Source organism: Anser cygnoides, chromosome 15, assembly GCF_040182565.1.
Source record: "Anser cygnoides isolate HZ-2024a breed goose chromosome 15, Taihu_goose_T2T_genome, whole genome shotgun sequence".
NCBI lineage: Eukaryota > Metazoa > Chordata > Aves > Anseriformes > Anatidae > Anser > Anser cygnoides.
The window spans coordinates 6721637-6865815 of NC_089887.1; the positions used below are offsets into that span (position 1 = coordinate 6721637).

Sequence of the window (144179 nt, forward strand, 5' to 3'; positions counted from 1 at the left end):
CCCAAGGTTATTTTTGGTTGCTGGAGTCTGGATCTAAAGCTTGTCGCCTGGCTCCAACCCCTACACATTCATATCTGATTTGGCCAATTTGGAACTTAATCTTTATTTGGAAGCAAAGGAGAGCAACTGTTCACAGATTTTAAGGGATGCCCCAATTTTTCTTAGGACAGTGTAAAGCTATTTGAGGTAATCTGGGTCTTACAAATGCATCTGTTTTGCAGCTTGTCAATATATTTTGTTACCAGATGAAGGGGAGATTGGGAAATCTCTGAAATTCCTTTTGATGTCTAGGGAAAGGAGAAGACTTTTGTATAAGGACACCCACCTGAAAAGTTTTCTCATCACATTGCCCTCCAGAGCAATTTGGCTAAAGGTGTGACGTCAAAGTGCATTCAGAAACTGTCAGCATTGTGATGCACGAGCGGGTTGTCACCGCAAAAATGTCCCCAGCAAGGGTTCAGCTGTGTCCTGGGGCAAGGCATCAGGATGCTCCCAGTGGAACATCAGGATGTGGCAGGATGTCGAGGCCCATCAAAGGGAAGGATCGCAAAAGTCACTGCCTTCTGCTCCCCTCTGCCCTAGGCAGGGCAGGTGTCCCTGCTGGCTTTGTCCTCTCCATGCTTGTTTGTGTGACCAGACTCATGAAGGTTTGACTAAGGGGAGAGCACAGGGTATGGCAGACTGGGAAGAGCAGAGGCTCCTTCCACAGCTGTGCCTCGCTGCATATTCCTACAGGGTCAGATGCTGTTCCTTGCCAGGGATCAAATCCCCCTTAATCCATGGGAGGGAAAGACCCCTGATGCTGCCTTCTTGGTTTCATTATGCAGGAGCAGAGCGGAAACCGTTAGAGAGACCATTTCCAAGCACAGCTGCCCAGAAAACTTCATGGTGTATATTCATGGCATTTCCCTCCGGATGGCAGAGCAGCAAGGATTCTTTGTGTAAACCCCATTTAAAGATTTAATTTAGCTTCATTGCTCTGCTCCCTGAGGTGGCTGGAGCAATGAGAGGAGAGTCACCACTTTCCTTTCAGAGTAGAGCGCTGACAATGAAAAAAATTAAATTTGTATGTTCTGTCCCAACAAACAGTACTTCTAAAGGGAATATTATGTCAGTACTGTGGCTAGTTATTTTTTAGTCCCAGTGGTCTGGGGCTGCACAACAGCCACAAGCATCATATCAGAGTGTCCACTTCCAAAAACCTTTTCTTCTGCAGAGTCAAGAGGATCCAAGAAGAAGTTTTAATTTCAGTCTGGCAGCAGAGAAAAGCGAATGCATGTGGAGTGAGGAGTCAGGAGTACAGACCCACTAGTTCTTCATGAACTGCACATGAGTGTTTTTACACTGAGTTGTTCTACTCAATGCAAAAACATTGAGGATGGCACTGCTGGTCTTATCACAAACTGCTTGACAAACCACTACTCCACTTGCCAGGTGAATTTTGTCAAGTACCTGCGAAGCGAAGCCTGACACTAAAAAACAGTAAACTGCAAAATGTGGGTGACCTTCGCTGGTCTCGCCATTTAATTTGTACATTTTCTTTGTATTCCTCCAACATGTCACTGTTAGCCTGTTTGTATTAGAACTGAGAATTATCTGAATGCAAATACTATGTCTCTGTGTACGTATTGGTGCATCAAGCAGTCTCTTGCTGCCTTCTCTAGGCCTGTTTCAAACAATTGTTATAGCAGTTCATAATTTTAATTTAAACATTTTTATTAGTAATTCATTCATTATCTGATGGGAAAACTGAGCCTGGTCTCATCTCTTGCTGGACACCTGAGACCTAGCATGTACCTGCACTTTGGAGGTAGAAACCTGTGGCTCTGAGAAGCTTCACTGCTCCCTGAATCATCTGCTGCCGTTCATAGCAGCACCCTGGTCCTCCTGCAGCTGTGCAACACCTACCAGCTATCAACCTCTAAAGCAACAAGTCAATAAGAAAATTGTTTTCTCGCTACACCACTAGATGCCCACCTTTCTAGCTAAGTGGTCCAGGGACTGGAAACAAGTTTTTTTCTCTTTGAGCGGTGAATATTCTTGAGCTGTCACAGTGTAGAAGGGTATTTTTTGACATACAGATGACCTCAGTTCTATCTAAGATTTCATGGGTATGTACCCTGGCAAAAAACATTTACCTTCCTCTGAGCAGTGCATTGATTAATACAGTAGTACATGATAATATCCTAACAATAAACTGATTAATATTTTGATAAATCAGATGTCACACAGTAAACCAGGAGACACTTCTCCTGCTGAATAAAAGATTGTTATCAAGCTTAATGTGAATTTAATAAGAGCACACATGCAACAGCTGGCTCCATGGTGTTCTGGTCGACTATGATGAACTTTCACGTGAAGATGGGAAGAACGTGTATTCTTAAAAAGGAAGCAAACAGAAGACAAGAAAGAGGACTGTATATATCATACTGTATGAATACTTATTGTTGGTTAAAGATTGACCATAATAACAAAGGATCATAGGAATAGCTTGCTACTATTGGGGGCAGGGAAGGGTTAACAGGGCCAGGGTCACGTCTCTGGAAAGATTTCATCCTGCTGTGATGAACACAGCTCCTTGACAGCATTCACACAGAGCCAGGAAAACCTTTGCCGGCGCATGTGGTTCTGCAGAGCTGCTCCAACGCCTACAAGGAGGCAGCAGGGATGTGGAAATGTTTTCTCTACCCTGGAACATAGCAATATCTGCAGCAAGGGTACTCCTCCAAGGAGCAGTCCAGAGCTGGAGCAGGGTGATGTTCCTGTTGCCCTCTAGATGGTGCAGTCTGATAAAAAATTTGAGGAAAAAAAATGCTTGGATTGCGATCTCTCTTTCTTCTGGGCAGAGGTTTTTAATTGCATTTACAGAAGGGCATATTGCCAGTGATTGGGAACTGGAACACCACAGTGCTGGTAATTCCCTTAAGTGGTGGGATGAGAGCCAGGTCCACGACGGCATATGCATATTTTCTATAACCTGGTGCACTCTTAGGTATTGTACCTTGAGCTATTTTGCACATTAAGTTTCTACCTAAACCATTTTTCTAAAGCTTTTTATATATATATGTATATATATATATATTTAACTTAGGAGTCTGTGCCAGGAAATGCACTGAGTTTCAGAGGTCAGACTGGGAAATATCACAGAGCTGAGTAAGAGACCGGGTTTAATGTTTTTGAGTATTTACAGTTCATAACCACAGGTTCCTGACTGCAAATTTCTACTGAACAAAACCAGTAGTGTATATGCTGTGCTGCAAAGGAGATATTAACAAAGCTGACCATTGTCAAATGGAATTAATGAAAAAAAAAAAATGAAGACAAGAAAACACACACACACAAAAAAAAAACACTAAAAATTGGCAATTTTTAAGAAGCAAAAACTCATGCAAAAAAAGAAATCTGTTTGAAACAGAGGACAGCAATTTGAGGTGAAAGCCCACTTTTGATTTACAGATGAAACAATGACACCACTAGAGTGAAACAAAAGCAACATACACCACTTGAGAAAGAGTGTGTGTACGATGGGTAACGTCCAAAATAAACTGGAAATCATTTGGCCCACAAAATGAATGCAAGTGGAAGATATATAATTGAAAATCCAGAGCAGGAAGGGTTACGGAAGATAAAAAGGGTATTTGTTTTTAAGCAAAACATATCCTAGCAACACCACAGTCCTAATATTAGGTGGAGATACTGAAGCTGACACAGCCATGGGAAAGCGAGAGGTATCCAAAAGATACCTTCTGTATTTGGAAAGCAGATCTCTTCTTGGCTGGTACCTCCTGGTCTGTATAGCTAGGAAAATGTTAGACATCATTTGTCAGTGAAAAAGTCAGATTTGTTCCTAAGAGTACTAGAAGAATTGGCCAAGGAAGTCTCTGACCCATGAGAATTAATTTTTGGGTAGCTTGAGTGGGTCAAAGTCCGGGACTAGAAGGACATTACTGCTGCATTTATACTTGAATGGTACAGCCAGTCCTGCAGGTGGGACATCTTGTCATCCAAGAGGCTGATAAGGAATCCTATGAAGATGAAAAGCATGCACAGGACTATAATTAATGCTAAACAAATAGAAAACAGATAAGGCCTGAGTTTACAAAGTTGGCAATTGCCTGGATGTGGTACGATTGCCAGACTGGAAAATAGGTATATGGGAGAAGGCAGTTTTACCTCCAGTAAGGCAGTTTTACCTCCAGTTGCACCAGTGACGGGACTGTCCATGAGCTGAAAAGTTTGGAAGTGCTGATGGGAGTCTGGGAGAGACTGACACGGCCAAACTGAAAGAGCTTAGCTGAAAGAAAGGTTGCAAGGGACCATGACTACCAGCTATACATGGCAGAGTGAAAATGGGCATAGCAAAAAGGTGACACATTCAGGCTGGAGAGAAGACACATTAAGTGGAGGCCATCAGAGGAAGCTGCCAAGGGGAGCAGGCTGCTTTGCTGCTTCCTCGTGGCTTCAAATCAGCTACAGTCACCTTTTAGGTAACTGCTTAAGTCAGATAATTACTGGGCTCAGTCTGGGGACCCCTGGTGAAATGCTGACAGAAGGAAGATCAGGTTTGGATCAGGTCTCAGGTCTTCTCCTGGCCTTTATCTCTGAAGGAATGAAAATTGTCTCTGAAGAAAGATTGATAGAGACAGAGTGCGAGAGGAAAGGGTAAGCTGGGGATTTCCTTTTTCCCCCTTGTTCATATAACTTGAAATCAGCTGCTGCTCATCTCAAGCTTGGTGGGTCTCTTACTCAGTAAAGTAAAACAATGACGTTTTTAAAGGAGGGCTTTGACACATTTTTAAGGACAAGGAGCACCTGTGAGTGCAGCCCCAGCTCCCACCTGTGTGCAGTACAGCCATGCTGGTACAGCATCACACCTGAGCTCAGGAACCTCACTGAGACTTCATTCCCCCATACACAGGCACATTCACTGGCATTTAAGCAATTCACCATCTCCTCCAAGGTAGCACGTTACCTCCAAGACCCAGCAGGCCAATGTGCCATTGCTGTGATGGAGATGTTGGAGTCTGGGCCCTGCTCTGTAGCACTGACAACCCCCTGCCCGTGGATGTCCCTTAGTAGGGATGGACACTTCCACACCAACAACCCAGCAACAAACCAATATAAGAGCTCCAGAGATTAAAATTTGATTTTTTTTTTTAATCTTAACAATTTCTTGTCAGTATATAATTACTATTTACCGTGAATTGTTCCTCTCCTGCCCTTTGAAGTGACCTTCGCCCAGACCTGCTGGCCTCCTCCAGGCTGTGAGGGAGGCAGCAGGGTGTGTGACTTCGCTGAGGCAGCCAAGACTCTAGTCAGACCAGGGGACATGGTGGCAAGGCATGTGGCTGGTTTTTGCAATCGGTTGTAAGCTCCGGTCCAGTGGGTTTTTAAAAGTATTATCAGAAGTGAAAGGCTACATTTAAAAATGTATAAGCAGGGGCTTTCAGCTCCGCATGCCTTCATTCATAATTCACCAGTGCTCATTTCTATAGAAGATTTGGTATTTTTACAAGGTAAATGTATTTTAAAACCTTTCTTTACTTTGCAGTGAATGTGAGATTATGTGAACTTCTTGAAAAGAGGTAGAGGGAAGCAAGCTTTAGAATAGGGTCTCCCAGATAGCCATGAACTGATTGTAATTTCCATGCAATTCAGCTGTGATTGGGAAATGTTGTTGCATTCCTGTTCATAGTACAGACATGGCTTTGGTGCTGGTAGAGAGACTTTTCCAAAAAGATCTCCAAATTCTTGGCTGGTGACTATCATTATCTGCATGTTTATACCTGAAGCAAAGGAACTACCTGGTGGAAAAGGGGTGAGGTCAGTCTTGTCTCTTCCTCACAGGCCAGAGCGCCAAAATTCTGAAACCAGTTCAGCAGACTGGTCTGGCCTGAAAGTCGCACCACTGTGTCCTAACACCTAAACCAGCCCTGAAGACAGTTGATATGTAGGGATGACAGAGAGCTCTGTAGATGCTAAGCCAGAATTGGAGCAAATTCTCCGCTGAGTAGGAGACCATTTTCTCAGGAGAACAAGAAAAGAGGTGGTTCCAAGTCCCTGACCCTTGCCCACAGCCACAAGACTCAGTTGCTCTGTTCACTCTCTTCATGTGCAGACTGAAGTTGTCTGAGTTATAAATTATCTTCCAATGCTTTCCCTTGGCAGCAGACAGAAGCTTTTCCTGTAACTCAGTGGGAAAGAGTTATAGCACACTGCAGGTCACTGTAGGCCAGGAGCTGGGCGGACAAGTTCTGGAGAAGTCGGGGCAGACATCAAGTCACAGCACGGCAGGGATAGTCGTGCACAATAGCTGGTCACATTTCAGCTAAGCTACCTCAAGATATAATATGTGCATATTTCATTTAGCTTTGTTGCAAAGACACACTAAATTGATTTGTCCAAAGTCACCGTCTGTGGCAATATAGGGAATTAAGCTGTGGTTCAGCCCCTAGCTGGGTCTGAGGTGTAAGGCTGTAAGCAGTAATGCATCACACCAACACGTAGCAGCTCTCTGGCTCCGGGACAGTTTGTGCCAAACATGACAGATGAGTGACATTGTACTTTGAGGGTCATCTCCAAAAGAGCTGGACCATGAGGGCAGAAGGACTCTGATGCAGAGTGAAGATGTGAGGATGCTCAGTGCTGATGGCAGCATGTACCTTTACCCAACTCCATCATGCTCAGGGTCCTGCTGGCACCAGCCACCTGGGTCCTGCTACCCTCTCACCCGTGTGGTCTGTCCACGCAGGCCCAGCATCTGAGCGTGATTGGGGGAAGGACAGAGAAGCTCTTTCCTCTAACGAGAGATACCCACTGTGTCAGTCTCCACGGTAATTAGGAGCAAAGCACTTTTAAAGCACCTTCCCTGCACCTATTATACAGGCACAGTGTGAGGTGCAGCCATTAATCAGATAAGCTGCTGGAGATAACTGCTAATTGAGAGCAGGCTGAATCCCTGAAGCTCCCCTCCCTCTTCCTACCCATGCTGAAACGTATAATTTGTTCTACACACTGGTGTTTGAGGGCAGGTTGTGGCAGGTTGGGACTGGAGGAGGGGGTAAGCAGTGCTTATACAATAACAAAACATGCATAAGTGACATGGCCCTGTCCACATGTGCACACTGGTGAGGATGCTGTGTGTTCTTGTTCCAGCTCTGCAGGGGGAGGTAAGGGTGGGTGGATGATAGGAAGGAACTGGGGAATTTCCATGGACCTTTGACTCTGAACGTCCAAATTGGTGGCCTCCAGCTCACCAAATCAGCAACAGGATAAAGTGTTTCTAGCAGGTATCAGAAAATTCAGCATGTTTATCTCATTTGTTTAATGCAAGATTGTGTTGTAATACCCAGTACTTAAAGAAAAGGAAGACTTTTGCAATGGCAGCCTTCCTGAAATGACAGAGCCACTTGCGGGTGAAAGTATTGCTGCTCGTTATCAGACCTCCAGAGAAGGACTATCTGGGACTACATACAGAAATGAAAAGTGAATTGTCATTGGCAGAATAAATCAGGTGGAAATTCACAGAAACCGCTGGAGTTGCACTACAGTGAAATTAGAGTAAGAGGCATCAACCAGGCCCCATGTCCCGGATGTGCTACACCACACTCAGCAACCTCCAGACAAAGTTGCTGCTACCCCTACCACTGTGAATGATCACCTGCTGCTTTATTTTCAAACCCAAAGCTACATTTTCATCCTAATTTCCTTTTCTGCAAATGGCTGCATTTTTCCCCCATCATGATCATGAGCAAAGGATGCTATTAAAAACTGCACTAACTCAGAATTAACTGTGAGAGAGATTTTGACTTGGCCTACCCCTCTTAGGCACTCTTATCCCTCCACTTCATTGCTGGCTCAGGTGGGTGAATAGAGGCATTAGAAATGTGTGGTCCTTGGGACAAAGACAGATAGGATAGTGCCAGTCTCCCATGTGGCATCTGGAAAGGAACAGGGAACCATTGGTGGATGGAACCAAGACAACTCTTTGTATGAGCTGTTCATGCTTATTTTTGTACCCAGCACAGCCTGATTATCCGAAGAGCAGTCTTTCTGGGACAAATGCAAAGAAGAAAGCCTCTCTCCCTAACAGGGCCGTTTGGGGACAGTCTCTGCCCGAGCTTGTTCCCATGCAATCCCCAGCCAGACTTGGCTCTTTTTCTCCTCCTCTGCTCAGTTTCTCATCCTTTAGGAGATGCCTAGGACTTAGTGATGAAAGCCTGCCTCATTCCCTCAAAGGATCAAATCTGTTTGGCCTGTTTTCCAGCCTGATTGATGTTTATATCTATTAATTGTTTTTCCTCTCATTTTCTGATTTCCTACTGATATCACAGAAAGCCCTGAAGAAAACAATCTTTGATGGAGAATAACATATTTCAAAAGACAACTTCCCACCTCCAAAGTTTGTGGATAATTTGAAGATTGAGTATAAATGGCTTGCAAAGCTGCTTATCAATGTGTTTTTCCTTCCAGTACCTCAAATTATTCATTTCTCTGCGTATGTTAGGCATCCCAAACCCAGGCATTTTCCATAGAAAGGACAGAGGTGTTCCCTGTGTGCTCACTGAGCTATACACCTCTTACATGTCCTGCCAATTTCAATTCTAAACAATATAAAATTTTTAGCATCTACTGTGACAATGACTTGTGTGTTGCTTTATCTTCCACATGCATTTGCAAGTGAGAACAGCATGCACTTCCTGAGGCAGACAAACCCTGTGAATTTCTATAGATGGACAAACTGAGATGAAAAAAATGTAGCGAGGTCACGAGATCGCAGGAGTTGAGATGAATTTTGGAACTGGAGATTCTGCTGCCCAGAACTTTTGGCTACAGATAAAGTTACACATTAACCATGGGATGTGACTGTATCTGAGCCAGGTTAAGGTTTTCAACATTTAACAATGCCAAAGTTGGGAATTCAGTGGAAAAGTCTTTTGAGTCACAATATGTGGCAAACTCATATTCAGGACAGATGGCATTTTCTAAAAGTAGCTGTTTACTCCTAGAATTACTCTTCTTCCTTCCTGTGGCATATCTTCCTCATTCAGTGGTGCTCCTGCCCACAAGCTTGTCTTTTCCAGCATATTTCTTGTGGTAATTTCAACGATCTTTTTTTTTTAAAAAAAAAAAAAAAGAAAAAAGCTATAAAAAAAACTCTCTCTCTGTCTTTGTCTTCTTACCTTCATGTTCCTCTCTCACAACATCCTGTCCTAATTACGGATAAATGTACAATGCTTAGTTATTTTGGAAAACATCTTCCGTCTTCATATAGAAGGTATAATTACAAGGTTAGTTCATCTTGCATTTTGTTCAGCTAAATGTCACACCCTCTATTTGTGTTTTTCTTTCCTTTGTTTCCCTCTGACTAAGGAAATCAAGAATAGATTGCAAAAATAAATATACTTTGCTTCATTTTCTTTTGGAAAACTGATTTCAGCTGTGTTTCCTTTAACCTTTCAAAAAGCACCACAGTCTGTTTCAGGTGTCTGCCACCATGACCCGTCCTTTGTGACAAACTCCTCCTGTTTCTATGCCAGTGTGCAAATCAAGACAGATTAGGATTTTTCCCAGCAGACCCAACAGGAGCCATACACCACGCTTGACCCAAATCATTAGACACCTTACAGGGCAGAACTAAACCCAATTAAGTATCTTGAAGGTGCCATTCTGTGTCAGCCTCATAGTCCCATGAGAAGACTCTGTGGTATTCCTCATAGTCTGAACATTAGATTTTCTGTTATTTAAGCCGTATTTTCTTTCAGTTTGGATTATGACTTTCCACTGGCACTGTGTTCATTAAAAGGCCTTTAAGTCCATAGCAGTATTCTTAAGTGTTGCTCATTAACTCTTGGAAAGCAGACAACCTTTCCTCTTGTATGTTGGAGAGGATGAAAGCACTTGCAAAAGTCTTCGTTATAGAAATAAAAGTAGTCCAAGAAACATAAAGCTTTTTTTCTTCCTGTTCCACATGGGTTGCTCTGTTAACACAGTCTTATGTTATTTCTGGATATATTTATGATAACCCTGGAATACTTTAACACAGATTCTTCTCTTTATGTAACAGCTAGCATTCCTACCATAGTGCCTGGAGGTCTTGCCACTACCCATCACTCTGGTTTCAACACTCGTTTCAGGATTAAAGACACAGATGTTGAATTTTGCACTACTCACAATGGAGAACTATTTGTCTGTTTTTAGTTTTTAACTCCACGCTTGTTACAAAATGAAAGACATTACAACTCTCAAATGATGGTGTTCTTACTTTGGGCGTAATGGAACTGCAAATGTAATTATTAACTTATTTGCGAGAGAGAGAGAGGGGAAAAAAATAAGAGAATTCTTATTGGTACTGCAAAAGAAATATGGAAAAAGTGCTGGCTTCGGATTGCACATGATGTGTGTCTGAAAAAAAGGCAGCCAAGTGGGAACCTACAGTGCCAAACTGCAATTAATCCAGGCTCAACAAAGCTTTGAACACAGATTTTCAGCTAATATATATTACCTAGTGCCTTGGAACAGGCAGGCAGCAGCTCCATTTCTCCGGCAAAATAGTTGCCTGTGCAGGCAGTTCACGTGTGCAGAAAAAAGCTCTTTCTCTGGGACCCTCGGAGGTTCTGGACTGGCTACTACAGCAGAGAGGGGCTGGTGGGACACCCTGCTGCTCTCCGCTTTGATCCTCACATGCAAGTGCTGCTTCTGGGACTTTGCCTCGTCTGGCAGAAACAGAGCAACGGGATCAGCTAAAGGGGGAAAAAATCCCCCAGACAAAAGACACACTTCACTAAATCCATATTGCATTTGCTGAGTAAAGCCAGCTGGGGCAGATGTCAGTCACTTGCTGGGAAGTGCCAAACACTGCCAGAGACGGAACTATCGCTGCCACTCACCCCCGGGTAGGCTGGTAAGAATAGGTGAGAACAGAAGGATAATGACCTTTGGCTGAAACATGGCAAGGCCACTTTTTAGGAAATAGATGAGTTCTTGAACATTTCCAGCATTTTCTTCTTGTTCTTCTTCATTTTTCCCCTCTGGAAAAATAATTCTTTTTCTTGTTATCCATTTAACGTTTGCTCTTTGGAGTGCTATTTTTCATAACCACCGTGGTTCATTTTTCAAAAAATGGTTATTCTTTCCCTGATGGTATGGTGATAGGGATTTGGGGAGAACACAAATACACTTTTAATGTTAATTAAAAAGAATTTTGAATATACCACAGAACACTCCTGTTGCTGAATTACCACTTTAAGACTTTTTTCATCTCCCTTGCCTGTGTAGGACTATTCACCGTGTCTCTTCCCAATTTTCCTGTTATTCTGTCCTTGTTTGGCTTCAGTCTTCTATCTCCACCTGTATTTTAGCTCTTGCTGAAGTGAAAGCATGAAAATTCTCCATTGAATTAATTGTCTTAGAGCCAGTCAGGCTTTTGCTGTCACAGCTTTTTAATAAGCCTGGGCATGTAGAGCTTCAACAGCCTTTAATGCTACTTTAAAAGTATGAAAGAGCAGCTTCTTTCATTCACAAGCACCAAGCATATTACTGCAGTCAGGCACAGACCGATGGTCTCATGAGCAACACTTATTTCCACTATTGTTCATGCTCATGCCAAAGATTAATCTCTTTGCCCACAGCAGACTCCTCGTCTGATTTATTCTGTGTATGAAAGGGGACCCTACCCAGGGCTCTGACTCTGTGCAGTTGCTGCAAGGACACCCAATTATCATTTCATCATGTTAGTTTGATTAAATGATAGTCGTGATGAATAGCCACGCTGGCGTTGTGTCCGCTGCTCTTTTGTGTCGCTGTTAACACACTTAGCGCTGCCTGCACACAAGACCAGCCCTTGCCTGGATGCAAAGCCAGCTGAACCCACCAAGAGCCTTTTCTGTGACTTCAGTGGACCTTGGATCAGCCCTCTGACACCAACTGGGATAGGCCGGTAGTCTCAATAATTTGCTTCTTCAATCACAGGAAATTCCGTGCTTCCAGCTAGAGCCAGCTCAAACAAATACATATTCAAATGAAAGCACACCATAGGTGGGAAGATAAATATAATTGCACCCAATTTTGCACTTGCACTTGTCCTCTAGGAGCTAAAATGAGATTTTTAATATACTTATTATGAATATGTGCATCTGCTCTGCCATTTTTGCATAATGAGCACATTCCTGATACTTAAAGAATCAGCTTCCTCTCTCTCTAGGAGACAGGCAAAATGAGGCATGCTGTTATTCATGTATTTATTTATTCATTCATTATTTTTTGCTTGAAACATACTGGGCAATCCATCTTGTTCCCAGGAAGACCCCGGGGGCTATGAAGAAGGCTCAGCATTCAGCTCTGAACTCAATTATCACGAATCTCATCCTATAAATTAGAACATGTTGCAGAGAAAGGAGAAAATGCAACTCTCCATAACGCATTCCCTGAAAGAGAGAGAAAAATAGATATTTTGGGACAGTTGCCTTGAGAAACACAGTGACAGGTTCTTCATCCTCCCCTGGATCTGTGCTGCAGGAAGATGCGGGTTCCTTCAAGTGACACTTGTAAGCAGATGTGATTTGCAAGCAGGGTGATTGTGGTGGTCCTCTTGATGAGTTAATTTACAGTAAAAGCTGGACACCTGACTGAGCCTGGCAATAGGGGAATAGGGCTGCAGTTTGTGCTGCTGAAGCAGGTAGTGGGACCTGCTCTTTAGCTGATATTGGGGCTTTGCTGCCCTTAAATCTTTTGCTCTATTTAAATAGCGGTCCTATTTAAACACATTTCCTTGTTTCATATCACTTCTTACACTTATTTGGGTTCTGACTCAATCTGCACAACTGAAGTGATCTTTATCGCAGTGAGTGGGCAACTTGTAGCACGCTTGCAGCTTTGCACTGAAGGTTATAAACTGAATATTGAATGATGGCCTTCGGATGCCCAAATGGCACGGATAACCCACCCTATGTTTTATGGGTTTAGATGAGTTGCCGCAAAGGGTTTTGAAGGCTGATGAGCAGATGAGAAGCTTGTTGGCTATTTGAAGCTGTGCCTGACCAGTCAGTTCACCACGATTTCTAGCAGCATAGGGGAAGGTGTAATGAATGGGCTCTCAGGCTGCTGTGGGATGCTGTTAGACAGGCAGTGTTCTACAGTCACCAGCATTCAATGTCTGAATTATCCAGTCTGGGGTGCCAAGGGTGGAGACATGGCAGATAAGTGCCTGAACCTGTTAAAAAGTTAATCAAGCATGACAGGCTTGAGATAGGATGCTGTAATAAGAGTGAGGATGTGTGAAATGATCTCATGAATATGCAGTAACCTGCCAGCTGGGTTGTATCCTCTTTGAAGATTACATAGAACTGGACAGTCCATATATTTTTCTTCTGATTTCTTAGCCTCCCTGCTTGGTAGGTAACATTTATTTTCACCTGTTGCAAAACTGAGCCCCATGCACATAGCTGAGGTGTTACTGTTTAACCAGGAACCAGATACACCACCACTAGGTCAAATGGCATGCTGGTACAACCATTATGCTCTTTTAATTTTTAACATCCTAGTTTCGAGGGTGTTTTTCAGCAGCTCAGGGAGCAACTCTGTGCCACTGGCCCTCTACAGCTGCTCTGGGCTGGATCCAAAGAAACTTGAAACCACTGGGAAGGTTTCCATTAACTTCACCAGATTAGGTCCTCTGACAGGAAAACACTGATCCTTTCTGGTGAGCGAGGAGGCTTTGTGGGATGGTTCTGCAATTGCCCGTTTAAGAGGTAAAAAAGTCTATTTTTTCCACTGAAGCTGTCATTCAAATACCTGAGTCATGACGCAGCTTTCTAACCTTATTTCAGCTTCTTTGGAGAGAAATTTCCACCAACGTCTTGCATCATATAGCCCTCAGATGGACAATGAAGGTAAAGCATTTGGTCAGGCTATCATAAGGGGGCTCCAGAGGAATATGGGATTTCAGATGAATTATCACATGGTCTCCTATAGATGTCTACTCTATGTGTCAAAAAGTGAGGGCTCTGTAGATAGGAACAACATAAAGAAACTCGCTGCAAACAGTTGACTATAATGCCACTGCCAGCATTTAAACAAAGCTGCAATTACAATGCAAAGACTTGGCTATAGATGCCTCAATTTATAAATAATGAATTTTGGAGCATATTCAGGCAAAGAAAGCATCCATTAAAAATGGAAATCCAGTGCAATTCAGTGAAGCAAACAGCTAACAATCTAGAGAAGAGATAAACAATAATAATAAATTATTTAATCTTATAGCTAAGAAACCCATGAAGACGTCAGCGAGACTATTCATCTGTAAATGGGGCAGGAGAGGAAGAAAACAGGCCTGAAGTCTGCTTCTGTGGAACTCTCACTGGCTTCACTGATTAGGAAGGAGTTGCTTAAAAATCAGCAAAAAGAGTTTGAATTTGATCTGGAAAATGATGTGAACCCCCCTCAATGGTCTACTAGGAAAAGCCTTTTATCTTCACTATTTATGAAGCGCTGCCTGTAGCAAGGACTCTGAGTGCTACTCTAAGAGGCTGCAGAAATGGTAATGGTGAAGCACTAAGGAGGGTATGCCAGAAGGAAAGCGACTTGCAGTTTGGGATAGCCTGATTCTCTCAGTTTACTACTCAGAAGAGGATTTGTCCTCAGTTTCCAAAGCTTAACACAAGATCAGAACAATAAGTGGTGCTCCTGGCTCAGGGATCAGTGTCTGCAAGGAAGAGTTTGAGCATCAACTTGCCTTTGTCAATTTTTTCCCCACTTGGGCTTCCACAGCTGTCTTTCTTCCATTTTGCTGACAACTTTAACTTTCATTTGTCATTTAGCTGGGCAGGAGGGTTCAGAAGATGCATGCAGACTGTAGTTCTTGCTTGATTTATGGCACCTTCTGCAGCATCCAGGTGCTCCAGCGAGCAATGCGGACGTACAGAGATCGCTGTATTTCAGCACGCCCCTGCCACCACCTCTCGAGTGACACCTGCCTGGCGTTAGTACAGCACCAGACATTGGAGGGATGAGATTTTAAATTGTCTGTCTTTCGATTAGGATCTATCTTTAGCCACCCTGGGATGTATTTTGAAGTTATGTCTGTCAGGGTCAACCGAAGCTTGTAGGTGGTTTTATACGTGTCTATTAATCAGTGAGCTCCTTTCTAGAACAGGTGGCAGAAGAATTTATGTAAGGATCCTAATGTTGTTCATTACACTGTCCAAGGCATGACATGACCCAGATTCCCACATTCACAGCAGTGGAGAGTGCTCTGATCTGACACCTCCAATTTTGAGATATTCTGCTTCGGCTCAAGCTGCCAATTCCAACTGCAAGCTGTTGGGTTCAGACCCGTATCTGAGCAAGACTCAAGGCATAACACATGCAACTTCTGACAAGGGCCAGTGATAGTTGTGTACGAAGGTCATTTGAAAGAGTGGAGCTGATCTCCTAGCACATCAGTCTCCATATAGTGGATTGGACACAAATTCAGACATTCCCCAGCCTTTTCAAAATCCCCTTACTTCCTGAGGCCAACTACATCAAAGTTGCATAAATCCTTGGAAAGTATTTAATATCTTGAAAAAGATGGAGCAGCTGATGGCATGCAGTCCAGCAGCTCTTGAAGACAATCTCTAGACAAACTTTTGCTCTGACCTTGCTTTAGAGGAAAGGGTACTGCTGCTGCCAAATCCATAAGCCTTCCTTTTTGCTTCTGCTTCATTTCTTACACATGACTGGAGCTGGCCTGTCCAGAGTTTTTAGGTCTTTCGGGCCACCAAACTGAGTTGCTTTTAATTCTTTTTTCCAGACAGTCCCCAAAAACACTGGATGGGTACTTTACTGAATTAATTTTGATCTGGTCACAGTCTGAGTACTGGCTGGAGGCTACCAATGAATCACTTTCACAGGTATACTGTAAAAAATATTTCAGTGAATGATCAATGGCTAGCAAGTCTATAGAAACAACTGATACCTGGACTAATTTCTGGGAAATTATATTTGCAGTCCTACATTCAGCACTGGAAGGATGCTTGGCTCTATCATTAAGGCTCTAGCATGGGCCCAGCTCCACCCTGGAAACTCAGGACAGTTAGGCTGGGGCCACAAATGCCTTGACGCAGGGACAGCCTGCAGGTGGAGTTTGGAGGTGTGAAGGTGACGATGTAGTTGCTGCAATAGAAGAGAGCGAGCAGGGTGCCCACCTAGACCCCTGGGTACCACATAGCCTTGTATGGCCCCACTAGCAGGAGCCACATCACATCACCCTTTGGACACTCCTTCCTCTACCACCCACGTAAGGCGAGCTCATTTTCAGTTTAGTGCCCGAAGGCAGCAGTCGGGCTGAAATTCCATGTTCCCTCCTCCTACGCAATGTTTCCTGCTGTTGCTTACACCGCAACCTCCTTCAGGCTTGCAGCTTGTATATACATCACGGGCTCTGCCCGGTACCACTGATCACAACAGCGATACCTAATTCAAACAATGAGAGTTCTTTTAATTTGTGTGAATTTCCTTTGATGCTTGAACAACATAAAACCAGCAAAACAAAATGAGGCTTTCATCTGTATTACTCAGGAGAATACAGTAAGCTGTTTTAGGCTGTCAGATACAGTTGTAATTAAGTGCTTTTAGAAGTATATTATCTATTTTATCTGTTATTTATTGTGCATACTGTATCTATTGTGCTGAACATGTTATGCCCCTGACAGACAACTGCAGATTTCTCAGTATGTTATTGTCTGGATGCCGTTCCTACACCATTTCTGAGAGTCGGAGACAAACCAATTGGATTCTGACATTTATTTATCTTCTTAGAGCAAATCTTTTTGTCTGGGAGATATGTAGGACTCCTAAAGAGATGTTACACCACCTCATGCTAATCCTCCTTAGCTCAGGGATTACTGACCTAACGCACAGTGACAGCCCTTTCGGAGCCAGCAGCTCGCACTGTGGTAAACTGCTGCCACGTGGGCAGGCAGAAGTGTGCGACCTCCGTACATCAAACCCCCAGTGCCCTTTCTATGACACCCCCCCCCCAAAAAACAAGCTGTCCTCATGCAAAGGGGCCCTCAAATTACAACTACTGCTGGAGGAGCTCAGAGAGCTCCTGCTGCCCACAAAGGACTCATTTCACCCCTGGAGGGCACTGCCCCTTGCCTAAAGGCTCAGAAATACCAAGGAGGTTTTTAAGAGAAGAAATTCAGGCCAGATGCTAGCCCTGTCTTAGCACAATGTGGATGCCCCCAGAAAGCAGAGGCTTGCCCCTCCCTGGGCTGTACAGAGCTATTCCCTAGGCTGTTTTAGCCCAGGAGCTGAAAGGCAGCAATGAGTTCACTCCCCTGATCTCCTGTCTGTCATGCCCGCTCATCTATACCCACATCAAAAAGAAATACTGGAAGAAGGCGGTAATTCCTTCCCCTTCCCAAATACCTAGAGAATTAATGAGTCAAAACTCTAGCTACCTGGCAGCACAACTACAAACACCGCAGAGCTTCCTGGTATATACTGAGAAGCTCCACAGCCTGTTTCATTAAGCAGCCCTTCCACACACAGCAACCTCCTCCAGGTCAGCCCCAAGTCCTCAGCCCCCCCAGCTACACAAAGGGCTTGAACTCAGCTGTTGCCATTTATTGCCTGAGCACCCCAACCTGTATTTGGGCTTGCACTTACTTAGGTATGGTTAATTCACCCCAATTTCTCACCTGAAGTACAAGGGAAAGGAAACTTCTCCCAGTTTCTTAGTTAACACCTCCCTTCTTCCAAGGCACTTTCAAGTCCTATCCTACAGAGAAGACCCCCCACCTTTTCTGTATGTGTAATTTAGGATCAGAGGTAACCAAGGATTGCGGTTTACTGAAGACAAGAATAATTTCTGTAGGATTACAAAGGGCTGTAGCACAGAGCTTGCAAGGGGAAGCATCAAAGTTCAGGAAATGGAAAAACTTGGAGACCTGATGGAGATGGTTATAATATAGCAAGGACAAGTAACCTTTACTTAATTATTCTACATAAATACTGCTAGTTAGCTTATACAAATTCCAATTTATAACAGTGAGTTTGTATCTCTGACCACACCAAGCAGCCCTCTGCAGAGACCTTCAGCTTGAACCTCCCTGCCAGGAGCTCCTGACCTACAGCCCAGCCTCTAAAGAACAAAGATCCTCACTGCGTTTGCTCCTCCCTCAGCTAAGAGGCTGCCAAATGCTGCTTTCCAAAAGAAAATCAGGTTTGCAGACCCAGAGCCCTGGCTGACCTGACCCCAAGAGCAGAAAGCAGAGCTTTTCCCATAGGAGATGCTTTTATTGTCCCTGTCTCACAATCTCACAGAGAGAAAAAGCTGCACCTGCAGGAAAATCACAGCCAGGCACTGAGGATTAAGCAGGGGAGGCAAATTGAGTTTGTTGAGGGAGGAAGAGAGCGCAAGGACATGCAGGTAGTCCTTTGTAACCCCTGAGGGATGAAGGATACAGATAAGTATGTAAAACCCATCTCACAGTTTTGCAATCCGTTTTTTGCATCTCTTGGATAAATGAGAGGGAGCGGCAGTGCAAGTGCTGTGTTGCAGAGAAAATCCTCAGTACCGCAGCTGGATCTCAGGAAGTGTAAAGAGCCACAGGGTAACATAGAAATTTTCCAAGTGCATGGACAGCTGCAGAATCTGAGCTGTTCTGTCATCTTTGCATGCCATGTATGTGAGAGTCGTGGGAATTTAAAATGGGTAGTAAAATAGTAACAAAGGCATTTTTTAGTGATCATGTATCAACATAAGAAGTGAATGACATGATAGAGCAGTTCTTCCTCTTGTTCACAGTGTGAATACTGCTGGGTTATGCTGTAATGCCTCTCTTTTAATCTACCTGGCTACAAGCTTTTAAAATATGTGTTTATAAATCCTTGAGAAGAAAGACATAAAATGAAACAAATGACAGCTGAGAATTATGTCTGTGATGAATATTGTCATAATAAATTCTCTCCTCCACCCAAAAGAGTGGTGAGGGATTCCTTCTGTACCACTCCACGTTTTTACAAGTCAAATACAGCCACTTGTTCAATTTATAGCTTGCTTTTGGCCTGAAAGTCTCAACACATATTACACAAGCTCAGCTGTGCATGATTCAAAATTATTTGCTTGAGAATACTGTGTTTCTAGATAATGTTAGCTGAGATTTCCTACTCTTCAAGGGCTTTTGCAACCCAATCCAGAGGAACTGATGATCTAAATTTTCTGGGCAGTGTGTCAAGCCATAATCTTTTAAAGGTGTGGCTATACAGCTTGTTTCTACAGCTATAATTGCAAGAGGAAGGGATGCTGAAATGATAATCAAAATAATGCTTTCATACTAAAGATTAGCCATTTTCAATGTTGTGTTCCTTATCAGAGTTGTACTGTATATTAGTCACCAGCTCCCTGCTTTAGCCTGACTTGCTGTTACTACAGAAGGGGACAACAATTTAAACAACTACTTCTGGAGTATTTGGGTGATGTACACAGCTTTGCCCTGAACAAGATCTGCAATGAAAAATGAATCCATTTACACGTGATGGCTACACATTTTGCCATATCTTTATTGCACTTTAACCACATTGCAAACAATTCCACAAAAATGCTGCAAAAGTAAGCCTAGAGCTGCTGAAAGCAGCTTTTTACCCATATATGTATATATTTACACAAAACTATCAAAAGCAAAGTTGAAAAGTAGCAGCTCAGCTATGATAGTCTAGAAAGATAAGAGCTGCCACCTCCTTAAGGATAAATAGTACAACTTGTCATTTTACATCACTTTGTAAAACCAACATTCAAGTATTCCTGTCAATGCACAATTAGTGAAATTCCCTTCCGGTAACCACTGTTTTTATTATTATTATTATTTGCCTTTAAAAGTTCATAATGCCTTAACCCTTTAAATGCTGAGTAGCTGGAAAAAAAAAGCATTCAATTTAAATAAGATACAGTGGATTAGAGCACTTAAAGGGTTAACACAAAATACTAAGTGGACTGTCACCACAAATAAAGTGTGAGTCACAAAACTATGCCGTCCCTCTTAGTTAAATTTGGTAGGTAGGTCTGGGGTTTCATAGATATACCATATATAAATAGAAAATATTAAGTAAAGGCCTCCTTTCTATACAAAAAGGACAGGAGGTGTTTTGCTATCAGACTGTTGTCTGTCACTGAATATTTTCTCAACCTTTTCATAATCTCTTCTTAGGAACTAATGAAAACGCATCACGTTAGACTTATTTTTCTTAATGAACTAATCCTTTGCAGAGTCTACACTTTACCTACTCTGGGAACAATTACATCTCATTTCTGAATTCACTGAATTCACAAAGTGGCATACACAGTCTTTTGCAAGACTTTTTTTTTTTCCTTTTTGAATCTTCTTTATTTGGCTGGTAAAAATGTAGTCTTGCGATTTCACTACCTCTCGGTCGCAACAGTGTTAACATCAGTGTTAAAGTCATTTTCAACCACATTGTCATAACCATCCTTTTCTATACAGTCACTAACAGCCTTGAGGACAATCCGCAGCCGCCTGTCCATCGCCTCCAAGTGAGGCTGGTAAAGAATGGGAGCTATTTTATCTTTTAGCAAAGATTCCTTCATCAGGAGACTGAGTTTGTACTCCTCCTTGGCTAACAACTGTAATCGCAGATAGGTAGACTTCCTTATTCTAAAAGAAAAAGGAAAAAAAAGCAAATTAGTATTTTCACCACTATTGATCTCAACAGGGCTTGTAGTCAGCATAGTGATAATAGAGTAAAAATGTTACTGTGTGATCTGAAACGATCAGAACCAGACGGTGTCATACTCTGAATTTTCCAATTTTCACCTGGCTAGGAGCGCTTAGAGATGGGCATAATCTCATGCAAAATTGAAACTCTAAATATCACTTGTCCTCTGAAAATCTTGGCCAGGGGCATCGAGGAACAAATACCTTTGGGAAGCACTCAAACAAGATCGGGGGAGTGTTCCCACTTGACTCCAATGGGATGTGTATGTTGCCTTAATAAAGCCACATCTTAATAAAGCCTCTCTCACAACAGCTCACAGCTATGCTCCTGCTGGAAGATCTTGACTCAGTAAAGCACTTCAGCACATCAGTGCCAATGCTCGGGGCTAGGTCAGGTCAGGCTCTTCAGGCAGGATCACAGCATCTCCTTGTCTCCAAGGTTCACAGCAGAAGATGCACTTGAACATTTCAGTCCTACTAGTGGAAACAACTGTATAAAATGGGGAACAACTACAGAGATGAAACATACCTGCAGCACTGGTTTAAAGGCACCAATATGGAAAGTTCATCATGGGAATATTTTCCAAACCTGTTTAAAGGTAAGAACAAAGATGTGACAAAAGCTGTTTTGAAAACTCACTCACTCACTTCTTTTTTTGTTTGCTTCAGGAAATGGAAGTAAAAAGTTCATAGTTGTGTATGTTCTGCTTAACTGGACTGGAGCTGAGGAAATCTGGACTCCAAGTTCAGCCACTTATTTTGAATAGATGCTATTGTATTGGCGGGTTTCAGTTTTTCTGTTCTGAAATAGGGGAAAAATATTTATTTTGTACCCTGCTCTACTAAAGTGTTCTCCTTATAAACTCTGAGGTATGGACAAGGCAAACCTGTGCCTGACCAGCACATAGCATAGAAGAGTTTGGCTTCCCTTTGGAGTTTGTAATATTGCCCTATTATACGCATAATTGCTACTAAATCGTAAATCACAGGATGCAGAAATCATCTTATAATGGCTACTATAAAGTAATTAGTTTGGTCAAAATTGTTTGATTGTTCAAAATGATTATTAAAGGTACTTACCCTCTTCCATTATCTAAGTGGATAATAAATGTTTCATTTCCAAATTTTTCAAACGTTTCATAGTGATGTCGATCCATGTTACCTATAGAATAAAGACAAGAAAGACCAGACCATTCTCACTCAGGCTCGCTGGGTGTGCAGGCCAGAAGAATGCCAAAACCATGGTTCAGCAAGAATCCCAACACTCCCCAAAGGTAGAAGGTGGAAAAAATTACAGATCTATTGGCACTATTCATTTCTACTGTGGAAACCCCAAAGTATGATACTACAAAATGGGCTTTTATGCTAAACTGTACCCATAAATTCCCTGGAGAATCCCCGAACATCTCCTTTAAACGTCTCACCATCAGAGCCTCTGGGAGGGAAGATGAGTTCTTCTGTCTCCCTGTAGCTTTTACTCTTAAGCTCTAGAGGACCTATCAGGAGACAAAAATAAACCTTCCTACCCTCCAGAAAACCCTCTCCTGGAGTACACCAAGGGAAATTCCACTCGAGAACGATGGCATCTCAATGGCCTGTTCATCCACAAGGCAGCCACATCCTGAGCCAGCACAGCTTCGTCACTGAAAATGACACCAACTGCTCCAAGCCTCAGTCTATGTGGAGCACAGAGCAGCAATGGTATGCATGCTGGGTGCAAGGTTTAGCTTAGGGGGGGAAAACGCACCCTTCAAACAGGGATGATAATCCATATGACTTCACTAATATTTTTGAACCATGACCAAATACCCTGTTTTAACTTGGTTAAGATCTTTCCCCAAATTTCTGTCTGTCTGGAAACCCAAAACAATCTTATGGCTCTAACATTGGGATTAGGGTGCTCCTGGTACAGCTGAACAGCTCTGTTTGGGCACACACGTCAGTCCGATGCATGATCTCCCTTTTACAGTCAATGTGCAGAGTATTAGTGTCAAGCTATGAATTTTGTCTTCATGATGTGGACTTTAGTCACTTCTAGATGCAACATATGGCTCCTGAGCTGGGACTTGGCCTCTCCTGCTGCAGTCAATTGCAGAAACCTCAGTAGTGGGAATGGCAGAGGATACGTCCATGTTAGCACGTGTCCAAGGATCGAGTATGTGTGCTGGCACCGTGCAGTTATATTGGCTGCAGCAGGACAGGTTTCATGTGCAAATGTCTTAGTGTTAACCACTGAGTAGGCTTGGAATAGGTCACTGTTATCTACTTGTTAAAAAATTACTTAACTGTGGTCAGGTTACCTAAACAGAAAAATCTTCCTGTTATTTACTGCAGTTGCCTTCATGACAAATCAATACTTCTCCACCCCCCAGTCCCAACCCCCAGGTTTACAGAGAAAGCAGCAGTGACTACTGCTGGAGGATGAAAACAATGTGCCAATAACCAACGATCCTTGCACAGGCATACATTACAATGGCAAGGCACTCACTAAAGTGAATTGTGAAGCCCTTAGCTGCTGTGAAGGAGACTAGCATGACCTGCATTCATCACTGTGCATTTCTGAACATCTTTGTTCTTTTAATCTGCGCTGATGGGAATACATAACCATGTAAATCTGCATTTTCTCATAATCATCTAGAATGGCATATACTGTAAATGCAGCTTCAACCATGCTTTAATAAATTGCTGAGCTATGCAGAGCGGTGTAGAAAGAAGTGGTTCTTATTCTAATTAAATGTTGCATTTAATTTTTGAAAGAGATGAAACATACCCATTAGGAAATCAAAAACTGTCATATCCATTATATCCAGAATTCTGGTCCCACTGTCATACGGGGGTGTTTGTTTAACCTCTTCACAATAATCTGGATCAACTTCCCATCTGGAAAAGCCGATATTTTGATATTTTATGTGACATGCAAAGCTTACCGAGTATCAAAAAAAATAAATTGTTATTTTGCGAAGATCTAGTTGTATCATGTTAAACTGAGGACAGGGTCAGGTGGAGGCAGCAGACTCTTCAGGCTGCTTTCAGTAATCCGAGCAACTGCTAAAGATTGTGACTGATTAAAAAGGAAGGAAAAAACACGACTGGAAACTATGAGGCTAACAGCTTCAAGATTTAGGAGACCAGCTGCACCATCAGTCAAAAACATTTGAGACTTATTTAGGGCTGAGGAGAGCAGTGAATCTTTCTCTTTCTGCTAGGACTTAGGACCCATTGCATCCTTTCAAAAGCCACTGCAGGTATGTATCCCACCAGGGAATTATGCCATTGAAGGTCATTTCAGGTTCAGACCATAATGCAGAGCTCCTTGCAAGCACAAGTATTCTGTCCCTTCCCAGGAGCTGGACCCACCGAAGGAATGCAAATGTTCTCCTAAGCTTTAGTGCTTTAGATCAGGTAAAAGAAGCACTGTTTTATCTTTTTATTGACATTCACAGCAGGTGAACGAACCCTTTGCTCACCGCTACTCACTCTGCTTTTTTGCGCTTGTGGTAGGAACGTCTCCAAGGGTTTCTCCAGGTCTTCCTTTTAGCTAAGGACAAATCAGGAAGGAAAGCAGCTAGAGACCCTTCAATCTGATCTGGTTTTCCACACAGGGCATGCTCAGTTGAGCAGTAGTAGGAGCATTCACCATAGAAGCAGATGTTGTTGGCTGGCAAATAAAGAAAAACAGTTTTAAAGCCTACTCTTAAATTAGTGTTCAAGAATTCATAAAAATACTGATGCGTGCAACGGAACATAAGCAGAAATAAAGCCCTAACCCAGAACCCACCGTTACCACGCATAGTTCTCTTCCACTGAAACCACTAGAAAGACTGATTTATTTCAGTGGCTGGGATCACGCCCTGTGATGAGCTCTCTGTGACTACTTCCAGTTTATTTATATTCCAAAACCACAAAATATATGTTGTTTTTTTTTTTCCTTTCAGTCCCAGACTGACAAATATTTTTGCATATATTTGTTACCCCAAGCTAACTGGGGTGGCTGAAACCCCAAATCCTGTGGGCGAACAATGACATGACCAAAATTAAGCCTCTTTCCAAATCTTGGTTCACTTCTTTAAGAACAGACAAAAAACTTTCATCCGATTACTTGCTGGTGTGAGAAGAACTGGCAGCTTTACCAAGGAGAATTATGCAGCATGCAGACTCGTGTTGGGGTGTGTGGGGAAGGTGGAAATAGCACAGAAGTAAATCTTTCACCACACATCCCAAACAGAAATTTTCTCCTCCACACATCACATTACTCCATCAACCACAGAAAAAGGACCTGCAGCGGATTTGGGGTGTGTGTTAACCTGAAGTTTCCCCAGAGCTCCTACCACACATACCTGTACCACCAGGAACCATCCACCTTGTTACAAGAACCCCCTTCCCACTGGAGGTGGGAGAGAGCAGTTCATCCCCAGACCCCAGCATTGGACTATGAACAAGAATAGGATCATGATGCTGATGTTGTCAGAGTGCAACAACTCTTCCTACAATTGCTTTGTGAACATAAAATGTCATTAGAGGAGGACTGTGCCCTTTGCTTACAGTAGCACAAGGATGCAGAAGTCACATTGCTTCCTAATTCCCCCCAAGGCCTCTACATTCAAATATTGCTTCTGAGCTACTCTCCCTTTGGGCAGGATCAGTGTAAAGGAGGCAGGAAGGGCTGGTGAGTAGATGGAGTCTATTTTCTGCCTGCTGCAGAAGCCCACGTGGCTCCAGGAGGCAAACTGGTGGGGTTTCATCGCAGCTGTGCCCTGCAGCACCGTGCTCTGCCCATTGCTGCGATGTCCCCTCAGCCCTGGGGCACATCCCCGCAATCCAGAGCCCGCCTAGGGCTGGCAAAGCACCGGTGGGACTGGGGCACTGCTGGTGTGCAACAGAAAGGAGATAACGGGTGAAGAGGTCAAGGAGCCATCAAGGCAATCCCCAATGCCATCAAGGTAAGAAGAGGGATGGAGAAGCTGGGCACAAGGCTGCAAGTGGGGAAGGAGGAACACAAGAATGCGGAGAAGGTCTTGCGATGGTTTTGATTGCATTAACTAGCCATATTACATGGTTCTGACTGCTAATCCTGGAATTACATCAAATAATCGGACTAAAAGGATGATGTTTTACTGCTTGGCAGTTTGAATCAGCTCTTTATTCCCAAGCCTCTATCGATGGTCATCGGATCTGTCCATCACACTGTGGTTACTTTATGCTGGACACACACTTTTCAAATCTCTCTGTTGTGACTGGCTTCGAACGGCCACCCACCTCTCTGTCCTCAGGTACAATTCCTACCCGAACTGCATATTTACATTCACACAGTTGGCTCATACCAGTCAAACACATCCTGATTCACTCCAGAAATATTTACCCTGTGGTCAAAAACCTCGCCGACAATTACTGAAAGAAAAGTGCTTAGGAGAAGAGAAAATAAAGAACAGAAATAACAAAAGCAAGAAAGGGAACACTCAGAATGCCTGCACTTTTCATTCTGTTATTAAAATGTTTTATTGTGCAGAATACCCTTAAAAATATTTTTAAAGCTTCTCCTTACATTTAAGATATACTTAGTCCCTTAACAGTTTAACTAAAGGAACAGTGGTTTGAGCCTTCGCGTGAGCTAAGAAATGACCACGTCCTTGGCCATAAAGCCACTTGGCATGGCGATTGCTGATGAACCCCAGCACAAGCCTTGGCACAGCTCATCGCACGATATACCTAACTTGTAAACAGAAACCCCACTCATTTTTTCTTCTTTTCACCAGGTTAAATGAATCTGAATCCCTCTGCTTCTCCTTGTACCCAGGACCATGTCTGTGTCCCTCCTTTGGACTCCACTCATTTTCTTAGCCTAAAATCAAGCAACAGCTAAACAAACCCAACCTAACGCAAGCTGTGGGCTCACAGCCCTGCAGTCTATGATCTCTCATGGGTTTCCTGTTCAAAAAATGCTATCGCAGTACGGACTTGGCGCAGTTTTTACAGGGCTAACACAGGTGCCTTGACTTGCCTTTGATCATCCTGGCAAAACCAGGAGGGCTTCATGCCTCCATGTGAACCTCTTCCATAATTCAGGATGAAAGTGAAAAGTTGTCCAAGCACCTGCGGGCAGCACTGTGAGCTGCAGATGGTCTGCGAATGGGAGGATCAGAGTGGGTCATTAGGAAGGCTGAGATCTTCTCAGCCAATAAAAACCGGGGGAAAACATCTGTGATTTATACCTTTAAAAGAAATGCTTGCAGACCAAGTATTTCAAGGGGCTCCAAGCTGCCACAAGGTATGATTTACAAGAAATCACATACAGATGCTGCCGCTCGCTGCAGGCTAGCACAAGAGAATTAGGAGATATGAAGAGATCCCTGATTTCCCAGGTGCCTGCTGCCTCGGTGGGAAGGCAGGGCTCTCCCCTGCGCTGCAGCCAGAGCTTATGTTTGCACTGAAGCTGCAGTGGGGCTCCTGCTTTGATTCAGCTGTGTCAGCACCACCTGCTCCTGTGTGCAGGGAAGGAACCCACTCGTAGTTATCTTGATCACCTGAGACAATTTATCTTCCGGAGGCTGGACGACCTGGCAGAGGGAAGCAGATGTGTGGTTATCTGCAGCTGTACCAGTTCTGTAAAGAGGAAACAGCACGGTGATGCCCCTCCTGTGCTGCCGCAGCCTCTGCTGCACACTATGTAAATCTGACCTTTCCAGAAAGGAATTACATTAAACACAGCATTTCGCACAGCGGGGAAGATAAATACTGTGTTTAATAGTTTGCTTCCGAATTTAACTTTGGGAACAATGAAACCCTGCTTGGTATTGTCAACGGAAGCAACTGGGACTAATCATCTGACAGTAATCACACATTCGTATCCAGATAAATCTTCAGGAAAACTCGGGGGCTATCGCAGCCATCGCATTTGCTGCTGCAGGGTGACACGGCTGGCACATGGGCTGCTCTGCTCCCGCTGGGCTCCTCCGGCTATTGACTTTCCCGCAGAGCCCCCACTGCCTTCAAGAGGAGCCCAACCTCTGAGCGACGGCAGGATGCGTCCTGTCATTAGGACAGCAAATGTGCGGTAAAAACACAAGCATATTTCTTGGTGAGAAGTTTCTTTTGATGACAAAGCTTTTTCTGACATCTGGTATTCTCTCAGATATGTAGTATTTACTTTCCATCACTCTTGTCTGATTTCTGGGGGTAGTGGAGGTGACAGGGTGCTGGATCTCAAGTGATTATTAAAGAAATTAATTGCTTTGATGGATACAGAATAGATATCCTGGTATCTCTACCCTAGTTATTGTACACAGCAAGTGAGATGAAGCAGCCCAAATTATCTGGGGAAAGATTTTTAAGGTTTCTTAAAAATGCAGAAGTAAAGAGGTACCAAAGATAGAAAAACACAGTTCTCATTTAGGACTTCAAAGTGCAGTAGCAAGCCTCTTGGAAACCGAAGTAGGTGACCCACATTCTGCACAGCGGCGTGCCGAGTGGGAAATTCCAGCTGGAGACACAAACCCGGGGCTTTGATGGGAGGCCCATGCTGAGAGCAGGGTTTGGCCTTTGGAAGGGAAAAATGAGAGTCCCAAAGTACAGCTGCAAAAGGAGCAGCCACCAGAAATTTGTGCTCCTGTGGGCTGGGTAGAAATGGCAGCAGCAGCACTGCTGGCAAGGCAGAAAGGGATGTTCATATACTGTGAAATGTTCAAATGCTGCGAATTTGCAGCATGTAAGCTCCTTCTTCATTAAAAAAATACAAAAATAAACACCAACAAATAAACAAAATTGTTTCCCCAAAGCACAATGGAGGCAAGAGAATCCCGAATGGTGTTACAAATGTCTGACTTCCATTATCTGAGGATGAATGGTCATGATTCGTAATGAAATCCATGCAAAAATCACCACGCCTGTTGATCGAAACTCCACCTAATTACAATTAAGAAGAAGAGATTGTCTGTGTACTCATCTGAACATTTTCTGTGCGTCACCCTGATAGCTGAACAATAATTCTTCTTGGGAAGAAAAGGAACAAGTGGAGATACCTTAAAGCAAATTGCTTGGCAGAGCAATTCTTTTATTGAGATTTGCATGACTCTTAATAGAGGACATTTAGCAAGCCTGTGCAATTCAAGCACTGGAAAGAACCCTGAATATTTACTAAGCAATGCATGAAAAGATCTTTCATTTACCTGCTCAAAATAATAGCTAATTCAGAATTACTATTGTTTGCTAGGAGGAAAAAAAAATCCATAATTCCTAGGAACTGGTTAATATGAACAAAAACATAATGCTTACTAGCTGTGTAACATTGATTTCTTTAAGCTGCTGCCTCAATTACTTCCAAAACGAAGGCTGACATCATTAATATGTCTCTTTTTTTCCTAGCAAATTACCATTCATTTGTGAAAGTAGCAGGGCTACTGCAGTCTACCCCACCGCAAAGGATGTAAAATTAATTTAAATAATTACTGACCTAATTCCATTTCTCATGTTTAGTCCAAACTGCCTGGAAGAGCATTTTTCTGCAATCTGCTTTCTCTCCTAATGCATCGCCTGACCCCGTCCTGCCCCTCGCAGCCCTGCCTGCTCTCAGCCATTTGCACTCCCTGGTGGAAGGACAGATGCTGCGTGCTGTGGAGCAACATCTGCCGGTAGCTTTATGGCAGTAAGAGGCCCGTTTCCATTCCTGATGGGACAAGCGAGGTGGCCCAGGCACTGAAAAGCAGGGAGGTGTCTTCCAACACTTCCCAGTGCTGGTCCAGGGAAAAATACCACGTGTTGGTGAACATCATCGGTTATGATGCTCGTAACGAACCTCTGAAGGCTGGAAGGGGTTTCTTTTGCAAATGATGGCCTCCCAGCCCAAGGGGAAGGGTTTTGTATGAAATAAATTACATGCAGGGCTTGTTGCATCACTGGCAGACATAGTGTGTCTCCAGTCGCTGTCATCAGGCATTGCTGGGGAGGGAGGTGCAGAGCTACAGCCGACTGCAAGGCAGTCCCGGGGGGCCTCGACAGCTTCATGTGGGTGCGCAGACTGGTTCTTGCAAGGATCCATGTAGCACAACAGAATTAATTGCTTAATTTAGGGCTTTTATTACTTTTTCATTAGGCATTAATTAATGCCTGCCTTTTAAGGTCAGTATGAAATACAAGACTGAGGCTGGGCATATGTTAATGAGAATCCTACTAATTAAATGGGGGCCTTGTAGGGGAGAACTTTGGCAAGTAACCAAAATGATCTAAGCAAAGTATATTGATTTAGGAAATGTAAAATTGAAAGAAAAAATAATTGCTTAAGTGTTTCATTCTACGGAAAAGCCTGATTCATAGTTAATCAAATATTTTAATTGAATTTATCCAAGACCTCTAAATAAATTTGAATAAAGGATTATGCTTGGATCATCCTTTGGATGTCTGGAATTTTGTAATGACAAGATAAAGATCTTCATCCAAATGGGCAGCATTAACTCAGCATTGCTGGGCTGTGGCTGCTGTAAGCTGCTCAATACCCGAGTACAGTTTTGTAATTCTCAGAAATCACTCAAGTTCACCCCTAAGCCTTGATATATAACCTGGGAAGACTAGAACGCAAGCAAGCCTGCTAATCCTCGTCTTACTTGCTAAAATGCGAACAAAATGTCTTATATTTCAAATGAGCCAAAGTATCTTGTGCATGTGAACAACTGCAAGGATTTTTGTCATCTTTGAGGGGTAATTATTTGCCTACAAACAAATCAATTAAAAAATAAATAAATAAAATATAGACAGAGACAGAGGGAAAGAAGGGGAGAGAAAGGGACTGAGACAAGTGCCCGGCTGTGCACACAATGCCTGCACATCACATTTGTGAACACTCTCAGTAGTATGGGTAAAACTGGAGCACACATAATGTGTGGTAGGACGAAACCTCTTGTAATTGTGTAATGTATTTCACAAGTGAAGTTACTGGAATTAATAACGGTCTTCTCAGCTGTGTCCTGCAGAGCTGAATATAAATATTAAGCTAAAAATAACACTCACAATAATGACTTTATTGGTGCTCACAACAGTGTGATGAACATTTTAAGAGAGAAAGCGCTGTAGTTACATGGCTGTGCTTTGTAGCTACCAGCATAAATACTGCTACACTGGGAGAAACTGCAATGAAGTCTTTGGGTCTTGGCTTTGGGGATCTGGAATAAACAACTGCCGGCCAATGACACAAGCTAAGGAGAGAACCCTGGAGATTTCCACTCGAGATTTCCTGTTTACACAAGACATAGCCCAAGTTCAGCAACACATTTGCACACAGCTGAACTAATATCAGCTAAGCTCACTGGACATAGCTAAATGCTTTAAAATGAACATTTCTCTATATATTCTTTCCCTATGAACATAATAAAGAATGTACATTTGTGTCTTAACCTAGAGCTTAATTCCCCTGTTTCAGCACCCCAGAGGCTACCATCTCTCTCCCACCTTTTGACCGTCTTTACCTATTTTTGTGTATTCTGGGACCAGAATGTGGTTTCACCCTGTGTTTGTACAGTTCCCACCCTGTGGAGCTCTGTCCTTGGCGAGGGCTACCAGATGCTGTGAAAGAGTGAAAAATAATGGAAATAGAGGGAGGTAATGGTTCCTGCAGTCATTCCTCAAAGCAAGTACGAGACTGGGAACAATTCAGATCATTTCCAGTCCAGCCTCTGCACAGCTGTGAATGTGAGCTGGAAGCAGGATACCTTACACATTTATTGCCTTGCTTTTCTTTCAGACTCCTCTTGTAATAAGAACTGAGGCACATGACTCTGAGAAAATTAGCTTTTGGTCCTCCAGTAAAAACCAAGAGATAAATGCATCTGACCACCAGAACTGATGGATCACATAGCACTAGAAAAAAGGTCTAAATAACTAATGGACTAAGTAATAAGGTTTTGGGTAAACTGAGAGCAACAGAAGAAATTGCTTTAGAAATTGCTCTGCATAAAACATTTGTTGAATACATTGCTTTTGTGAACATAAAAGCCTGTCTCTGCGGATAATTTGTCAAGGGGAAAGGCACTCAATTCAAAACAATAAAGTCTTCTTTGTAGGCTATGTCTCCACATTTATTTTTATTCAAAGGTCTAGAAGACAGTTCTATTAGAAATATCTGAGCAATTAAGCAATCTACGCATCGTTCCCTTAAGTACGTGTTCGGCAGGATAGAAAGAATACAGTGCTATTTCCAAGACTACCTGGTGAGATGAAAAATGTTCTCCACAATTTCTTGTCGCGAGTAACATCTCGTATTTCTCTTGTCATGTTAACCAGTCTACCTGCAACTGGTGGAACGCGACGGAAATCCAGGATCCTGGGAGAAAGAGAGAAGAGGCAGTTTATGTAAAGGATCAAATTATAATGATAGTGATAGGTTTTAGGAAGGTTCATTACACTCTGAAGGCACATTTATCTGTGGCCTTTAAGGAATAAAAAGCCCATCAACTTTAAACTGGATAATCCTTCTGATAATATGCTAAAAAATACATCCTGAATATGATCAGCTCTGACTTGCCTACATAGGATGAAGCAGACTCAACATAAAGAAGAGGATGGGGACACACTGTTCCATGAAAAAAATGCAAGTGACATAAAATTCCACAAATAAGAGACAGCAGAGACTTGGTTTTGAGCTTGTGCCAATTCAGGATTGTTAAAACAAGCATTTTGCTCATCAATTTTTAAGTGACTTCAGGAACGGGATTTCAGCCTCTTTCTTCCATAAACACCATCTAATAGATTTAAAAACTAGTACTTTTTTTTTTTTTTTCCTGACAGTCTTAGTACTTGTTTGATTTATATGCTTCCACTCCTCCCTGTTTAAATACCCTTATACCAACCTAATCAACCTCTCCAAGACTAAAAATTTTCCCAGGGGCAAAGGCTGGGTAAAGACCCTTTTTCAATCCCAATCTCACCAGCTTTTGTTAAGATTTTCTACACTGCTTTTTCTGCTTAGCATGTGGATATTTAACGTATCTCCCTGCAGGAACTCCACTAATGTTTTTTCCTACAGCACCATCTGCTTAAAATGGCAATATAAAATATGAAACAGAGGGAATCAACACTAAGGTCAACAACAATAAAATACAGAAGATTTTTTAAGGATGTGACCTGCTGACAGATTCCCTCATCCTGACCATCAAACCAGAAGGCACCAATACTACATGTACCCCCAAAGAATTTGTGGCCCAAAACTTGAAGCTTTTGGAAGGATGTTTCTTAGCACTTCAGAGTGTCCAGTTCAGTTCTAAGTCAGCCTGTGAAAGGCCTGAAATGCCATGGTTTCTAGCCCTACAATTAATAGGTCCTCAGGAATTAATTCCTGCTTCTAATCTGGGCAGGCCCCAGTCCATTTCCAGTCTTGGACTATCCAACAGACTCTGCTCTACCTCTGCTGGAGGCACATTTTTAGCTAACAGGAACATGGGATGAACATCAGTGTCTTCTCCCTCCTACTATCTTGTGGTCTACATATGCTCCCGACACAGGAGAGCCCCAACTGTTGGCTGTGAAACCAGAATTCCCTTTCCACTGCAATTATTCCTCTCTGAACACACACGAATCCCTGCACTTGGATTTGTGTGCCCTGGAGCTAATTGGGGTGAGCCAGATTCCCGTCGTACTTGTGCTGCCTATTCCCTAGGAGACGGGTCCTCTCCGTATGCACTTCACGATCACAGGGGAAATTCATTTCTCAGCTTCCCTTCAATATCATTTCTCTTTCTTTTTGAGAATTACTTACTGCCAGGTTTCTCATTCCCAGAGTAAGTCACACTTCCTAATTATTAATCTACTGTTTCATCATCTTCTGTTTCTATTATTCATGGTGTTGGCCAACCTTTGTTCCATCTTCCCCTTTTTTTAAAAGTAATTTGGTTACAGAGCCGGGCAAAGTGCAGAAACTTATCACAATATTTCCACTTTTTCTTTTAATGCAAATCCATTTTACTTGCCTGTCCAAATGAAATGCTGCTATTTCTGCATTATGTCTTTCATAGTCTGAGAAATAAAAAAAGTCAGGCGGCGTTTCTTGTTCTCTGGTTTGTCTGCAAAGAAAAACAAGGAAAGTGTTTTAATGAAGGGTTAGCATTTCTAAGGAGCAGTACTCAGTCATCAGCACGTTATTCAGGAGTTCAGTATTGTTTGCTTAATGGAAGGCCTTTAAATACTTCTTGTGAGCATTATTTGCAATGTAGCCTTCATTTTAACTTCTGTTTTAAACTACTCTAACAAAAAACAGTATTCCACGACTTGTGCATGGAGGCTGCTGTCGAAAAGCTATTCTACTCAAGGCTCTCGCTCTATTTAACAAGATCTATTTTATCACTCTCAAACATTTCATTAGTGATAGCGGTGAAGACAATGTCATTTCATTAAATTATCATTAACTGTAATTATGAAATTTCCAAAAGTAATAACATTTTTCTTTCATCTTTGGCAGCCGTGTAGCTCCTATCTAAAATATGACTCTCCCTTTGTATTACTTAGAGCCAAAAGTGACATGTTTTTCTCATTTCAGAAGAAATGGGATCATTGCAGTTTGACGGCCACGACACATGTCATGTTTCAAAGAACATTAACAAGACCGTGCTCCAGAGAAGATGCAGAATTTGTTGTTTCTTCATTTTAAGAAACAATAAAAAATGTCATTCTGATGGAAATAGAAAGGCTCAAGCTTGAACACCCAACTACATAGAAAATAGAAAGTTCTGTATTAACAGGAGCAAATTTCTGTCTTAGGCAATTTCTAGTCCTGGTGGCTTTTGGATGGAGCACAACTCAGGCGGTTCACCAGTACAATGTCTGGGCCCCACCAAGACCTGCATCATACCCTTCAGTCTTAAATATGAAATAAGGACTGCAAAGCTGTTCTGTACAGCATCTGCAAGGTAGGACACTTCCCCAGAAGAGGAAAACATGTTTTTCCAAAGCTCTTTCTCATTCCCAGCTGTCACAGGTGGCCAGCTGACAGCTCGTGCATCACCTATGCTACACACTGGCAATTAAATTAAAGCTTCTGCGCCAGGACCTTGTCACATGAAAGGCTTTGGGGTGGTGCTGGTGCAGAGCTCAGATCTGCAGAGAATTTGCAGCAAGGTGCACTTATAGGGCTCGCTGGGAACCCAAGGCTGCATCTAGCCACGCTCATTTCCACCCAGACCATGATGACTGACAGGAGTGGTACGCCTCCGAGTCCCCCATGTCCACCTCGCTCAAGAAACCAGATGAGTCTTGTGGTTTTTGGTCATGTGAAAATTTTGCTATGCCACCAGCAGGTTTGAAAAGCTGATATCCCTTCTCAGGCATTATTCTTTATATTTCTTTCTTAGCAAGGTACTCCATCTCACCCTAAATGCTGAACAATTGCCACCACAGAGAGACCATCAAGGTATTTGACATGTCCAGTATTACAGGAGGTCAGAGAGGTGTCCAACACCCCAGTGATGCCCCAGCCAAAACAGCAGGGACCGTTCTGGTGGTTACGGAGCTGGCCAATGCTTGACAGATGTTACAGGACAAATCAAATCAGCACTTTGGCTACTGTGGCTGCCAAGGGTTCACCCGGAGACAAGCTGAAAGTAAGCCTGGCATAAAATAAAATAAAAAATAATATCGTCCATTGTCTCATCGTAACTGCAAAGGGGGAAGGATTACACCAACAAGGAGGAATACACGAGAGCCAGACGCCTGTGGCAAGTCACACAGTGCAGTGTGTAATCAAGACAAGAGCTAGGGGAGCTGCAGCCTTGTTGTGCATATTCCCCTCAAAAATTAAGAAATGAGCCCTGATTATAAATTCAAAGAAAAAGTTTAAGATATTTCTGTTGGGAAAATTACCCATCTGTATATAACTTCTCCTCCATTCCAGATTTTAAGAGTCAATTTTTTCAACAAATCAAAGAAAAAAAGACTCATACCAAGCTTTTCCAAACTTTACACATACCAGCACTGCCGACAAGCTGCAGAAAATATTATTAATTAGCTAATCAATGCCATCTGCTTTTTATCTCCCAAAGACTTTAAATGAATCGTGGCTGTTCCTTTACAAGAAAATCTCGCTCCAGAAAATCAGACTTAAAGAAAGGGTCGATCTCAATCTTGCAAGCACAGCTCTCCCCATGGCCCCGCGACGGCTCGACACGCTGGGCAGCCAGTACATCACCGCTGGGATGGTCTGGTCTCTCTAATTTCACTTTCCTATTTGTTCCCTGCCACCCCCGGCAATGGCTGGGGATATTATTCATTTGGGAATAAGTACAGTTCTCCTGCAGGCTTCGACTTGTTTGTACATACTTCTCTCCTGTCATAATGTATTATTAAATGGTGGCACACCCTTCTAGAAATCGTGAACTTGGTTGCCCTAAAACCTTCAAAAATGGACACCAAATCCACAGTGCAATCTAAACAGTGGAAATACCAGTATTTTTTCAACCTGGCTATAGATCATGAAACAAACTTCTAAATTCCTTCAGTGCTCCAGGTGTTTCTCTTTAATTATCTACAGAAGAACAGCCTCCAGCCCCAGTTGCTGTGCTCCATGCCCGCGACGGGCAAGCACGGCACCCGCTTTGCTGTCTCTGGGAAATACTGGGTTCTTCTGAATGCAGGCTAGAAGGAGTATTTTTCAGCTCCAAGTCGCCTTTTAAGTTCCTTTGCAAAGCTCTGCAGAACTACTATGTACAAGGTCCTAAAGTGAAACCCTCTCCTGAAATAACCTTGAAAAACCCTTTCTGATGACATATTCCAATATCCCACTTGAGAGAACTGGAACCTTGCTCCTTGGATCTGACCTTAGCTAGCATCGGTTTCATTCAAAGAAAAATTATCGTTAATTTGACGTCTGTAGCAGCACCTAAAGAGATTTGTTGGTAGCTCCTCAGCCAGAGCTGGCTACCATACCACCAGCAGATGCTAACACGTGTGACAATCATAGCCTAGGGTACACAACTGAATTTTAAAAGCCACATGAGCCTAACACAGCACTGAATCAATGGAATCAATGGACCATTATGAGAATGGCTTTCATGGTGTTAAAAGGGCACCTACATCATAATATTTATTTTTGAGTTATACAAATGAATTTATACATGATTTTATCATATTAGAAAACCTGATAGATTTTAGTGTGTGTGGTCTTATCAGTGCATCACCTGTTTTGGTGCTAATTCTTCTAATGATCTTCTATTCTGATGTGCAAATATAGAGAGGTGGGAAATTCTATGATTCTATGAAATCAAACTCTGCTCTCGGTAACACAGGTGGGCAGTGAGCAAGTCCTATCGGTTACACCGGCTTCGGAGCACTGTAACACCCTCAGTCTCTAAGAAAAAGGCTGCAAAAGGAGCATGTACACTGAGCCCATTCCAGGTCAATTAAAATACCTTATAAAACAACGATGGAACTGATCCAGCCCATAGCATGTTTTAAACCAGAGCTGTGTTTTAAAGGAAAAAACAACAACAATATATATATATATATAAATCCCTGTTATTTTGGTTTTATTACCCAATGGTTATTGAAGGTTATTGCCTAATAAAATGACACATGCAATGAGGTATTTGAGCAAACAGACCGACGTGCCCAACCCTCCGCAGAAGTGCACGCTTCCGACAGACAACAAATTGCAGACGACGGTCAGAGCTCCTTAGTGGCAGCAATAAAAGCTCACAACACGCAGGACACAGGGTCCTGCACAGGTTGCAGATGGTGGGAGAGGATTCCTGGCAGCGTCTCTTATTTTGTAAACAGTTGGAATCTGGTGATCCTCTCTTTGGAGGAGGATTTGGCAGATATTTATAACGGCAGGCTGGGAAGCTCTGGAGGAAAGACAGATGGAGGTCTGTTGATACTGCACACAGTTAAAAATTACACAGTGGCACCAGCCCAATTACTGCATGAGGAAAAGACAAATCAGCACCGGTAACACTAGTAGGGGAGAAACAAGAACTAAGGGGAAATCAAAGCCCACGAAAATTTCCCAGCCATGGCACAACTCGGAGAAAATACAGGAAATAAAGAACGATTTTAAACAGGCTAAGAACACATTTGCATGATGAGATGCAACTGTCATCTGATCCTGTGGCTAGAAGAGCAAGGCATGCTCACAAACAGCAGCAACAAAGCTCCTCCAATAAATGAAGCCAGTCATGAGTAATCTGGTGAGGCAGCTCCATTCTGACCGTGGCTGGGGCCTGGATTTGTGCTCAGGCATATTTGGATAAACCAACACAGTGATTTGTGTGCAGGCATCATTGCAAAGCTTCAAGGTTTTTGTTTGTTTGTTTGTCTTTCTTAAATGTTTCTGTAAGTATTTTTTGTCCAATTACTTCACTGCCAAAAACAAATACTATTAATTCCTCGTTTTTTTTTTCATGAACCCCATCAGCACACTGGGATTGCAGGCTCTCTAGCATTTCAGAAAGCATCGTTATGAAACCTTTAACGTGGAAATCTCTATTTAGTTTCCAGAATTCCTCGCATGCACCTGCCTAAATTACCAGGATTAGTACCCACCAGGGCCATGTATTACTCGAAAGAATCCTGCCTCGATGCCAAGCTTCCTCTGCACTGGAGGGGTCCTATTATCTGTGCAGCAGCCAAAAAGCTAGAAAATAGGGCAAACAGCCCAATGTGATTCAAGCTTTATCCTGACAGACACATGCTGCCTTCCTGTGCCGCGGCCCAGAGCCATTTCAGGACACCTTCATCTCGAATGCATGTACCTTTGCTAATCAAAGGACATGCTGATGATCTGAAAACAGCTCCTCTTAACTAGACTGCACTCCTGCTCCCACACGTAATCAGGGGAATCAGCCAAAGGGATTAGGGATGATTACGGATCACATCTCCACGGCAGCGACAGGTCTGCTCGGGTTGGACCGTTTTGGAGGTGGAGACCCTGACCCTCTCCAGCTGGGGAATTTGGCAGCAGCAAAATCAGCAAGAGATGTCACTGGCCAAGGTGGCATGGCAAGTGTATGAGCAAGCACATGACTACCGTTGGTAAGAGACTAATTTGGCCATGGGAACAGATAACTGGAGATTATCTGGGGCTACCCACAGCTATAGGTCGCTCTTCTTCTCCTTCAGAAAGCAGCTTTCCTCTGCTACTACTGTTCTCTGTTCCTGTGGAGTGTTTAAGGTGCTTAAATACCTGCACTGGAGCCAAGTTGTGAACGTAACAGTTAAAATACAGTGTTATCTAAATGATAAAATACAGTTAACACAAGACTAAAAGGGGCCACTCAGCAGTTAGCTGCTGTTTCAATTATTTTGCAGCCTGGGAGGGACGTGGGGACCTCTCGCATTCGGAAGCCTCACGCTGGGGCTTTGGGGTTGCTTTTACTCTGGCAAGCAACCAAACCACAGCTCAAGAGCAGAAAGCCTTTCTCCCAGCACAGACAGGCAGGAAATTTCCCCAGCCTATGAACTTCTTTGTACTCGTGGAAGACGCAGACTGAAAGTCCGGTGTCTGCTTGCAAGATTTTCTCCCCCCTCTGCAACCCTTACGTCAAATTGGATTGTGCAGCACTGGGATCCAGACTGCCCTGAGATAATCTAAAGTGTATTATTGTAACTGAAGGAGGCAGCCCATGGTAAAAAAAAAGGGAAAAAAAAAAGAAAAAAAGAAAAACAAAACCTTGTCTCTGAGGCAGCTGCTGTCCTTAGGAGTGCACTCAGGTTTTGCATACAGAATCCTATCACCGGGGAGAGCTTTCTGTGCATTTGGCACTGGTTAGAACAGGTGGAAAAAATGCCCTTAATTTTATAATACATTTTAGTGGCTTAGTAAGTCCTTAGGAAGATAAATGATACTGCTAATGCAGCTACGTCTACAGTAGCGAAGATATCTGGTGCCTATTTCCGACTCCTTATGGAGTCTTGGCAGCTGATGGCTTTGGCTTTATCAAAGTGCTCTGCTACAAAGAGCACTCCCAGGAACCATATGAGCTGTTTACAAGAGCAGAATATGGTCCAGAAAATGAGTGTCCAATCCAGGAATGCAAAGACATGCAATTTAAGTGGTACAGAAAAGATGTTTGGCTGGTTTCATTGCTATCATCCAAATGACAATATGGGCCTCTGCAGGATATTCAGGCTTCTCCTGCTTAACTAGCAGCTCTGCAGCTAGAAAAATGAGAGAATATTTACTGTGGCAGAAAGACAGAAATTCGTACAGGGATGTGCTAGGAATAGGAATAATTAGCAAACCGCCAAAAGGATAAATACCGAGATCATGCTATTGCATGCCAGCCCTGGAGGGCTTTTCTCCCGAGAAGACGAGGAGAACTTAACAACTGCACATGCTCAAGGACCAGTGAGCGTCATATAAATCACAAACTTCTGATACAGTGCATGACAATAAGCTTCATAAAGTGCATTTGGATATATGACTATCTTGTTACCTGGCACAAGAGGGTACTGGGAGGGAAGAGGGAGAGAAAATCCACAGGGAAAACAGTGTATTAAGGTGTTTTTTTTCCACTTCCACTTGCAGAGTCAAAGAAAAAAGGCTCAGGTCACCTAGCTCATCCCTTGGCCCCAGGCCAAGATCAGCTGGACCTAAACCATTCTTGACAGACATTGCTATAAGACGATCTTCAAAACGTCCTTCCCCAATTCCCTGGCTACAGCCCTCTCCTCCTTGTTGCGACATGCTGGCCTCAGTCCTCTGCAAATTTCCATCTTCAGCTTTCCTCCTCGCTCCATGATCGAGGCACAGCCATCCCAGTAAGACGTGCTGCAGCTGGTCAGTGCGTCTTTCCGAGGAAGGGATACATGCAATAGATTTACCAGAATAACTGGCTCCCATTCCTGAAAAGAGCACCCTTAAGCCAAGACCCAGGAATTAAGCCTTAATGCCTTTAGACTGCAGATTCCTCTGCTCAGAGGCCCCTTCTTACTAAGCACCATTCATTTATTTTTAATTCACTGCAATTCCCCCCAACCCAAAGCCTTGAAATATTTACTTTAGCCTTTCCCCTCAAAACCAGCACTGTTTCTAGGAGACAACGAAATAACCTCTGATTCCTCAGCACAAATCAGGGCATTCGGGAAAAGACTTTGTAAAACTAGTCCCTGGCTCAACGCATCAAGAGTGAAAGGTTCCTGCCATCCCATGCACAAAAATATACCACTAGTATATATAAAAGCAGATTTTCACCTGAGCAAAACACAAGTTACCACTCCTGACTACACAAGCAGGTAGGATATGAAGGGATGAATAATCAGAGTAACTACAGGATACAAGAATTTGAAAGATTCATTTTATTCTCCACCAAAATAAAATAATAATAATAAAAACAGACTTTTTCCTCCACCTTGGGGCTTTTCTGTTCCTTCTAGTGATCTGGATTTGGTATTAATATCTCAAAATGGTCCCTCTCTATACCGTTGCCTTTACTGACATTGTGCTGACAGTAGAGTCAAGGCATAATCTCACCAATCATCATTTCATTGTCTACCAGCACAGAAGAATAACTATTTTTTCTTCATTCATTCTTCTGTGCTTTCAGATATATAAGACATGCAGAGAATCTTTGATCAGTATAAAAAACACATAGAGTTTGATCAACTGGGAACATTTCCTTCAGCAATTCAGAACATGACTTCCAGCCCTGCCTAGTAAGTAGCTGCCTGTCATCATGGGAAAAGCAAATGGAAAAATATTATTAGTGTAAGCATATTTGTCAGGACATCTCCCCACCCGCACATTTTGGTGCAACAGCCAGCAGTCCCCTTCCCCTTCCAGGGATCTCAGCTAAAGAGAGCTGGTGTGGGGTAGATATCAGAGTCATGGGTCTATTGCTAATATTATTATTATTATTATTATTATTATTATTAGTTAGAAGACAGCTGAAAAGAAAGCAAAATGAAATGCTGTTACAAAGTAGATAAGCCATACGCAATGAGAGAGCAGAACTCCAGCACTACCAAGCTCCAGATAGATGCATGTAAGTGCATGCACAGAAGCGTACTTCATGCATAGTTCCACACATACATCAATATCTTATACCTCTTGTCAGGGTACTGGACACAACGTGATCAGACGGGTATTCTTTATAGATCATTCTTTGCAATATCTGCTTCTATTTCCCTTTTACCACCACCCCCTCCCCAAGATATCTCAAAGTTAAGAGGCAGACACAGTGTTAAAAAGCATGAGAGTTTAAAAGACTTCAAACAAGATGAGTTTTTCCAGCTCATTTCATTTTATGGGACAGAGTTTGATCTCGGTTATTAATGAAATGCAGCGCCACTGAACAATGGGGTAAGTAAAGATCTACCCCAACATTTTTCACAGCTGCTTCTGGAAGCTGTGTACAAAGCTGCTTCTGATGTACAGAACAATATGCAGGGCTGTTTTGGGACCAGTAGTGGGGATTGAAATGTGTATTTCCAAAATGAGAAGCTCAGGTCTCCGTGCCTTGCTTTACAGAAGGCTACTGTCTGTGCGGGTTGCTCAGCGGGAGGTATATAATCCACACTGGTCCACTGATGGCACAGGAGACGACACAAGCAGAAACTGCGGGTGTGCAAATGTGGGACTTGTTGCAAATTCTCCTTCCTCTCCCTTTTTTGGGATGCTGATGGGGACAGGGGATTTGGGACACGGAACAAACAAATGCTGATGCTTCAGTGGCTAAGTGGCAGCGCATGTTGGCCAGGAATTTTTTCCTACCATCCAGAAAACGCTTGTACAGAAAAACAAATGAGTCATGGTATGAAGAGAACAGCAAGCTCTGGGAAGCTCCTGTCACTAATTTACTTTGCAGATAAAAAAACAATCCTCAACACAGAAATAAGGTTTGATTCATCTTTGAGACAGAAACCCGCCTCGACGTACAGGAGTTGGAAGATTAAGAGGTACTTGACAGCACTACAGAACAGTTCCCAGTACCAACGTTAATATGGTCAATGCTGTTGCCACAGCAGGGAGAAAAAAAGGCTCATAGCAATTAAGTAAGCAGGAGAGATCATTAATGAGGTGCTATAATGATATTTTGTTCTGTTCTTTAAGGTATCTTCATTAAGAAACTAGATCACCATCACTATTTTCCGCCCCTATGCTAGCCTTTCTGGCATGGATTCCTTTGTGCTCTTGGGCAAGTGGTGTGAGCATTTTTGCCATGCCAAGGCCATGAAATCTGTCATCTTTCCCCTTGATTTATCCCTCTAAGGCTCAGTTGTACACTGCCTGCTAGCCATAAATTGCAAACCTGAAAAATGATCCAGCTGCAAAAACTATTTTTAAAAAACCAGGCAGTGCAAACAGCGCTCAGTGTGAGCCCAGGTACCGGCAGCCTGTCTTCAGGAAAAAGCCTACAGAGTGCTTTCTGCAGAGAAGGATTTTCAATATATAACATTCTTAGAGTGCAGGATGAAAAACTGGTGTAAAATTAGAAGTCTGAAGCATTTGTTCAGCCCTGAGAATGTTATTTAATATGTCTGGGGTCATTAGAGGTAGGGATTTGAAGGAACAACAACATTAAATGTATCAGAAGCACCAAGAGCTCAAATTTCTTTCGGCTTGCTGGATTTTTTTCTTTTTGCTGTATGTGATGTATATGCCATTGAAATTTCAGGGTTCATGGTAAGTACCAGTTCAAAACACATTCAAAAATTAATTACTGTGAACCTGATGTATTGATACATATTGTCTTCCTTTTTATTCATTACTTTCCTTCCCATCAGTCCAAGAATCATGAATATTAGTAAGCCTGTCCTCCAAATAGTGCAGGAAGCAGGGAAGTATCAGCTCCATTTTTTCAGCAAAAGCTGCAAAACACGGAGCTATTAAGGATTCAGCTCTGCCCTAAGCAAAGCACTCTAGCCTCATTAAGCACATGCTTAACTTTGGGCACGCATATATTCAGTGAACTATGTGTGTCCTTGACAGTCAAGCATAGACTTAATACTTCCTTGGAGCTCTTTTGTGCTCAGCACTTTGCAAGAACAAGGCAGTGATGAGCACGGGATCCCAGCAGCAGCTCTGGCTGCTCACCCCATCCAATTCCACACTTAGTGGTTTTTTTTTCTTTTTCCTATTCCACCCATGACAACAACTACTTTGGGAAAAAAACATGTGGTTCCACCAAAAGTACAGATCGGCTTTGGCCATGGGCTTTGGTGGCACCCAGATGTCACCTTGTGCCCTCAGGACATTCAGTACCCAAGCAACAGCCCCATGCAGAGCACTACAACAGACTCAACATTTCCCCAAGGACGCCAAACAACTAACTTATGGCACTCTTCCTCCTCACCTACCCATGCAAAAGCCAAATATTTTGGGCTTTTTATCCAAAGTTAATCAGTTGAGAGCTACTGGACATCCCATTACACTGAGTGAGGTGCCCAAGACTTTGCAGAGAAACAGTTATTGTCAAAACCCATTAGGAGGACAGAGTCTACACGTGGGGACTGACAGATAAAAAAGAGCATCAAATTCTCATTTGTACAGCAAGTGTTGCACTGTCCAGCTGTTAGCAACTATGGATCTCCAGGGCTGAACACTGCTCTCCTGCCTGACACCAACCCAGAGACAGGGGGTCAGAACAGCACAGAGCACCCGAGGATGCTGGTGCCCAGGCCAGCTCAGGGCAGAGGGGGTTATTCCCCCAGAGAACCTCAAGTTTTGCTTGTCCAGCTTATTTAAATCCCAAATCCCGTGAATAATTATGCCACAGAGAACAGCAGGCATGTGGTTACTGCGAAATAATCACTCCCCGGGGCTGAGTGCTTCTAATTCCTCGGAGGTGTGATTTCCCACTAAAGCGCACGCACCCCTGAACTCCTTCCTGCTGCTATTAACATTCCTTAATGTGTGGCAAAGGGTGACGTGCCTCTCTGAGCTGGAAAAAAGATGTAATTGCCTGTTTCAGACTACTTTGTGGTTACAAAAGAAATGGGAATTGCTTTGATATGGTGTGGTATTTCATTGCTCTAATAAAGCAAACTACTCCACCTCCCGCTTTTCTTTAATTTTTACTCCTGTCTCTTTACTTCTCCAGCTGTCGGTGACTGTGATCTCCATGAAGGGTGGCAGACTTATTCTTTGCCCCACGCTGCTTCTGCAGTTCATGGGTAACCTCTGCGGTTCATGGGTAACCATCCTTTTTTTTTTTTATCGTGTTTCTTCCATTTTTTTAGTGTGTTTTCTTCCCGACAAGAATTTTGCCCAAACAAGGGTTACAGAACAGCACTTTGCTGCTCGTTGTCCCCCCAGGTGTGATGGGACCGGACTCAGGCTGTGCCCAGGCACCAGCCCCATCCCACTGCAAAACCAAAACAGCTCTTTGAGGCTGGTTTCACAGATGCTTCATGGACACGTCCCACCTTGGTTATTCCGGACTGCAAAGCTTTACATGTTTGGGAATGTGGTGACATCACCGGCTTGCCATTTGGAGCATTTCTCAAGTAGCTCCCTTCTGGCAGGCAGCTGCCAAGGTGATTTACAAACCCAAATTCTCCAGGGTACTCCTGGACCTCTCGAGCACTTAGGAACAGCCTCGCTCAGAGGATGCCCGGCTTTCCAAGACTCCACAGTCCATCTCAGCACCAACCCAAACACTTCGTTCCCTGTCCACATTCGAGCTAACAGGGTTCTTCTCCGCCTTGGTTGGCCATATACTGCATGAGTAAGAGGGCACTGGGTTGGGAGCCCCTTTTTTTGTAGCCATTTCACAGACCAGTTGTGCCTCACAGAACTATAAAAAAATCTCACTTTCCCTCTACACTTCTCCTCTTCCAGGCTGGAAACCCCCACCGCTAATCCGCACTTTATATTAAAGGCACTGCGTGAGTCACAAATTACATTGGAAATTACACATCAGGGCCCTTTTAGCTTGCAAGTGTCTGGATAAAGGGTGGGTTAACGCTCTGCAGCCCCCGGGGAGTCACTGCATTACTCCCAGGGGAAAATCAAGCTGTATTAGCATCTCTTCCCTCTTCTGCCTTTGCACTGGGAAGGAGCATTTTAATTTTAACCTCCCAGCCTCTGCATTGGCCCTGCTGCTGGAGGCTGTAGCGGAGTGAGAGAAGCAAGAGCAGCCCTGCTCTCCACGCAGCCATGAGCCTTCTCCTCGTTTCATCCTAGCTAAGGGAGCATTTTAGGGAAAACCTCGAGGAGAAGGTTTTGAGGAGCATCTGTCGCAAGAGCAGTAGAAGCAGGATTTTAAAAGGGCTCAGTATTGGCCTAACCCTGCTTTTAATTAAAAATAAAATAAAATAAAAAAATAAAATAAAATAAAATAAAATAAAGAAATAAAAAAAAATAGAAACCTTTGAAAAACACCCTACATGAAAGAATAAAGAGCAGAAGGGTGGCAGAGAAACTGCTCAGCACTACTGCAAGGGGAAAAAGCCTCTCGCTGGCTTGGCTGCTCCCAGCAGCACATCTCAGGGCAATTGCTGTTTTATATAAATATCTCCCATCAAATAGAACGAGTTCAGTGAACTCCCATGCTCAAGGTGCAGAGAAATATTTACGCTCTGTGGATCACCCAACCACACACACGCAGACCTGAAGCGAAGCTCAGGAAGGGCACGTGTGTGTGTGTGTGTCTACATGGATGTGGAGGGGACACATTGCACTGATGTCACTTGGCTGAGCTCGTGTTCAGTGTGAAACAAGTGTGCTCCTTGCAACAACACTTAGAAATTAGTTTTGTCTAATTTAAACCTAAACCTAAAAGCTTACCTATGCTCAGGTTGTTCAGTAAGATAAGAGGAGATTGTGCTAAAGCATGCAGGGGCTGATAATAAATGCAGAGATTAGGAAAAATGACACAGGGACGAAGAGAAAAGCAAAAGACAAGAGAGAGGAGGAAAGATCTGCGAAAGATCTGCAGTAAAACATTGTGTGAAATAACACTGTTGCCAATTTTTTTTTAAATCGACCTGATTTATGACATGCAGCTGCTTTTCTCCAAATGTTCATGTCTGGCTACTTCTCCTGGAATTTTTAACTGTGTTTAAATGTCTACAAAATATGAAGCTTATCTCCTGTACAGTGCGATAGATGCGTGTACAACCTGCAGGAGTTTTGTGGGAGCCTGGTTCCAAAGAGAGGACAGTGATTTTCCTAAAGCAAGGGACACTTGTATTTCACAGTTTTCCTGCCTTTTACTGTGAACTGTGAGGACAAGAATTCAGTGGAGGAAAGTGGTTGCATGAGTTAATCATTGAATTGCGTTTTTACAACCCTTAAGTACTCACTAAGTATTTTTTCTTTGGGTCTGATCCAACTTGCCTTCCACTTAGTGAAAGGTCTCCCATTAACTTCAAGGTGAACTGGATCGGAAACAACAGAGGCAGTTCCTAAACTGGGACCCGACCTGCCCATACTCAAATCCAAAGGCCAGCAAAGTCATGGGAAAAGCCCTCACTAGTTTCAGTGGAACGTGGGCCAGATGCAGATTGAAGGGAATAACCAAATGAGCTGGCTGTGACAGCAAACACCCCTTTCTTGTCCGTGCCTGAATGTGGGGGACAGAAAACATAACCTTTGCTTTTAGTATTTAGTTTGAAAATGGCAATGACATCTTCCGCAGCTCTTACTAATATCAAGGCGGATATTGTAGAATTAGGCAAGGCTAGGGAGTAGCATCTGAAATTAATATTGGAATTTCAACTCTGTCCAAAACATACTGTGTGTTTGACACTTCCAGGACTCAGATCTTGGATAAAAAAGAATACACAGGCCATTTTCTCGTGTTTTAGTATAGATCCCTGAAGTTCCCTCCTTAGCCATGCCCAATAGGCTGCTATTATCAAATGCTTGAGTAAATTCCAGTAAAGCTGAGAGAAGATCTTCATTTTATCAAAATATTGATAAGAACGAAACCTGTGTTTTTTGCCTGGGCACTCTGTTTTCCATGCAGCTCACAGGCGATGACTTTATTGACAGAAATGCTCAACAGCAATATGAATGTCAAGAAAGTATTATAGGATTAGTTACAGACAGTCTGACTACTTTCGGACTGAATTGGCTTATTGGTTGAATGAGGAAAACAGAGGAGACAAAATAAAGTGGGTCTGTTGCTTACCTGCAGAAATACCAGCAAAATGACCAAAAGGTGCAACACAGGATTAAATCTGCCATTCTATTTTCTACACGTAGAATAGATTTTTTTGCAGATGCACCTTTTCTTCCCCAACATATAGTAAGTCTAGAAACTATAAACTGGGTTTCCTTCATAGCAGGCACGCAAGCGCTGTGGCTCAAGCCTTCATGCCAACAGCAGATCTATTTTCGATATGAACTTAATAGTTAGAGCCTGCCATTATGTACATGCACACAGCTCCCCGAGCCACAGCAAGGCTTCCCCTACATCTCGCAGCAGTGGTTTTGCTAATGATTAATGTGCAGTTTTGTAGGTTTAATGAAGACATTGTTTCCACTTATCTACAGGTCAGATGGCAACAGCAAAACAACTTACTTGCTAGATGGCTGTGGATTCCCTGCTGATATGTCTGCTTATTTATGCACAATGTGCATTTCCAAATAGATGACCATATTAAATTATATGCTTCTGCCTTATTATTTCATGAGTTTTAATGGTTTTTCATTCATTTTCTATTAGAAAGAAGGGGTAGTCACTCGTGCTAATGATGTGCTGTTTTACATCTGCATCTCTAATGTTTGTGGAATTTCTTTCTGCATCTGTATCAAAGAGCAGTTGAGTGAAAACTGTTGACTTTTACCCTGAAAGTAAAGGTGAGAAAGCAGATGGAAGCCTTTTTTCCTTAGACAGTGCACTCTTTTGGCTTTTTGAACTATTCTGCCAGATCCAACAAAAACTTCACTGAACAGCCTCGTGCTAAGCTGAATTCACTCCTGTACAAAGCTCCTTTGAACCAGCTACAACAAACCTCAGCTCTGAAAATTAATCCTTTCTGAAACCACAGGGCAAACACATGCACTCCGTGGGCACAGTGCTTGAGGGATGGGAAAACCTAGGCTGGATTGCCAGAGAGCAGCCACGCACCACTTCCAAGCCAGAGCTCCAGGCTGGCCAAAGCCATCCAAGTGCTCGGCACACAGCTGGACAGGAGGAAAGCACAGAGATGCATAGGGCTGCTTTGTGGGAGGTTGAAGCCTGGCTCCAAGCTGCGATTCATTGATCTGAAATGGCAGCCCCACTGGGGGCAGTGGGGATTTGGCTTCTCCTCCATGAGCCTGGGGACATGAAGGTTTGAGATCAGACAAACAAGCAAGGTCTGGGAGTCACTCTGTGCAGCACTGCCACGCAACGGGAGAATTTCGCTGCTCCTTTCTAAAGGCACCTACTCCTGTAACGTTATTTCACTAAAAATAACCCAGGCAATTCTAGCTCAAAATGTGATCAGCCCATAAATAGTTAGATAAACTCCTTCCAGGCACATAATGTACTCAATTTCCATTTGCAACACGTACTAAAGCCCTGCTTATGCATAAGGAATGCCTACAAATGGTAGATGGTAAATTTTCCTGCCTTAACATACCAAACACTCCTACCTCAAGGGACGCGACCGTGCTTTTATGCACTGGCTGATCTTTGCTGTCTGAAAGCTGCAGGAGCGACTGCTATTTTTGCAGAAGAGATATTTTAACATCTGAATTGCAGATTTCTAACAGCAACATGTGCTCTCAAACAAAAACAAGCCCACAAGGAATTTTCTGGGGCCTTGTATTTCCCAAACTGCTCAAATGAGGTTTGATTTTCTTTACGGCTATCGATGGTGGGTGTTTGGAGTGGCAGGGGAGGCTGCAGAGTTTTCCATCTCCCCCCATCTTATTTTGTGCCTCTGAGTCCTAACCCTCAGCTGTAAATTCAGAGCCCACTTTGATGGATCCCAGTTTGACTACCATGATGTTAAGTTAAACAACAGTCTTATTCTGCGTCATAATTACTGCAAACAATTTCATTGTCTGAGCTATGCTGTGCAGTGTTATGTATTAGCTGATGCTGCTTCTGTCACTGTTCATCACATGAACATTCCTTTTACCTGCTGTGTCTGTGTGTGCCTGAAAGAATCATGGCATTTTTAATGGCATAATTTCCTAGGAAGAACTGAAAAGCAGCGCAGCATGGTTTGCATTATTTATATGCTTACTCCTACAAATGGCAAGGAAAATACTGTAGATTTCCTGGAAATAAATATATTCATTATACTGAAGTCTTGTGCATAATAGACTGTATGTCACTGAAGGAATTTAATTACTACCTAGAAAGTATCTTCATTTTGCTAGATTTGTAACAAAAAAAACTGTCTAGACACATTTTAATTCAAAGACAAAAGATTCCTTACCCGCCTCAAAATATCCCATGTTGATAAATCTAGAAACGTGCCCTGCTGCTGCTGCTAATCAGGAGAAAATTCTTAGCATTTTTATAGCATGAAATAAATTGTAGATTGAGCCAATTGGGAATACTAATGACAGAAGCCATAAAAAAATTTGTAACATCAATTATGACTAAAGGAAAAAGACTTGCACCATAGATCAGCAGAATATTTTGCAACCGTGCTTCATTTAAGACTATGATTCCTGAACATGATTTGGGAGTTGACTTGCCAAGGAGGATGTTCAGGAATATGTAATTGGCAGCTATGCAATTGTGGTGCTCCTGCAATTCAGCTATAGCTGCAGAATTAGCTTAGACGGAAGGATGCAGGTCCATTGAACCTATCTGACAAATCCCCAGACCCTAGCTGAATCTTCCAAATCATCCTGCAATCAATACGACTAACCTGATTTTGGACAAAGCCTTGAAAATAGTAAGTTAGGTTGAGTCCAGACCTAAAAAGTGATCTGATAGCTCAGATTTCTTTTTATTCATTCCTTACTGTTATGCAGAGGCTAACCCCTGGCCATGCTCTATAGCCAGATTCCAGGGAAATGACCATTCCCTCCTCCCGGCATGCAGTATTTATCAGAGGAGGTGACTATTTCCTGCTTTGCACACTGTCATATGCAGTAAAATTAATCTCAAGTCATCACTGTAATTTCACCTTTTTTCTACAATAAATGCTTTTGTGCATCTTTCCATCCTGATGTAATTGTCATTTTAAAAACTGAGAGGCTAACAAGAGAAGTACACTGCAACAGGGGAAAAGGGGAAAAACTACTGGGAAAAAAGCAAAAGCCAGGTTCAAATTTCCTTCCCTCCCCTCTTTCCTCCATCTGCAAATTATCTCTTAGCCCCCAAATAAACAGATCAGCGGGTTTTAAAACAATATATTTGAAAGATCTTGTTTTCGCTCTGGTGCAGAATACATTTCCAAAAGCTATACACAACGGTAAAATAATTTCCCACCCAGACACAGGTCCTCACACTGGACTTGCAGCAGCTCCCTTTCTCAAGACAGGCACTATTTGGGCACAAGGTGGTTAAATTAAATCTCTCCTCAACATAGAGGAGTTATCCATGTTCAGCCTACGATGTTCCAGCCAAATAATGCTTTGCTAATGATGTCTGCAGTTAGATGACAAATCAGGCTATTTAAATTGCTTCAGCACATACATCCTTTACAGGCAGGGTATCCAGGTAACCATTCTACCACGACTTTGAGGTGGGAGGGAGAAAGCAATAGCTAATTTCTTCAGCTAGGTGGAAAATTAATCCTGAAGAGATTTGTCTGGTTTGTTATGGTCAATTTGAAGAAAATCAATATAAAAATAATTATTTTAAAATGTGTAGTTATGCAAGAAAGGGCAAAATAATCGTCCTTCGAAAATACAATAATGGCTAGGTTTATTTCTGAAAATAATTAAAAATATTTTAAAGCCCTCACTAGGAAGGTTTTCCATACCTTAATGCATGTTAGCATCAGGATGCTTCAAAAAGGAAAAATATCAGTGCCGAATTTCAGGAGCAGCTGCCAATCACCACATCTCAAGCTTACCACTAACTAAAATAACAAATGTTAGATCCTCCTTTCCCTTTTATTATTTTTTTTGTTTGTTTGTTTTTCCCTCCCTAAAGTGAGCTCAATAATCATTTAAATACCTGGTAAGGAAATGCTGCTGCTGACCAGTATTAGATGCTATTTTGGCTCCACTTGAGAGATGCCTGCTAATGGCCTTGGGAGGCTTTGGGAAGGTCTAGCTACATCAGTGACGATTGTGGGATGCAGACAGGAGAAAGGGTGCCTTTTTCCAGCAAGAGCCTGGGCTAAGGCTTATCTGGGGGTTCAGAGAAGGTTTCTCTAGCAAAAGGGGTGGAATAAGGAAGGGATCATCGTGGTCTGCCCCATCCCTGGCTCAGCCACACTTCAGCTGTGAAGGAATTTGCTGCTGAAGCCTTTCAGACTTTGCTTGCAGACTATTTTCAAGTATTCACCAGATCTATTTAACAGGAAAATATAAACAACTTCTGATAGCCCTTTCCTTGAAAACTGTTTTGGAAAATATGACTCATTTACTTCTAAAGAGGAGAAGTAATATTTTCTAACACTCCCTGAGGATGCATTTAACCAGAAACTAAGCCAGATGTAGAAATGTCTGCAGAGGTTTTGGTTCCTTTCATAAAAAAAAAAAAAAAAAAAAAAGAAAAAAAAAAAGGCTGCAAAGCAAGAGTCAAGGTATTATTGTGTTTTAAAGCACTATTGACCTTTTGATTACCCTTAAGATCAGATCACAGAGAAAATACAGCACATGATCAGCTAGAGAAGGTCACATTGCAAAAGAATGCAGGGGGTCTCATTTTTTAAGAGCGAACGTAACAGAAGCACAAATCTTCCAGCCACCAAAGAGCCTCTCCTGGTTTGGCAATTGCCACGTATAATATCTGATGAACTCCGATGTCTCACTGCTCAAGGATAAAATCCCAGCAGGCACGGGCTGAAGGAACAGCCACACAGTCAGAGGGAAAAAATCTTGTATTATTACAGCAGCCACTTATTTTATTCACCAGAATTAAAACCTCTTCACAGATAAAAGTGGGGATTTTTTTCATCCCACAAAGCAATTTTAGATTTCTATAGAATCATTCTAAAGCAATTAAAATCCTGCTCCTGTTGATGGATTTGTATTCCTTGCTCACAGTGATGTCAGGCTTTGAAACTCAGGGCTGTTGAGAGTAATTCTTTGGGGCTTTGGAGTCATTGCTGAGTGCCAGAAAATACCTTCCGTAAATTCACAGATAGTAAAGTCTTTGGTAACACCAAAATACTTTCAGGACCTGTAGGTCTTAAAATCTAAAAGATACTGCAATAAACAATTGGTGCAATATCACACAACTCAATACGCTGCAATCTCACCTTTTACAGTGAGTGAATTTTCAGGGGAAGGAACAGAAGAAAGAAACCAATAATCTAATAAGAGTACAGTGAGATAAGAGGGACCAGGGAGCTCTTAACTGTGTTACTGCATGGAAAGTGATAGACTGGCATTTGCAGGGACAAAAACAAAACAAAAATCCTTCATAAACAAGCAAATGAACAGCCTCAACCAGTATTTACACAAAAATGATTCATAGTCCTCATCCATTCAAAGGACTGCATTATATAATCCTGAAAGTAAGCCTCCAATACTGGTGTTTTTTTTTGTTTTGGCTTTCTTTTACTTAATAAAGGAAATTATAGTTAAAAATGTAATTCAGATGTCAGAAAAGTGAGGCCATTTCCATTCTTGATTATACAGCATTAATGCTGCTGTCTGAAATTGCACTGGAGGGATGAATCCTGATACACTACGCTGAATAAAAGGATCAAGCCATGCCAAACGTTATGGGTTTTAGATAACTCCTGCAATATGGGTATTATATTGATCCTTGAGAAGGTCTGTCTCCTGCCAAAGGATGCAGCACATAATAGGAAACATGTAGGGTCAACAATATTGGACGCAAAGCTTAGCACAATCATCAGCAAAACACTCAGTGATTATGACTATTGGCTTGTCAGCACCACTGATATTTTATCAGGACTGGCAAAGAACTTGCAAGCTGATGTTTAGGGATAAACGGGACTATTTCTTCTCTTAGGCCACAGATAGCGTACAGATTTGCTGCATTGCTGCTCCTGGAAAGGCAAATGCAGACAAAGTTAAATAAAGCTATCATTATCCTGGTGCCTGACATAGGAGGTTATTAGAGGTACAACTGGCAGGAGATAGGGGCTGGCTCAGAATGATTAGAGCCAAGTAATATCTTCAAGGACACCAGCAAAGTCCAGCTGAAGTCAGCACAAGACGCATTTGTCCCTTCCACTACAGCTGCGGCTGCAGCTGGACTCAGCACTTAGCACAGCTGGGGCTGGGGAGGACAGAGGGGAGGTCACTACGCTGGAGCTAACCTGGACAAGAAAGAAAGTTTTTCTGTCCTAATTTTTGGCCAAAACCTTTCAAAGCATGGCCAGCCTGAAGGGAGGTATGAGACCATCCACATGCAGAGCTGGGTCGTGTTACAGACAGATCCGGCACCCTTCCAGAGCCCATCCTACACTGCGGGGAAAAAGGCGAGGCTGAAAGGCAACAACAGATTTATTTTTACACAGATCTCCTTCTCTACATTTGGAGTAATAGACGCAAATAGTCTTGCTCCTGCAAATCACCTGCTTGAACTGCAGCTGCCAGGAAATGAGGGTGGTTGAAGGGGGGGCTGTAAAAGGTGGATCATTAGGCCTGCCTTCTTTGTGAGCTTCTTCAGTCCCAAAGACAGATGGGGTTGGGAGTGCAGCAGAACAGAGGACTCCTTTGTTCAAAGAAAGGACAGGATCCAGGCCCACAAGGAGATCCTCCCTCCCTTCAGATTAGGGGGTTAATTAATAACAGTTAATTAATGATCTGTCAATCACCTCCAAACACTTGCCTGTGTGAGAGAAGCTTCCCTCCAGGCAGTAAGCATTAAGGCCTTCCCTGGAGTTAGGCTTTAAAGAAAGCCCTCCTGACAATTTCTGTGAGGCCCCAAAGAGGATGTTTAAATCCTTTTATCTCACAGCGCACTTGTGGCAGGAGGCAGCCTCTCAGAGGACACTGCCTGGCAGAGGTAGTTAAAAACCTTGCTGCGCTGCTGCCTTCAAGGTGAGCCTCTGGGGGACGCCGGACGGTGCCAGGGGCTGGCTGGCACCACCACGCCGTGCATCGAGATGGGGAGCTCGGGTTGAAAGCATCTCAGAAACTAGCCTGTCCTCGGTGTTGGAGTGGTATGGACTGGATGGAGCACAAATGCTGAAGGAAGGCTCCCCTGCTGCTATCTCCTGCCTGGAAAGAGAGATCTTGGTTTCCATAAGCCATGTCCTTGCATAGTCAGCACCTTTGATTGTAGGGACACCTTCTCTCTCTCTCAGCAAATTAACCAAAAAAGAAGTGGATCTAGGGACAAGTCATGGCCATGAATAATAACAACTTTTCCCTGCATAAAGACTTGGTGAGTTAAGGACATGGCAGCAGCCTCTCTTCTCTTCAGCTTGCTTAAATCAAGGCTCCTCTAACCCACCCCGTCAGCAGCCTTCGGGAAACGCACCTCTACCAGCGCTGTGCCAGAAGGAGATGTGACACCCCCGCTGCGAAACACCCCGTCCGAAAACCAGGCCCCCCGTCGTGTGCCAGCTTTTCCCACGCTGACTTCAGGAGGGAGCTTGGCCGTGCACGCCGAGGAGCTTTGCTCCCGCTCCCCCCTGCCAGATGAACACCCCGGGCTCTTGGCTGCCGGGCCATCCGTGCCCATCTGCTTGCATGGCACGGTGCCCGCTCGCAAGTTGTCAGACAATTTCACGGGTGCCAAAAGAGCCTGGATTTGAATAGGTGGCCTGGATACGCTGCAAAACCCAGCTCTTCCGCTGGCTGCTAACAGAGCTGGAGCCCTGGGAGTGCTCGCACCTCCTGGAGCCACGCGTCCGCTCCGGATTGATGCTGCCCGGCAGTGCCGCAGCACAAACGCAGAGGCTTCGCCGGTGCTTCGGGCAAAGCGTTACTGCCCCAAGTGCTGCAGAAGCTCATAGAATGCAGCTTCTGTCCTAAAACACTCAATGCACAGCAAAACAACCTTGAGGCACCACGATGCAATCGGCAGTGCAAAAGACCGACTCTGCGAAGCAAAGAGTGAGAGGAGCAGAAACCCCCACAGCTGCCACGGGCAGTGACAAGTAGGCCAGGCAGAGGAAAACGGGCACGTTTGGGGCTAAATCCCCACCCGTTACCCAGCTCTTCTACCTGGGGCCAGCAAGCTGCAAAAATAGATGGTGTTAGCTCTGAGCTGGCTCCAAGAACAGGGTAATTAGGCAGGTAATGAGGAAAGGAAGCTCTCCCCTCCTCTGGCAGTCTGTTTTGCTGGTGTTGGAGCCCTGAGATGTCAGGCTGGCTGCTGCTGTGGATCGGGGTAGACACAGAGGCTTGGGGTGGCGTTGGGACCATGTGGAAAGGGACAGCTGCTGCCCACGCCTTGCCCATGGCTGGCACAGGTCCTCCTGGCTGTGCCCCATCCTGCCAGCAACAGCTCATGGTCCCGGCCAGGCCTCACGGCTTGGTTTTATGGAGAAAAAAAACAGGATTTTGCTTTAAGCTGTCTCTGCCACCAGCAGCCCCGGGAGGCAGAGCTGGCCGTGGAAGCACAGCACTGTGCTCCCCTCCTCCCTGCACGAAACCTGGGCTTGCAACATGAAAGGCAGAAAAACCTCTGGGTGTTAGGCCCCGGGAATCAGATTTTCTGCTTAATAAATCCCTAAAGAATCAGATGCAAAAGAGGCTCGTTTGAAAATTTTGGATGGATTGTCATATTGCAGTGATTCAAACAGGCAAGAAATACAGGGAAATAAATACAAATGTGCTGGGTAGAAATGCTCTGTGTATCACAAGATAAAATCAAACAAAATACAAATAAGCTATACCAAAACCTAAAGAAAATAATAATAATCTTCACTGCTCTATTTCCCCTGCACCTACAGATTAATTCAACATTTCCTTTGCTGCCTCATGCCAGCATACCAAAGCAGCTCAAAATCCATGGACTGGCTGTGTACTGGTATCTGCCTGCAATACTTCTGCCCTTACAGGTCTCCATGCACAGCTATGGCATTATTCGTCCTCTGGCCCAGTGACCAGCCCTGCACGAAGAAGTCGGACCACCGATTAGCAAGGTTTACAGAAGGGGCTTGAAGAGCTAACAGGATCAGTTGGACTCTGCTGCTGAGAACAGGAGCTGGCTTAAGAGCTGGTTTGGGGTATTTTATTATCCGCAGTGCATAATCCAGCTCTTTAAACGGCTTCTATTTACAACAGTTTTGCTGTCCCCCCCTACTCTCCCGCTCCCACACATTTGCAGATGCTGTTTACTCTGGGTTTCTGCTACTTCTTCACATGCAAATGAGTCTTTCAGGCTTTCTCACTTTTATTTACCCACAAGCAGCACATTACAGCAGGGTGGAAAATCGTAAGTTAGAAAGAGAACGTACTAACGGTATTGAACCAGACACTGAAAATGAAAATAAAAAAAGAAAAAGAAAGTCAGAAATGCCCAGCATGTCCTAAAGCTGTATTATTATCAGCTATTAGGGCTATTTTAAATATATATTTTTTTTGTTTGTTTACAGCAGTGAGTCACCAACAGCACCATGCCAATGGCACAATCTGAATGCACTCTGTGCACTCCCTCTTAACCATCTCAGCTTTGCCAGTGTCCCTATCTCAACTTGCAAGACATTGTCACTTCAGTTGTGGGTCCCTCCTGAATGCCACGACTGCTTTTGCCTTGTCACTGACCATGGGGCCTGAACCAATGCCCTCTGCCAAAGCTGGATGTGGGTCCTCAAACACTGAAACTGCTTCATCAGACCCAGTTCACTGCTGCTGATTTCGTGCTCCTTCCTGTAGATGCTTGCAGGGAGCCAACCCTAACTCAAGGAATATGCAGAAATGTTGAGGGCTGTAACAAGGTGAGCGTTAGAAGAGCAAAATTATTCCAAACAAATCTCAGCACGAGTGATCAAATCCCCATCTGCATCCTCCAAGGCGGTGGGGATGCCTGGACCACAAAGACCAGTGGCAGAGGGGAGTAATGTAGCTCCATAAATGCCTCCAAAAATAATTCCTCCCAAGGGTGGAGATGAGCACAGCACAACTGATCACTAGGAGAAACCTGTGCATGCTGCTCTGGAGAGAAAACACTGCACAGCCCAACGGCTTCAGCCTCTGGTTTATGCCACAAGTCTTGCACAAATCATTTTCCCTCCCTGAATTTCAGTCTCTTGAGCCTAGTTTAAGGATTATAAATTGTAAAGCAATGGAGACAAATTCTAATGAAATATTTCAGGGTAGCAATATCTGCATATCCCACTGAAAACATTTTGGACATATTTTTTTTGCTTAGATTTACTAAGGGCATCTTACCCCACTGCTACACCAATGAGTCCCTTGTGTGCTAAGCCCTGTTACTTAGCAGTAAATTACAGGTTATGAATTTCATGCCAGCTCTTCCCTCGATAACATTTGCTGCTTTTCTGCACCGCCAATGCAGGGTAAGTTGTGTTAAATAGGAAGGTGAGGAACTAAAAATGAGTCTCTGATTAAAAGACAAATCCGCAGGACTGCATCGCTTGGTATGTAGAAAATTAAAATGGAGAAATAGCTTGATTAAAATCAGACACTGAAAATGCTTCTTTCCTAATACACTCTGGTAACAAGAGAAAAAAAAAAAAGAATAGCTCCTGCAGTAGCTGGCTTTTAAAGAAGTAATAAACAGCATGTCTCTGTTCCTGAAGACTAATTAGCGAGATTCTGCAAGCATTGAGATAGAAGAAGGCTAATCAATGGCTTCATACATGCAGACACTTTGCTACTGAAAAATATGACTGCCCACCCATCTCTCCCTTAAAAAGGTGATATGGGGCTGGTACAGCCTGTACCTGTGGCCCTTTGTGTGTAAGACAAGAGCCAAAAAACCACATTGAGCACCGTGTTATCATCCACAGGAGAAACCCCAACTAATGAGGTGTAGAAAAATGCAAGGCTTGAATTATTCATGCAAAAACCCCGGACACAGAGATTGTGGGCTGGGACTTCTGTGAGCCGCTGGGTAAAGTCTTCTCCTGCCAGGAGCTGGAGATGCCACAGGGAGGTAAGGGGAGAGGGAATTTTTGAGAATTCACTGGTGATGGTGGAAGGCAGCTTCCCAGTGCTTTCCACCCCCTGATATGGGATGGACTGAACCCCACAGACGAGGTGGCATCATCCAGCATGACAACACTGTGACACGTATTGCCCCATCTCACCACTGGGCAGCTCAGCTCGGGACAACGCAGCAGAGCCTCAGCCAAAAAGAGGAAAAGAGGTTTGTTTTCCCTGTCCTGGCTGGTGAAACACCGCTGTCATGCATCCCTGCAGACCCTAATCAGAGTGGACAACCTTTGAGCTACCTGGACTTTCCAGACTTTGACTCTGGGGTCATTTCATAAACACACTTACAGAACTGGAGAACAGATTGCTCTTGGGCTGGATGGGATTGATCAATATTTCAGGCAGCAGTTGCTGAACTGTGGCAAGGGGAAATGCAGCACGCACTGGCAGACAGAAGACTGAGTTTCATTGCTGTCCAGGGCTATCAGTCAGCATCAATCCCCATCCAACTCCCCTTGAAGTCACTGCAAATTTTCCAATTTGCATAAATGAGACTTGGACCACAGGCACTGCTGAGTGCTAAAACACAATTTGCATTGAAATAGTGAAGTATGTTCTGATGAACGGGATTCATTATAAAAGAGAAGAGCAATTCATGCATAATACACAAGAAGTTGAAGAACCAAAATACTAGATGGCAACCTCTACTTTAGGACCACAATCAGATTTCATGCACTTTAAATATCAAGTGATGTAATTCATCCAGCTTACTCCAGGTTTATTCCTGATGTAAGCACAATCAGAATCTGCCTGTCAGTCTGAGACAGGTAAACATTTCAGCAGGGATTTGGCAGGCAAGGATTTGAATATATCTTTTAAAAGCCCAAAGTCTCATGGATGAGGTCCACGGAATATCTGATTATTGTTTGTTACTTCGAGCAGCAGAAAAGCATTTCTTCTTCACGATGCAATGAGACAGCACTCCTCTCAGTTTCAAATACACTTATGTAAACTGAATACCGGGATTACTAACATCAGCCTTTCCCACCAATTTATTGAGCCTTGGGTCTCCAATAACACACCTCGCACAAAACCAAAGATCTCCGAGAACATCTCTGTACAGTAGAACAGCTTACGGACAAAAACCAAGTGACAATCCCGACTGGCCGGGTTTGTACTTTGACCAGCATCTGCTCCGTTGGGTTTCACACGGCACATTCCAGCGTGCCCAAGTGTTAATCCTGGAAGGCTTCTAGAATAGCAACTACTGTATGCATATCTCACTTCTGTAGCTGCTCAGAGAAAACATTGCAATTTGATTTAATTGCCATGTTGACTTATAACAGTATGTTTATACTGGATGCCTGCCAGCTGAAATGCAACAGGTTTGCAAAATGTATTTCCTCAAAACAGCATGATATGCAATGTAATAAGGAAAGCAATCTTCCAGCCGCCCTGATGCTGAAGTTCATTTCAACTCCTCTGACTTGGAAGCAATGCTACCAAGTCAGAAGAATTACACCGGGCTAATTGATATGATAATCAGGCCTAGAGGCTGCCTTTCACAGGTACAACAGCCACACTGCAGCTTTGGGAAGGGAATATAACTGTAGGAAATGAAGGCGATTAACAGTTGTTTGTATTACAGGGGTTGTTTGCCCTATTTAATATCCCTATCAAAAGATGCATTATTTGTTGAGCACTCCAAAAAGGAAATCAAAGAGAAACTTCAAGAATGCTGATAATTCTTTGTCTCTATAAGTACGACATTTAAAAGACAATAAAAAGCTGTGCTTTGCCAATCGAAACAAATACGTTATCTCTCCCATGACCTTGGTTGCTAGATTTCAGCCCAGCTAACAACCACCATGTCTTTGAGCTACAGGAACATTACAGAAGCTAGAAGGCAAGTGTGCTGGTTGTATTCCTGTAAAGCACCAGCTTTGTACGACACTGTGACTACCATCTTATCTGGAGGTTGGCACTGGGATGGGTCACGACTTTGAGAGCTGCAGGAGCAAGGAGACTTGTCTGCGATGGAAAAGTGCCCCCTGCTAGCCAACGTTCCAGCAAAATCGGTCTCAGTGTGACGCATTTCTTCTGTAAAGTCCCAAAGGAAAAACTTCTGCAGTTAAACTGTTAAATTGCAATCAATATTTATCTTGCAAAATACAAGAGACCAATGGCACTGTTGCTCAGTGCACTCACAGCAGCAACTTTCGGGAGGAATAACAGGGGCAAAGGGTATAAAAACAGTGGTCAGCAAGGTTGGATCAGTTTATAGATGAGATTTCATGAGATGATTGCCTGTGATTTAAGGAATCTGGATTTTGCGACCCTAAAAGTCTCCTCTGGCCTGATATCACCCTGATGCTAATTAGTTCTACTTTATTAAAGACTGTAACTGCGAGCAGCAGATACTGAAAGAAGCAGCCACGTGGCTCTTACCAATCCTGCACTGGGACTTGTAAAAACAGAAGGAGAAAAGAAAAAAGATGTTAAAAATATCAGGAAAAATCTGAAGTTGGAACAGAACTGGCTTTAATCTCAGTTTCAGTCAAAATTGAGTTCACAAGATACAGTAGTATTTCTTCAAATAGAACAAATGAACCTCAAAGATTTTCTAATGAATACCCTTTCTACACATTTGTACAAAGCAGCCTATAAAACTGGCAATGAGAGATGTCATTGTTAAAAACATACCACTGGACACTTTTCTCACAACTCTTATAACAAGATATCATTTTCTATTCGATTCTATTTGGCTTCTCCATAAGGAACTGTAAAAACCTCTCTGAAAATCCTGGCATCAATAGGAGTCCTGACACTGACTCTGCTGGAGCTGAATCTCCCCCTTCAAGAATAAAGCCTTGGGAGGAAAAAAAAAAAAAAGTGTGTTGGTTTTGTTGCTGAGCCAGCTATTTAACTCCACCAGCTAGCAGAAACAAAGAGAAACCAAATAAAACTATTAAGCACATGTTCTTTTTGGACAAATACGCCAAGACCCTTTGAAATTTATGGCTCTACACCGTCTCTACCTGCTAAGTTATATAAAAAGCTGTGGCTGCAGATATCAGCGATCATGTAAATAAATTTTATTATGCTCTACAATACTAATATGGTTAGACACACTAATCATGGGAGAAGGGGAGGTTGCTATTTTTTTCCTGTCCCATATGGTAATAATTTTGTATGATTGAACTATTATGAGCTAAATAAAACTACACATTAACTGTAAGATACATTGCAAATACATTAAATCTTCCCTGGAGTTTTAGCAAATATTCGCTTTTTCTATGAGGCATTTGGAATTAGCAAAGGAATCTACACTGGGCCATATGATTTATAAATAGATTTGGCTTCCTCTGCAATCCTTTATGGGCAATTATTTCAGAAATGAAGATGCAGAGCCACAGATAAATAAAATAATTGCAGCTGATCAGGCTTTATTTACTGCTATCACATTTCCCCAACTGATACCCTTCCCGCCTCTCATTTGCTCCACTACCCTGGATCGATGACCAGATGAAGAGTTGTCAGTTAATGTCAAACACTGAGCACAAAAGGTGCCAAAAGCAGATTCTGTTTTCCACATTTCCAAACCCTGACTGTTTTTTTTTCCAGAGCTGGCTTGCTCTCTGGATAAATTCAATGTGGAATTAGGAGGCTGGGAAAGGGCAGAGCAAGACCGATGAGTTCTGCAGGGTTTCGAGCGACTTGCCAGGGATTTGTTTTGCTGCCACTCTCCTTCAGAAATCACTGCTTGAAGTCTGGAGAACTGCCCTTCCACGAGCAGACACCTGGCTGTGTCAGGCAAGGGTTCCCATGGACTCCCCATTCTGCAGCTATCCTGCTCAAAAAGGGTATTCAGTTTGGAAGGTGCTGAGTACAGCTGTGTATAGCAAAACCAGCTTTCCAGGTAACTTAAATGAATTGAAACCAAGTAAAGACTGGCCTCACACCTGCATATTACCCTCTGTGGACCTCACACCATTCAGTTTTCAGCACTTCAGATGCCGGACACGGTAGGAAACACAGGTTTATCAGTTTTCCTTAGGATCAAGCTTGAAATCCTACTGATGCCAACTCTACTCTCCAAAACACTTTGGCACAGCTCAGTTCAATAGAGATGTAACTCCTATGGCCTCCCCCAGCACTGAAGGGACAAACTCAGGCCCCAGTCTTCACAGAATCACAAAATCATGATGTTTCATGCTCCCCAAATTATCACTTTTTTTAATGACCCTTGCACCATCAGTGCTGATGGCCAGGCTACACTTAGGAGACATGTGGCCCTGATCTATGACTCTCCTATAGCCTCCTGCCCTCAGAAGGCACAGCCAGCTTTGTGAAGCCTGGATCAGAACGGTACCCTGCAGAAAAGGAGCACCAGAAGCAGCCTGGGAGGTGCCTAGGGACTCGGTAAGGTCTTACAAGAAGTCTCGTAGCTTTTCTTTTTTTCTTTTTCAGTTCAAGGCCACTTATTTCTGTATCAAGAAAGGATGCTACAAACACTTCCAAGAACTTCATCAACAACCGTTCATAAGCTGGTGAAAAGAGGCCAATGGGACCAGATGCCAAAGGAGCTAGGAAGATTTACGCTAGCTGAGCATCTGGCTCCCTGCTCACTGCTACCAGAATGAAGACAAATGCTTGCAAACATAGTTATTCAAAATCACTAATGTGCTCAGCGATGATCAGCACAAACACAGCAGTGTTGCTGCTGTAAGGTGTGGTGCCTGGGAACACAGCTGCTGAATGTTCGAATGCTGCTTTTTCCAGATGTGTATTTAATGCAAAGATCGGTGAGAAAATAGGGTGTTGCTGCCCTTTGAATCAAGCAAAGGGAATGATTAAGACATCATCATCTTTTGTTGTTGCACTGGTGGATGGTGGTAATTGCTTCTATACAGGAAAGTGGCTATACATCTATTGTCATCCATCATCTTGCCAAGGCTGTGTATAGTACAGTAGAAGCAGTAAACTTTTGATTTAACCTCATTAGCATTCCTCGAATTACAATGTCATACCAATGATAAAGATTGAAATTATCTGCCTCTCAGCAAACGGAGAAGAAACAAATTTCACACTATGTAAAAAGCCATGGTAAAAACCATACTTCTTCCTAGTACTTAAAAGCTGCTCAAACCTGCTCAGTTGTTGGGTTTGCCACGTGGGACAGGAGACAATTAGGAATTGTGCTTAAATGCATCAAACTTGCAAATGTAGGGGGATGGACCCATGGAGTAATAGATCATGGAGTAAATGATCTAAGGATTCAGAGCAGAGGGCTAGGAGGGGAAGATGCTGTGTAGATGCTCTCTGATAGCACCTTCCCTCTGACTTGTATTATCTGTGTTTACTCTGAACTCCCCCAGGGAATTGTGGTTCTACCAGGAACATGGAGAAATTTGTGTGGAATTTGGGAAATAACATGGAGGCATCTGGCTTTTGCATAAATGCCTTGGAAGCTCACAGGATTTCCATGTGAATACCAGGACAAATGCACACAAGGTGAGTTCTTGCTCAAACTTGAGTTGAAGGAATTAGGGACCAATTATTTGTCCCTCCTGGCAGTCAAAATAAGATTAAATAAAATCTGTACTTGTCTGAGGTCAGTCTACAGCAAAATCTATAGTAAAATTGGGAATTTATCTCAGCTGCCATCCAGCAGCTTACCCGCTGAGCTGTGTACCCCACTATAGCTGTAACACAACACCAATACGTACTTCAAACCACCCATTCCGAGTTACTCTACTCTTTTATGGACCATCCTAGAGGAAATTAATGGATCTTCCCTACAGTGGCAACAAAAGAAGGAAATGAATTTATTATTCCAGTGGTACCCTTGACACAGATATTGAGTAGCTTCATTAAACATTTTGCAGCCCCGAGCGTCTTTGCTAAACCCTCTACAATGAGCACAGAGTCATTTTCCTTATTACAACACAAACATACAGGTCAGGATTCAGAACTCATTTACATCTGCTTTATATCTGAATAATCTCTCTGATCTCGGTGGAGTCTGGCCAGCCTGATACTGGTGCAAAATCAAGTCTGTATCATCCCAGTCCTTCCCCTTCTCTCTAGATTATCTTGCAGCATCACTCTCAAATTTCACAGTCAGCATAGCCACAGCCAAATGACTAATACAGCCTTTTAATACAAATAGCAATAAATCAATGGATTAAATTATAATTTATCACACAAATGCTATATAGGTCTTCCCAAAGCTATTCTGAACCATCTCTCATATCTGGTCACATTCCTCGGGGGGAAACACACTAGATAGAGTTCATGCCTGCAGTGTAAGTTTACATAAGAAAGAAATGCTGAAAACACCCTGTATTTATGATAGGAGATTTCACAGAGATCTGAATAACATTCCTGAGAAGACTGTAATGCCTATAAGAAGCCTCCTCAGTATCTCTTTCAAAGACCAATCCAGCACGGCAAGGTTTCACTACAGCACGAAGCTCTACATCCAGCAGCAAACCTAGAGAACTAGCCGCACCAACCCTGAGCAATACTAGAGCAAACTTCTAATGCCTTATAAAATGACAACAGCATATTCCACCACAATTTCACATTACAATACAGCCAGACATTTTTTCACTTACTTCATTGGTTTGAACAACGCCTGTCCATAATTCTGGAACGTCATGATCAGCTTCAGTTGGGTGCCTCCTGATTTCATTGCTGTGGGAAGAAACAAAACCGCTTTAAAATGCTACATATGGGTCTACTTACATTCAGCTTCCTTGAGACAAAACCACATATCTTTGTTCTGTATTAGATGCAGCACTGCAATATCTGAGCACCAAGCAGGGTAATACTAACTGGATAACAATTTTCAAAAATTATTTAGTGGGTGCAGAGTACATGGGAGGGCTTTGAGCTGATGACTAGGACTAAAAATGGATGTATGAACACCATAAGCACCTTAACTGAACAGCATGTCCAGGAACAGCTCATTGGAGCCTTGTTTTCTCTATCTTCAACCACTTTTGGACTTCCTGATAACAAGGGACACACATTGGGAAAGGAAATAGGATGTCTTCAAAGACAACTGTGGCTGGGATTACAGTGAGACACGCAGCAGACATCCCCTTAATTAAAAGTATGAGCAGATACTAGAGCAATCTCTGATCTCTGCTGTGATTTTAATAATGACTGCTGAGCAGTAGAGATATGTAAATCCATCTCCTCTTTGTACAATGGAGATTTATCCAAGCCCATCCACTAACTTCCAGGGGATCCCAAGGTGGTTTGTACATGTGAGCAGAGCTGCGCAGAGAGGGTCACTGGTTCATTTGGGAGGGCAGGAGAGGACACGTGGGGGTGGCAGGTGCCATCCACACCGTGCACCAAGGGCTCTCTCTGCTCAAACATTGAATGCACTCCCTTCCCAGCTGGGAGCTAATGGGAATTTAAGACTGACATTCATTCACACCAATGTGTACGATTTGGACAATATCATGTTAACAGCCAGATTATAGTGTTTTTAAAGCCAGAGACTTTTTTTTTTTTTAATGTAAGAGTTCCTAAAATGCATTTCACTTGATGATAAGGTTACTAAAAGAGGTAAATATGTACTTTGGCAAACCAGCTGCTTTTTCACGATCTCAATCAAAACTGCTTTGAATAAATGAAATGACCCATAGCCTGACTCTTTAATTCACTTCAGCCTTCGGAGAGCCATGTCAGTCCTGTCTGTGGGGATGAGTCAGTCCTTTCAAAATGCTTCCCATGAATGATCAGATAATCAATCCCTTTCTTTGCAGTTCTGACAAAACCTTTGTCGACTGGAGAACTACATGAATGTCAAGTTACCTTGCTCTGTAAATTTTGGCTTACAGCTGCCCTTGTTTCACCTATATAGCTTGTACATTTTCTTCCTCTAACCAACACCATTAGCCACACAACCTTTTTAATTACTCCTCACTGTGCTTTATTACTGATAGGTCACCGGCTCTCTTTCAACCCTTGTAATCCATATTTTTGTAACAAAATACTATGCAAATCTGGTCAGTGTGATTCCACTTCCCCTAGAATAAAATCCCTCCTGCCTTGCTGTTTTGCTGACCCCTGCCTTCTCTTACATTACCAGTTTATCCCAAAGGAACAAATAAATAATTAGAAATTAAAGGGCATCAAATAACTTGTCCTGAGCAGGTAAAGCAGAAGCGTGTGGTTTTCATGTATTAAACTCCCTCTCTTGTGCAGAGCAGGTCAGCTGATCTGCATCAGAGGGAAGGACTTGGCTCCTTCTTCTACCTAGCCCAAAGCCTGAAGGCAATGAGAAGCAACAAGCCTCCAGACAAAAACATACATGTGCTGCCCTAGGACCATCGCAGCCTAGCCATTCACTCTGGAAATGCTCCTGATCGGTTTGAACAGCAAAATCCAGGCGGAACTGCCCTTTGCCTCATGCCCACATAGACCTACAGCCATGCCATGGACCCTTCCTGCCCAGCTGCTGCCAAAGGTGCAGAGTTTGCCTGGCTTTTTAAGGCGTAACCTGCACTTGCACCCCTGTTCATGTGGGATAGCTCCATATAGGTCAGCAATGTCAGTCCCAGTACCAAAGGGCAGATTTGTGTCAGCTGTAATGCTCCCCAGCTCCACCAATCTCAATAGAGGAGCTTGCAAACTGTTCACACCAACTGAAAACAATGTGCTTTTTTTCTTTTCTAAAATTTATACAATTTCCGCTTTTTGGTTCAATTATGAGGAGCTTAGGGCTTAGACCTTGACTCCCTCTATGCCTTCAGACATGTATGTCCAAAATGTAGCAAATATCCCATAAGCCCATCAGAGAAAAGGGAAGGATAGAGCCTATTTTGAGGTACAGCTAGGAAGCCAAGGCTTTGGGAAACCACAGCAATGCAAAGAAGAAAAAAGGATGTTCCAGCATGCCTATTTCTAAGCACAAAACTTCAGATACATTAAGCCGACCGGTTTCTCAGCAAATTGAAGACACTCGACAGATAATGATTTTGTTAGCAGCCGAACTCAACAATGAGTGTGTCATCACCGAGAAGGGAAATGTATGAAGAAGATTAACAATTCAGCATAATTCTTCCATGAGACACAAAGGCCTGGTTTCCTGTCAGAAAGAATTGAGCTGAAGTAAGACAAAAGCAATTCCCTGGTCTTTTAAGATCCATCTTATTGTACTGCCTTAATTGGTTGCAATAGTAGCCTCGATCAAACATGGGTTTTGCTGGGATGCTGTCCCCCTGCTGCTGCCAGGAGAAAACTTAGGGCCTCCCCAAAACAGAGGGTGACATCGGTGGGAGCGGCGCTGCATCGTGCCTCGTGGCAGGGCATGCTGGCAGCCGTGTGTGCCACAGACACCACCACATGCTGCTCAATGCCAGCTCAATGCTGGCTTCCCTCCACACGCGCCGGGCTCACACGCAGCTATTCCTACTTCAGCCGGTCGTTCTGTGCTGCAGATGTGCTGGGCAGGCTGGTGGGGATTCAAAGAGGCCCTCCAAGGCCAACACCTGCTGTTGTACTCCCTGCACAGAAACACCCGGTGCTGGGCCCACTGAACTCAAGAGGATCCTTCATGCATCGCTAAATGACACAAACTGGGGAGTGGGGCCTGAGGAAGGCCACCAGCTGTCCAGGGTGCCCAGCTCCTTGGGGTGGCAGTGCTGGAGAAGAGCAGGTCTCTCTGGAGATGACTTACTCGGACTTCTAGGTCCGGTACACTCCTTGTTCCTTCGTGTTACATCTGTGTACTGGCTTCCCTCTCATTTTCTGAGCTGTATTCCTTTAGGATCTCCCCCTCCTGCTCAGACCTCAGTTAGACATGTCCCTCTGGCCACGATGGCCCAACAGCGGGAGCCCCGTCACCTCCCAGGCACTGAGCCTGGACAACACGGTTTGCTTATCTGGAGATGCCCTTGTGCTGTCACCTACTGTCCATATGAACACTTCTGAAGAATTTATAATACCCTGGAGCAGAACACACAATTTTCTGAAAAATTGGAAGACACTACACCATTGCAATCTGTCATGGCTACAATCAGCAGGCTTAGATATTTTTTAAGAGGGCCTTATAATGTAATGCTGCTCTGACTCCAAAGGGAACCTTTAGTCATGCTCTGAATTTGTTTTTTGTTTAAGGTTTCTGAATAAACTGTAACATCACAGGTCACAAGCAGCTCTGGGAAAGGAATGGAGGTACCTCAAATTCTCTCTTATACACCTCCTGGACATGCTGGCACAGCGTTAGAAACAAACAAATCCCAATGCAACCATTATTTTTTATCTCCAGGCTACTCGAAGTCTCTCTTTTCCCCCCAAAGTAGAAAGCAAAAGAATGCAATGTTAACCTTTCCTGTTAACCCAGGGCAAGAGCTTGTGGATGTGATTAGAAATCTTCCTAACTTCAGAAGGCCTTGCAAAAAAAACCCTGAGATATCCTTTTGCTTGAGTGTCTGAGAGATTAGGGTCTTGTCCAAAGATCAGTGATATCAGTGAGATTCTTTCTGTTTTCTCTGATAGACTTTGGAACAAGCTTCTAAAAATTTCTTGTTCATTTACATCTAAAGAGCTTGTTGGCACAGTACATAGCATGTCTGCTCCTTCCCCCATCTTGTCCTCTCCTATTCCTTCTGAAAACTCATCAGTACACAACCTGAATTCCCCTTCCAATCCACAGATACCATCAATATAAAAGAAGTACTACCAATTGTCTCTCAAGCATGTTTTTACACCTGTATGCTAATTGAGTTCTAGTTCTCTCTTCTAAAGCATTTGGTACAAACTCCAGTAGAGACCCAATGCTGCCCAAAGTGATTTGACCCAGAAGGACTTGGAATTGGAACTGATCTGGCTTTCCAGCTCCTCAGTTTTGCTGTAGTACTCTCGTCTCTAGACTGTATGCTCTTCTGATGGACAGCAAAAGTCCCAACAGGACCTTTGAACCTTTTTTTTTTTTTTTTGGTCAGAGTCCAACAAACATTTGAAAATGTATTTATTTATGCAACGCTAATGCCTGAGCAGTGAGGTCCAGTCAATGCCTGGGATGCACAAATATCTGAAACAAAAGTTCAGACTCATTTTGGATTCCTATTTATAGACCAAGCTTAAATCTAGCATAAACATGTTGATTGGCTTTAACAAGCAATACTCTGCCCCAGGCTAGAGACATGGCCCCATACAAGCAGTAAAGAACAGGTTTCAAAATAAATTCAAACTCTCATCATCTCTTAATTTGCTCTTGCTCAGCCAATTCTGCTAACTTGTTTTTAAAGACCTTTCTTGCTTTAGTCAAGATAGTATAGACTTCTGGAGGGGAAGAGATCCGCGAAACCATTCAAAGACCTTGTTGTACATTTTAAGTCCCCTCCTTTCATTTGGAACTGTACATTTAATCAATCTGTTGACTCTTGGCAGATTCACTGTTTCCTTATACAGTAAATCAATGGTGCTACATTTCATTATGTTTTTCACACATTCTCAGCAGCACTATTTTTTCTTTCCTTTGGATGAGATTTTTATAATTTCCTTTAGTACCGGAATTTAGGTTCAATATTCAGTGTCTTTTCTTTTTTTTTTCCTGACTTGAAGCAGAGTCCACCTTACTTAATTGCAGCATTTCTTCACTGCATGAGTAATCTTGTGTGCTTGCTTTCTAATTACTGTCTGTACAAACTGAAGGCATTGCAGGCTCATAAATGAACTCAGTCAGGTAATGTTTCCAAACCTTTCCAACCAGAGAATTTAAAGAATCAAAAAATAAAACCCAACTAACTAAGCCCAGCAAACACAAAAGCCTGTTATGCTCAACCGCAGCCCGACGGCACAGCGCTTCTGGACAGAAATACAAGAGACATGAAGACCACATTGCCTCTACAATGCACCACGCCATATTCGTTGGTAAATTGCTGACAGTGCTGCCACAATTATGCACAGACATTTTGTAAATATGCAAGAAAACAGCTAACTATGGTTATTTATGCATGCAATAAACAGTTATGAAAGCCAAAGGAAATGTGCAGTTGCCTGTGCATGTGCTTCTTCTGAAAACTGTTTCAGTGCTCAATGTGCTCAAAACAATTCTCTCTAGGCTCCTATTTATGGTGGGAGGAAATTTTCACTGAATTAAATCAAATTAAGAGCTATCCCTTTATGCTGCACAAAATGAATAGGAAATACTTATATTGATGCAGGGCACAGAACACATCCTCAGCTTAAAAGCTCTCGGTAACCCTGTCCTTTCCAAGGCCAGCTCTAGGTGTCACTGTGGGAGCTGAATGTGATACTCCTTCCCATCCATGGATTTGTTCCATGTAAACTTCAACATCAAGAAAATGTCACCTTGCTGCTCCCTGCTCTTGGGAATTGCTTCTGTCACTGTTTTCATTTTAAAACAACACTGCACATTACAGAGTCGTGTGAGCTGTTCTGATAGATGGTGCAGGATCAATCTGGTCACCACTCTCCTCCATAAATAATGCAAGCAGAGCAGAGAAATTACGACGTGGCTAAGAAAGCTGTTTAGCTGCAGTTTGGATCTAATTACTGAAGGTATCAAAAACCCACACAGCAAATCACCTAATTCTATTAGAGCCACAGCAAATCTGAACAGTGGGAAAAGACTGGACAAAGCAATATCCTGTTTCATGTAATGCATGTAAGCCTGTATATTTAATTGTCCTGCTTGCAAAAAGAAGCCTGAAGATTTGGTGTTATGAAGATTCCCATTTATTTTGTACTTCTAACCTAGAATATTTGCAGCTACCCTGAAAAAAAGAAACAGAAAGCACAGAAAGCAAAACAATAAAAATTGACCCTGCAGAAAAAAAAAAAAAAACAATAACCAGACAAATTGGAAAATATGCAGAAATATGCAAAAGACTGTAAAAGTCCTATAAATGTCCTTTGGTCAAATATATTACTCTTTATTAATCAGCTTGCATGCTTTCGAATCCCTGCTGTGGCTCTGCAGTAAAGCTGAAAAATGGCAGATGTTATTTAAAAGCATATATTTTTAAACACCCAAAGAATTTGCAACATGAAGGAAAAGATGCTGCACTGTGTATTAAAAAAAAAAAAAAGTGTATTACAAGATGCTCTTTCTTGCTTTGCAACCTAACTGAAAGCCCCTGAAATCCCACAGAGTCAGGCTGTGGATACTATCAGCTAAACTCAGATCCTGACATCTTTACACAGGCAAAAGTCCCCTTCCACCTCCACCTACTTAATTTTAGACTAGGATTTCTGTCCAGGAATCATTCCCTGACAGTTCCCACTGTGACTAATACCTATATCAAAAGTAATTCATATTTTAGCTTATGGAAATAATACTGAATCACTGCTAGAAACCATACCTCTGTGTTTTTGTGCTAGAGGTATAAGAGGCCCTAAATTGTTCAAACACTAGCAAAGAGACAATCCTGTAGGAAATCATTGTTAACAATCATCAGCCTTCCTCTGCGGGCCTGTGGCCCTTTCCCTCTGTTGATCTCAAAGCTCTATCAAAATCATAATTAATGAAAACCTCACAACACATCTATATGACACATTAGGTGAAATCATGGCCCCAGGGAAGTCAATGAACAAAAGTTCACTTACGTCACTGCGGTCAGGATTTCACTCCTATTTCTTATTATAACAATTTTGATGCCAGGTTAACTGAAGCATAGAGGGGTTAAGCAACATGCCCAGAAGCTCAGATCAAGCAAAGAATGAGTACTAACTTATTATTTCTCATTCCCATCTCCCTTCTCCCACCAGCTTGTACGTCCCTACTTCAACCTTAACTGCTCACAGCTCTGCAGAAGGGACAGACCTCATGGCCCCAGCGCTGCTGAGTTTGCTGCAAATGCTGCTCTCCTCCTGCGCAGCCAACACTGCTCAGCTCCAAAGTGTATAAGAGGTAAAATGAGATTGATACACCTAGCAGCCGTGCAGTCTGAAACGCCACTACAGCCCATGCATGTTGTGTACACCTCAACAGTTGAGCCAGAAGATGGTTTGGTCGAGCATCACCTCCGTGAGGACCTGGGGACAGGCTGGTCGCTGCCCTGGGGCTCTGCTGCACTCCGCGGCAAGCACGAAAGGGCAGAGCCTGCGTCTCTTCCTCCTTTCTCTCAACGGACGTGCTCTAAGTGCAACGCTAACACGCCTGCTGGGAAAAGCTGGCTCAGTCCCCATTCACATGGGTCACTAACACTCCAGGAATCATTAGGTGCGTCAAGGGGAAAATCAGACGGGCCATATCTGTCCCGTGCCCTCGCTGCACAGACTGCAGGAGCGCGGGCAGTGTGCTGCTACCTGCAGTGTCACGTCTGAGCCAGGGATGGGAAAATACATGGTTCGATCGCCACACCTGTGCTCCCTAATTAATCGTTCCAATCCAGAGCTGTAGGAACAGAGAACCCAGCACATGTTAATAAATGAGCTTGTGTTTGTCCTCTTTCATGAGCCCAGGTGTCCACTAGCCCCTTGCATCCAAGATGGGGGATGGCAGCCAGGCACCACGAACTGCTTTATCCGAAGCCTGGCAGAGCTCAGAGCTGAGCACAGCCAAGGAGCAGCTCGATTCACAGGGCAAAGCTCTCCCACGACATCCCACCTTTCCCACCTACTCCACCCAGGTCAGCCCACTCTTGATGACCAAGGAGCTCCCTTTTTCCTGCCCAGGAGCTGCTGAGATTCGCATGATGGAAAACGTAAACCTTTGGCCTGCTCGATGCTATTCTTGCAGGGACCATTTCCTGCTGAAGCCAGGGGAAATTTTGCCTTGCAGGGTTAAAGACCTGGTGACCTCATCCCGTGGCGGCAACGTACAATCAGCAGTTTTACAGAGCTCCTGCTATTTCATCCCTCTGAAACGGACTTAGCAACTTTGTGGTCAGTACAAGTAACTCCATTTTCCCTGCGACTGGTGAAAACTGCTGGCTATGCTGCAGCTCTCTACCTCTACAAAACCACAGGGTGTGTGTTTGTTTAGCATCCCAGGGCTTTCGTTCAGGGCTGTGGGTTGGTTTTTTTTGGCTCCCTGCGCAGCTACGCAGCTAAATTCGAAGAGACACACACTGTCATTAAACAGCCCTGGAGAAAAAAACAAACTCTGTCACCTTGTTTAACCAGAGCCAAAGGTTGACAGAGGCATATCCCTGCTGTGGATTTACAAGCAGAACAGAGCTGAGCCATGCCCAGGGAGACTGCAGCTCCGCTGAGCCGCAGAGCCCCGCGGCGCCGGATGCTCCCGCAGCCATCGCTGCAGGGCTGCAGGTCAGCCGCCTCCCTCCTTCCTCCAGACGCAGCCTTTTAAATAATGATCAGCTAATAACACAGATCTAGTGCTGCTAGGATGCTATCTCCTTTTGGCCATCCTTTTTTTCATTATCCCTTTTTTTTTTTTTAATAGGGCACTCTCAACCTGATAACTAAAAGATGTCCGAAATGAATGGGGTTTGCCTCGCTGGCAGACTTTTCAATTATTCAGGTAATACAGAGCTGGCAATATCTCTTTATGTTTAACAAGGAAAATGAACGCAGAAGTCAGGAAGTAATGTTGCAGGCACACCAGAGAAAAGCCATACAAAATATTCATTAATATTCAAACAGCAATAAGATCCTGAACAACAAGCAAATAATCATAAAAACGATACATGTCCAAACATACCAACACTGGTTATCTTTTGGGAGACCAGGTCTTGTAGTAAAGCCTCAATTGCAGGATTATGTCTGGAATACAACTCATACCGATTAATGCCAATGTGGAATTTTAACCAGTTTGGGTAGGAGTCTATGGAGGTTTCTCCAGTTGGCAAAAATTCTTCATTATCTTCATTTTGCCTACCACCAAAAATAAACAAAAAAAAAGGAAAAAACATAAATGATGAGTAAGAAATAATGTTACAGTTTGCAACTGGCATCAAGAAATAAAGCTTCAGGAGGTGACAGCTTGGAAGGGCAGAGCCCTACGAGGTGGGAGAAGTCCCCAGCCTGTCCCTGTGCCCACTGCACGCCAGGAGCCCACTCCCACCCAGGGCCAGGGTGGCTGGATCTTCACCTCTGCTCCTCACGCCTGATTTAATGCCCACGAAAGTCAGGAGGAAAATTCGGAGTGACATCACTGAGTGCTAGCAGAGGCCCTTATATAGCCGAAACATGGAGCTGCAAGGTTTATATTGTATTTAGACTGCATTATGTACAAACATCTTTTACAAGTTTGACCCAAAGGAAAGCATCATCCTGATCTTTTATTTAACAGGGAGCTGGGTCTGGAAGCTGACAGTGGAGCAGGAACTTGACCTGTTGTACCAAATGTTCGCACTCTCTCTCTCGTTCTTCTCTTTTTTAAACACAGAGAATGAGAAGAAATCGGATCACTCTGAACCAGTCACTAAAGAAAAACTCTGGGTGGCTTTGCCCCTTCCTTAGGAGTAAGATATTATTACAGAAAAGGATGGTTAGGCTGACTTTTAACTCCTACATTTCATGTTAGTTCTGTGAACTTCGGCTGCAGCCAACGAAAACAGGCACAAAAGGCAGCTGCATTGTGGAGGTCAGAGATATTTTCGCTCTTCACCTATTTGACACAGTCACATATCTTCCATCCAGAGGTCCTCTGTGGTTTTAGTCATCTCCAGATGTTCATACTTTTGTGACTTTTTTTTCCCTTTTTTCTCAGAGTAACCAGAACTTCTTCAGCTATTTCACTTCACAGTCACTTCTGATTATGAAGTGGAATGGGCCTGGACCATTCACACGCATATGGGACAGAAATCAGAAATATTTATCCTCCCTTTCTGAGGATTTAGATCATGCTGGCTGCTCTGCGGCTTTACAGAGCTTTTGTATGGTACAATGCAGCTGTTTAAACATTACAATGTCGGTGTGTTTGGAAGAGGGTGCTGTTGTATTAGACAAGCCTTTTGATTTTTCAGTCATTGAAATTTTGCAGTGTTCCTTACAAGCCAACAGGGCAAATGATTCACAGAGGCAACTCGGTGCTTTGAAGGCCGGAGAGCAGCGGAGGTGCCGAGACACTGGGAATTAATTGAGGATGAAAAATGTGGCACAGATCAGATCCTGAAGGCAGAAATACCTGCTAGGGTGGATGCCTTTGTGATACCAGACCTTGCTTTTGAGAAAAGTTAATATGCTGCTGCCTGGCCTCATTGCTCAGTCCCCGCACCTCTGAGCAGAGACTGGGAAGGTGCTGGGGCAGGAGGATCACCAAGAGCCTGACCCCGTTCTTATGCTGTTTTTCCAGCAGCATCTGCCTCAGGCTACAGCTGGACACAGGATATAGGGTCACAGGGACCCTCTGGTCCCAGCACTCCAGCCTTCTTGCTCTCCTGTGTTATATCCCGCATTTTGTTGCATTTTTCGGAGGAAAACAACCGGCCAACCCCATGTACGATTCTCTTCCCCCTCTCCCACCGGCGACACCCAACTGCCTCCCCTCAGCCCCCCACTTCCAAACCACCCATCACCCCAATCCCCGAGCACAGCGGGCCGAGGACCAACCCTACAAACCCCAAGGCGGGGACCCACCGCCCCGTTCCCACACCGACCCCAAGCCTCCCCCCACAGCGGAGGGGCACCCCGGGCCGGGCCCCCCGCCCCGTTACTCACCACTCGGGCTGCTCGGCCGCCCGCGGGTTGAACCTGATGTCGCTGTTGACATTGAAGAGGAGGTCGCCGTCGGCCAGCGGGGGCAGGGCGGCGCGGTAGAGCGGGTGCTGGAAGAGGGCGGCCAACGGGGCGGCGGCGGCGGCTGTGGCAGTGCCGGGGGGCGGCGGGCGCGGCGCCCCGGGAGCTATGAGGCGCCTCGGCCTCGCCGCCGCCGCCGTTCCCCCGCCGTCCGCCGCTTTCTCCGCCGCCTCCCGCGACTGCGAGGAGAGGTTGGAGGCCGGCTCGGCGCTGAAGTCCTGCAGGATCCGCAGCGTGTGCTTGCTGGGCCAACGCGGGGCGGCGCGGGGCGGCGGGGCGGCGGCGGCGGCGGGCGGCGGGCAGGAGCAAGCGGGGCGGCCCTCGGCCCCCCGGCGCTCCAGGCGCGGCAGCAGGTCGATCATGATGTGCATGGTGCAGGCGACGAGGAACACCATGAGGATCAGCAGCCGGAATTTGCGGACCAGGAGCATTTTCATGGCCGGGGATGAGGCTCTGGAATTAGCCGGGGAAGGGGGAGGGAGGGGAGGCTGCCGGGGTCTTTCGCGGAAAAAGGCCGGGCGGGCGTGGGGCTCGCTGCAACCCCCCCGGGGCCGCTTCGGTTTTCTCCCTTCGGGTCGGGCGGCGAGCGATCAAGTCCGTAAAGTTACCTCCATAGGCGCCGCGGAACGCACAGGCTAAAAACAATAGGTCCTCATGTCTCAGGAGCATCAAGAACTTAGGAGGGGGGAGGAAAAAAAAAACAGGAAAAATAAAAATAATGATAAGAATAATTAAAAAAAAAAAAGGTGTACCGGTCCGAGCCTTTAAAATCAATAGGAAAACAAAGCCGGCGGCGTTGCAATTTATAAAGCCATCTGTTCACGATTTCTCTCTCTTTTTATTACAGGGATCACAACAAATAGGGAAAACTGGTTCTTGAAGAGAAACCGGCATCTGATGCTAGCTCGGATTAAATAATAACAATAATAATAAAAAAACGGGGAGGGAAGGGGGAAGAATAATATTAAGAAAACCTGTACGGAAAGGCGACAGAAGAAAAAAAATCATCCATAATATTTGGCTGTGCAGGAAACGCTGACTCCCTTCCTTTGAATTTGACCAGTGATGCAGCAGAAGCACTCTCCCGCTCGCTCTCGCTCCCTCTCTTCTGTGAGACTGTTTAAGAACATTGGCTGGAAAATCATTTTCTTAGAGCGGTTCCAGTTTCTTCATCCATCGCGTCCAGTGTTTGGGAGAGATTAATATGTTCAACTGCGATCAAGTCTGAGTGGCTGCTGTATCCGAGCTGGGCTTTTGCTTTGGCTTGGGTCGTTTTTTTTGGCCGCAAAACTGTCTGATGGCACAACTGCAACATAAAGGTTAAATATGGCACAGAAAAAAAAAAAAAGGATTAGAGAAAAGAAACTAATAAATCAGTAGAGGTTCTTTTTAGCAAAGAGGTCCCGTCTTTGATCTCTGCTGGGTCTTACAGATCTGCCTTTTAGCGAGAAAGGAAGAAAGAAAGTGGGGGGGGGGGGGGGGGGAAGAGAGAAGGGAAGAGGGGGGAGAGATCTTTGGCAGGTGCAGAGTGAAAACCTCTTTCAGCTACACTGAATTCTGGAGACTGGTTGGACTAGTAGCTCTGCAGCTCCAGCTTTCAGTGGGTGTGTTAAATATTATGAGCGAGCCATGATTCCTGCCTTCCTCACGTCATAGTTAGGAGATTGGCTAAATAAATGCTACAGTGATAGTAACAGGAAAACCTCAACCAAAAGCGTTTTTTTTTTTTTTCTTTCTCCTCCTCTCCTCCCTCCTTCCCACCCCCCTTTTCATTCTACTGCAGCTCCAACTGGGGCAAGGAGAGGGCGTCTGTTCCACAAAGGTTTGCAAAATCATTAGAAAAAAAAAAAGAATATAATAATAAAGCAGTGGCGGAGTGGGGAAGCTGTGTTAATAGTGTTGCAAAGTATTAGCACGGTCTGCTGCTGGGAGCAGCAATTTTGCTCCGTCATTGTCTGGGCTGCAGAGCAGGTGGGTGCCCGCTCCCCCTTGCACCCAGCCCCTCACCGTAGCAAGGTCAGAAGGGAAAGCTGTGCTCCGATTCCTCTGGAGGAGCAGTCTTTATTTTTTAATCCCAGATCCTGTGTGTTGTGATAATCCCAGGGTGTGCTGCAGGGTAATCTGCCTTCCTGCAGCTGTTAGCTGCCCCTGCAGCTCAGTGCCCAGGTGGCTAGTGGTGCTGGTGGCCCTGGGGCTAATAGGAGGTATTAATGGCTGTTGGAGGAAGGGACAAGTCACTGCAGTGGTGTTCAGGTGCTCAGGTAGGGGTGCTCAGGGGTGCTGATTTTGTCTTTGGGAGGGGGCCACCCTGGATTTGTGGTGCTTAGCAGGCCTCAAACGGTCATGAAGTGGGGACACAGTAGGAAAGAAAGGTATGGGCTTCTGCCTACCCTCCACCACCTTTACACAGAATCATCTCAAATGCTGGCCCATTTTGCCCTGGTTTAACCAACATTAAAGTATTGCTTTCCCTCCAAAAAAGTATTTTTTACCCAGACTCCATCCAGCACTGTTCCCTCACTGCGAGCTTCTACAAAGCCTTGCGCCCTGCACACCACTGGAACACATCCGTGGGGTTACCGGATCGCTAAGTTCCACACAAGGGAAGTCAGTGCTTTTCAAAGGGAAAAAAAGACTCTGAGAAACAAAGATCTGATGGGGCCGTGATCCTATGGACTTCTCTGTGCCTTCATGGGGGAACAAGAGCTATTGCTGCCCTGGGGGGAGCATTTTGGTGCCAAGGTTCAGATGCAGGCCTTTGATTCTCACGGAAGCCATTTTGTCACCCTGGAACTTTTAAGTACAAGCATATTTAGTGACAACAAATCACTTGGGTATGGAGCCAGAAGCAACACTTTTCATCCTTTTCTGCATTCTTAGCAAGGTTCGCTCAGGAAAGAATATATATCAGGAAACCCACCACTACGCAAAGAGGATATGGTATGTGGTAGGCGTGCAGCATTAATGACATGTGGAAGAGGTGTTTTTTTGTTTTTTTTTTAAACCTGCCAATGGCTACAGCTTTTCTCCTGCACAGCTTCTGGTGCTGTCACTTAGGGAAGTCAGCTGGGCTGAATTAGCAATGAAGCCCAAGGAAACAAAAGAAGGCAGGTGGGAGCTAAAGTTTGGGCTCTGGGAGGTGGGGGGTGGTGGAGGAGAGCAGTCAAAGCAGGCCCTCTGGGAGGGGGTGAGTGTAGGCTATGTGTTTCTGTGTAGTTTGCTTGTAGTCCCTTTACTACAGCTTTTCTAACGGGTTCTGGGTGAGTTCCTTGCAGCTCTTCATGGATCTCTGTAAGGTTAGAGAACATAGCACGTTACCTACTTTAGTGTGCCACAATAGGATTTGTAGAGTATGTGCTGTAGCTAGGGTTGTTGGTTGTTTTTTTTCTTACTTTATGTCTGGCCTACTAAATTTGAAGGCTGTGATATTAGAGGGGAGGTGGGCCTTAACAGGTATGATGAAGTTGAAAAATACTTGTTTTTTGAATACATCTGATATTTTGCAGCAACAAATTGCATTAGATGTCATAATTCTGCATGTGAGTTTTATATAATGAAAGTGGGATCAGCTTTTAAGTGTAATACAGAAAATTAAATGTAATTAGTTACAAGGCTTTCAAAGGTGAAATGAAAGAGCAATATGGTGAGCAGGTAACTGATTCCTTGAAACTTGATTCTCATCAGAATGACCTTTAGTGAATATTGTTACCAAACCAAGTATGATTTCATCTAAACTTTGCCTATGTGAGAACTGACTCCTGCTAATGCTGTTCCATGGACTTTTTGTTCCTTGGGCCTTTCAAGCCTTACAGACCTATCTGGTGAGGGGAAGCTGTTTGTATTCCCTTTGCAACTGGACTTTTGTGGACAAGAGTTCCCTAGAGGTGCAAATAAAGGAGAGTTTCTTAACTCTGCACATTTTTAGGAGAACTAAGTCTCTCTTTTGCAAGATCATACTTACTGCTTTGGGCAATGTTTTCTATAGTGTAGATACTACCCATATGGTGGTCAAGTAAAGGTGTTGAAAAGAGTGTCACTGGCTGGAGATCTCTCCTTTCACAGGATCTGTAATGGAGTTATGGCTCCATGGGCATACAGCTAATTGCTTTAAGAGATGTCTTTCACCTCTGTTTCTGGCCTTCCTGGCTTCCTTAAAGTATTGGGCAATATCCTACAAGCTAATAAACTTGGGCTGCCTCCTGTGTGGATTTCTGTTCCCCATGACAGTCTGGGTACTGGGTATTTTTCCCTAAGTTGCACAGCATCTTTCAGGCTTCAGTCTTTCCCAGCAGGGATGAGCAGATGCTGTCACCTGAATCAGATTTTTCTTTCGTCCTCTTGTTCAATGCAATACAATGCAATACAACAGTCTTTAAAGGAAAATAACATCAGATGATTATTTCTCAACTTCAATATCTTCAAATGTCTTATTTCACAGATGACTATGTCAATATGTAAAGATGCAGAAGGCAAACACAGACAGTGAGCTTGTGGCTTTACCCTAAAGGAAGGGGCAACGTGTAATTCCCACTGCTGTATTTTCTGAGCCTTTCATCCTACTTTCTGGAGGCTGTTAATGATCAGCATCAGTAGAATACTACATTCCCTCTGTGCCTTTAAGCTGTGATGGTTGGTGAGGCAAGGGAATGAAGCCAAGGTACATCTAAATTTCTCCTCTTCTGTGTGGGCTCCATCCTTAGCACATCTCTCAATGCAATGAGGACACCAGCCTCCTTCTTTTCTTACTGATCTTTCCCATGAATAGGTAGTGAGCAAGTTGTGCTCTTGCTCTGGAGGTAATATACCTTGGATCTGAGTAAAGGGGCTCTTGCCTCTGTAATCCACTATTTGGGAGCTCAGAGTAAATGGGTCTCAAGTTTGCGTTCCTGTTGGTGGTCCTGCAGGGCTGGCAGGAGTCCTGGTGTTTGTTTTGGAGTTGGGTGCCTGAGTATCTGCTGGGCTGGGAGGGCCAAGGTGGCTCATGGCTGAGAAGCCGCAGGTTGTGGGTTTGTGAAGCCAAAGGGTGAGGCAGGAGTGAAGTCAGGAGCTGGGCCACAAGTCAGGAAAGCCTGGAAATTGGACAGCAGGTACAAGATAAGGAGCAGGCAGGACTAGGACAGACAGGTTCAAGGAACAGGACTGAGGGCTGCCAGGGCTGGTGCAGCTTCCCAGGACCATCCCTTTGCTTACTCTGAGCAAGTGTGGGCATGGTGCATGGGGGCTTTTGTGCTGGGGTCTGGGGGTACATGACCCACCCCTAGCAAGGAATGGCTCCCTTCCCCTGCTGTGTGGGAAGAAACAGGGATTTGTGTCCAGCCAGCTGGACTTCAGCCCTATCTCTGTGCCTTGATGCTTTGGCCCCTTCTCTTCCAAAGTAAGTGTAACACTTGAATGCGTTACCTCCCTTGACTTCAAACATTTGCTTTTAAGACTTGGAGTTGATAGGGAAAATGCTGATTTTGGTAACTGCTGACTGGTGTTGAACCTTTTCTTCAAATAAGTTTTTAACCACAGAACTGATCTGTGTAGAGACATAAGGCCTTTCTAATAATGCCTGATTTGGAGAGTTTCAGTTCATTGTTTTACTTTCTAAGGTCCTAGGCTCAGTAAGAAAAATGTAAATATTTCTCCTTATCTAAACTCTATGCCGTTGTATGGAATTCTATTATGTGGTCAACAGCTTCTCATTTCTGCTGTTTTGTGTGTTGGGCCAGCATTGCTCTTATAATTGCTAGCGTTATGTAAACAATGAAATAACTTCTTAATGGAATATTACAACATTAGTAAGTTATTGCATGCAGCTCACTTTAAAAATTTCAATAAAATCAAGTCTCTCCCAATCAAATTCTTGGTTATTGAATTCAAATACCCTTCATTTTCTTGAAGGTATTTGAATGTTATTGGAAATTTGACATTAAATTACAACAATCACAAGCCAAGATGGCTTTGGATCTAACAAGTTTTTTTTTTATCTGATATTACAAATTAGCATTTAATGCATTTTTGCATGTTCTGCCTTTGCTTTTATTTAACAATACAATCAAGAATTCAGGAGCAGTTGTTATATATCCTGGCACTTCATTGTTTTGTGCATGAATTAATAGCTTTTCTGTTGGTGAAATCTGTGCAGAAGTTTATTTTCCCCATTTTGTCTGCTTGCCTCGCTGAGCAGCGACAATGGTCAGTGTATGTGATAATGTATTCAGGTAAATAAATGAAGCGTGGTTTTGGGTGAGTAAACATACCCAGCTATAATTTTCTATTATGACTGTTTACAGCCCTCTGATGTAAAACCTGAATGCAGCAGGGCAAACTGGAAGTCAGGCCTGATTGCACATTTTCTATCAACATATTTTTATTGTTCCATCTAATGGGAAAAAATGGGTTTTCCTTTCTGAAAACCTCTATCTCTGATGCTGGGAGCCCCAAGGGCATCACATGCCTTGTCTGGTCCCTGCGGTGACACTGCCTAGGGTGCTCTTTCTGCTTTCCTTCTGCATTTCCTCCTTCTGTGAAGATGCATGTGCTGACCCAATTTATTGGTGCTTTGCCTTACAAAAAAGGATCACACCAGAAATCTGACAGGTACTGCATATTAACCTCCCACTCTGTGAAAATCACCTTTTATTGCTGAGAATTATGCTTGATCTGTCTACTGAACAGAAGGCAAGTCCACAAGCTTGATTTCATAGTCAACTTTTCAGTGTATGAAAGATCAGGGATACCTGTTTGAAGTGTTATGTTAATGTGTTAATAACAAAAAAGTACCCCCTACGTTATTTTGATTGCTTTCCAGCCCAGGATTTTGTTAGCTACATGATATTTTTGATCCAAATCTTGGCCAAATCTCTTCCCAAAACCAGAGGCAGTTAGGCCACTCATTCCTTCCTGTAATGGTTTTGCTAAGGTTGACTGGAAGTGCATTGAGCTGTGAGCTTGAGCTCAATAATAATGAAAGGAGGCTTTCCCTGTTACCAGCATTGCTGGCTGGTGTTGCTGAATCATCAGTGCTGGGCAAAGTGTAGCCTGTCCTGGAAATGCATCACCAGACCCAACTGATTTCAGAAAGCCAAAACTTCTAGCTTCAGCTTTGAGCGTTTCCATTCTGTAATTTGGGATACAATGTTCTAGGTGATCAAAAAAAAAAAAAAAAACAAACCTAGGAGTAGCTTGAGAAACCTGTTGAAAGCAGAGAATTCATTATATTAGGACAATGAAACAGAAGGCTTTTCCCTGCCTGTTTGTTCCTCATCAGCTATTGCTGCTGCAGATCAAGGGTTAGCTCCTCAGCTGGTATCAGCTGGCCCCGATTTCAATCAAATGCTATTTAATTGTATCAGCTGAGGGTCTGGTCCACAATGCTTAATTCTTCCATTGGCTGGAACAAAGGGCTGCCTGGCAATGCAAGAACAAAACCTGTTACTGTTGGTGCTAGAGCAATGGGATTGGCCAGTAGAGGTATCACATTTACTCTGGCTGTTCAGGCAGAGCAGTAATCTTGTGTGTAGATACATCAGAGGGGCTGAAAAATTCCACTCTTAAATGGTAGAGCATCATAAAGAAAATTAACTGTTAGGAAGCTGTGTTCTTATCTAAAAATGACTTAAACTAAGTCAAAACAAATTATCTTGACTTGCGTGACATAAGAGCACGCACTACTTAAGTTAATTTTATCCTCTTATAATAACGAATTCCTTTAAAAAGATTGTCATCAAATATCCTGTATTCCTTGTGGACTGAGTTCAGGTAATAGTACATGGATCTTTTGAAAGTGTATAAAACAGCTTGCTAAATTACACGATCATTTTGCAGATTCATTGAAATTGATGGTGCTACATGCGTTATGCCTGGAAAAAGTGTGTCCTAATGCTAAAACAAGTCTAGTTACACATGCATGTAGGAAACTTAGGCTTACTGGAGTGAGCATGGTCATACAGACATGTTTTAGTGCATATGAACACGTGAATGGAGGCACACATGAGCAGTTTAATTGTATACTGGAGAAACTCTTATGGGAATACATTTTTTTTGTTGCTAATTTGGATTTGTATGGATATTTTGACTTAACTTGAGCCTTTTTCCCCTTGGCTGGTTAAATTTTCGATCAGATCATTTAAAGAAAAACAACCTGAGGAAGTAAGAGCAAGCCACAAAGACATTTAAAGCATGCCACAGCCTGAAATAGAAATTAAAATACTAATAAAAAAAATCTCATGGGAGAGCCTTACAACTAGGCAGTATAACGTAGCAGGCTGTGAATTACTCTGCCCCTGGGAGACACCAGGGCTCTTCCCTACTTGGGCGCTCCCTGGCTACGTGATGCTGGAAGTAATTTCAGTTCTGTTTCCTCATTTGGTAGGAGGGATACCCTAGAGCATTTTGAGATCTATTAATAAAAGTCACTACAGGAGAGAGAGAGAGACAGACAGACACTATGATATCTTTGGTCTCTTTGGAGAATAATTCATGCTCTTGATTTTAACCTCATGAGAAACTCAAACCCTTAAGAATGCTTCTGTAGAGGAAGGCCTGAAATACTGGGACTATGCAGAAGTCTGGGGTCAGAAAAACCCTTACATCTAGTAGCACCCTCAGGGCTATATGATTGAGGGTTATATGATTGCTCACATACTTCAGGACTTCATGATGTGACTGGAAGTGCAAGCACATTGACTCCAATAACAGAGGGGCTTGCAAGAGCCCCCTTGCACCTCCTCCCCAGCCTTGTCTGTTTTCCAGCTCTTCTATGTTTTTCTCGCTTCCTGTCCCTAAGAAAGTGTTTTTTGAAAGCTGATCAGACGTAATCACAGATCTACTTCTGATGGCTTGATATTAAAGTCACTGAAAACTCTGGCCATGGTGAATTCCTGTACAGTAATTATCACCAAAAAAAAAATTCCCCTTCCCCAACGCTTGATGATACTTTGTTCTCTAATCAAGCCTTGCCATAAAGCTTAATACAAGCTTAGAGAAAAGCATGGGAAAGGCAGGTGCTTGCCAAGGGTGCCTGAGCTCCCAGCAGTCCTCTTTCTTTTCCACCTCCTGAATTGTTGCTCAGTAGGTGTTAGTGAAAAAGCTTTTGTAGCTGTTTAAAAATGTATGCCTTCTGTGCTCCTGTCCCTAGCAAATGTATGTATTCTGATTTATTAGCTTGGTGTGAACTTCTTTTCTAATGGGTTGTCACCTTCTCTGTGGTTTGGGCTTCTCCTTTCTTGGTTCTGCTGGGGCATCCTGCCTCAGCAGGGTTACAGCAGCACCAGCAGTTCCCATCCAGCCTGCACCCTTCCTGCTATGCTCCCTTGATATCTGAATTGATATCTCTGCTTTTTCTCTTCCCTTCCTGTTGGTAGGGCTTTCTGGAACTGCTTTGGTGGTGATTTCCACTCTTTCAGTCCTAAATTTGTCTTTGCATCTCTAAGGGGTTTACCACACACACTTTTTTTTCCTCCTTACTGATATGTTGCAATAAAACTGCAGTGATTAAAAGGGGTTATTCTGTGTTTGCTGTTGGAGGTGGGAGGATGTGTGGCCCTCATGGTAGAAGCAGATGCCCTCTTATAGGGAGGGATGATCTATGAGTAAAGGAGCATGTCAGGGTGCTGGGCAGGTTGGTTTTCTGGCTCTCATTTCTTGTCAGGTCTTGGGCTTCTCCAAGGGATGGGCTCAAACACTAGAGACAGCTTAGGTGGTTGAGCTGGAAGCATAATTGCCATACTCCCTTGCAGGTCAGACCTAATTGCCTTTGGGGTTGTTGTGTTACTCTTTCAACCAAGACTCCCAGCTACAGGCTGGAGCAACAAGATTATCTGCTCTCTTTTCAGGGTGGGAGAGCTTTGATTCAGGGCCTACCCTTTATTCTTTGTGCAGTGCCTACAGCAAGAGAGCAGTGTCCTCAGGTGGATTAGATTAGAAGAAAGAGGATGATCTAAATGCACAGCACCTATAATATGGCAGGGAAAGCAGTTGCTCACTTACCTTCTCCGTTGGAAGATGAAAACTTTGGGCAGTTGCTGAGAAATGTGTCAGGGTTATAACTCCCGGGTGGGCCGCGAGCGCGAGTGTTAGACATGCAAAATGAGAGTGGTTGAAGTGCAGGCTTTTTCCTTCACAGGCTGTTTGAAGACTGAGGTAACATAAAAAAAATAAATAAATAAAAATAAAAGGTTTCCATGGAAATTTCAAAACCGAAGGAGTGAATATCGGTGTGCTTTGTATGTTCTTCACAGCTTCTTCACAGCTGATATAAGTCACAGTGTAAATGGACCTAAGTGCTGAGTGACCTTTGAAAAAAAAAAACATAGGAACTTTGTTGTTGTCAGTGGTGTGGTTTCCCCCCCCCCCCCCCCCCCCCAAGTCATTTTCAGTGAAGTGATTCGCTGGTTTAACCAGACAGGGATATGGTGACAAGATGGAGGCTGCAGTGAGTAACAAGGCCCAGTCAATTATTGACTAGCCCATCTCAGCACCTTTGTTTTCTTTGCTGACAAAATATTGTGACCTTTGTCTAGGGAGCTGAGCCTGCAGGAACCAGGAGGTGACCATTCTGGGTGTCACTGTGAGAAATGAACATTTTCTTGTTATTGGAGTGAATTGAATTTTCCCCTTGCAAAGCTTTTCCTATTATCTTTTAGATTAATGTGCTGCACATGGCTGTCTGCTCTGATTTCTGTCCTTTCTCATAGGAAAACATGCAGAATAAGCCAGGGCCGTAGTTGTTGCCTTGTGAAATATTTCAGGAGCTCTAAGTTAGAGCAGAGCCAGGTACGGCCCAGACCTCAGCTGAGACCCCTTAAACACAGCTGCCATACATTTAAGCACTAATACAGTGACTTGTGTGGATTTTTCTTCAAATGGCATCTGCTTGTCCTGCTAGAGCTTAAAAATTCAAGGGCACAAGTAGGTTTGCAGTAGTGCTCTGGTATGTTCACATTTGCTGTGTGGAGGTCTGCATCTCCCCTTCCTTTCCAGCTGTCTTCAAATACAGATCATGCTCATCCGGTGGGTTAGTCAGGGCACAGGGACCAGGCTTCTCTGCACCTTTTCCATAGTTGCTGCTCCTTTGGGCACTGATGTAGCCAGAAAACTCCGGGGAAAAAAGGAGGCAAATGCCTGAGATCCCCAAAGGGGCAGTGCCATGTCCTGGGTGTTCCTTGCCCTGTTATGGGGAAGAGGCTGTAGTGGCTGCATTGGTTCCCTGCACTGGAGGTGGCAGTGAAACACAGCTGGCCTCCTCAATTGCTCCCTGAAGTCAACAGAAGCTCTGATTACTGATATTCAGCGTGGCAGTTTGATATCTGACTGAACATATTGAATTGAAAGGCTGGTAGAGCCCTTGTATGTGATCCTATCACTGGGGATAGAGGTCCTGCTCAGCTCTGTGTTGGTCACCGCTTTGCTGGACTAAGTTCTGCAAGACCCACATTCATGTTATCGGAGACCATCGTATAATATAAGGCCATAAAGACTTTCATTCCTTATCTGAAAGGACCACTCTAAAATTCCGGTCTATAAATGGTAATGATATAGGTAAATCAAGGACTATGGTTAATAAACTGAATGCTTGTATTTAGTTAAGATACGAAGTAATGCGATGATGTTCCCAGTACCTGATAGCTTCTGTGCCACAGATAGCAAGCAAGCCAGCAAAGAAAAGTTCCAGGAAGAGCAAAGAAGTAGCAAATCCAAAAAAAAAAGAAAAAGCTTCAAAGACAGCCCATTGAAACTGGTAAGGTTTAAAAAAAAAAAAAAAGCTTTTAGAAAGAAACATTAAAAGGATCAACATCAAAGGAAGAACAAAAGGAAATAGGGACAAATAAATTAAAGAACAAAATTATGTAGAAAAAGAACAAAATGTCTTACACAGAAGACTGAAAATGAAGGACATGAAGAAATAAGAGGAGTATGATGCAGCTTTGAGTATCATTTCCATGGGTGCTCACAGTCCAATGTGAGCACTTGCATTATACTGCCTATTTTATTTTCTTTCATTTTATTGTACCTTACCCTAGAGAAGATAATTATAGGTTCCTTTTAATAATAATTACAGGTGGTAGGCTGTGCATTTTACCTCTGGTCTTGAGGGATAACAGAAATAGCACTGTGGGTTGTCAAGAACTGCTTGGATGCTTTGCTTTGCACCACTGGCAATGGCAGAAGTGGTCTGGGGGTTGCAGAGAACTGCCATGTGATCAAATATGGGTAGGATTTGGGTACATGTCACGGTAGGTGAAGGCTTAGTAAGGATAAGGAGGAAGCTGCCTTCCCTACTCGAGGTCTACAATGCATGACTTGCCCTGTCTGCCACCTACGGAGAGGTGCAGAAGAATGTATGAAGTACCTCTGCCAGTGAAGTCACAGGGCTATTTTATGCACCAAGGAAGATGCTATTTCAAGTAACAGGTACATGCCAAGATACTGGGAGAATTTGATGCGGAGACTGGAATATAAATTAGGGCCACAGAGTCGTGCTGTGCAGCTGCTCCACGTGTGCTCCCCCTGCACCAATGCTCAGGGCACAGCAACAGCCCTGGGGTAAGGGACGAGGTGTGCTACACGTGAATGGTGTGTAACAGATGTCTAAGCGTGCTCCAGGGTGAACCCATTACAGAGGTAGTGCAAAAGTCAGAGCTTCATCGTGCTATTCCCCACCTGTTGTGGGGTTATAAACCTGTGGCAAAATGGGAAGTGAAATGGCTGATGGATCTCATGAGTCCAGCCAGACCCGAATTGTTTCTCTTGTAGAGGACATGAGAGAAACCAGCTGAAAATCCCCTCCGTATCTGCTCCAGCACTTTTGGTTTATTCTCAGAAGGCAGACATTGGTATTGCTGCAAAGCACTTCAGGAGGGGTAAGGATGCTGCAAGGCAGTGAAATACAAATTGCTCTACCCCAGAGGGAAATGCTGACAGTTTGCATGCCCCAGTAGCCTCTCTTCCTCCATCAAATTTCCAGGGGCTGTGTTCTGATGCAGCAGTGCTTCCTCATCTGCTCCTTCAATGCAGTGGCAGCAAGAAAATGGGGAAAGACTGCAAACACACTCCTGTTTGTACCCCACAGTAAGTGCGATCTAAAGTCATTTGGTTCTTCGCTTACTGGCACCTGACAGCCAGAGGGGTTGAGAAACAAACAGAAGGAGAAAAAGGAGGAAAAGGAAAAAAGACTGAGGCTTAGAAAGGTGAGAGGCACAGCAGTGGTGATCGCCTCTGAAGTCTTTTAATGGAAAGGTCTGTGGAAAATGATTTTCTCCTTTTCTTTGCTCTCCAGACCCCAGCGTTCAAAGGGCAGGCAGTGACTGCAACTGCTGCCAGCTGGATCCTCCGCAAGTGTTCTTTCGGCTTGGGCAGGCTAATTCCAGGAGTGGGAAAACTTGCCCTGGGTGCTGAATATGCACATTTGCATTCTTCTTGAAACCTAAGCTGTACTTTTATTTAGTCTGAGTCATAATTCAAAAAAAAAAAAAAAGGCACAAATCTTTTGTGGAGAAAAGCAGCAGAAAACTTTCTTGGCACAAACATATGCAAGCCATATTTCTACAACAATTTTTTTCCATGTAACTTTAACCTCTGAAGGACACAAGTTAAATTGAACGTGTAGGTTTGGTAATATACAATGGCATTGTCAGCCTGGCAGTCACAGAGCAGTGATACACCATGGAAGAAACAGCACACCTGCGTTTAGAGGCAGGGTGAGGTTACCTTGCCAGGGTCCACATTAGTGCTGTCATCCCTGTGTGACTGTGGCCATGTCATTTAATTTCTTTGCATCACTTTCAAATGGGTGTGAAATTAGTACCATATGTAGTATGCATGCAAAGGCCAGGGGGATAAATCACAGCGAAAGATCACATTGTCCTTAAGGAAGAGAAGTCTGGGGCTGTGCACATCTGAAACAACGGTGCTTTGTGATCTGCCTGGTGAATGAGCAAGGAGAGTGCTCACCCTGCTGGGGTGAGGGGATGTGATAGGAAGGGTATGGGGAATAAATACAGAAAGTGCCTTAATCCCTACTGTACAGCTTGCTTCCCGTGCAGGTGTGGATGTGTTGGAGCACGGCAAGGAAGTGATGGGCAGAAGCCTCCACCTTGGCTGCATGTGAGTTAGTTTGTATTTGTGTCACTAAAGGCGTATTCGTGCACCGTGGTACTCTGCTGAAAGGCTTTGAAGCTCAGGCGTATCTCTGCACGAGTCGAACAGGGCTGTGTCTGGACTGGAGCTGACAAGTTTCGCAGAACTATGTTGGCTCTTGCAGATTTCTGCTAATATGGGCATCTGTGTCCTGTTCCTCCACCCTGTGAATGACAGTTCCCTAACTGTGATGGGCTGGGACCTATGTGTGCTAGATGCTGGCTGTGGTGGGGTTGGCCTGGGCAGCCAGATGTGCCCATGCTAATAATAACAGGAATTGCCTTATGAGCAAAGCTCCATCTGGGTCACTTGCGTAAGCCACGGGGTATCAGCTCTGTCTTCTCGCTGGACAGGTTATGTAACTGCATCAGGAATCAAGCACACAACTTGAATTTTACCTTTGCTGAACATCTGGCCATTCACGTTTTAGGCCGGCTGATCTTAGAAAGATCCTGGTCAGAAATAGGTCTCCGTGCATGCGTGCAGGCATGGCAAGCAAGTGCTGGAAGGTTGCCAAGTCAATGACCTTGAAATTCATTTCCAAATTCTAGTGAATATCTTGCATTTTCTCCACTCTTGCCTCAGCTCCAGGTTTCAGTGAGAGCAGTGCTGTGGTGTGCTGACCTCCCTAGCCCTAATGCAGCACTTATTTAGAAGATTCCCTCTTTTTTTCTCCTTCTGCTTTGCTGTCTTTGAAACCAGCAGCAAGGAAGGCAGTGGAGCCCTGAGAGGAGGCAGGATGTGACCTGAAGGAAGTGGTGTCTGTGAAAAGAGACTAGTCGACTTCAGCAGGTTTTGGATTGAGCTGGAAAAAGGCTGCTGGCAGGGTGGTTGGCCGTGCCCTCACAGCATTTTAATTTCCTCCCTTCCCTGGCCTCAGCTAGTCTGACCCTGCTGACCTTTGGTGAACACTGATCCTCTGGTGTTCTCCACCAAGAAAGCAAAACCCAGAACAAGTTTTGTTGGAGAATTGTCAGGGAAGTGATTGCAGCTTTTAATTTGCTTGACTTGCTGGCTGAGGTCCATGTTGGCAGATATTTTGGTAGCTCGTTTATGCTGGAGGCTTTTCTCTGTTCTTTAAAGCTGTGCTCCAGGTACCTGGTACACCCTGATCCGTGTCCCTTTTGAAGGCAGCCTCAGGATCACCTGCTCACATAAACGAACCCAACGGATTGTATGTCACAGCAGCAACATGTAAACGTAAAGAAAGTTTTCATGTTCCTAATGTTTTTAATCCAGGGTTTTTGAAGAAATAAGAATAGTATGACGGTTTGTTTCTCAAAGCCTGCCCCCCTCGGCTCTTTAAACTGCTCTTCTTATTCTCAGAGGAGGTGATAAATACAATACATGCACCCATGCACATAAACCAGCGTTATTTTGTGCTTAGTCCATGTGTTTCGTGTAGAAAGCTGGATGACGGCCAGATCAGTAAATGACTCTGATTTTTCATGGAAATCAAGAACACAACAGATGTACTATATACTGAAAAGAGTTAAGAATAGCTGTTTGCCATCTCAGTGCTTGCCTTTAAACAAAATACCTAACGTACAGAGCAGCAGTTGTTTAGTGTATGGAGAATTTAACATTAATAATTGCCTTTGCTGTTTCTGAGAGCTTGCCAGGTTTATGCGGGGGGGCAGAGGTTGGGTTGAAGTTAATGACAAGTTTTGCAGACAGGATTTCTGCTAACATTTTAAGCACTCTCCGTGTTCAAACCCTCTGACTGCTATGAGCTGTGAAAGTCTTCTCATGACCACTTGCATATTGCAGTAAGTTTTGAGAAAAGATGTGCAAGTATGAAAATTAATTCCCATTTTTGTCCTGCTGTGGAGCTGGGTATTTTTTTTATCTCGTATCTGGGGTAAATTGAGAAGCTAAGTCAGGGTCACATAGCAAGCTTATTTTGAATGCTGGTGCCTCTCTCTGTCACTGGTACCAATTCATTCTCATTACAAATCTGAGTAGCTAGTTCAGCATTACACGGAGGATTGGCTGCATCTGGCAAAACTGGATTAATTCCAGCATGCTGCATAACTCCAGACTGACTGCAATCCTTGGGAGAAAGATTTGTCTTTAAGAGTTAATTTGAGCGCACTCCCAATGCATGTCTTTCAGTGTGTTTGGCTTCATTGCTGCTGTCAAATGGCATGGGGGCCTTTATGTAAATAATTTTGACAATATGCATTTGTAAGCTGGTGTAAAGAAAACATTTTCTTCCTTTGCATGTTGTATAGTGGAAGAGCTTCATCTCCACATCACATTTCTGCTCAAATGTACAGCAGTTTTAAGTAATTCTTTGTGCAAGAATATTCCACGTAGACACAATTTTAGGGAACAGTTCACCAATCTACCTGGAAGGCTGACTTTTTTAAGACAAATTTTGCTAATTCTGTAAACTTCCATACGGTGCTTTTTTGGTTCAATATGTTGCTTTGGGGGGGGGGGGGGGGGGGGGGGGAGGGGGGGAGAAAAAAAACAAAGTTTTCCTAGAGGGCTAAAAAAAGACTTTTGAAATGCCATGAGAGTATAGTGATGAGTTATGCTGGAGAAACCAATATTATATCTTTCATCATTTGTCTGGTGTCCTTGCCAAACTTCTAATTTAGCAGTGCACAGTAGTGCACCAAAGTGAGTCATGAATTCTTCAGTGTAATTACCACGCAGTGCAAAACCAAGGCTACAGAAGTCTGAACCTTTTCCTGTCTGTTTTTCCCCTTCTACTTGCTTTTCAAATACCATATGCTTTGCAGGAAAGCTGTGCATAGCATCACAGCTTCAACCCTGTTCTGAGCAGATATGATTAAAAACTAAATTCTGAATTAATGAGTAAAAGTTCCTATTTATGGGACAGTCATAGAAGGGAAAAATGCCTTTTTTGCAGCTACATTTTTTTATTTAGGGACTACAGCGTTGTAGAGGTAACCACTGTAGTGTAGTCTTGATATGAGAAAATGCTGGGAGATAGTCTTGTTGACATTTAAAAATTTGTTTTTTCCTTGAATTGATTTTTATATCCTTGTGTTTTTCTTGCCTATGCATTTTCAAAAATGATGCTTCCACATGAGGTAGTTGCCAGGGGCATTTGCAATGCTTGTGCATTCCTTCAGGGTCCGGCCCCATGAATAACTCATGGAAGTGTCCCAATGACTGTATCGGTAAGTTGTGAGGGTGCACTTGCAGTCTGGGGTTTCAAAGCTGTTACTGTGTCCAAATTCATGTACATCTTGATGGGTTCATTGAGGATCACTAACTTTTACTTGTTTTGTAAGTGCACATAAGGACTCTACATTTAAGATGTGACTCCAAAAGACAAATCTCTTTAGAAATTTGCTGACAAGTGAAGCCTTCAGAACAAGATACAATATTAACAATGGGTTCTGTTGGTCTAGTAAAAGGCCTGCAAATTCTGTTTAGTGTCTGTTTTCATAGTGCAAATATTTATATCTTTCAAGTTTTTAGATTTGACATCTAAGTTGCTGTACATGATTGTTACTTTGACCAAGAGTCTTCAGTAGACAGACTTAAAAATTCAACACAGTTTCTTCAATACAAGGGACACTTAGGTTTCTTCAGACTGTACAAAGTTGAATGGTGCTTCCAAACATGCTGCACCAAATGGATTGAATATGTTAAACTACCTCGGTATCTGAATTATTTGTGCCTCCCTGTGTGTGACTTGGGTAACCGCGTAACAAAAATCTGCCATGGTATGGATGTGGGCGGTTGCACTTCCTCCAGCTGCCATGAGGATGCCTGATGCTCGGTGGAGCATTGTTCCTAGGTATTGTGAAAAACGGCTTCCTGAGTTGTTAACTGCACAAACTTACTTCCTGCAGAAATACGTGGTTGTGTTTCAGAAGGCATACTTGAGCCACAACAGAAACACTGCTGTTACAAGGTCCAAATGCACCATGGACCTTTCCCACCTCCTTCTGGCTGGCATTTCCCTGTACATGAGAGGAAATGTGCCTTTCTGGCACACGTCTTTTCAGCAGCTATGGACAAACTATGATTATTTAACTGTGACCACGGAGTAGTACAATGACAAAAGACATGTTACAAACTCCCGTTACAGTTCTGGAAACTTCTTTCTACTCTATTTCAATTAGTGTTTTGGTTACCAGAGTTTGGTTCAGGGTTGTGGCTCAGTCCTGCACTTGTTTCATTGTTGGGTAAAGGTGATTAAAGCAGAGGGCTTGCTTATGAATGGTGTCCCACTCTACTGGCAATGCTCTTAACCACCACTTCTGTCATTGCATTAACTGAACTCAATGGTCTGAATTCCTAGAGGTCATTTCTTTGCCTGTCATAACTGTGTTTATTAGATTGCACTGTGGTGAGAAGTTAATTCTACATCCATGCTGAATGAAATGCCTCACTCTTCCATTTTTCTGAAGTTTCAAAACTTCAGTGTTGTCATTGTAGGAACTTATATAGAGAGGTGAGGCTAAGCTAATGGCTTCCTACATAGACTGTGTTCCTTTGCTTGGAAGTTGAATAAGTTATGTATTTCAGGACAGTTGTTCTTTAGGTCATGGAGAGGTTCAGTTTGTACATCAGGTGATCTCTCAGTTACGGCAGCATCAATAGCGTTTGTAATATCCTGAGTTGTAAGGATCCACAAGGATCATAAAGTCCAGCGCTTACGCCCCAGATTAATTCATGTGTATTGTGGAGTTTCAAAGCACAAGTAAAAACCGATTTCCAAAGGAGTCCACAGCCTAAACATGTATACATCAAGAGGAGATAACAGTGAATAAGACATGCTTGGCATGGTGTATGATTGTAGTTGTGCAAGAAGCTAGCATAATCATGAGTTGGGGGGGAAAAACATTAATTGTTTTGTGTTACGTTGGATAGAAAACTTAAAGGGGAACTGCTGAGAAAGGGCTTATACAAGAGAGGCAGAGTGGATCAAATCCAGCTGGATACTTCAGGCACTGGGATGGCACAAACAAACCTTGTCTTACTCACTGTAATTATAATAGCCGCCTTGGAGAGATGGGTTCGGTCTAAATGCTGCATTACTTTGATTTTGTCAATTAAAGTCTGATGCAGTTAGATGAAGCCCTTGCTCTGTGTACTTGACACTGCAAGATGTTGAGGAGACTGGCCCCGATCCAACAAAGCACTTAAGTGATTCCATTAGCCTAAATGGCACTACCTGTATGCTTAAAATTAAGCATGCACTTAAGTGCTTTGCTGGGTTGGTGCCAGTGTGTGCAATGGGTGGCAATATCAGATTTGTAGTGAGCACCAAAGCCTTGCTTTGGTTTTTGCACACATGAGGTCTATATGGTTTCATTTACTGCCTCTTTAGTCCAGCTCTTCACGTTGTGATTTTGATAAAAAGTGACGACACTGAATAAATCACCCCCCAGAAGTGCTTCTTGCACAGAATTTTTACAATGCGTGCTATCAAAACCTGTTCACCCAGAGTAATGCTGAGCTGAGCAGGTCCAGTTAACAACACTAAAGCATGAGGCAGTTAAATACAGAGCCTGACACCTGGTAACCTGTGAGTGTGGTTTGGGAGCAGCTGAAGAACATTTGAAAGGGCTGATGTTCTTGACTGAATGGAGGCTGCATAGCCAGATGCTTAATGGTGTTCTTGGATCAAAAGGATCTACAGTCTATATATAATTGTGATAAAACTGTATCATAAAATACTATAATCAGTATTACTTAGTTTATATACTTTTCTTTAGAAACCCCAAAGGCACTGTGGATTCAGAAATAAGCATATCCACTGAGTCTGAAAAGTTAGAGGTCATACAGGTGCCAGAGTCCACTGAGAAAAATTGGAAATGATTTACCCTAAATTAAAGACAATGGGCTTGGAAGGGACCTCAGGAGGTCATTTAGTTCATCTGTCTCTTTAAACCACCAGCACAATATATTCCCCAGTCTCCCCAAGCTATCTATTCCAGGGTATAACAGTCTTTTACCATTAGAAAGTATTTCCTGATGTCCGAATTGAATTTCCCTAGCTGTAATTTTATCTCATTATTTCTTGTCTGACCTACCATGCGCACAAAGAATAGATTATTCCCTTCCCCTCTGCAGCATCCTTTCGCAGCAGTCTCAGGGCAGCGCTGAGCTGCTGTTCCTCAATCTGCATCACTTCCCTTATTTCACTCTTGCAGTTCTTCATGCTCCCTTCATTTCCAGCCCTCTGAGATCTTGCCCCCACAAAATATCCATGAGGGAATAAGAAGGGGGTTGAGACTGTGCTCTCAGCTTTCTAGGCGATAGTCTGGTGCATATGGGTAGAAGAAATTCTGCAGCCCTGCCTTGCTGTACATTAGAGTGTATCAGACCACCCAGTCCCTGTGTACATGGTTATTTATTGAGATGACTTTCCTTATTAAAGAAACACTTAATTCTCTCTTTTTTTTTTTTTTTAAACTTAGCAGCAGGTGATGCAGGAGATAAAACTGGTCGGACACAGCCGTTGCTGAAAGGCCTGTTTTCCCAGGGAAGCCGGGGCATGGGCTTACTTTCTTGCTCTTTCCCCTTGACTGCTAACTCACTCCTCACAAGGGAGCCTCAGTTCTGGTCCTGAATTTTGGGTCTGTTGGGAGGTAGGCAAAGGACTGAGGCTGATGCGGTTAACGAGCTGCAGTGCAAGTTCTGCAAAGCTGGGCTGGAAAGCCCTTCAGGAGGGACCTGAAAGTGAGAGGTATAAAACAGACAGAAGAGGAAAAGGGAATCTGCTCCTCCAAGTCTTCTGCACTGCTTCAGCTCAAATCCAGGAAGGACCTTTGCAGGCTCAGGATGTTCCAGCAGCATTCTGGTGACGGATTTTTCTTTTTCTTTCAAAGATGCAGCTTGGCACATTTGATTGCCAACCCTATCAGTGCTTGGACAGGTCAGATGCAGAGCTTTCTTCAGCCTGCTCTTTATTCCAGGATTACCCCCGAGGGCAGCAGCAGCTTGGGCACATCAGGGATCCGCAGGTCAGCCCTTGCATTGCACGCTCAGCGAGCAACCCTTCCCTACGTGCGCACGTACACTGCTCTCTTTATTATTCTTGAAGCACCTCGGGAAAGTTTTTGCAGTGCACGGCCCTGCCTGCCTTGCAGCTTTGATAACACTCCCCTGTCGACAGCTGATATTCACGTGGGTACAAAGCCAGTTATATTTACACTCTCCCAGAAGGCTCGGTGCAGTTGTCACAACTTGTCAGTGGTCAGGACTGAACAGTTCGCTGCTGGAAAGAGGCTTTTCTGTTACAGAATTTGGCATATTTAAAAAGGATCTGGGTGGCTGAGATTATTAAGATGTAATCAAATGCATTAAGGCAACTACTTCCTTCACCATTAATAATGAGAAACCTGGCAATATAATCTTCCCTTCACTCTCTTGTTTCATTTTTGTGGTGAGAAATGAAATGAAAGCAATCAGGAGCTCCAGGAGCCTTTTCACATCACGTATTTTTGTTGTCATAAAATCATTGAATAAGTACTCCTGTCATGTAATTTTACTTATTTTTTTTTTCTGGAAGAAGTCTGTCCCTTATCATAGCTCCTAAGCATTCCCATAAGTGAGGGAAAAAAAAATCCCATTAATTCATGGAAGTACTTCAGAAAACTTTTCCTTAAGCCTCACTTGCAATATATACACTTCCTTCTCAGGTAGTCTGTTTCATTTTTAGCTTCCTGTATGTGGTATATTTGTTTACTAAATCTTATACAATTTATTTTAAATCCTCCCTAAGAGTTAAGGGATTAGGAAATGATGGATTATAGCAGTAATGATAGATTATGTTTAATGTCTTTCATATTTTTCCACTACTGCAGGTTAAATAGTGACCAACCCTTACCTTATAAAGCCTCATTTAAACCTAGTACTCAGAGGTAAACATCACAGAAGTTATCTTCTAATGCTTTTGTTTGACGTAGACTTACTGTTTCCTCAATCGAGGAAAATGAGGAAAACTGCACTGAAGTGGTTGAATTCCATTATCTTTGATTCTGCTCTTTTAAAACCAATCTTTTCACCATTTGTCTAATGACTCCCTTGAGTTTGTTAACCTTTGTAATTATACCATTTAATTTTCATCTCTTAAATCAATTTATAGAGTAGGTTCAAGACAATTTCTTCATATCCTGAGTTAAGCTCTGTTCCCACCAGAATTTGGAATTGTAATTAGACCTCCAAGGTTGAGGGCTCCTGGTGTGCTTTGCCAGTGCTGGTCTTGGGCTGATCTACCTGCAATAACCCAGACTGGCAATTGCCATCGGGAGATCTCAAAGGTAAATTGGGAGACCTCAAAGATAATTCAGTAGAGCAATACTTTTGTTCTCACTTTCCAAAAAAGCACGCTAAAGGGAGGTGAAATTACTTTCACGCAATAACAGAGGTAATGCTACTGACAATGAGGACTTCTGTAAGACTCGGTTCATTTCGGTGGCAGTGGGGCTAGTCTTCTGAATCGGGGCAAATGAGACTAGGTGGATGTCCCTTCACAGCTGGTGGAGGATGTGTGCAAACCTCTTCTCTAGCTTGATTTGATCTTCACACTGCTTATGTATGTGCACACAGGTGCTCATCCATGCGATGTGAGTTGGTTTGCAGAGGCGACCTTTCTTCTGTGGTCTGATTGAGTAAGTATTTTCAAAACCAGATACCTAAGTGGCTTTGTTAGGAGTCAGACATGCACATGACTGTAACCTCCGTCTTCTTCATGACATAAGGCACCTGTGAAATCCAGTTCTAAAAATAAGTCCGAAATAAGATTTTCGTCATCATTGCAGAGATTGTAGGGCTCCGCACAACCAGGATTAAGAATAGCTTCTGCTATACCATGAGGGACATGGATGACATTGCTAGCAGAATAAGTCACTTTATGGCGTTTAGTTACCATAGTTAATTGCATCCATACTGTTTTTAAGGGAGCTTCATTTTCAGCTGGGAAGTGTCTTAAACATAAATGGGATCAAAACAGAGGGGCCATGTCCTCCTCCTTTCAGTGCTGGACCAGAGGGGTGGAATTTGCCCAGACTTTTCTATCCCCTCTCCAAAATGCATTGCCAGCATCACCTCAAAGTGGGACAAAAGAAGGGTGCTTTTTTATTAATTGTTACATGGGAAATCAGCGACAGCACTGCAAGGCTGAATCTATCCTCCAGCTCTTGGCTTGTACTTTAGTCATACTTTGTCAACCCGACAAAGCTCATCACTTACATAAAGCCCTCGCAGAGGATACCCAATAAGAATGCACGAATGATGAAATAACAAGTCTTGGCACTTCCTAAAGAAGCAGCCAAACATTCAGCTGCAATCACTTTTATTAACAGGAGAAACTGCTAGAAACAATAGCGGTCCAAATAATTGATGAGAGAAGAATTTGGTCTCTGCCTGGTGGCTGCATTAACTTGCTCTTGTTGGCTCGGTTCATGTACTGCAGGTAGGAGCCCTAGCAGTGATTAAAGAAGCAAAATATTTTAGGCACACCAGAATGTAGCCATTCTCCCAGTGAACTGGGCAAAAATAGCTCTGCAGGTAGATAAATGGAAAAGGAGGCGCTTTTATTTCGTATTAAATTAGGAACCGGTTATTTTTGTTCCTCTCCCCGTGCAGGCGGCAGTGAAGCAGAATGATATTTCTGCGGCCAGTGCCTGGCACAGGCTGTGTCCGGCTTTTTGGTCAGCACCTTGGGAGCTGAGGCAGGGAAGGCTGTGCCTTTCCTTCGTGCGCTCACCAGGCAGGAGGAGAGAGGAGTCGGTGCTGCTGCAGAAGAGGGGATGGAAAGTTTGTCCTGCCTCAGTGCTTCATGAATTCTCATCCTTTGCTCTGCATTTACCACCGGAGGGGTTCGTGGCCTGGATCGCCTCTCTCCCTGCTTGTTGGCCACAGGGAGCAGAGAAGGGAATGGGAAGGACCCTGCATGGAGAGGGGCAGCACCTGCTGGGTGCCCACATCACCCTGTCCCTTGTCTTCTCTCCCACCATAAGTAAAACCATGTTAGAGCTCTGCTGCTGAATACTGGAGTTGTTTTCCGCGAGGACATTTGGACAGCCTGAGTCCCAGTCACATTTTAAAGATCATCAGACCTCAGCAGAGAAAGCCCCACGGCCTTCAGCAGGACAATGTAGGGCTGGAAAGCACCACCAGGGCTTAAAAGAGCAGCAGCTATGAATAATTCAATTAATCTGTGCAAGAAAATGAGTAAATAACAACGTTGTCCTAAGAGTTATGCTTAATGTTCCTTGAATGCTGATATTTTTTTTATATAATTTAGCATGCTGGGCTCTTCCATCCCTGGAGTTCCTTCCAGATGGGATAGCAAAAGTGAGAGAAAGAAAGCTGTCACTGCCATCAGCGCGTTGTTAGAGCTAACGCAGGACTTGTCAAATGATGCCTGGTTGCTGCTGAAAAGCTCTGTATTAGAACGAGGCTGCAAAACTGCAACATTTATCACCTGTGAGCATTATTTGAAAAGATCATTTAGTATCTGTCAGGGCTGCTGTAATATTTTTTTGGCCAAGGAATTTAAGTGGGAAGATGTGTGCGCGCGCTTGCACTTCTGATTAATTGTAATTGTAATCTCACATAATGCAATCCTCAGCTTGACATTTTTAAAGTAAGGGTAGGTTGGTTGATTCCTGAAATTAATTATAATTCAGATTTTGGAGTGTGAAATGGATAGAGAGCTTTCTGTAAACCCTTTAGCCACAGCCAGAATTTGCACTGATTTATTATGCACTGCTACTATGCTCTGCTGCTCGTGTCATGAAATCTTTAGGAATTTATTGTGAGAAAATGGCTCCTTTTCACAAGTTTGATGCAAGGAGAAGATGGAATTGGTATTTTAATTACATTTTTATAAAGGAAAACAAAGCCATTCAGGCCGGTGGTCTTTGGTCCCTAATTCAGAGAGCAAGAAAAACTTTTATCTGCATAAATCCCTGGGTGAAAGTTTTAACAACATGAAAGGTTGCATATGCTGGGATAACTTATTTTCCTTGCTGTGGGGGAATAAATTACCCAAGTCAAAACACTTCCTAGCATTTCAGCTGGAGTGGTCTTCCTGTGCTTCCCCTTTAGGTGTTAGATTCATTAATGCTTTGCTCTGAAAGCATTAAATCGCTTCAGGAGAACTTGATGGTGGCGGCAGAGTTATTAACTTTTGAAATCAATGAATACCCAAAATAAAGGTCTACTCCTAGGAGGAGGTTTTGGAATGACAATGGTCTGCACAAGGTGTTACTGAGGAAACAGCAATTGCAGCATGAAGACTGCTATCTTAATCCGAATTACCTTTAATGTGTAAACAGTTCTGTTTAATATTAATGAAGAAACTTTCCAATTGATAATTACAATATAGTAATCTTTAATGCTCTGAAGTCCAGAAGATGGAGGAGAAATACAATTAAATGCTGTCTGGACTCTTGTAGAGTAAGTCAGATGTGTGATTTGGATCTAAGTAAATGTTTGTAGCAGTGTGATGGGTATGGGTGTATCTCTGTTGGGTATCAGAGCCTCAATGGGAGCTGCAAGCAGACTGTTACAGAAGAACAACAGATTTTTTCATTAGGCTCTTCCCTGTTGGCTAGGAAAGATAAGGAAGCCTTCTCCCCTGCTTGACTCAAGCAGTAGATAAGATAAAGATCTTTGTATGAGATAAAAGCTAAGTACAGCCAGAACTTGGAAGAGCCATTTTCTAGGAGACAAACATTAGCAGGCATCAGTTTGAAAAAGAAAATAAGACATTGATTTATACTGTGTTATTGAAGAATTATGAATCTGGTAGTGAAAGCAAACTCCTAGTTGTTGATTCCAGATGTACTTTCTTTTGGAGACCGGGACCGGACAGAGGCATTGTCTGCAGGTTTCAATTTCCCCCTTTTGAGGCTGGGGAAATTTTGTCCTTTGCTCCGAGATGGCCTTCATACCATGTCAACATGCATGGCAATTACTTGCAAAAATTGCTAACCTAAACAGGCTGCAAGGTTTGTCTTGTAGGGATGAGCATTTATTGAATTTGTTCTGTGGTGAGGGCAAAAAGACTTCTTATTCTTCAGTACTACCCAATCACTGTTCTGGTATTGTCCCCCCGTCATTGGAATAACTCAGAGCCAAGCAGCAGGGCTTTCTTTCCTTGGAAGGCTCCCTCTTCAAAACACAAATGGAGTTTAGATTGTCCATTTCTCTCCCTCAGATTTTTTTTCCCTTTTTTCCCCCTCTAATTATCTGCATTGCTGCTCTCTGCATATTATCTACCTCACTCACTCCCATGAATATAGATGCTAGGGATTGTGCTAGCACGCTTTCCCTTCTGTTCAGAGATCCAGCCGGTGCTATGTGCAATATTCTAGCAGTGCACACAGCACATTGTACACTGAGGCTGCACGATGAGCTCTGAGTGAAGCCCCCAGGGACAAATAACCCAAATACAGGCCTGTGTTCCTCTGGTAACTTGGCTGTAATATACTGTTCATTATGTGAGTGCTGGAGCGCCTATGCTTTTATGATTAATGATACACAAAATATAATTTTGCTGTTGCACTGTCTCCTATTTCACGAAATATTTTCCTTCTAAGTGAATAAGTTCTTTTGTCAATAACTCAAGTAATACAGTTTTCACGTTATCCAAATTCTTGGGCTTTCCTCCCCCACCTTCCCCTTCATATAGCCCATCTCTCTGGAGAATGAGGATTGCACCCTGAAACCCAGAGTAAAACTCAGAGACGTATCTTAACATTACCTAGGTTTAAAAAGAATATTGAAACACACACAACTCTCATTAAACATCTATATATAGGAACCCCATTAAAAATGTGCGAACGTGCTTTAGTGGAAAGGTATAAATGAACCAAAGCAGTCTCCTCTGCAGTGCAACACCTGAGTAAGGCAGAGGCTCAGGCAGAAGAATTATTTGCTCTCAGTCAGGTTGGATGTAACATGGTTTAGGCTTGCTGCAGTCCCTTGCTGCACTGATGCTTGGCTGTCAGCAGCTGGCAGGCGGCTGTCTTTTGGGGAGCAATGGGACTCGAGTGCCCAAGGTTTGCTGAAACCAACTAATTAGAGAAAGAAAGTGAGAACGAAGTGGAAGGATATTCAGGTATGATCATCAGGTATCTTACATAATGGATTGTAATAGAAAGTGGCAGAAGATGCTGGCAATAAAATCCGAAAATGAAGTGCATTCATTTAGCCAATTAAGATCAATCAGTGGAGTGAAAGGCACTGTATTGGTTGCAGCTAATGCTGAGTTAACATTTTATTGCTAGTAACTAAAAAATTGGCTTAATTTCCTATTTCAAATCTCTTTCCAATGTTTGCATTCATTTATAAATAATGAAATAATAGTATTATGATTTATTTAATTTTTCTCACCCATCTTTCCTAGTTGCTGGAGTAAAATCATAGTGTGCTGGAACATGAGCTTTTCCTCTAATTCTAAATAGCCAATTTTCCCTGCCTTTTTGTGACCTCTCTTCAAAACTGTTTCCTAACAGTATCCACCCATGCTTTCTTTTACTGAAGTGAAAAAATGATGAGGACTGTATATGTATTTCCTTCCAAAAATAAAAATCTTTTCTTGAATGCTGACCCTTACCTTACTTCTCCACAGAAATACGGTTTTCTACAATTGTTTGATTTTGGAGAAGAGCTTTAATTGGAGGCACAGATATAGCAACAATGTCCTTTTGCTCTAATAGCTTGTTGGCTCAGAGAACCAACTGGAGCTATCCTAACAAATGAATTTTTATGGGTGTGAGCTCTATTTCCCTTAGGGGTGTGTGTGGTCAAACTGCACCAGCAAATCCTTCCTAATGTGAGCCAGTCCTGGGCTTGGAGGAATAAAATGCACTGGGAGAGGCGTTCTTCTGCTGGTGAGAGGACAGCCACACCAGGTAGTGGGTGCTGGGAGCAGTGTGGAGCTGTGGTGTTAACGTGGGCTCGGAGGATGCTTCGTATTGAGCAGCTCCATGCTCTCTCTAAGGCCCCATTTCCCCATCCTTCTGGCCATATCAAATGAGAGGAGTTTGGCTTGCAGAGAAAAAGGGTTTCAAATGACTCTGGGCTTTTAGACTTGGACTCCATCCTGTTCCAGGGGTGCTGAATTGATAGCAAATCTAAAGCTGGACAAAACGCAGCCAAAAAAGCATAGGTGACCTCTCAGCTGGAGAAGAGCTTTTGGCCCATGCATGAACTAAATGTCTCATGCAGACCTCTTCCTCTTGCTAGCTCCTAGAAGCAAATATTTCTGGTCCTGAGCGTTGTTTGACAACTCCAGGGCTAGGAACAGACAGCTGTTTTTTCCTGCATGTGTCTTTGTTGAAACTGACTTCTTCCACAAAGTAGAACACTCTCAGACAAATGGCAAACCATTACAGTGAGATTTTGAGAACAGCTACTTTCCACTTTCCTGCCAAAAATATAAAGTCATAAAACCAAATCCCACCCCCCAAACAAAAAACAACAACAACAAAAAAAAACCATAAAATCTTATAAATAAAATACAGGGCAGAGGAGCTTTCTGTGGTTTGGGGGAAAGGAAAAGACAATAGAAAAATATGTGGCATCCTACAGCAAAACCCCACATGGACAGCAGTGCATACTTGATGCAGTTAAAAACACAAAAACACAAGAAAACAAAAACAAACCAAAAAAAAACCACCCCAAAATAAGGTAGATCACAAGTAGTGTGAAGCCCCATCGCAGAACTTGTATAACAGTTTTGATGGCTCTTTCTTCCAAATGAATGAGAGATCAGCGTGCTCTGTGGTGGGAGCTGATCTGCAGAGTGCCTGAAATCCAGCTTGGACCTTGTTTAGAGAAACTGTTCATGAGGGCTGTGTTTTGTAAATGCAATACTAAGAAAATCTGCAGCAAATTTAGGAAGAGCAGGGAGATGTTTGGTTGTATTTGTGAAATGTCACAGAGCATTTCGGGAGCGCTTTTGAGTCTGTTTGGTATTGCTTTTGTTGTGTCTTACAGTAAAAGCATGATTGCAGTGTCACCTTATAAATTAAGGAGATGCCTCAGTAGACATTAACCAACAAAGGACTTCTTTTACTGGTGCAGATAAACCTCAAATAAGAAAAAACATTTATTCTTGGAGCGATAACCAAACAAGTAATAACATGGGTGCAAAGCTTTACCTGGTTTTATCTAGCACCTGCCTGTTCTTTTAAAGGCAGCCCCACGAAAACACTGCTACTTGTAAATTCCCATGTGCCTAAATTAAGAGGGAATGGTGCTGAGTGTGGTAAAGATGTGGGAAACACCCTAAGGCCCAATTGAAAAGAAGAAACCACACACAACACGGTTATCATCTATCCTGGGATGTTCTCCTCTTTACTACAACGTCTGAATGAAAACATTTGCTTATATCCTGCAGCACTGTGCATCTGATTCCGCTTTTGCTGACGTCTGTGGCAAGCTGCATTAATAAAATTGGGCTCCTGCCCATTGATAGGATCTTCCAAGTGCTCACTTCCCTGTGAAAGGCAGCGAAAAGCAGCGTAGCCTCTCAGACTCCAATGACCCTTGTCCAGCAGAAAGCTGAATGCTTCGTGCTGATGCAATTAGTCTCCACTGGTGTCTGTAATAGAGCAGGTTTCCTGCCAATATACTGCTGCAAATGTACTGTGGCCAGTGAGGATGCTGGGCTTGCCCTGATGTCTTGGAGAGGAGAAATGGTGTTTAGGATACGTCTATACTGCTAGATATGGCTTCCAATGTAGCTGGAGCAAATATTTGTGGCTTTAAGTTGATGAATTGGGCTACCACGATCACTGGGATGGATCCAGTAATTTTCAGGGTCTTTGCCAAGCAGAATGTCCAGCATGGACTTGTCTTTTGTTTGGTTAGATAGCCCTGTCTTGCACAACGGCGAGGTGGGATCCAGCCCAGGCACTGTGTGATGCTGAGCGCCCTCTTCTGCTGTTGCTTGGGTCCCTGGCAGGAGGTTGGAGGGGATGCGGCTGCGTGCCAGCTGGGCATGCATTTCCCCACAGCTCCCGGACGTTTCTCTGCTCTTCCCCAGATCTGTGGCTATAGCCCGGAGTCATATTGGAAACAGACAAATCTCCAGGAAAGGCCTCCAGCAGTGGCACAAATTAGGCAAGGATTCAGGCAAGTCTTAACCTGACGTTTTTCAACGTGAAACGCAAGACCCGCTGCTTGCAATTGCTTTTGCCCAGTAACAGGCAGTGAAGTGTGAACAACATCATTGAACATGGGCAACAACAAGGAGAGAATAGTTGAATCAAATCTGGGAGGAAAATAGTTAGATGGGGGTTTCTCCCAGAGATGTCACACCTCCAAGCATTATTCAAACCTTGCAAAATTAACTTCTGCAGAAAAGCTGTAAAAGCAGGGAAAGGGGAAAAAAAGATTACATTCCAATGGAGCCAAAGACCATGGCCTCTTTAAATGTTATTAAGTCAATAATTAAGTGAATTTGAAGTGTGAACTGTGTATCCACTCTAAATGGATTAATGATATGAGAATTCATACGAAAGTTGCTGTGTTGATTTTATGTTAATGGCTGTTTGAATATAAGCTGAACTATTAACCAAGGATAAGTGGAACTAATGTGCCAGCATTACTATAGAAATATAATTGAAAGGATGGCCTGCAATTTGCAGAGGGCCTTGTTTCTATAGAGTAGGTTGGGGGAACAAAAGCTCCCTTGGACAGATTGGAGGGATGTCAGTTTGGGCAGGAGGGCTGTAAAGGGAGGGATGCCTAAAGAAGCATGCATGGCTTAAATAAAAGCTCCGGGGAGGTGAGTAATTCAGCTGTCAGTAGCAACGTAGGAGACATCCCCAGGGCAGGGGATCTGTTTCAAGATCACCAGTTTGTGCTGAGATTGCAACCAAGGAGCAAATATTCCCCGGACCTTGGAGGTAAATCTGGGCTTAAAGCTACATTTTATGTGAGCCAGCCTTTCCCCTTGCTCCATCCCGTGCAGAAAGCAGGGCGGTGGGAATGGGGAAGCTGCTTGAAACACACGGGAAAAGTTGTGTCAGGTGGTGGAAAGGAGGCACTGTGGGTAGGGACAGCATGAAAATGTGCAGAAGAAAATGTAAGCTGTCTGTTGGAGTGCTTTTCCAAACAGCAAAGTCTGCTTGATAGTGGAACCCCCATTTCTCGAATCATTTCAATGTAAGCTGGACAAAAGCCCTCAAGAAAACACCCCAGACTGTATTTGTGCTTTGACAAGCTAGGATGAACTATTCAGTCATTCTGACTCTTACTTCCTGGGGGAGATGACTTAAAATAAGGACAGGATTGAGGGTGCTGAATGCCCATCCCGGTTCCTTGCAGCTCTCCCTCCCCTCTAGGAGGCAGGAGTTGAGGTGCTGGGCGGGCAGCCTCTGGGCACAAAGGCAGGAGAAATCAGGGGTACCAGGGCTCTTGAAGCCTTGGTACCCCCTCATTTATGGCTGTTTTATGTGTTAGTGTGGTTCCTCGTGGTCTGTGGGAGCTGGGGTCTGCTGTTTGTAAAAGCATTCTCACCTCTGCCTCTCCTAGGGCTGGCTAGAAAGCTGTAAATTTAACGCAACTTCTGGTTTTGAGATGAAGCAGCAAGTTCTCAGATGCTATCGTGTGACTGCTAGGGACTGGAAAAATACCAGGTGGACCTGGTTGAATGCCCAGAGGTCCGTGACAGCCGTTGATTCTTGACTTAAATGAGAGTTAGATCAAGCTCCATAGGTTCGCACATAAAACCAGCAATGATTTGTCAGAAAATAAATCAGGGCTCAGAATTTATGAGCAAGTAGTGCTTTACAAACACAAAACTGGCTAGGTGATTAAAAGTGTTGTCTGTAATATAATGCTGCTGATACTTAAAGAAAATGTAAATAAAACCTTAATCATGTTTTTCATCCTTTTGAGGCTTGTCTGCCAGAACTACAAACAAACAGTAGCAGCATATAGATGTTTGGAAATTAAGCTGCATGATTAGCTAATCTCATTTTACCGGGTCATAATGATAAACTGGATCGTACCTATTTTGTAGTTTATTAATGTTAGTATGGCTGTGCTTCAAGGTCAGAATTTTTATTCCTCTAACTTAATAAAAATGCATGTTTGGAAGAAACTAAAGTTCTTTTGTATTATACATTGCAGAAAACACCAATATTCATTGCTTAGAGGCATGAAAAATAAAACACATCTTACAGCTCTGGGTGAAATTCTTCCATTATTGATTTGGTTCTGACTATTAATACACCAAACGTTATATTTTTCACTCAGAGCCAAATCTCCACATCCCCAGAATATGCAGCACGCCTAGAAATCTACATCTTTGTGTGCAAATATATATCTGCAAGTTTACAAATGTAATTTTGCATATTTACATGTTCAATTTGTCAATGCCCTTCTCCTCAAGATATTATATACATTATCAAGCATTGAGGCTTAGCTCCCTGGGTCTCTCTCCTCGCTGGTGCAAAGCTCAGTACAAGTAAGCATAATTTTCCATTTGTACTGGGATAAATGCCTCCTTAGTGCTAGGTTTTGATATGTTCACTCATCCTCCTTGAATATCCCTTTATTTCCCTGGTAGCCCAATTTAGTGATGGGCATACCAATAATAGAGTAATATAACACTTGACACAGGGAAAGATATGTGAGTAGCTCTTTGTAAAAGAGAGGATGAATGAGTGCAGGTGGTGAAAGACTGAAATCCAGCAGCAGAAGTGGGAGCCTCTCCCTGGATGAGGAGCTTGGCAGGGTGGGAACACCAGTGGAGAAGGCTGGGAACAGCTTACCATTGCAAGCCTTTTCTTTTTTTTTTTCTTTTTTTTTTTTTTTTCTCCACAGTACCAGAGCTGTGTGTCCTTTCAGTGGCAGACATATGGGCAGCCCTTAATGAGGCTTACATTATTGCTACTTAATATGCAAGTTGTTTTAAAGCAAGCGAAACTCGCAATGGTAATGAACACTTAAGCAAAACACATTTTTCTTCACCGGCCCATTACTATCTGGAGATAGCTAATATCTGGTAAATGATTTTTCTCTCAAAGATAATGCCCAGCTAAGCTGTTAATGCCTCCTCCCATGCAAGGATGATGTCAGGTCCTCTAAAAGTAGGAGCTTGGCTTTACAATACCTAAAAGCAAAATACAAAATCTGGTGATGTTTCCATTTGCCTTTGGTGCCTTCAAGGGAAGCCCAGGTTGTTTTTGAGCTTTTATCCAAAATCGTCAGAGCTAACCAGTTGTTTTCTATTTTGCTTGTTCTCAAGGTTAAAATTCTCAGTTAAATGCTTTCAGTAGGTGAGGCTTTCAGGAAGATGCCAAGTATAACAGAAGTCATGTTATGGCCACCAGCTAGTAAGAATGTTACAACTCGGCGAGGGAGTGGGCACCCAGAGCATATTTTGCTGCAATGTTTTGGGCAGAGGCGCTTCCTTTGCAAGCTCTGGTCCCTGAACCACTGCCAGGAAAGCCGCTTCTCTCAGAGAGGAAAAGGTGACTTGCACACAGCTTCTTGCCAGTCCCTGAAGCACACTGCAGCTCTGATGGTCAGGTGCCTCTGCAGGGGCAAATCTGGTTGTGTTCTCGTTTTATGGGCTCTCAGAGCTGTCAGCTACAGGGCAGTGCTGGCCCTGTTTTGCCACATCGTTTGGCCACAGCAGACCTTAGCAAACCCCTTTCTGAATGCTCAAGGAGAGAGCAAAGAGGATTAAAACCCCTATTTATTTGCAAGCCTTTCTGTTTCAAAGAGCAGTAACACTTCAGATGCACCCGTGGTGTGCACAGCTCTGGCACCCTGAGAGGCAGAGGAGAAACCCAGCTTGGGAGCTGGAGAAGTGCAAGAAGAAGTGTAATTTGCCCTTTTCTGTTTCGAGGTGTTTCCTTGAGTCTAAGCTGGCTCTAGTTGCAGTCCTGTGGAAAGGGGCGAAGAAGATGACCTTGTGCAGAGTACAGACTCTGCCACAAGCATGGGGACTTGCTTTGCAGAAGGTGCTGCTCCTCCCACCAGCACCATCCTCCGATGGCCTCCTTCCCCAGCCAGCACCAACAAGCCCTTTGCAAGCGCCCAAAAAAATATTACAGGTTGCTGTTCTGCCTCCAGAGAGTTTGTATTCCCCACTTCTTTAATAACCTAGGCTGTTAAATTAGAATAATATTAAGGGCCAGTTTAGTGAGGTTGAAAAGGAAAAAGCACTGCCAACTTGGGTAGAAAAAATATCTTGAGTTAGGTTTTTGTGAATTGCACAGAGGTCTTAAAAATCATGGTTAAACAGATTAAATTGGCCCCTTTTTACTTTGTGTTCTGATTTCTGGGTCTTTAGGGTACAATCATAAAGTCTAGAAAATTACTGTTAATAAAAACTAAGAGAGGAGCTAGCTGAGATCCTCATGTCATTGCATGCTCCTGGCAGCCAAAGCTGAAAAACGCTAAAAAAAAATCACAAGACTCGAGATAAAAATCATGTGAGCTAGCAACGCTCTCCCCGTGAGATCCTGTACCTCCTTCAGAGAAGGTAACTGTGCTTTTAAAATTACTCCATTACAAAATTAATCAGGGGAAAGGATCAGCTGGAATAAATGGAAGGGAGTTTTGCAATGACGGAGATTTATGGCCAGAGGAGGCTGACTCATCCCTTGCTGCAGCTCTGGTGCACGTCCTGTCACGCTGCTTCGTTCTGGGCTCTGGCCACGTCTGAACCGAAGGCATGTTGCATGTCTTGACTTCCTTCGGAGAATCAGCAAAATCAGAGCACCCTGGGTCGGGGACGTTAAGCGCTTTCTTATCGGGAGGGTGGTGAGGCAGCAGGGAAGTGAAGTCTGTACGCGACCACAGTGCACAAAATTGTTGTTTTCTTCCCTCAATAAAGGAAAAGGCCGATTTTCATCTTCACCCAGCCTAGGTAATATTTCTGAAGTTAGTTAAACTCACTTCGTGACTGCAGAGTTATACTTAGTCTGTCAGATCCTATTGATTTCGACGTATCAACATTTTGTTGCAATATTGCTAAGTATATTCTAGCTGTTCAAATAGTACTTTCCAAGGCTTCGTTTTCCGTTTGATCTGTGAATGATTTACAAACTGCTTCTGATTTCTGAGCTCACTATTAGGTGCTGGGCCATGCAGTTATTTGGAAATGTGTATGATTCAAGCAAATCATTGACAGCACATGAAGCACTCGTGTGTGAGGGGATGTTCAAAAGCACGGTAGATAAGTGAGCGACAAACGAGCGTTGAAAGACCAGAAAAGCACAGCTTCTAAGCCCTACTTGTACCTGTCTTCTAGGTGATGTGGTGATTTATTATTTGTGCAGTGTAATTGGCCATGTTATTTTTACTTTGTAATTTTGATGTTTACAGCCATCCCGGAACAGGAAAATGATGCAAAGGGAAAAACAGATGGTGAGAGGGACCTATGCCAGCCCAGCAAGCCCATGTCTGCCTCTTTGGAGTCCCTGATTGATTTTTCCCATAACTGCTAGTGGTGTTTTGACCCGGAACATGGAATGAATTTTGATGTTTGTCAGCAAAACCAAGGGGCTGTGAGCTCCCTGGGGGTGGAAGAGAAGAGAAGACTCTTCCAAACATTATTATCTTCATGTGCTTGTAGTACTGGAATTGAAATACAGGCTTGGCTGCTTGACTAATTGTGCTCTCAAAGTTGATAGCTGGAGAAAATGTAGTGAAAGAGCCCGAGGTTACTCCGTACTGACACCTCAGGTGTGGTTTGTCCCCAAGTCCTGCATGTCATTTGGAGGGAGGTTGGTACGAAGTGTGCAGCTCCAAGTGACTCTGCTGTGTGCTTGTTTCAAATATACCTCAAACAAATGTATGGAGGAGGATTATTTTGGGACTTCGTGAACACAGTGCTAGAGATATAGAGAGCATAGCTGTAAATGCCCGGGCGGGAGATGGATGGATGACAGCATGTTAGTACTTGTTAGGAAAGAGTTTCGGGAACAGAGTGTACCTATTTCTCCTTTCATTGATACTGAAGAGCTCTATTACCACAAAGCAAAAAATATCTTACCCCCAAAAAGGCATTTCTTGGCAGAAGGATACCAGCTGTGGCCTGTAGGTCGCAGCAGAGTGTATGCTTTTCAATAGGAAATACCACTTCATCCTTTGTTTTCCCAAACTGGAATTCCCCAGTAGGATAAGCCAGCATGTATCTGGCCATATTGCTAACAAAAAACTCAGCCTTGACCTTGCTGCCAGATGACCGTCAGAAGGATTTTATTTCTTTAGTTTTTCGCTCTGTGGGTGTGAGCCGTTTTGGGTGGGTCAGAGCACGTGAAGCAGCATCGGTGCCTTCCCCCTCAGCTGTTTCTAAGCCTTTCTCCCAGAGATCTTGGCTCAGACATCAGGGCCTTGCACAGAGCCTGTTTGCAGAGTTTGTCCCGCCAAAACCGATGGAAAGGGCTAAGACATAACATAAAGAACCAGGGAATAAACAGGTCCTGGAGGCCCTATTCCATTAGGTTAATTCATATTCTTCATTTTCTTTAATGCACTTTGTATCTGACCCCAAATTTACATAAATGCTATTTTACCATGTATTGTTGTTGAGCAAAAATTATATGCAAAAAATACAATGCCACATAGAGTGACGCAGTGAGAGACTGTTCTGCCACGCTAATGGGGTCCCATCACACGCTACAGGAATGCAAAACCTTAGCAGAGGTTAGTGCTGTAACTTTGAATGTAAAGGTAGGAATAAACAACCACTTCATACATCAGGTTTGTTCACTTCATTGACTACTCACAAAACATTAAATATGGGTAAGAAAAAAATTACAAACCAAAATTGTATGGACGTTTCAATGACAAAGTGTTCTGGTTTTCACCGGGAATTGCTGAGAGGAATCAAGCACTTTGTAAAGACCATCATAAACATGTAAAAATATATGAATGCCAGTGGAAATTATTGACTGAACAATCTCCTTTTTGGTGGGAAATATGTTTTATCGATATTTGTACTGATCTGCTTGAAGTACTCAAGGAAGAATGGGAAAAACAGTCAAAACTCTGAAAAATGTAAGGCATGTTTGGGACTGGCTGAAAACCAGAAGTCATCCTGAATTTATTTTTTTTTTACAGAAAAAGCAGTCTGTTTCTTCAGGGTTTCATTTAGCGCAAGACAGAAAGGACCATGAGATCATTTACTTTGGCATTTTGTTCAATGAAGGCCAGTTACCCCTATATTCAGCCTAAAAACTTGTATTTGGTTCATTATTTTTTTCAGAGGAGTAACTAGTGTCTAGTTTTGATTTGTACATGCTTAAAACTGCAGAATCCACCATTTCCTCAGTATTTATAGAAGCAGTTTATAACTTTCCCTATTAAAATGTGTTCATAATTGATCACTTAAAATTGTATGGCTTCACATTTAGGACCTTGACTCTAGTTATGCTTTGCTTCATTAGATGAAAGGGTCCTTTGATACCCCATGTTTTCTTTTGTCTGTATGAACACACTGCAATCAAGTCACCTTTCCATGGTCTTGCTGGTAAATTAAACTGATTAAACTCCATAAATAGTATGTAAAATATTTTGCTGAATGGTTTTAGTCTTTTTCTTTACTCACTCCAATTTTCAGCAGCCCTAAAAAATGCAGATGCTAAAAGAGGAGAGGGGCTGTGTGCAGAGATAAAAATATTCTCCCCTCCCCACTTCCCGTGTTCTATTCTTTCAGTGTATCAGAGGATAAAAAAAAAAAAGGAGGGCTCATTTCCAGTTGTTTAACTTTGTCCTGACTCATGGCTTTCCATCTTTCTGTATAGTCCTCCTTGCTGCAGGCACGGCCTATGTTCCCCATTGATAGCTGTGAAAATTTTCATTTGACTGCGTTAAAATGTATCTTAAGTGCCCTGAATTGCTCAATACTGCACATCGTTCTCCACAGTTAATCTCTTCTTATCTTCTGATGTTGATTCCTACATGTCAGAAGCTGCAGCCCATTGCTGAAGCTCCACACTGTGGTTGGCACACAACCATTTCGTGCTACAAACAGCCTCTCTTCTACAGATGTTTCCTAATGTTTTTATAATCAGCATGTTGTGTTCTGCTGAGCCATATGACTCACCAACTCCAAGTGTGTTACATCTATGCAGCTATCTTTATCAACCAAACTCATAACCTCATCAATGAATGAAATCAGATTTATATGATGAGACCTGTTTTCCATAAAATCATGATTACTGGTGTTAATTATATTTCTATACTTTATTATTTTAATTAATTACCTTTATTAATTGAAGCTTTTGTCAGCTTTCCACTGCTTTTCTTAGCACTGACGCTGGCCAACTGGCCTACAGTCACCTGGGCCATCACCATTCTACTTCTGACTCTCAGCACCACATTAGCAGCCATCCAGTGTTTCGGAATCTCCTTTGTGTTAGTATATTTATTAAAAGTTAACTTTAACAGGCTGGATGTCTGTGGCCCAAATACTTCACATTACTGGTATTCTCTGTGCTCTTCTACCTCAGTGATGGCACTTTTCTATTAAGGGCTAGGAGGGGGGACGGCCATCACAGATACATGGCCCTCAGGAATCCCTCTGCATCAGGGCTATGCTCATGTTAAACTGGCAGGTATTCTCACCTTCTGGCTTCTCTGTCATGACTGGGCAATTGTTTTAGTTGTACTTCTTATGCATGGATGAAATCAGATAGGAGATTTTTGATTTCATCAAAAACGTCAGGACAGATGTGCCCAGCACATCAGCAACGCCAGTCACCAGAAGTATCGTGTGTAAAGATTTCTGTAATTCTGCCACAATCAGAGCTAATGAATGATTAGAACCTGTCATACGTGCGACTTGAGGCTAGTGTTACTCCACAGAGCAGAATACCCTGCAATCTCCCAGTCATCCATGCAGAGTGACATCTGTTACTCCACCAGCATAGGCCACGAGACAGCTGGGGAGCTGTCCCGGTTCCTGGGGAGCAATATCCATTCTGGGAGGGTTACAAAGGAGACCTGTGTGGTGTGGTATTTCCACGTGAGCACAGCTAAAAGCAGCCTGAGGCACGCTGTCAGTCATTTCCAAACAGAGCTCGTGGTTACTTTGGTTTGTTAAGGAAAACTCTGAGCGTCTCTTAGGCATGCTATCCAGACAGATATATTTTATAGGAGCACTCTGCAAAGCAAAGAATTCTGTGTTTTTTATCCTTTATTTCAGGTAAATAAACAGAAGTACTTATGACAATTAATTACCTGCCAGTTATTCCCAGGGAGCCAGGATTACATGCCAGAAAGCTGAGTGAATTTCTCTATCAATTGTTGGATGTTTAGATCCAATGATCAAGCAGCCTGTTCAATGTAACACATGCTCCAGTTTATACAACTAAAGGAGGAGGAAAGTCGTGATGAAAGAACACTGTTTGGATCCAACTCCCAGACATGACGGAAAAGAAATGAAATGCAAAATCGTCCAGATTGCAGCATGGATCCATCCGTCTACAGATTAATATCTCTCTTTCCCCTCTTGGAAGTGCAGATGACATAGTGGTAGACTTGCAAATGGATCTAGTGCAGAATGTGTGATCGAAATCAGCCGTGTGAGTGAGGAATTTTGCCCAAGAGGCAGGTAATTTAGTACAAATCTAAAAATCTCTGCCTTGGGAATAAGTAGTAGTCTCATTAGCAGCATCTCCACCCGCTACGTGTCCCCTGTTGCCCATTGTTCCGTGCAGACCTTAACAGGAGAATCTTATGTATAAGCAATGGTTGCTCTGACTTGGACTGTAGTCCTATCAGAGTTTTAAATCAGGCTAGAAAATGCCAAAACCTTGGCTGAAAATTTGTGATGTAAGAAGCACTTATTAAAGGTGCCTGCGAACACAGCTCTCATCGTCCGCATTTGCATACGCAGAGGTTACTGCAAATAATTGACAATAATGTCAAGCATATCTTATTTATGCTATAATTATTTTACTCACATATGTCACTGAGCGTAATTGTTTTCTCAGTGTTGTAAGATTCCTCCTACAGACAGGGAGCTGTAGAAATGTCTTTCTAGCATGAGCTCAGAAGTAGCTGGAAGAAGCTGCAGCTAAAGAGAGCCTGGAATATGCGCAGCTGTTCTTATTTCCAGCTGTTTTTTGTATGTTCCATGGGTGGAGCAGATGTTGATAGCTGTTCCCTTATAAAATATGTAATACTGTACTTTATGACCTAATATATTTTCCAGTCCCGGGGCCTGATCCAGAGTCCACTTAGCTCTCTGAGCAGGCTTCCAGCAGCACCAGTAGAGCTCTATCAAATTCTTAATGAACCAATGCAAGTGAGAGGTAATTTAGGGCCATTATCTTTGTAGGGTTGCATATGGTTCGGTGATGCTCTATCATTTGCCTCCAGAGTTCTCTCCCTGCTGCTTTACTTGCTTTCACTAGTTGTTTTTTTCACCAGCCTTTGGAGATTTATATCCGACAGCTCCGGGTCTCTTACTCTCTGAGGCTACTTGCCACTGAGTTGCAGACTTTGTACTCTCTTGCCTCCTTGGCAAGCTTCCCTGGGAAAGCTCCAGGCCCAGCAACGGCTGATAATGTCTGATGACATTTGGTGGCACTCCTTCTGTCTCATCAGTCTTGTCATACTTTTCTGTGTATGTGTCATCAACTGCAGCCTCCCTAATTGCAACTTGGTATTTAAGTTCATTGTAAAGGCTGTTTGCTCGTGGGTTAGGATATCTGCCTGCTGAAGCCTTGGGGAATGGAGTGGCAGGAGCACAGTGGAGCTTTTTGTTATGGTAGGCTGCTGCAAATCCTTTCTCAGGAGGGTAATTTTTGCACAGGAGGTGCAGGCTGAATTTGGGACACAGGGAATGTAAGGGAAGGCAAAAGCCTGACTGCTGAATACATACGGAGATGGGAAAACCAGGCGGAGGGAAGGGAAGGGGCTTTGTTCCTGTACTTGCAACTCAGTGTGCTGGTTGAGACCCATCTCTGCTTTCTTAGGATGGAGTCTTCAGGTTGCAAAAAATTGGCTTAAAAAATAGGATATGCCCTTTATGCTAGGAAGTGTTTATGTTTGGTTTGACTTCTGTGTACGACTCTCATCTCCGTGCATGAGCCACTTGAACAAACAGATATTGCTTTGTCTTTTCTGCAGAAGATGAGATTAGACTGGCTTTTTGCTGCTTTGGATATGATTCAAAAGGTCTAAAGCAATTTCAAAACCAGCACAGATGCGCCAAGTACATATATATATCACTGGTTTGATGTGGTTTTGCTGGGGACTCCAGATATTTCACACCTACTGGATGTTTCTGGGAAATGTTGTTTCCACTGCTGCGATTTGTAGGCTTTGCTCTTGTTTGTGCTTGTCCCATTAGATCAAATGAGGCTAATGACTGAGGGATAGCCATGCTTCCCAGGGATTTGAAGATTTAAATGCTTGAAAGCTATTAGCAGACATGCTCTGCTGCTGAATACATTGAAGCCTTTTGCTGCAGGGGATCATCCTAAAGGCTGCAAGAAAACAACAGCTCAGTATTTTGACAACATCAGCTCACAACTTTGTTTTAGCTAGAACAGTCTTTTCTGATCCTAATGTAGGTCATGGCTGCAAGTTAATTTGTTCCATGTGAGGCCATGATGTTGGATATGCTCAGAAAAACAGGGTTCTCCCAGGGTGAGAAATATTTATGTTGAATAAGCACTTATAGTTCATTTCATTTTCTGCCTCCTGAATTTCCCACGTCCTTTCCCATGCTTTGCTTTGCCCCTCTACCTTCTCCTTGTTTCCCTGCATGAGCAGCCTTACTCCCCATCCCTCATGTAACCAGATGAACTCCCTGTGCTCTGCAGAAACAGCCCCATGCCCATCAGGGCACACGGCTCTTCTGCAGCTCTCCTTGACCGTACTTACATTTACAAACCGGGGCAGGGACTGCTCTCCCCCTGCCAGGCATTTTGAGGCTGGTGCGTCAGAACCTGTGTGACGTCAATGGCCAGCTCCTCTGGACCCCTTACAAACCTACCCCAGGTCCTCCTCAACTCCATTGGGCCCAGGGCAATGCAGATGTCTCCTATGACTGCTGGCTTTGCCTGAGCTTTACCCAAATACCAGGAAGAAAAATGCCCGTGTTGACTCTGGGCTGTGTATGCAACAGATTTGGTTCCTGTCTGTCTGTTCTGCAGCTGGAGGACTGGCATACCTGGGCATTGATTTAAACCAGGTGATTGGTAAAAATGTATTCCTAAACTCAGTTAACACGCTTTGTCCTGAGCAGAGGCCTGCATAAACCAAGATGATGCCATACTTCAATAAACCATGTATTGGATGAGTAGTTTTTAAGGCTGGTTGGTTGGTGATGATAAGCTGAGGGGCTTTGCAAGCAGCCTTCCTGGCACTCTTGCAGTGAAGTTGCTCTAATACCGTGTGTGTGCAGAAGAATAAAAAACCTAATTAGTGTCACCTGAGATGAAAGCTCTGTAATCATGGCTGCAATCTCAGAGCAATTAATCATCCACCTACATAAGTCACCAGACTAATTTTTCTGTTTTGTCTCTAACTTGTTTTGCAGATTTAAAAGAACTGCTGGAGCAAACTAGACAATGTGGGGCTCGGGATCCCAGCTCGGTGAAGCTGACTGGTGAGTCATGGTGGGATTGCAAGCCCAGAAAATGGCCAGAGGGCTTAACAGCTTCTGTCCCAGTCCCCTGCTGCCATCTCTCAAAACTTCACCTCCCATTTTATGAGCTCTCTGTGTGCCTGAAAAGGCTATTTCTGGAAACGTGAACTGAACTAGTTCAGCCACTTCGAAGACTGCAGAGCCTGGAGAAAGAATAATTTTCCCATACATATATATCTGTGTGTATATATATATAGGTTGAACTTCTGCCTATGTAGGTTTTTTGTATTTGTTTTAGAATGGTTGTGCTAAAATGCCACGAGCCAAAAGCAGTGTAATCTTAGTCCTCATAGCAAAAAAAAATAAATATTGAAATTGTAGAAAAATTGGCAGGGATATGGCCAAGTTGAATGTTTAAGCCTCTTACTTGGAGCATCTCTTTCTAAAACAGCACCATAAAATTGCCAGGTTGCCATAATACTGGGTGCCTTACTAACTGGCTGTGCAGTAAAACAAGCCCACAAAGGAAAACATTTTCCCTATTTAGCTTGTAAGTTCATTGTGCTGCATTTCCAGGAAAACTTGATTTTCATAGCGTGTTGGAGACCGGGTCTTCAGTTGTTATGAAGTGCTATAGCTCCACCTAAGTCAATGGATTTCCGATGGTTTGTGGTAATTAAGGGTGGCACCGAGCCTCCAACACCCTGTCAGAGAAAGCAAAATGTTCAGTTTCTCTAAAGCAAAATAGCAAATTTATTAACTGCTAAAATCTGGGGGAAAAATATATCTTGAAATAAATTAACTTGATGTGCTCTTTACACCAGCAAAAGGGGAATTTTATCCCTTTCATCCTACATGTAAAAATGTTGTACACTTTTACAAGCAATGAAATTGTGACTAACAGTGAGATGGTGACAGTGTGAGTTACACGAAAGAAACGGCAATAGGAGAAAATGTAAATATTTATAAAAAGGTGAAATAGAATCTGTAAAATTACCTTACTTTGAGATATATGGATACTATCACCAAGGATAATAGAAAAAGAGAAAGGAAAAAAAAAAGAATTAAATTCTACTTATAGGGACTTTGGACTAATCTAATAAAATATACATGGCTACACAGTACTATTTGTTTCTACAGCTTTAAGTTCAGGAAGAATATATCTCAGGATTACATTTGTGACTACATTTCATACTGCTTTTTCCCCCTCAGATCTGTGTCTCAAGTCGGACCCAAACTTTCATCACATATTAAGGCAAACTCCCGTCATATGCAGTGGGCTAAATTCTCTTCTCATTTACATGGAAATGGGAGGGCTGATGGATATTGTATGCAGGTCACAATGTCAGATTTCCAATCAGATCATCAAAATTAAGCATCAGTTTGATAAACCCAATTTTCCAGCTGGAAACACAGTAGTCCTGATAGCTGTAATCTTGGTAAGTGATTTCTGACCCAATTTTCATATATAAATGTCCTTGCAGCACAGGCTTTTTTTTCCATCTTTCTCTTTTCAGTGCATTTTTGCAGTTTCTATCTGAGACACAAAACATTATCATGTAAATGATAGTTTTCTTAGAAAGCAAATCCACTGGGATTGTTAATTAGAATATCGTTGTGAACATCTGAAGCAAACTGTAGCACACTATGAAGTCTTGAAGCGATGCTGAACAGCACTGCTCACATTTTTATTTCCTGTTCACTGCTAGAACTACTTGGCAAAGATGATGTCTCAAAACACACAGCTCAGTCACATAAAAGTTCTTGCAACTGTGACAAAGTGAAGGAGCTAAAATATATACAAAAACCTTCTTTGGAAGAAGGAGCAGGGCAAAACGTGCAATGAGAAATTATATTATAAAAAATCTTTAATTTATCACACGGGCAATTTTCAGATTGCTGTGTCAAGGTCCTTCATGTTTATGAAAATTTTCTGCACTCACCTAATAACTGAGAGTCAAGGAGAATCTATCAATTTAATTTTAGCTTTGGCTGGAGAGTTGGACTTTTTAAAGAATGCTAATGATTTTGTCCAGACGTTAATAAATCTGCAGTAAAACTCAGCATGCAAAAGACAGATGAAGGGACATTTTTGTCCTTCATTCCCTTTCTCTTTTTGGAGGGCTAGAAATATTACTCATCTGTGCTAGGGACAGATTTTTGAGAGCACGGAACAAGATTCAGATGTGCATTGCAGGCTAAAGGCGAAAATCAAACCACAGAGAGACTGCTGCCCTTTGGCTGCAGGGAGACAACCAAGTCCCATGAAAGCGGATTGGATTGGACCTTTGAGAGAGCACCATCACCCTCAGAAAGAAGAAACTGTGTGGCAGCTCTGGGGATATATCTGGGTGAGGTGGCTCTGTAAGGACCCTCAGTTTTAGCCACTTTGCCAAAGCATCTTCTGCTGAGCATTGCTGGAGACAGCACGTTGCTCTGGTGCAGTCTGGCTGAGTTTACAAGCTTTTCCTTAATTTTAAATCAACCACCACCATTGGCACTCCCACAGGAGCAGGTATTGCAGTCTTGTGACCACGTCGGGTCAGAAACCCACTTAACAGCAGGGAGAACCTGAGCATTTTCAACTCCCATTTGGCTCACCGGCAGCTGAAGACTTTCATCATCATGCACAGGAGCCTGAACATCTCTCACAGTGCTAAAAGAGGATAAAGAAATAAGTTGACTGTTTTTGCAGAAAGGTGGATGTTTCTGAATGTGAAGCCCAAAACACAGTTTAGTCCTTTTGTTACCACCTCTGCAGGGAAAACTTTGACTGTATTGAGCTCTGAGTAACTTAGTTTGTGACAACTTATTTAGTCTCTCTGAAGTATTGGTCTGTTCCCCAGAGCATTAAAAAAACAAATGCTGGTGTCCAGCCGATTGCCATGGCACCCCTGTGAGGGCTTATGTGATGCATTGCACACCAGAGTCCTTCAGTTATTCCTCTCTAGGTTAATAAGGAAAACAGAGCTGTGGAAGTCTGGGGCTAATGCTAGATGCAGAGATACAAGAAAGCCTGGGTAAACACTTAAAGTGAAGGAAAGTAGTGGCCAGAAGGCCGGGTTTTCTCTATTTTTGTTTCCTCGTACATACAAATACTCAACACTCATTGCTCTCTCCTGCAGTGTCCCAGGTTTGGGTCAAACATGGAGTAGCTGTTTCAGCTATCAGCAATGTATAAATCACTAATGAATTGCATCAAGACAACACGTGGACTTTGCTGGGTGGCATCACTCAGGATGCTTCCTGCAAACTCCATCTCAGTTTAAGTTCCCAAGGGATTAACAGAAAGAGACATAGCAAAGAAAACAAGCCCTGGAATTTGAAAGCAACCAAAGCAAACTCCTTCTGGAAAATGGACCCGATGATCTTCGGTACCTTTGGGTATCTATCTATCTATTTATTTATTTATTTATAAGAGCTGGAACACTATTTCTATTAAAATGGGTTATGGGTGAGGTTTAGGAATCTTTTAGGATTTTTTTTTCATAAGGATTTCTCCAGCTTTCTGTAAAACGTTTTCTCTCCATACATATGGCATATATTCTCTTTCCAAGCAAAGTGAGTGAGGAGTACAGTCTCAGGATGAAATGTTTCCAGCATTATCTGGTGTAAATACGCAGTTGGATTGGTTCCCAAGTCCAATGTCTTCTCTTCTTACTTACTTGCAAAGCTGTGGCAAGACTCCAGGAAAGAGGTGGAGCACCCTGTAAAAATGCAAAACACACAAAGGCGCTTGAAATCTGAAGGTTTTGCCTAAGGAGTTTGTTGTGCAAAGGAATGATAGGATAGGAAGTAATAAAAAAGGCAAAGAAATTTAAGTTGATGGACAGAGATGTTTATAAAACATAGCTCCTTCCCATCTCAGTGTGAATTCTGTCTTTGCCCCCCTTTCCTCTGCTGAGGTGATGGGCCTAAATGGAGCAAATACCTAAAGCATGCCTCTTCAGGGAGGATTACGTAAATGAAAACTCCAAAATGCCAGAAAAGACCCCGATCCTGCAAGGGCACCCATGGAGCTCTGTGCTGGTGCACATCCCCAGAGGTTGGTATGCTGCAAAGAGGCTCTGCCCTCAAAGGATGCTCTCACCCACCAAGAAGTACTGAAGAAATCAGACTCCAGTCCTACAAGAATTTATGCAAAGAAGAGCTGAGTAGGGCATTTTCCATCAAAATGCTGTTTCAAAAGAAATCACATGTGAAGGTGGAGAAATTGATGTTTTCTTGCAGTTTTTCACTAGAAAAAAAGGAAAAAAATCTCCTTGAGAGTTATAGCCTCATGCTGCCTTGATAAACACACACATACTTTCTGGCAAATGGTACAATCCTGACATGTCATCTCATTGTCTTGTGAATAAGTAGCAGATCTCTGAGTATCGGTGAGAAGAAACAGATGATTTTTTGGCTACTTCACAGTAGTGAATACTCCCCTGCTTGAGCATCTTTAATAGACACTTCAGTACTTTCACATAAATCATTTAGAGTCTATCCAAATATTAGAGTTTCTTAATGTTTTAGGGAAAAAAAAGAAGTGGAGGAAAGAAACCCTTACCTGGCGCTGTCTGATACTGCAAAAATTTGCCCAACTAGATAATACAGATCAGACCCAAACCATCCTGTGGGTCTTTACATGAGATAACCAGCATTCAGTCAGTGTGCCAGACTACACATCTGGGTAGCAGGTTAGTGCATTTGTGGGAACAGGCACATTCCACTCCAATCTATAACATACAACAAATGCTTTTTTTTTTTTTTTTTTTTTAGTATTTGGTATTCCAAAAATAAACTGTGGGAGAAAGAAAGAAAAAAAAAAAAAGAAAAGAAAACCTTGTTTTATTTTTCTTATGGAAACCATAATCCTACATGATGGAAACAGTAAAAATTCGAGCTCATAAGGATTTTTGATGATGGGATAACCCTATGTTCTTTGTTCTGAATATAAATTGATACATTAAAATGTGCTCATAAGAGCTGCAGCTTTAGTGTGAATAGCCAAGAATAAGAAACTCAGCTTCATAAAATGACACCTAATGCGAAAGCTGTCCAGAAGACATTGTTCTATATATACTCCAAAAATATGTCCATTTGCTTTTGAAGGAAAAAAATGGGTAAAATGCAGGCTGCACTAGAAGATTTCGTTAAAAACTGGGTTGGTATTCATTTTTCAGTGTTGGTGTTTCTTTATTACAAACCTTTATAAAGCCAGTCAAGCCAATTCCAATGAAAATTAGCTTTTGTTGCCTTTATTTTCTTTTATGGAATAATATGGGACATAGAAACACCCTTCTAAGCTAGTGGAATCACTTTCTCTTGTTCCAGAAAAAAAAGTCCTGATGAAATTATTGCCCAGTACAACCAATTACAAAGCTGATTTACCCCCAGGATTTTACTCATGTTCCCTAGATGTGGATATACTGGCAGATCTGCTTTCATTTGTACGAGCACATCTGGAGCAGCTCTCCCAGCTGCAGTGAGAATACTCTGTATCTACCTTGGTGCTGTAGAGTGAAGCCAAGATTTTGAATTACATAGATTAAACTTCCATTACTGATTTTCACTTATCTTATGCTGATTTGATGCCAATATAGTTTCAGGGACACAAACAGAATTTGAAATGACAAAAGTATTCCAGGAGATCGGAACTGAAAGCAAAGAGCAATTTTGTTCCAATGTAAGTAAAGCTGGCTTGAAAATTAATTGTATTAGGCTCTATACTCTTTCTGCTGTTGCAGCTGAGGGTATGAATGTTTTAAATGAATGAAGGCAATTTCTTGGTGGAAATGAGCCTCGGTGGCTGCTTACAGGCAGGTAGGAAGAATAAGCTCAACACATTTCATGACTGTGGGTGATTGGGCAAAGAAGAGAAATCCTATTAGTGCCAAGTTAAGAGAATGGCTGTATCATGAATTCAGTGCTTATTAAAGGATCCAGGGGGATTCCTGGCATAGAGACACAAATCCATAGGAAATTAGGCCCCTGCATTCTAGTGTTGAGAATCACTGTTTTGTGGAAGTACTCTCAAATATGAATGATGAGAAATTGGTCTCTTTTATATTCCTGAAAATCAAGAATAACCCCAGAGCAAGGAGATGGAGTCATCATTCTTAGATATTTCTACAGCTCCCATGACCTCAGAATCTGAGTGCTTTCTATATCTACGTGGATCAATTATTGCCTGTGAGTCAGGGAGACGCTAATATCCTCATTTCACAGATTGCATCTGAGACATCGGAAGACTGGATTCTTATTTTCTAACAAGGTTTAAACCTATAACATCTATTGGTTTCATTACAAATCAAGGGACTTAAGATAATCTGTACTAGGTGGTTCGCTCCAGAAAAGATGCGTTAGGGAACTGAATTGAGCTGACATGTTTTGCATCCATGGTTACCTCTTTAATCATAGAGCCTTCTTCCCTGGCTGGGAAAGACTGTGCCTCTTCCTCGCTATGCAATAGCCTGCAGAGCTGATGCAGGAGGTAAATGGGAAGGGGAGGGAGGGGAAGAGTGATGCCCTTATTTTCACTTTATCATTTTGGGAGGTGATCAGATACTGCAGTCATAAGTATTCTGCAAGAACTGGGTAAATAACAGAATCCATCGTCTGATGGCAGTTGCTCATTTGCAGTGTCTCACATCAGGGCGTTGTTTCTTTCCTGTGTTTTCAGAGAAAATTCCTCCCGGGGTAATGATGAAAAACTAGTCACAAATCAACACAACTCAGAATATATGAGAATCATAAAATATTGCAAAATAAAGCAAACAATACAAAAGCCCAGTGCTTTCATCATGTAGAGAAAGACCTCCAGAACACCAAGGAATTTTGGAACTATTTCAGAGAGTCAGAAATCCTGAAACTTGGCCATTTTTCCTCTCAAGGCTTTTTCTTCTCCCTTTCCTCTCTCCTCCCCAATGAATCACTCACTAATAGAATACATTACCTGGAAACACAGCAGGAGTCTTGGCCTTAGTATAAGAGAGCAGATTATAATGAGTATCATGCTAAAGAAGAGGGAGTAGAGAGCATCAGCAGCCAAAAAAGATATGCAATTTGTGGGATCTGATGTAACTCAGACAAGATGTCAGTGACGGGGTGGAAATAAAACAATGTCAGTCACTGTGAATTAATTATTTTCCTATAAAAACAAATCAGCGGAGCAACGTACCACTCAGTTGAATCTAGTCATGAGTCTTGGCTGTCACACAGGGAACTGGTCATTTCATACTGCCTGAGGGCTTGTGTGCTAGTCTGGTAGAGTACTGAAAGTCTCATTGCAGGGCAAGCAGGCTGTCAGAGTTGAGCCGAAATTGCAATTTCCATTATAAGCCCCTTATACTGAGGAGCTTATAAACCCAGCCAGAAAATTTTGCTTTAGGCTGAAAGTGAGCTGACAGGGTCTCAGCATGAGAGCAAGTGTTTCCAGTGGGGAATACTCTTCGTTGAAATGAGAGCAAGGTTTGGGTTCGATTTAATGAATGAAGGGAGGTAAGACAGTAATTTTGCTCTAAGAGGGAAGAAAAAGCAAAACATTCAAATGTACACAATACCAACTCATATTACTTTTTGGAAGCACAGTTATGCATTATATCAGTGGTAGACACCCATGCAATGCAAAAGAGCTGTTGCTCTGCCTTGCAGCAGGGTTTGGTTTAATGCACCAATTGGCAATGTCTGATAAAAAGTCTTTTTTGTGCCCAGGCCTGACCTTCCATCTCCACCTTAAAATACACTCTCTCAACCTTTCTGTTGTCACCCCCAACTGCATAATATTCACAATGCAGCAGTTTCTGACCTGCAGAAAGCCTCCAGTGCCAGGGCGTTTTTGTTCCCAGCACACAGTTAATGTAAGGAACGTATCATCCAATTTAAAGCATCTGGGAGTCTGGCATCAAGCTGAGCTATAGAGCTGCTGCAGATGTATAGGCACCTCTGAGCCCTCCAAAATCAGAGAACAGGAGGTGCCTGGTTTTCTCCAGTGTCTGCAGAAGGATCTTATGTGACTTGGTGTTTAAATCTTAGATGGCAAAAGGTAGAGGCAAAGAATCCCACCACAAGCGTCTACAGAGAAAAAATTGTCATTACATCCCCTCGTCACTATCATACTTCGCATAGCTGTAGCAAAACAGCCTGTAGGTGATGTTGGAGACTGAAACACCTACAGCCCTTGGAGGTTTGTAATGATGCTCCAGCAGTTTTACAGACCATTTGGAATGTGTGTTCTTAATGTGTGTTCTTAATCACAAACTTTACTCCATGCTGACAGTGCTTTCCAATCAAAGTAGACGTTTTAAACATCATTAAAAAGCAACCAGTAACTGGAAAAGAGGTAAAACAGTAACAGGAGCAGATCTTCGGTTGGGGTGTGAAGTTCCTACCTCAGTCTCTTGTAAGGTACCATGTTTTTCTCTCCTTGAAAAGACTTAGCCCGAAGAGGTGGGTTCAGAGAGTCAGGCAATCCCTTTGCTGAGAGTTTGGCTTGTGCATAGTGAGCACTTGGGCTTCTGGGGGTCTGCCAGATGTCACAACTCTAAAATGATTTACTTCATGCACAGATGTAATATTTTGCAGGGGAAAAAGAAAAAAAAATAATAAAAAAGAAGAAACAACAACAACAAAAACCTCTACACTGTAAGTGAAGGAACATCTGAGAGCCAAAGCTGATCATTTTGGCTAGGATGCTTAGAAGAGCTCAGAGGAGCGACATTACCAGATATCAGTGATTATAAATTGCTGTTGGAGCTGTAATTTCTTACAGAACAAGGGGCTGAACAAGTCCCGCACTGAAAATAAGACATTGAAGTTGTAGCTCCTTGACTGCCCCTAAGAGCTGCTCCTTGCCAGCTGCCTAGAAAATGAGCAATGCCCAGTTAAGCAGTGGGATGTCTTGTACACAGGAGATGCTGTAACGGCGAGAAATAGGCAATTACTATGAAATAACCGAGTGTCCACGGGCTCATGCTGAGGGTTACCCGGCAGTAACCCCTGCATGTACCCTTTGCAGATCGCAGCCTCTGACTTCCTAAATCGCTGCTGTGGACAGATATGCGCTACGCACCAAGCTCTCAGAGCCTGCAGTCAGCACACTGCCTCATTCTTCCACCAAATGCTTCCTCTGAAATTTTAAGCAGAGGCAGATTGTTAGATCAAGGTGTGCTTCGCTCTTTTGCAGCATCCACAGAATTTACAACATTCTCAGGGTAAGACCACACAACTCACTCACACCTTGCTTGGATGAGTGGTCAAACACAAGTTCAAACGCTGGAGGTGAAAATCAGGGAACTCACTAATCCCTGTCCTGCTTGGACATGAAAGAAGAGCTTTCTATAGCCCATTAATTTGCATGCATAAGGGGATCCTCGTCTGCTTGTGCATAGCCTGGGAGTTAATACATATATGTAAGCTTTTACAGCCTGCTGTTTGCTTTACTGAATGGTGCCATACAGCCCAATTATATCTGAACTCAGCAGAGCATGCGTTTACCTGCTATGTGTGTTTTTACACAACTTTTGGAGTTCTATGTGAAATGTGCATCAGTATTTGCCATTAGTAATTTAAAAACTATACGGGAACTTTTTCAAAGGAGCAGAAACAAAACCAGCTTCTTTTACCTCCATATATATTTCATTCTACGGTTTGGAAGCACCTATTTATGGATATGGTCCATCTATCTACATCTCCAATGGTGGGTCCTAAATGAAAATACTAATGTTTTTAAATGGAGAATCAGTTACACTACCTTAGATGAGGACAGAAAGTAAATATTTTGGCGAACGGTGATTGACCTGAAGTACCATCAAAGGTTTCTTTCAGACAGATGTGCAAAATCCCTCCTTTTTTCTCCCTCTGAACATAGATATTTCAAGCTTATAAATGGGCAGAAATTTTCTGGAGAGCAACATATTGCAAATAAAGTTTAATCTATAACCGTCTGACTTTAAAGGCACAATCCAAGCTCTCTATTTTGTCTTCTTGACAAAGCAAAACAACTCAATTTTAAACTTGCTCACATTGATTTTACATCAGGGAATTCCACCAATTTCTGGGAAATTATTGATCTAAGCAAGATCAAAATCCATCCTTTTCTTTCTTTTCCTTCAGAATTCTTTTTCATCTATTGATTATGATTGCACAACGTGGCTTATTGACTCTGAGCTAATAATGACCAAGTGCTGTGGGATAAACCAAACCAACTTAATGGGCCACAACACCAGAATTGATCCCTACAATGACCAAGAAATTAATTAAACTAATCATTCCCATCTAGCCATCTATCAGGAGGCCTCTAGTACTGCCATCCTCCTGCATTTAAGCCCACACAAGTTCCAACTGTTCAAAAATACAAAGGAATCATCCATCTCTAACATCTATAAGTGGGGTCAGCACACAGTGACACTCAGTGTGACCCTAATGTCACCAGATCTCTGTGTAGTGTAGTTAGGATTGAGCCAACTGTACGCAATAGCAACTTCTTGCCCTCATTTATTATTCTTTTCTTTTCTGAGGTCAGATGGTTCACATCTATGAAAGGATGTATTTCTTCTTGATCACTTAGAGCCGGTAATCATTTCTCACAGCGTTTACAAGTCTTCGTGTTTTAAAAATATATTTACAGTGTTTGACTTCCTCAGTGACCAGCTCCAGATGTAGAAGAAAAGGTGCAGCTCAGTGAGGGTGTGGGCTGAGTACAGTTGTAGCTTGTTCTTCCCAGTCCAAAGGGAGAGGGCTCCAGACTAATTGTGTTATAATGGCATCAAACCCTGCCAAATGGCATGCGGGAGCTTGCAGTGCAAACCTGCACCTACAGAGTCCAAAATCAGATCTGAGGAGTGCTAAGGGCAGATGCAGCTCTGTTTTGATGGGAGGGGAAAGGCGTGTTGCAGCTCTATGGCTGCTACCATACGAAATGACAGTGCAGTACGTGGTGGCACTAATGGGGAGCTCAGCGCCCTCCTCAATGTCTTTGGATAAATACCCCCCCCCACACACACACTGGTTTTGATGAGGCTAAAAGGTTAGCTTTCTTCTCTGCTCTAACTTTGGTGCATTTAACTTCACCAGCTTGCCAAAATACTTGTGATTCACATAGGATACGGTAGGCTTCAGGCCAAGCCCCACTGTTTTGCAAGAATTTGTTTTTCACAGAATTCTTCCTTAACTGCACATGGGGCTTTTGCTTGTCTTTCTGGGGAAACCACTGCAAAACAATGACTTGCTTCCACATACAGCAGCATGGTGGGGAATGAGATTTGATCCTTAGAGAAGTTCCAGGTCAGGAGGCTTTGAAGTGGTGATACACTTGAGCACATGCATGGGAACCCTGAGGCTGAGGAGCGAAATGTCTTCAGGACAGATGGGGGATGCACACTTGTGAATAAATCTCCAGCGAGCACATTAACGTGCCTGAAGTGCGTGGTCCTCTCCCTACTCAATACCTACTCTGCCACCTCATTTTTGCAGTTACTGGTAATACCCCTGCTATCAGGGAGATATTTTCCTCTGACACATGGAACAATAGTTCTGAAGATAGCCAAGAAATCCAGTTCACGTGCCTTTGCCCCTCTCTGCAGGGTGAACCCAAGTGCAGTATTTGGGGATCCTTGGGATGCTGTCTTTAAAGTGTTTGTCTGATTTGAACTATCACTAATTCAAACTCACCATCTGTTATCTCTGCTCTGCATGCAGCAGATCTACTGAACTCAGCATTGTTTGGGAACCTCAGGGAACTGTGTTTCATTGCCAGGTGATGAAATCCCAGAAAATAAGAAAATTGAAACTAAAACAGGAAACCAGAATGGCATGTGGTGTGGTCACTCTGCAGGGGAAGAGTAAAGCCTGGCAACAGTTGTGTTTAGAAATGAAATCTGTTTCAGCTGCAAAGTTGATAGCAATCACGTGCACAAGGTTACATGAAAAGTCCTCGTTCTTGTTAACTTTTTGGCTGCTCTGGTGTCTGTAGGCTTCATGGGGGGATTGCAGGGAAGGGGTTAAGTCCTTCTCTTTAGTAGAAGAGAGGCCGCAGCTGCATGCCCTAAGCACTTGGGGTGGTGGGGTAAGGACAGCTGTCACGAATTACAGGATTCCCTTACACACTATAAAATGCCTTCTCTCGAGCAAGCCTGTTTGGCTGAAAATAGGGAGTGTGGAGGCTGGACTTGGTAAGGAAGGGGGAGAAGATCATGCTTACTTGCTACATCCCCTTTTTATTCCAGATGAGGATGTTTGGTGTTAGGTAAGGAAGCTGAGTCTTCTTTTGGAAGTTGCCCTTTTAGCAGTGTTCTAAGCCCTGTTGCCTTGTTGTTTCTGAGCAACTACTTGGATGCTGATTTTAGGCAGCTCTGTTTGCTTCTTGTATCTGTGCTTCTTTTATAAGAGACAAAAGTCAAATAGGGAGAAGACAGATGAGGAGATTAAACCAGAGAAGGGAATGGGAGGAAAAGAAGCAAGTGTTAATAAAACAGAACAATAGATCTGAGGTAAGCTAAGCAATCTTAATGGAAAGCTTTATACAAGAGTGTCTCCAGACCTCATTTATTTTTTTTAAAGTAAGTGATATTCTTGTTGATGGTTATATCTTAAAGAAAAGAGGTAGCTGCTTTAAGAGTAGGACTTGACCCTGGTAATGGGGCCTTGCACTGACCTTTCTGTGCTTTATCTGCCCTGCAGGGAAGGAGGTTGGGATCCACCTGGGTGCTTGCATGTGCAAGCAGAAGCAGGTTTTTGGAAGCACTCTGGTATCATGGAGCTCCATAAGGTATGGCTACAGCTTTGGTGATAAGGGGCTGAGAGAAGGGCTTTGACTTCTCTGGGCAGTTGTGGTCTCTGCCTTGGAAATACTCTACCCAGTATGAATGAAGAATAAGTAATCTTATTTTTTTTTTGTCTCTTGGAAGGAACAAATGACTCTATGGGGTTCAGTAATTAACAATGTGCATGTATGTGTAAGAGATAAATAGGGAGGTTCTTTGTGTGTGCAACAGTTCTGTAGAAGGAAACAGATGCTGTGTCTGTTTAATCCTGCCATGGGGTGGATGCACAAGGAATGGGCTGAGCCTTGTCTGTCTGGTGTGCTGTAGGCACAGGCCAGCCATGGATTAGGTTTGGCATGGAAATAGAAGAAAAACTAGGCTTTAGATGGACTTTTAAATCCTAGACCACCCTTGCCTAGCACTGCCTTGAACAGGTCTGCCTCCTGTCTAATGCTAAAAAAGAAAGATAACTTAGTGGTAGGAGAGTATTAAAACAGGCAGTCTATTGCAGAGGAAGCACAGAGGTGCTGCTTTGGATTGTGCTGGCATAAGTGGAATGATAGAAATAGTCTGCACTGTCCTGTTGGGTTGTGGAATTTGCTCAGACAAAGAATAATATGTTCCACCAACCTCAGTTCATGAAGGTCACTGAGGGCTGCTCATTAGGAAGCACAGATAAAAATGCTGTTACATCCTCTAATTCAAGGGCACTAGATGAGACTGGAATTGATTGTTCAATAATGCTGAAGATAATAAAATTGAGATCGCATGGTGTCTGCCTGGGCCAGCCAGGACATGTAAGCCAATGTGCTTGCAGTGAAGAAAACTATTCTGTTCACTGAAACCTTTCTTCGGTAATTCCTGCTGTTCCCTGAATGTTGATCAGTTCTCAGACGACTATCATGAGGCAGGCACCTCTCATGTCCAAGGGGTGTATATAACTTCAGAAGAGAGGACAGCTGCTGGGAAAGTTTGGGGTGGGTAACCCTGGAGGAATTTAAAAAGCTTTTGCATGTTTCCGTCTCCAAATATATTGTAATTCTCCTGCAATGAATAAAGACCTGTTTTAATTTTCTTGCTCATAAGCATGACTCACTTCTAAAAACAAAAGGAGGAATCTTATTTCTACTTCTAAATCTTAAGCTGCAATGATTAAAGCCAATTTGAGGACTAGTTTGCCTGGTTCTCACTCAAGGCTAATGGGCATTGGCCAATTAAATCCTCTTTTGCCTTGAAAATTCCAGTCAAAATACTTAAACTAAAAGAAAGGGTTTCTGCAGTCTCTCAACCCTATTAAAAAGAAGCTTGGGAAGCATTCAGTTTAATTTGGCACTAATGAATTTTAAACCAATTTCATATGAGCCATTTTCAACTTTAAACTCTCCTTTTTGGAAAAAGTGATCTATTTACAGTTGCTGCACTGAAACCCTCCCAAGATCAATTGATGTTCCATCTTTCTGTGTCTGGCAAAGACCTGCATGGTATTGTCCACGTGTTGTGACCATAAATTAACATATGAAAAGCTTGTTTTACTGCTCTTGCTGTTTATTGATGTTACTTTGCTTTGGTGGGTGGTGTGAGGAGGGTCGTAACAGAATTATATCCTAAGAAATGGGCTTGACTGTAACAGGAAAGCAACCAAAGACCCAAGCCAAAACCAAGAGATCGGGGCTTGTGACTTGTGGAAACCTGGCTTTGATTAAAATGCTATTCATACAGTGTTAGCACACACTGCCTTCTCTGCCAAGTACTTCTCTTTGTTGCCAGCTTTGCTATGCTGCTTACTGTATTGGTGTCACTGAACTGTGCTTAATTAGCTGGAACCCGTATGTATATTCAAACTCTTGGTTGTACAATGATGTTACGCAGAAAGCTGGCTTGAGTGGTTTACTCCTGATATATGCTTTTTTTAAGTTGATGAAAGCTAAATCCAGGTCACTTATCTGGTAAACGCAAACATTACACTTGCGAGCTCTTGAGTTGCTGAATGGCTACTTCAAATGAATGTGAATGAGGTGATAACAAGAGTGGCACTTAGGTCCTATAAAGCAGAGTTCAGTGAAAACATCTCTCATCAGTTGTGTTCATACACAGCCAAATAATATTTCAGAAAGTGCTCAAGCATGTAATAGGGACCTGTTTCTTACAAGAGGAGGAACCTCATGTTTGCCTTGATGTGATGAAAAGGGCAGTTCTTTGCCTATTAAAGTGATTGAAAGATTTCCTGCCCCATCAGGCTGTCCCAGTAGGTCTGACTAGGTCAGAAATAGGAGTTTACAGAAAGTATGTGACATCCAACTGACATACATTTTTGGGATCTGTTGATCTGATTTCCATGGAAAAGATCAGAAGCGTCTCCTGGGTCATCGTATTTAATCTTGTGTAACTACAGTTGGCTTTCTCCAGCACTTTTCTTTTAAGCTACGTTCAGCCAAGAAGGAACGTGTTATTTTGGATTGAGCATGTAGAAGGAGAGCGGAGTGGAGGAAGATGAATCACTGTAGGATATAGTTTGTGTTCCCATGTGAAGGGTAAAGGCAACCAAACAAATGTATATCCTATTTAAGGTGCACTTACTATTGCAAATCCTAGACTGGTGCCAGTGGTCCAGGGATGCCTCTGGGTCTCCACAGTGCCCTGTCCCAGGCTGCAGCATGGGGAAGGGCTTGAGGAGCACAGCAGAAGCTGCCTGGCTGCTTCCACTGCTCAGCTACCATCTGAGAGCCACTATATGGACAGTGAGGAGTTAACAAAATGCAGCAAATAATGCTTTCCTTGTTTTTTTCCCCCCTCCTCCCATGAGCTTTTATTTTTGTCTTGAGCTAAGTAGAAGTGTTTTTTCTTTGCCTAAGCTTATGTTGTTTGATTTTTATACGATCCTCAGGTACCTAATGAAATTGCCACATGCTCAAGGGAAAACAAGTTTCATAACAGAATGATGGTGAAATGTTGCTAAAATCCTCCAGGATAGAGGAAGGATTAGAAGAAGAAAATGCAGAATAATGTAGACATTAGCTTAAAGACAACAAAGGGTTCCTAGTCCACTGACATACCAGAATCCAATGGAAGTATTCATAATTACTAATAACAAAAGGCTGGTCTATTATAACAACTCCATTCAAACCAAAACACATGTAAAGCTTGTATGGTGGTGAGTGTATTTTGATGATAGGTCTGGTTTAAACCTAATCTGCTGAAATACAGACAGGATAGGAACAATGCTTTCCCTGGGGATCAACAACTTTGTCCCTGAACAGACTGCCTTATATAAACACCCATAATTGAGTTAAAATTCATGCAGACAGCTTGGATTAAAAAGAAACAAATATCAAGCAAATAAACAAAAGTCATGAGCAACAGGGGTTGGTAGAGCCATTGTGGGGGGGAATAAATATCCTTTGAAGCATATGCCAGTGTATACTAAATCAAGAAAATTAATATTAAACAATACAGGTTACAGTGATTAATGTATGTTCCACCTTTCTGAAAAAAAGTAGCTGAAAAGCCGCCTTTAACAGTGGACATCTTGTTTACTGTTTTCTTATTTTTACTTTTTTAAAAACACAGACTTAGATACCATCACTTTAGCCTTTGCTTCCCCAAACTCTATACACAAGTTAAAAATGCCTTTTGCTTAGTATGTAATGCTTTCAGCTTGTCCTAATTTAGTCAGCTGGGTTATAAAGGTGATTTATCCAGAAGACTTAGCTATAATTGTGTGTATATTTTAACTGAGTGAAGATAGAAATGAAATCACTCAAGTAACCATTTCCTTCCAATGTCTCTAGGCTCACCACAGTAAATGAGCCTTGTATCTTGGAGCTGATACAATGGCCTGGAAAATTCCTGGACTCTGCTTTACCTGGTGGCATAGGGTTAAAATTCTTCCCTATTAAGGAGACTGTTCTCAGCCTCCCAGAATAAATCTTTTACCCTATGGTGCCTTTATGAGTCTTTCTCTTTTCTTTGCATTCTTTCACTAAAATAGATGATGGGTAGGCTTTGGAGAGGTTCCCCACATTTCTGATGAATGTTGGTCAATTGAATATTCCTCTAAACTCCTGTGCTACTGCTTCTGCCATGTACCAGATTTATTTTTCTCTTGTTAAAGGCTTTGGGAAAGGGTGTGTTTGAGGCATCCTTTGGGGATGCCAAAATATAGGGAAAAGAAAAATAGGGAAAGAAATCAAGCTCTGTATATTTGCAGATAAATGAGATTTATATGAAATGTGCACTTGATTGGTACTTGGTTTCAGTAACAGAAAAGAAAAATAACCTATGAAGTCTGGAATTTTGACTAATTACAACACTTCTGATAATGCACTTGAAAGGAAGAAAGCTTAATCATTTAAGCAAGTTTCTATTTAATGTACTTTATTTTGAAATTTGTGATCAGTGGGTTTTTGTGGATTTTCCTACCTGGGACTGTTGCAATGATCGCAGCCCTGCAGAAAGACGACTGCCCCCGAACAAACAGCCTTTCAAGCAGTGACTTTGCCAACTTCTACTTCTTGAACTTATCTCCAGCCTCTATTAGTGACCTTTGCATGGAACCCTGCTCTGAATCAAATCATGATTTAAATCATGTATGAGAGCCCTCTGAAATAAGACTGAACAGAAAATTCAGCTAACTTTGAATTCAAAAAACATTCTCTAGGGGCTTGGTATTTAGCTCATATTTCAGTTTCAGCTGCTTACTTGTGTTGGAAAAGTTATTTTTGGTTGCTTTCTGTGGTTCATTATAATTCTGAAAATGACTAATTTGATGTGACATTTACTAATGTAGTATGATCAGACATAATTTGATCTTATTAACTTAGATCGTACCATATTAGCAAACATCGGATTCTATTTGAGAAATTTACACATGCTGCAAATGTGGATACACCTTGAAATCATACTGTATTAGTATAATTTGTCAGCTTAATGTTGTAGTTGGTAAAGAATGTCAGAGTATACTGTAATTTATAGCTACCTACATAGAAATGACTGCAAAGATTCAGAATGGCTGTGCCGTTGTCATTGTTTTCTCTTAAGCAAAAACCTCCTCAGTGATACAAGATACAACAGCAGTTCAGATGTTTGATGTCTTTGTTTGGAAATACTTTTGCTGCTCTGTGCTCTGGTGTCTGAAATCTAAGCTAAGTGGAATAAAGAGTTCATTTCCTGCCACCCCCCCCCCATGTGTGATCATGACCAATGTGGCCTGAGAGGTCCACATGAACAAGAAAGCTACAGATAATGAAGTGCTGCTGCTGTATCAGCTTTAAATCATCACATTGACCTGTGTGATACTGCTTTTTGTTTTCTTGCTAGGCAAGGAAAGGCTTTCCTGAAAGACTAAAAGCTTCAACGCTGTATAGAGAACTCCAGTATTCACTTCCTGTTGGCAATCTGGGATGTCTAACAAAAACTATTTCCCAGCAGCAGTGATAAGAACTGAAAGGAATAGTTAATCCCTATAAAATCCAGTTCTGAATGCCATTATAGTGTCATCTCTTGCTCTAAAGTAAACTGGGACGTGCTTTGTGCACACTAACTCTAAGATGTCAGGCTGAACCTTGCTGAGTTGATAGGGAATTGCTTATATGTACCTTGCTATGAGGGTTGTAGGATGAGAGCTGAAGCTTGAGTCTTTGACTTCAGACTGCATGGCAAGAATGATGTGTGGCATTTTTACTAGTCTGCTAAAATACTCAGGGGCTATAGAAAAGGCTTCCATTTTCTCAGTTATCAAAACCTATTTGGTTTAGATGCATTACCCCTTTGATACCAATTTTACAAAAAACTTAATTTCTCTAATTTTCTAATAATCTTATCAAAGCTGCTTATAAACAGTAAGAATTTTACAGAATGAAAAATTGAGCAGAGCACCTACAAAAAATTGAGCTCTCTTCGTTGACCACCATTTTGAAATAATAAATAATCTTGTTTAAAACAGACAATTGTGATTCAAAACTGATAGTGATACATCTTTTCCCAACAGATTCTTTTGTTTCTTTCATGCTCCATTTGGAAAATAGTCAAAAGCAATTCCAGGCTCTAAATTCCTTTTGTTTCCACCAGATTGTTCCAAACAAAGAACAAATACAGCCAGTTGTCAGTCTGAGTTTGGTACTGATGCTTTACATCTCTGAAGACAACACTGCCTCCTGCACTGTTCTTCAGATATTTTAGAAGTGTGATGATGGAAGTTTATTTCAATAGATGGAAATGGTTTTTTTGTCAGGTGACTGCTGCGTTCCCAAGTATGCCCCAAAATAACACACTGACTCTAAATTCACTTCACCATAGTGATGCAGGTGTGTTAAGAGCTGTTGGTATAGAATATTTTATCACAAATCAATAACATGGAGTAATTTGGGCATTTTTTCACTTGATGAATTCTACAGATGAACCGAAATAGGCAAAAACTCACTTCTTTGATTTACACCAGTTCTCCAAATCTTCATTTCAGTAGAACCTTGGCTTGTTCTTCTGGCTTTACCTTCTACATAGTTATCTACTGACCATTTTTAAAGGAATTGTATTTTCATGGTACTTCAGATGTGGGTATGTATTTTAGGTGGACTGGCTATTTCAATTTAAATCAAAGTGGACCATTTTGCATCAGATTAGGTGCTGTGTTGAAGTTTAGCTTTGTCTGCTTCTTGTAATGTTTAAGATAACAGTTCTGGTACACACAAGCTTGGATAAATATTGTCAGCTACAGTGTAGGTAATGGTGGCTAATAGAAGCAAAAATTCAGGATCAATGTTACTGGGCTTTTGTTCTAGATGTTTTTCTCTATTGTGATGGATTAGAACTTCATGTGTGTATGTATATCTGGACATACATATTTTTACATGAATAAATCTGCACTGTAAAATGTGAAGGAAAGCAAATTATGAACATAAAGCAAAGGCTATTCTTTAAATAATGCAAGTGCCCTGTGAACTTTATCATGGGACTAATAGCTCATCCAATACCAGTTCAATGGAGGGAGAATATACAGGATTTTGTTTTTAGTATTCCATCAGCCTTTATAGCTGTGACCTGCTGTTAAATGAAAAAGTGCTTGTTGGAATGGAGTTAGGCTTTTAGATTAGATGTGGACTATCAATTAGACTTTGCCTAGCCAAACTTCTAAAGATGCTTTTTTAAATGCTGCTAGTGACCATTTAAGTACTGCTTTAAATCTGACCTGTAGCTGGTACATGACAATAAGCAAGCAGGTTTGGGTTTTGGTAATGAATTATATGTATTGAATGGGTAGCCATGTGGAACAGCTCTGAATTATTAAATCCCCATTTTTTACTGGGATTCTTTATCATGTGCTGCACAGAAGTGTTTTCAACTGAAATTAAATATCAAAAATGAAAGATGATGGTCCATAATATTTCTCCTATAAATGATGCTTGTTTTTAAGCAACAATGCAACTGACTTACATAGTAATGTCTTAATTATCTACATAGAAAGGTATGAGCAATGTAATAAAACTACTGGCAAAACCTTCTACTAAGATGGGAGCTGTTTCATACCCATGTGCTGCCATCTGTGTGCAGTGGAGTTTCACCAGTTGGCTGTATGACTATAAAAATATCTGTGGACTCCTCAGTGAGGGAAAGTGTACCATTCCTTGTGGTGTGCACAAGTAAACTGAAACAGTGTGAGAGGAGCTGCTGATGTGTAGAGATTAAACTGCACTGATGCCAACAGTGGTATGAGATAGAAAAAACAAAATGGATTGAATCTATTTACTACCATTCCAGTCATCTGTCCTTTCTGGAGTTACAGGACTGTTTCTGCGCACCTTCTCCAGTCCTTTTCTCCTTTCTGCTCCTTCTCAAAAGTCACTACTGGCAAGGGAAGTGGGGTGGAAGCTCTGGTTCCTTTTGATGTAATTAAATGAATTCCTCTCTAGAAAAGTCAAGGGGACTTTATGGACTTGCTTCTTTTGAAGCCACATTTGCTCTGTAGTTAAATTCTGTTCTTCTCCTCCCAGGCAAGGCACTAGAAGGCTTTGTTCCTTTGTAGTGCTCTGATCTTCAAACAGTTCTTCATTGCTCTTAATACTTTGAAAATGGACTACTGTAACTTGCTATTTGCTGGGCTGAATAAATCAGATGCTTTGTTTGAATCCCTTTACAGTAAAGGTACTGCTTTGCCCCAGTATTCAATACTTGTGTTACAAGGGAAGGCAATGGCAATGTGTTGTGAATAGTCTAAAGTTTCTGCAATAAACTGTGATCAAAATCTCCATTTTTCTTTAAAGTTGACCTAAATCTTTCAGTCTGTCTGCAGGGCAAAAATCTGGTAGAAGGAGAATTAGGTTCACAGTTGGACTGAAGTCATATGCTTTAATGTTCACTTGTAGAGGTACAGTTTTCTTAGGCAGTGACTCACTAATAGAAATCTTCACTGCTCAATACTAAATTTGAAGTCAAAGTTCCAACTATTCTCTTTTGATGTACACTTAAGTACCTATGTCTGTTAAATCATACTAAGTTCTATTAAAGGCCAACAACATGCTGTACTATCAAACCTTTACCTGAAAAGGGTTTACATGTGCTGTTTGGAAGGCATCCTCTGATCCAACCATACTACTGAATAGCCACATTCACACTTCTTCCATGTAACATTGCAGTCCAGTCTGGATTAAGATAACTAGTGCTTTAGTGTTATCCATACAATTACACAAATCAGGGCTGATTTGGATTTTTTTTTGAGAGTGATCTTAAGCACTCCCTTGCTTCTTTAATACCTTCAAGATTTGCTTGTGTGACAAAGATCTGTGGTTCTTCACAGGTATGGTTTGAGCAGCCACTGTAGTGGAGCTATCTAACCTCTACCCAAGCACAATTTATACCTAAGCAATTCACTTCCTGAATTTAGGCAGTGTTCTTATGCAAGTCTCATAACTGATCGTTCTAGGACTATGAAAGGACAGTATAGACCCCTCCAGAATAAGGCTATTTCACCAGTATGAAAAGACTCAACTCTCTCTGAAGTTTGAGGCTTTGACCTGTTCGGCAGAACTTGCATCAGTTGTGTTGAAATAGCTCAACACGTTTCATGTCCCATGGCACAGACACATCTTTCTCCCAGATTGTCCCACTGGATTATAAACATCTCTGAGTACAGATGTCCTAGAAATAACTACTGATTAATTGGATTCCAGTTTCTTAAGGATTACAAAGGGTATGGCTATCCAACAGAACGGATGGCTGCTGGTGGAGGCTGTTGTGGCTGTATTTTGGGGTCAGGTTAAATCTAGGGAGGAAAGTCTGCTACTTCATGGAGAGCTACTGGATGCTCTTCAGCAAGAACTTCTGGAGGCAAATGGAGGGCTTTCTGCACAAGGACATCTGGAACTGCTCAAAAAGGAAGCTGGGAATTTGTGGTGTAGAACAGATACCAAACTAGCAAAGATGATGAAAATCAGACTTATGTAGGGGCTTACAGGGATCTTTGCAGAAAGCTGTTGCAGTTATGTATAGCGGGTTTGGAGTGAAAACCTCAGTTAACAGTATTACATTCATTGTAAAGCTCCTTGTTTTAATCTTCTGTTTGAGCTGAGTCCCTCCTGTTTTAAGTCTACAATGCTAGTAATCAGGTGCTTTTGGTGTCATTTTCAGGAAAAGGAGCAGTTCTGTTTCAGGGCTGTGGCTGACCTGGATAACTTTCTACAAAGCCAAACTTCTTTGTCTCTACAGCCAGCATATGAGAGGCTCTAGCTTAAGGGAATGGTTAGTGTTGTGTTTCTGGTCCCCTGGGGAGATCCATTGCAGAGCAATGAGTATATTGGAGTATCTGGAAAACATTTCCTCCAAGGAAAGATAGAAACAGAAGTTGTTTTGTCTAGAGAAGAGGAGAGACCTCTAAGTGAATAGCGTTCTTAAGGAGGAAGACTCTTACTTGTTCATGTCTGCAGTGAGTAAACCTGGAAGCATTACAAGTGAGTGGAACAAGGAAGACTTCAAGTTAGACTGTAGAAAAAGCACCCTTTTCAGGAAGGTGGGCCAAGGGATGTCCTGTCTGAGAGACATAGAGCCTCTCACCTTGGAAGTAGCTAACTTTGGATCACAGGTGACATTAGCATGATTCATTCTGCATCGCAGTAACTGTGACCTCTGATATTTACAGGTCGCTTACAATACTATAACTGTGTTCTAGCAGAAAAGTGGCTGAAATATCAGTTTTACAGAAGCAGTGATGCTGAAGGTCATGTGCAATGAAATCAGGTGCATTGGCCCAAAGTGAGTTCTGTTATCAATGAATCCAGTTACCTGTTGCTGAAATGCTGGGTTGTTTTATCACTTCTGTGATCTCTAAATATAGTTAACAGCTATAGTTAATTATATTTGACAGATGATTACTGAGGTAGTAAAAAGGAAATGAGTGTAATATCTGGTCCTCTATCCACTGGTCACTATGCTGAAGCTAGCAGAATCACTGGTATAAGTAGGAGCATTCCTCTACAGAACTCTTCATGTGCAGATATCTAATTCATGGTTTTATCACAGGAGCTTCAAAATACATTCAAGCACTCAATGTATTCTGTTTTGAAAAATACATAAAGGCTATCACTTCAAGTTGTTTGTGAAAAATCACTGCAGCTGGGAAGAATGAAACTTGATTCACCTAACCTCTGATGTTTAATATTATGTGAGGCCTTTTATGGATGCAGACTTTTTTGTCATGCACTTGCATTAAAATATGTCTAATGTAAACATTGGCAACACATTTTCAGATGTAGATTTTCTTAAATGCGGATATTGTAATATATGGTAGTTCTGGACTTAGTGGAGTAGACAAAAGCTATTACATTACCTACGTCCCATTGTACAGCTGAGAAGAAACACCTATAGGATTTTTGGCCACTTTGATTTTGTTGTATTCTTTTCAACTAAAGCATCCTCATTTGTAAGAAGTTGAATAAATGAAGGAGGATTGTGGGAAGCCTCTTCTACCAGGGACAAGGTGAAGATCATTGTGGCACTATCCATGTGTTAATCCATTAGTCTCTATTCTTTGTGTTTCCAGGACATGAATGCTACAATCCATTTTAATAAGATTTGTGTTTCAAGTACCAACTATCTAATATGAATTTTTGGTATGGAAAGAGTTCATGTCTCTTGTGGGCAGCAAGATATTTTTTTAGATGTAACCACATGCAAAAATTGTGGCCAATCTTAATTTAAATTCAAAGCTGAGCGGTGGGTCCTGATCAGAATTAAATTGCTTTTTCGAATGAATGACAGTTGTAATCATTATTTAGTCCTGAAATTGGCTGGTTCATTCAGAGAAATTAAGATTTAAAAGAGGTTTCTGTAGAACCACTTCAAGAAATTGAATGTCCTTCTAAAGAAAAAAATAAGTGAAGACATTAATGGCAAGATAATGAAATAAATACAAAAATACGGTTCTGATTTGAAATTAATTTGCTTGTTTTAAGAAAGCTAGTTTGCTCTACACCCTGTTCTAAGTGAATGCTGCCTTGAGCTATTTCTGCTTACATAGACTATCACAATAATAGATGAGCAATTCAAATGTTATTTTATTTTAAGCTAATTTTCAAAATAAGTCATTCTCGTGTGTGGGGAAACTGTCAGAAATAAAAAGGCCTGGTCACAGCTACGTTTAAATCTGCACATGAGGGCAAATCTGAAGCCTAGTGTTTGAGAGATTTAATATACGAAAACATTGAAGATCGAGTAGGTGGCTAAAAAAAAAGGATTTTAATCTCTGTTCTGACTTGCTGCTCAGCTCCTAATCCTAATTTACACTGTTCTTAACTCAAGGATGAGCGCTAGCACAGGAGGGGCTAGCGCTTGGATGTCTGCGGGTGTCTGAGTGCTGTGGATAATTTAGAGCTTGTGCAGTCTTCCCTTGGGAACAATCAAGCAGGGATGCTGATTACTTTCTAGGGTGAATGGATGAATTATCATGGATTTTGTAGGCTACTAGAACCCATTCAGAAGTTTGTAAGTGTGGCCCTTGAACTGTATTTTCTTCACTTGGTTGTCTTCTGGTGTATCCTGAACTCCTGCCCACTTGCTGACTATTGTGCTTAAGGGACAGGAATCTGCCCTTCTGTATCACAGCTGCAGTGGGACATAAGGGACTGTTCTCTCCCCTTGCAATGTTTATTGCATTGACTCAAAAATCAGTTTTAACAGATAACTCTAGGGGGCTTATCTTGTGAATCCTCATTAGACGTAACATCCATCTGAAGACCTTGGCTAAGGACTGGAGAGATGTAAGCATTCATGTCTCTGCAGCAATACTTTTAACCATATGCTTTTTCAGGATAAGCTGAGCACAAGTTGAGGTCTGTTGCAGTGGCTGGGAGCAAGGACAG

General features: G+C 42.8%; 2 protein-coding genes and 2 long non-coding RNA genes across 5 annotated transcripts in view; 2 read left to right on the forward strand and 2 right to left on the reverse strand.

Annotated features, from left to right (window-relative positions):
- The window catches only part of FOXL3 (forkhead box L3), a 14394-nt gene extending 13994 nt beyond the window's left edge, over nucleotides 1-400 (reverse strand). The window contains exon 1 of the mRNA XM_013176768.3: nucleotides 326-400. The gene's annotated coding sequence lies outside the window, so the exon portion shown is untranslated. The remainder of the gene's footprint in view (nucleotides 1-325) is intronic.
- A 34-nt stretch (nucleotides 401-434) lies between these two features.
- On the forward strand, nucleotides 435-3473 carry LOC106033332 (uncharacterized). Of its 2 annotated transcripts, none has more exons than XR_007164901.2 (3): nucleotides 435-647; nucleotides 828-941; nucleotides 1217-3473. It is a non-coding gene; the product is annotated as an uncharacterized lncRNA (long non-coding RNA). The 2 variants fall into 2 exon arrangements; XR_010825130.1 differs by having other exon boundaries at nucleotides 536-736.
- A 16055-nt stretch (nucleotides 3474-19528) lies between these two features.
- Nucleotides 19529-77864, reverse strand: FAM20C (FAM20C golgi associated secretory pathway kinase). The gene is made up of 11 exons (XM_066977420.1): nucleotides 77412-77864; nucleotides 76360-77112; nucleotides 74399-74571; nucleotides 65364-65442; nucleotides 33665-33757; nucleotides 31907-32022; nucleotides 24195-24375; nucleotides 23488-23597; nucleotides 21798-21879; nucleotides 21247-21306; nucleotides 19529-20657 (listed from the first exon to the last, which is right to left on the reverse strand). The coding sequence occupies exons 2-11, from the start codon at nucleotides 76872-76874 to the stop codon at nucleotides 20405-20407; spliced, it is 1662 nt and encodes a 553-aa protein (XP_066833521.1). The 5' UTR covers nucleotides 76875-77112; nucleotides 77412-77864; the 3' UTR covers nucleotides 19529-20404.
- A 419-nt stretch (nucleotides 77865-78283) lies between these two features.
- Nucleotides 78284-100261, forward strand: LOC106033327 (uncharacterized). Its single transcript, XR_001205290.3, has 3 exons — nucleotides 78284-79733; nucleotides 99109-99170; nucleotides 100147-100261. It is a non-coding gene; the product is annotated as an uncharacterized lncRNA (long non-coding RNA).
- The last annotated feature ends 43918 nt before the right edge of the window (nucleotides 100262-144179 follow it).

Bases quoted from the DNA above. Each gene is read 5' to 3' on its own strand.
- FAM20C (XM_066977420.1), bottom strand. From the start codon at position 76,874: ATGAAAATGCTCCTGGTCCGCAAATTCCGGCTGCTGATCCTCATGGTG. The intron at 33,758-65,363 runs GTAAGTGAAAAA...TTTTCTTTGCAG, and splicing joins GCGTTGTTCAAACCAATGAA to ACAAACCAGAGAACAAGAAA. The intron at 21,307-21,797 runs GTAAGTACCTTT...ACCTTTAAACAG, and splicing joins CACTTAGATAATGGAAGAGG to GTTTGGAAAATATTCCCATG.